Raw genomic sequence first — 107,082 nt, 5'->3', positions numbered from 1 at the left:
GAAATAATTGGAATATTCATGTTCATATTGATTAATATACAAAAAAGGTAGTTATATAACTAATTGGTTTATATTAAAATGTTGAATTTGTATTAAACAACTGTAATATTACATAATTAACCAATGTGAGGATGGATATAAAAATAGATGACAATGGGAAGGGGTATAATATAGAAGAGAAGAGAAAAATTGAATTTGATTAAGATTAGAGATGAGGATGAAGAGTAATATTGGTTTTTTTAAAAAAATAGATGAGGAATATGGCAAAAAGGAAATATAGAAATTGTAAATTTAATTGAAATGACTAAACACTGTTTAAATTTGTGAACTCTGTTCAAACAAATACTCTGTTCAAAGAAAATACATTGTATGTTTGTAGGTGTGTTTGCCTAAAAAATAAAAATATATATATATAAAAACAAAAAAAAACAAAAAAGGTAGGTGCATCTTATACTCCGTACGGTAGATTGTTGGGCTGAATCTTTAAACTGCTCAGAGAGGGCTGGAAAGCAGTAGGAAGTGGTATATAAGTTTAATTGCTATTGCTATTGTCCTTCCATCCATCCTTCCTTCCTTCCATCCCTCCCTCCTTTCCTTCAGGTTGATTCAGCCTTCCATCCTTTCGAGGTGGGTAAAATGAGGACCCAGATTGTTGGGGGCAATTATGCTGACTCTGTAAACCGCTTACAGAGGGCTGGAAACCACCGTGAAGCGGTATGTAAGTCTATTGCTATGTATCTATCTATATCTATCTATATCTAATCTATACATACACATACATGCACATATATACATATACATACATACATATATATATGTATATGTATTTTTCTCTCAGCCAGGTTTTTCCTACATAAATCAAGATCTTTATACAGCCATAGTTCAGTGAAATCTCATTCACTAGTTTCTAGGCTTTATCAGACAGCAAACCAGCATTTTGCTATCTGTTGCGAGACTTAAGGGAGTTAAATGCTGGTTTGCTGTCTGATAAAGCCTAGAAACTAGTGAATGAGATTTCACTGAACTATGGCTGTATAAAGATCTTGATTTACATAGGAAAAACCTGGCTGAGAGAAAAATACACATAAAGACCTATGAAAAGAGAATAATATATTTGCTGATAAAGAAATAAAGGGAGACTAGAATAGATCTATTTCAATAGCTTGAAAATAGATCTATACTCGCCTCCCTTTATTTCTTTATCAGCAAATATAAATTTGGTATAAAAATGGCTTGTCGTGAATGCGACGGATTGGAGCTGAAAGACGAAAGGGAAACAGGATGCTCCCTCCCATATTGGGGTAGACCAGGTGCTGCGACAGAAAAACACTTAAGAGATAGATAGATAGATAGATAGATAGATAGATAGATAGATAGATAATAAATAAATGATTAATAGAGGTAGATAGAGATACTATTGATGATAGATAAATAAATGATTAATAGAGGTAGATAGAGATACTATTGATGATAGATAAATAAATGATTAATAGAGGTAGATAGAGATACTATTGATGATAGATAGATAGTTGTTTTCGGAGGTTTTCGCAGGTGTTTGTATGTAGGTCTTTGGTTATTCGGGTTTTCTCCCACCTAAAATTGGAAGTATTAGATAGATAGATAGATAGATAGATAGATAGATAGATAGATAGATAGATAGAGATAGCGATAGAGATAGAGATAGATAGAGATATAGATAGATAGAGAGAGAGAGAGAGGGAGGGATGGATGGATGGATAGAGAAAGAGAAAGAGAGAGAGAGAGAGAGAGAGATGGAAGGGAGGGAGGGAGGAGGGGCTCCTGGGGACTCCTGGTTCTTTCCTTGCAGACCTTTCACGACCCAACTAGGTCACCTCATCCGTGCTAGAAAGGGGTGGGGGGTGGGGGGAGGGGCGGCCGAAGGCTTCTAAGCTGCTGTCTGGGCAGGAGGAGGCGAACGTCTCAAGGGGGCACCCCGAGGTCCACAAGCCGGTCCCCGCCGAGACCTTCCTCCTCCTCCTCCTACTCCCGCTCCTCCGAGGGGCTCTTGGGGTGTTTTTATCCGCCTGCAGCACGGGGGGGGGGGGGGAGACGCTGCACCAGTTGGGTCTCGGCCTGCAGAGCCGGTGGGGGGTGGGGCGCTCCGAGCTCTTCGAGGGCAAAGCAGGCCGGAGTCCAACCGGGGCTCCTGCAGAGCTGCGGCCTGCGCCGCCGCCCAGAGGATTGAAAGTGGGGAGATTTGAGGCGGAGAGAAGCGGCGACCCCAGGCGAGACTCACCGCTCCGACGCGCCGCCGGGTTCCGGCCACATCAGCACCGGAAGCGCCCCGGTCTCCGGCCTCTCGGCACTTCCGCCTGCCTCACTTCCAATCCCCCGCCTCTTTCTCTCCGATCTCGGCCAATAGGAATGGGTAATATTTGAGACAGACAAGTTCTTTGTCCAATCGCTCGGCGCGGCTTGGGCTGTTGCTGTGGTTTCGCGGAGGAGAAGGGCGGTCCGGGTCACGCCTCTTTTTCCACCAATGAGCAAACGCGGCTTGGGCGCCGCCCTGCCCGCACCAAAACAAACCAAAGGAAGCCAATGGGAAGAGGCGCTCGTGCCGCTCGGAACCAATCGGCGGCCGCGCCGCCTGGAAGAAGGGACCAATCGGAGTCTGAGGGGGCGGGGGCAGAAAAAAAGTTAAACCGTCCCCGTCCAGTGGAGGGGGAGGGCATCGATTTGCATATGGTAATTTATGTTAATGTTTGAGGTCTCGCCTGCAGCATTCAATGAATGAAAGACGCGGCGGAAGGCAGAAAAGCTTTTAAAAATCCCTTTTTATGTTAATTTTTTTTTTAATTTTTAAAATGTATTTAACAATTTTCAACAGAGTCCCTTTGAAGAGTGAGATGGGAGGCATATAAATGTAGTAAATAAAAGAGGGAAGGAAGGAAGGAGAAAAGGGAGAAAAAGAGAGTAAGGAAAGGAGTGAAAAGGGAAGAAAAGAGGGAGAAAAAGAAAGGGGGAGAGATGAAAAAGGAAGGAAAAGGAGAGAAAGGAAAAGAGAAAAAGGGAGAGAGGGAAGGGAGAAAAAAGAAAAAAGGGAAAAAACAAAGGAAGAGATGAAAAAGAAAGAAAAAGAAAGAAAATGAGAGAAAGGTGGAAGGAAGGGAGAAAAGGAAAGAAAAAGAGGAAGAGATGAAAATGGAAGAAAAAGAAAAAGAAGGGAGAAAAAGAGGGAGAGAGGAAGGAAGGGAAAGAAGGACAGAATAGAGGGAGAAAAAGAAAGAGACAAAAAGAATGGAAAGGAAAAGAAGGAAAGAAGCAAAAAAGGGAGGAAGAAAAAGGAAAGAGAAATAAAGAATCCTGTGCATGAAATACCTCCCCACACACACAATATACATAAGGAGGCATCAATCAACCTTCTAGCAACAAACCAAGCATTTTTTTTCCCTTACACCCTCTCCCAATGCCTTTGTCTTCTGCAGGATAGGGCCAGACGGATGCCTGGGACTACAACTGCCACATCCCCAGCCAGATGGGAGTTGTAGTTCCATCCTTGCTTTCCCACCCACTCCCCCAGGTGTGAACAGGAGGGGGAAGGATACAGCCAATGAACTCAACAGCTGGACCCAGGTGGAGGGGGGAGCTCTCCTCTGAAACACAGACCCCATGGGGATGGGGATCCCCCTCAACCGGCCCCACTTTAAACTGGGTGGGCTTCAACTCCCAGAATTCCCCTGTCTTGCTCTTCTGCCTGGGGAATTCTGGGTGACGAAGTCTTAAGACCCATCTTAAAGTGGACAAGATGTGTTTTTGTTTTTAAACACCTGTAGTTTAAACATTTTGTAAGGTCCCAAAATATACTTGAGTCACCAGAATGCAAAAAGAGAAACTCAAGACGAGGCTTGCAAAAAGAAGCAGATTTTATTTATGGCCAAAAACAAAATACTGGGTGGGACTATATCCAGAACATACAGATACAATGCATGTGAGGAGATAGCCACACCTTGGGGAAGGTATGGCGTCCTTTTTATACCTTCAGAGGCATCATCTTAATACCCAATTCTGGCCTCCTAGTTTAGGTTTGTGCATTCCTTGTTGCCCTGCAAAGGAATAGAAGCCTCCCAATTAGCATTATCTCTTCCTTGAGCATTCCTTTGTTCTCCCAATTGCTCATTTGGCCCCCTGATTCTGCAAGGAAGGAGCTTATACAGATCAAAGGTGTAAATTAGGGCTGAAGTGTAAATTATCCTTTGGATGATGTTTGCAGTTCCAACTGAGATACACGTACCATGCTCTTAGATGGCACAAGAAAAACAGGAAGAAGATTGATATGGGTTCAGATCAAATGGCAGGAACATATGTTTGACAAATACCAAATACATTACAGAGGCCTAATAACAGAATATGTTTGTTACAGGAGATACAAATATAAAGGTATACACACAGTATATGTATGTTATACAAATACAAAGGCTATATATGTATTACAGGAACCTAATCGTTACAGAATAACAAGTTTCTACTAATTCTAGTATACCAGTATATTATATTCTAGTATTATTTATTATATCCTTGTTACTGTTTCCCTTCAACTTAATATTAAAAACCAGAGAAAAGGGAACTTTGGAATGGAGAGAAATTCAACTTGGTGGCCAGGGAGGGTCAGAGGAGCCACAGAGAAGTAAAAAGTGGGGAGTCCTTGAGGCAGGGAAACCAGTTCCGTCTGGCTTGTCTGTCTGGCCAGAACTAATCCAGGCCCAAATTCTCCTTAACTTTGTCCCTTTGCCCTGTCTGTCAGCTGGACTTTCACCGTAGCTGAGCCCAGAAAACGGGAAATACGGGTTACTGGTTAAAATACTGAGCTGTGTGTCATTCTCAGGGTTTTGCCTTTGCAGCAGAATTGAGTTGGGAGGTGGCTGCGTGGCCCATGCACATACATAGCTATAAAAATTAAAGAATATGGGCCTGGCTAATCTAACGAAGAGAAGGACCAGGGGGTGACATAATAGCGGTCTTCCAGTATTTGAGGGGCTGCCACAAAAAGGAGGGGATCAATCTATTCCTCAAAGCACCTGAAGGCAAGACAAGAAAGAACCAATGGAAACCGATTTGATTTGATGTGATTCAATTTCTATTTTCTATTTTCTATTCTATTCCTATTTTCTATTTTATTCTATTCTATTCCTATTTTCTATTTTCTATTTTTTCTATTTTCTATTCTATTCTATTTCTATTTTCTATTTTATTCTATTCCTTTTTTCTATTTTTTCTATTTTTTCTATTTTTTCTATTTTTTCTATTTTTTCTGTTTTCTATATTCTATTCTATTCTATTCTATTCTATTCTATTCTATTCTATTCTATTCTAATTCTATTCTATTCTATTCTATGACGTACTAATACCACTCTATAAAGCCTTAGTAAAACCACACCTAGAAAACTGCATCCAGTTTTCGTCACCACATTATAAAAAAGATGTAGAGACCTAGAAAGAGTGCAGAGAAGAGCAACTAAGATGATGAGGGGACTGGAGGCTAAAACATATGAAGAACGGTTGCAGGAACTGGGCCTGGCTAGTCTAGTGAAGAGAAGGACCAGTCTTCCAATATTTGAGGGGCTGCCACAGAGAGGAGGGGTCAAGCTATTTTCCAAAACATCTGAAGGCCAGACAAGGAATAATGGATGGAAAGTGATCAAGGAGAGATTCAACCTGGAAATAAGGAAAAATTTTCTGACTGTGAGAACAATCAACGGATGAAACAGAAGTTGCCTTCGGAAATTGTGGGAACTTCATCACTGGAGACTTTCAAGAAGAGACTGGACTGCCCTCTGTCAGAAATGGTGTAGGGTCTCCTGCTTGGATGGGGGGGGCTAGACTAGATGACCTACAAGGACCCTTCCAACTCTGTTAATCTGTATCTTTATTCTATTCTATTCTATAGGGAAAGAATCACATTGATTAAAATAAAAGGTCTCAAATAATATTTTCAACACCAAGTCAGCCAGGAATTAATCAAAATACAGTATGTACAAAGAAGCAAAAATTAGAAATGATTGACTGGGCCGTCCATCCTTCCCCTCTCTTTGCCAGCTTCCTTGCAAAACGGACAACTTGAGACACAAACAGGCAGCAGGAAACCTCTGACAATGCCATAGGATTAGAAAGTTTTCAAAGGCCGGCTGTGAGTCATCTCCTACCAAGTAGGACAAATGCAACCTTGTCCCAAAATAACAAGCGAAATTGATCAAGTGTGAACACGGACCTTGGACAAGAAATTACAAAGATCGGCATGGCGTAAATAATAAAATTTTTCTTTAATAAATATCTGAGCCAACTTTTACTCGGGCGTGTTCGGGATGGACTTCTATCCCAAGCATGTGAGGCTTCTGCAGAAATAAACAACTAAAAAAAAAAAAGATTTGTTTTCCTCATTGCCAAGTGATTTATTAACCATTCACACCGGGGAAAACAGTTAGGAGCTGAAGCATCAGCCAACAGGTCTACAGGGAAGATCCTGCCTCTATTGCAGCTGTTTTAAGGGAAGCCTTTTTGGGAAGGAGCCATAGACAAAGCAACTCAGATAGACCTTTGTCAGCTTCTTCCTTCCCACCTTCAATGACTTCTCTTCAAAGCTAAGGTCTCCCACAGTGTCCCTCCAGAGCAGCTTTCGCACGACCTACCCTTATCCTCGTCCCTGGATTAGCCTGTCCCTGTTTTCTGGGATCACCCAATCCGTTGAGGCATAAATTGGCTAAGTTCCTAACTGCATGCCAAACCCATATTAAATAAACAAACAGACCGAAGCTCAAGAGAGGTTAAAATTAAGCAAATATGCCAGGTTGTTAATTGATTGGGTTAAATGGATGGGGAGTTCAATTCCCAGAATTTGCCAGCGTGGAGGAGAAGGAGGAGGAAGAGGAAGAGGGGGAGAGAGAAGGAAATGAGGAGAAAGAGGAGGAGGAAGAAAGAAGAAGAAGGTAGGAGGAGAAAGAAGGAAGAAGAAGAGAAGGAGGAGGAGGAGAACATCCAGCTTCTCTTGAACGTGAGCACAAGGAGCTTGGGAAACTGAAAAATGAGATGATAAAAGCCTAGACTAGCACAATACCACTGAAAAAGAAAAATGAGAGATTCCAGAAGAAACTAGCATGGCTGAATAAAGAACTCTCTGATAAACCGAAAGACAAAAAGGACAAGTATAAAAAGTGGAAAGAGGGACACATAAAGTAGAATACCAGCAAATAGCCTGAATCTGCAAAGATGAAGCCAGGAGACCTGAGGAGTCACTAGATCAGTGTTTTTCGAAGTTGACAACTTCAAGATGCGTGGACCTCAACAACTAGAATTCCCCATTGAAGCAATTCTGGGAGTTGAAATCCACACATCTCAAAGTCACCACATTTGAAAAACTGATCTAGCCCGTCTAAGATTAGATCTTGCAGTCTAGAGACGCTTGGTCCTGCTAAGTTCAACTTCCCCTTAATGCTAAAGTGGGAATTCAACTAAGTTCAACTTCTCCTTAATAGTAAAGTGGGAATTAAAATTAAAGATCTGCTTCCACCGCCAGGAGCCCTGTTATCTTTTGCTTTGCCACATCCTTCACTTCTGCAGGCTGGAGGCCTCTTGGCGAAAATCCAGATGTTTGTCAAAATATCGTGGCGTGTTTTCATTCTCCTGGCACAGGAGAAGGCAAGGAAGTACAGGCCTTTCTTTCAGAAAGTGCACTGCAGGATCAGGAACCAAAGCGAGGCTGTCCTGATTTTATGGTTGGTTTTTAAAATTTGATATTGATTTTAATTGAAATGTTTTAAATTATGGGCCAAACTTTATTTAATTATTTTTAATCGATTTTAACTTTTGTGTACAAATGTTTTATTTTGGCTGTTCACCGCCCTGAGTCCGAAAGGAGAAGGGCGGTATAGAAATCTGAAAAATAAATAAATAAATAAATAAACTTCTACTCCAAAAAAGTAAACTCTGGAACAATTTACACCCGGTTTCATACGCTGAACTCTGAACATTCTGTGTTAAAACAACCACTTTCTCTACATTTGACAAAACCATCAACAGGAAGGGGAATGTGAGTTTTATTTAGTGTCCTGAACTACAAGATAGAGACATTCTGACACCATCATTCAGTAGATGGCTTGCTACCATTTTGCAGTGCTCAGGACTCTAGAGACCATAACAGATGCTGCTGGTGGTGGATCCTTTCTAGCAGAAAACCCCAAAGCCCAGATCAGTGCATAAGCTAAGACCTATAGCATTTGTGATGAGCCTTCCTTACCAAGGGAACATCATCAGTGCTTAGAAGTCTTCTACCACTACTTTCTAGCACTGATGATATTACCTACTGTAGTTGGGGAAATGAAATGTCTTCAAGAAAGCAACCAAGCTCAGAGAACACCAAGGACCCCACAGTTCTCCTCCTCCTCTCTGCGAACCCACCTCCCTTCTAGCACTGATGGCATTACCTAGTTGGGTCATGAAAGCTCTGCAAGAAAATCACCACGTTCAGAGAACCCCACAGTCCTCCTCCTCCTCTCTGCAACCCCCCTTGTTTCTAGCAGTGATGATGTTATCTAGGTGGGCCATGAGACGTCTACAAGAAAACAGCCAAGCTCAGAGAGCACCAAGGACCCTTAAAATCAAATTATTTCCACAGAAGCATCTGAGCTGAGGTGAGGACCTTCCTCTGGATTCCACAAATTTAGCAAAACAACCCTGCAGTCTTCCCGTGACCCAAACCCTGACTTTGTGAGATGGCCCTCCTTCTTCTCAACCATCATGAAGTTCCCACCAACAGCCCAACCTCCCTTCAGCATAACGGCCCACATGAATCTGGTCGTGCTGGAAGAACCTTTGGTGGCTTGATGCTTTTGTCCTGTTTTACCCCCCTCCAACTCAGCTCTCCTTGGCCCCACGTGAGGAAGCCAATAACACCTGAACCCAGTCCAGCCCCGTGGATGGAGGCCTGGTCATGCTCCTTTGGCTGCCCTGTGCCCTGGCGAAGGCAGTGACCGAGTCTCAACCTTTGCTTGGCTTGGAGGTAGCTATGGCTCAAATTCCAGGGGCAAAGGAGGGTGCCCCCTGCCCCCCAGGACTCCTGGGGAGCACTTCTCCTTCCAATAAACGTCAGGCATTAATTGTTTGCTCACGCTAGAGAGGAGTTTGGCCCTGGTGGGTTAACGGATGACTTATTGTCCCGTTAACACTGACATCTGTTGCCATCTATAAAACCAAGGGTTATAAATCCTGGAGAAGCAGGCAGATAGACCCCTTCCTAAGACTGCTGCCTTCCTGTGCCTCTCTTCTCCCACAGCTGCAAGGATGAAGGTGGTGGGCCCGGTAAGTGACACACACACACACTCAAACCCAGCTGAGCATAGGTGTGGTGAAGGAGAAGTCACAGTAAGAGGAACGGAAGGATCCTGGTTGAATATCAAGAGGTTGTGTTCCTACAATGTGCTGGACCACACAGCTTGGTAAACTTACAGAATATTAGAATAACAAGAGTTGGAAGGGATCTTGGAGGTCTTCTAGTCCAACCCCCTGCTTAAGCAGGAGACCCTATACCATTTCAGACAAATGGTTGTCCAGTCTCTTCTTAAAAAGTCAGGTGATGGAGCATCCACAACTTCTGGTGGCAAGCTGTTCCACTGGTTAATTGTTCTAACTGTCAGGAAACTTCTCTTTAGTTCTAAGTTGCTTCTCTCCTTGGTTAGTTTCCATCCGTTGCTTCTTCTCCTGCCTTCAGGTGCTTTGGAGAATAGCTTGACTCCCTCTTCTTTGTAGCAGCTTCTGAAATATTGGAAGGCTGCTATCATGTCACCCTTAGTCCTTCTTTTCATTAAACTAGACATACCCAGTTCCTGCAACCGTTCTTCATATGTTTTAGCCTCCAGCTTGCTAATCTTCTTTGTTGCCCTTCTCTGTGCGCCTTCTGGAATTTCAACGTCTTTTTTGCATCATGGTGACCAAAAGTGGATGAAATATTCCAAGTGTGGTCTTAGCAACGCAGTGTAAAGTGTTATTATCACACTTCATGTGATCCTGAAAATATCCCTCTGTTGATGGAACCTACGGTAGGACCTCATTGGCTTTTTTTGGCAGCTGTAGAACACCGCTGGCTCATAGTTAAATGGCGGTCTATCACTTCACGTCATCTTGGTATTCTCCTTCAGTTGATGCAACCTTGGTTAGTTTTATTCTGGCTTAGATTCTTGATAACATTGAGTGTTGGGCGAGCCAAGCCTGCTGAGTTTGTTTAAGATTCACCCTGTTGTGCACATCCCAGAAGATGGGTTGAATTTGCAACCAGTTGAAGCATTTTATTCAAGTGGGAAGAAGCAGAAAACAGCCTCACGGGCTTCGAAACCAGATCTGTCCCATCCAAACGGCCAAACATTCATGGAACACGTGAATTTGAATAGCTTCAGCGATTCCAGAGGCCTCCAGTTTATTCCTCATGATACCAGGAGACCTTTGACAGCCCTATATTCCAACACTGGAAGTTTTTAAGAAGATGTTGGATAACATTTGTCTGAAGTGGTGTTGGGTTTCCTGCCTAGGCAGGGGGTTGGACTAGAAGACCTCCAAGGCCCCTTCCAACTCTGTTATTCTGTTTTCTATATAAATGCTGTATTTTTCATTTAGCAATAATAATAAGATGTTTCTTTCCTTTTCTTTTTTTCTTCTTCGCCTTGTTCTTTGTTTGGTTTGCATTACTTCTGCTAAGATGGAGCTCTGGATTTTCTGCTCTAGATAACAAATAGATTTAACCACACAAACACAAAATTATGGGGTATTTTAAATTCAGCCAAATTATTTAATTCGTTTTTAATTCATTTTAATTTTTTTGTATTTATGTGTTTTATCTCGTGGCTGTTCACCGCCCTGAGTCCTTCGGGAGAAGGGCAGTATAGAAATTTAATAAAATAAATAAATAAAATAAATAACACAGCTGACCGCAGGACAGATGAAGTCCATGCTCCTCTAAGCATCTCCTTGCTGGCCCTACGTGGGATCCTGAGCAAACCCTGCTCAGGCCCATCTCACATCTACAAGTGAAGGTGATTCAGCTTGAGATGCTACCCAAATTCACCTCCTCTGTTGAAACCAAGCCAGGCCCCTTCCTCAAGCAGTGAAAGCATCTCACCCCCTTCCCAGAGGTGGGTTGCACATTCTTTAACAATCAGTTGGCCGAAAATGTGAGAGAGTGTGCATGCCTTCCGCATTTGCGTGCAACACCTAAAACAAGGCTTTTTTTTATGGGGGCAGCTTCCTGCACACCTGTTAGGTCAACCACGGTTAGTAGAACGGGAGGGGCGCGCAAATCAGCTGGGCTGCGGGGCGAGGCGAGCGAGACGGAAAGTGAGATAACATACAGACGAGTGGGCGGGGCCAGCCAGTGCTCGGAACTACCGGTTCAGGTGAACTGATCCGAACCGGCAGCAACCCACCTCTGCCCGTTCCTAAATCTTCTTTTCTGCAAGAAGATGTATAATGGTGACGAGTCATGACAGCAGAACAAGGCCTTCTGTGTTTTCCTATCGTTGACCAGAAAATCCTGGTAGTTATTGAAGCCACTTGAGTGAGGATTTTGACCCTGTGGCCTAATACAGCCTTACTGGCTGGGGGATTCTGGGAGTTGAAGTCCATACGTCTGAAATTATGCCAAGATTGAGCCACACCAGTGGTGAAATCTAAAATTTGTTACTATCGGTTCTGTGTGCGTGGCTTGGTGTGGGGGGGGTAATATGACTGGGTGGGCGTGACCAATATATATATATATTACTTTTAAAACCATTTTTTCTACAACCTCTTCGGCGAAAAATGCTTTCAAAAGGCTCTGATGATCCAAGCTGAGTTGCCTGATCAGCAGAGGTTTTTAAAAAAGCCTCCGCCGATCAGGCAACTCAGCTTGGATCGTCAGAGGCATTTAAAAGAAAAAAAGGTGTTTTTTTTTTCTTTTAAAAGCCTCTGACGATCCCAGTTGAGCTGCACGATCATCAGAGGCTTTTTTTTTTTACTTTTAAAAGCATTTTTTCGGCCAAAGAGGTTGTAGAAAAAATGCTTTTAAAAGTTTTTTAAAAAAGCCTCTGATGATCGTGCGGCTCAGCTGGGCATGGGGGGGGCAGGGATTTTTGCTACTGGTTCTCCGAACCACCCGCCTCCATCGCTACCGGATCGGGTGATCCGGTCCGAACTGGGAGCATTTCACCCCTGAGCCACACTGAAATGGTGACAGATACCCATATTCCCTTCAGCATTTATTGAAATGGGAGTTAAGTGTGCAGGACCCAAATTTTAAACATTTAGATGGTCTGCTCAGGTCCGTGATCTGAAGGATTTGAGAGGCAAAGAGAGGGTCAAACTATTCTACAAAGCACCAGAGGGCAGGACAAGAAACAATGGATGGAAACTAATCAAAGAGAGAAGCAACCTGGAATTGAGGAGAAACTTCGTAATAGTGGGGACATTAACCCATGGAACAGCTTGCCACCAGAAGTTGTGAGTGTTTCATCACTGGAGGTTTTTAAGAAGAGACTGGACATCCACTTGTCTGAAATGGCATAGAGTCCCCTGCTTAAGCAGGGAGTTGGACTAGAAGATCTTCCAGCTCTATTCTGATTACTAATAATAATAATAATAATAATAATAATAATAATAATAATAATAATAATAATAATAATAATAATATTTTTATTTATATACCGCCCTTCTCCCGAAGGACTCGGGACGGTGTATCAATACAGATATTGATATTGAGACCCTCTTTCCTCAGGCATGTCAGTCTTCAGAGCCTCCGCAGGCTGATAATCATCTGGAGAACCCAAAGTCCAAGGAAAACTTCAGGAATTTCAAGGTCAGTGAAATTCAGCGGCAGATGGACAATGTCTCTATTTTGTCCCACAATTCCAGAGGATCAGGCTGACAAATGCTGGGTAGGAGATGAATATGAATATATTTTGAAAACACTTCATAATTTAGAGGCACTAGTGCAAAAGTGTGTAAAGTCTGTTCTGGGAGGGGACCACCAGATGTTGGGGCAGAGGCAACTGAGGCTGGACAGAGGAAGAGGAGGGGGAGGAAGGGAAGGGGGAAGAGAAGGGGGAAAGGAAGGGGAAGAAGATACAGGAGGATGAAAAGGAGAAGGGATGGAGGAGGAGGAGGAGGAGGAGGAGGAGAACTGTGGGGGTCTTTGGTGCTCTCTGAGCTTGTTGGTTTTCTTGCAAATATTTCATGACCCAACTAGGGAACATCATCAGTGCTAGAAGAGAGGGAGGTTTGCTGTTGGTGGGAGTATTCTTAGTCATTCCTTGGTTAACCTGTTGTTTACTATCATTTCTTGATTGGGGCATTGTTTACTGGTTGGTGCTGAACTTATCAGGATATAGATTGCTGGTCAGGAAGCCTTGTGGTCTTTTAGCTTTGTTATTGCCTCTTTCGAATAGTAGGTAGCTGTTGTTTATCTCTATGTGCCTGTTGATGGTCGATCTGTCTGAGTGCCAGGCTTCCAGGAATTCTCTAGCACTTTTGGACTTGACTTGGACAACACCTATTCTGGGAATTGAAGTCCATCCATCTTAAAGTGGCCAAGTTTGGGGGGGCAGAAACCCTCTGTCTTGGATTAATGATTGTCACTCACTGCAATACTTCCGAATTGTCATTTCAGGAGGGGGCACTGATTGACCGAGTATACCACACTTACCTGCTCATGCACACCAACCAAACTGTGGAATTTGTGCAGAAGAAGGTGAGTTTGCCCAGACAGAGCCCATCTCTCTTCTGGGGAGGGTCTCTTGGGCACCAAGCATGGCTCAACGCATCCAGGTGATACCAGCAACAAGAGAGGCCTATCTCCTGTTCTTTGGGGGCTGTATGGATACCCCAAGGGTTACCAGCAAGAGACCCATTGAAGTCTTCATTCCTGCTGGGTTTCCTTCCAAGTTAATCTAAAATGACTTGCTCTTCTTAAGATCCTACCTCATTTTCAAAATTTACCTGAACACTTAGAACATAGAATAATAGGTTTTCTAATCCAACCCATGCTCAAACAGGAAACCCTCTACCGTTTCAGATAAGTGGTTGTCCAATTTATTCTTGAAAATCTCCAGTTATGGAGCATTCACAACTTCTGGAGGCAAGTTGTTCCACTGATAAATTGTCCTCACTGCTTCTCTCCTTGATTAGTTTCCATCCATTGCTTCTCGTCCTGCCTTCAGGTGCTTTGGAGAAGAGGTTGACCCCCGATTCTCTGTGATAGCTCTTCAAGTATTGGAAGACTGTCACCATATCATCCCTAGTACTTTTCATTAGACTAGATTTCCCTCAAGTTTGAAGAAGGCATCATAGCTCTAGTCCATCATAGTGTCCTCACAGTTCCCTCTCCCTAGAACGAGCAATACGGTGGCTGTAACCTCCGTCAGATGACCATCATGGAGGGCTTGGAGTTGCTGGACAATGTGGTGGACGAATCGGACCCCGATGTGGACTTCCCCAACTCCTACCATGCCTACCAGACAGCAGAGGGCATTCGGGAGAAACATCCTGAGAAAGGTGAACTCCTTGATTAGATCTATAGTCCCTAGGAGAACAAGAGGCTCTCTCCCCACTTCTACCTAGATGCAGAAGATGACAATTGTTTGGGGTCCTGCAGATATTAGAAGGATCAAATTATTTGGGTGCCAAGTCATGTCTAGTTTCCAATTCTGAGAGATGATGGAGTCCATCACCCATAATTCCCCATCTATCATGGCAGAAGGTGCTCTGGGACTGTTTGTAACCATTGAGCAATGCCATCTCCATGTGTCTTCAACACATGATGACCTCAAGCAGAGCAGAGATGTTTTCCAGGGAGCCATCAGCACTCCTTGCTGTCACCAGGAGAGGACAATGTTCAGCTGGACCTTTCTGCATGCGAGCCCTTTCTCCTCACCCTCTAGATCTTCCACATAGCTAAGTCCTGCTCTGATCCTGGCATCAAGATGTTCCATGAGGCACCGGGTCTAAGTTGATGCCCCAACTGAGGTTAGAGGGACCTGTCAAGGGACTGAAACAGATTCTCACTCTCTCTGGTCCCACCCTAGATTGGTTCCACCTGGTTGGATTGCTCCATGATTTGGGGAAGATTTTGGCCCTGTCTGGTGAACCACAGGTGAGATGAAGGACAAGGGGCATGGAAGAGAGTCAACATTTCCAGGTCCTGCTCCGTAATACCCAGTGTTTACATTATGGGGCAGAAAAATGAGGTTTGTGCTCAGAAATGAATGAAGAACCTAAAGTCTGAGCATCTATAATTGATACACATTGAGGAATCACTAAATCAAGGGTCTCCAAACTTGGCGACTTTAACACTTGTGGACTTCAACTCCCAGAATTCCTTGGCCAGCCAAGGAATTCTGGGAGTTGAAGTCCACAAGTCTCAAAGGGGCCAAGTTTGGAGACCCCCTGCACTAAATGAAATGGTGTGTTTAATTGCACACTTGCCAATACTGAGGATAGAAAAATGGGGTTTGGTCCGAGGGCAACACTATCAAATAAAGAGGAACCGAGGTGTGATGGGGCGTTTTGATCTTGGTTATTCCTACAGTGGGCTGTGGTGGGAGACACCTTCCCAGTGGGTTGCAAGGTGCAGGACTCCATCGTTTTCAAGGACTCCACGTTCCATGACAATCCAGATACAAGGAATCCTCTGTATACGTAAGTTCTTGCTTGACCTTGCTTTGAGGCCACCCTTGGATGGATGTAGAAGTCTACAAGGTAGGGCATGTGGAGCTGAGATCAGCAGCCACTTGGCTCCTAGTCTCCCTGGTCCTCCTTCCACTGTTGCCTCTCCATCTCTGATGGAAGACCTTATCTGCTGAGGTGTCTATGGAGATTCTGTGTCATCCATCAGGTCCTGGTTGTCCCAAAGGTGCTTTTTCAAGAGGCAACTGGACTTTCTGGTTTTTCTTTGAACAATGTTTCGCTTCTCATCCAAGAAGCTTCTTCAGTTCTGACTGGATGGTGGGGAATGGTAAAACAGATAAAACACCCAGACATAAACTGAGCAAAGTGGTATATGCCGTACAATGCAGTGAGACGTGTGCAGATCTGAATATTGGGGAAACAAAACAACCACTTCATAAGTGCATGGCACAACATAGGAGAACAAAGCCATCAGGATTAGATTCAGCAGTCCACCTGCATTTAAAAGACAAAGGCTGCTCTTTTGAAGATAGCAAAGTCCATATTTTGGACAAAGAGGACTGCTGGTTTGAAAGAGGGGTCAAAGAAGCCATCTATGTCAAAGTTGAACAGCATTCTCTCAACAGAGGGGGGAGGAATATGACCTCGTCTATCTCTAATCTACAACACGGTCTTTTCAGAAGACCTCACACCCATTTGCACCACTCAGGTGACCCTGAGGACGCAGATAAACTTCCAAGTGGCCTCAATGACTCTCTGAAAGGATGCAAATATCCAGCTGTCTGCAAGGAGAATAAATCCTTCCATCTTCCACCATTCAGTCAGTGCTGAGGAAGCTTCTTGGATGAGAAGTGAAATGTCTTGAAAGAAAAACCAGTTGCCTCTTGAAAAAGCACCTTTGGGACATTATCTGCTGAGGGTTACTAGTGATTGTACCAGTACTATTCTGCATCTCTTTGGACCTACAACCTGGCTCCATCATGTTTGCTTTGAAACCAGAGGCATGAAGAATGGCTACTGTTGGCATTTATCAAAGGCTTGGCCAATTACCTGATGTTCCACCTGCAGGTGCCCCTCCAGACAAAGGGTCTCCAACCTTGGGAACTTTAAGACTTGTGGACTTCAACTCCCAGAATTCCTCAGCCAGCAAAGAGGAATTCTGGGAGTTGAAGTCCACAAGTCTTAAAAGTTGCCAAGGTTGGAGACCTCTGCTCCAGACTCTTGTCACCTTCTTCAGAATGCCAATTAGAGATACTGGCTCTTCTCAAATCTTCTCTCTCACAAAAGCTTCCAGACCAAAGAATTTCAGCTCCGATGTTCTCTCTTTTTACCTCCTCAGGACCAAGTTTGGGATGTATCAGCCCCACTGTGGCTTGGAAAATGTCCTGATGTCCTGGGGCCATGATGGTAAGCGCTCCAGTTCTCAAAGAACACACACAAACACACAAGCCCTACGTGTAAGCGAAAACAAATCCCAGTTTATCTACAGACATTCTCAATCCAAGTTACGGTTGTTCCAAAGTTGTAGGTGCTCCATCACTGGAGGCTTTCAAAAAGAGACTGGACAACCATTTATCTGAAACTGTATAGATGTCAGGCCTGGAAGCCATCTTTTGCATTGGGCCTTCAGGCCTGCCACGTTTACTACAGTGGGAAACTGGGAGGGGGAATTGTATGGAGCACGGGTGATATGTAGTCTGTCAGGTTTCAGTGTCGTCTTCAAATAAATTGCATTTCCAAACAAATAGTCTTTGATGAAATCTTTCATTTATTAAGCACAACAATCTGCCCCCGATTATGTCGTAGCCAACACTGACTTCCTGACCCCAAACTTTCCCTTTCCGTTCCCCAATTCTCTGCGTCTCATTGGCCATCTTCCAAATCACTCTCCCCATATCTACTACTTCAGCTCCCAGGAATGTCCCTCCTCCCATCTCATCTCCTAGGGGATATTATCTTCAGGGAAAATAAGTAGGTAAAAAGTCAAGCGTCCTCTTGCCAGCTGCCCCCTCTTCTCCTCCTTATGTCAGCACTGGAACGAATGTAGTTTGGAGTGCTGACATAGTCATAACAATATTCCTTTCTCAGAGAGTCAAGGTCACTCTGCCCTGCACCTGGAGGGCTGGAACTGGGAGGCATTTCCAGTTGAGACAGTGTTTGGATTGGACCATGTGATGGACTTGTGGGTGTTGCCAGGGACTTGAACTTTTCTTTGGGTGGGGAAAACCTGCAAACTTTCAGATTCAGGTTTTCCCAGATGTGTCAATATGACATCTGTAATAAAATGTACTTTTGAGGAAACTCAAGCCTCAGAGGTTTATTTCATTAGGGGTGTTACTTGGAACCCTGACAATAGGTCTCCTTCTCGAGCAGGAGGTTGGACTAGAAGACCTCCAAGGCCCCTTCCAACTTGGTTATTCTATATAGGCTACAATGCAGTGGTGAAACCTAAAATTTGTTACTACCGGTTCTGTGGGCGTGGCTTGGGGGGGTAATGTGACTGGGTGGGCGTGACCAATTTTTTTTTTTTAAAACTTTTAAAACCATTTTTTCTACCACCTCTTCGGTGAAGAGGTTGTAAAAAAATGCTTTCAAAAGGCTCTGACGATCCCAACTTGGATCGTCAGAGGCATTTAAATGCCTCTGACGATCAGGCAACTCTCTACCTTTTTTCTTTCTTTCTTTCTTTTTTCTACCTGCTCCAGAGTACATGTACCAAGTGATGAAGAAAAATAAATTTGCTCTTCCGGAAGAGGTAAGAGACTGAGAAGACGGGTCTGCTTCCTTGTTCTCCTTGGGGTGGATGTGGGGGACAAATCCCCACCGTTTCTTTTCTCTTGGGAGGGATTTCCAGGGTGCAATCTGAATTTGAGGTCTCCAGCTGCCTTCATTGCAGTTGACTGGCCTTGCTTGAGGGGGGTGGGCGCTGTGAAAGTATGTTTTTGGAGATATATCCTTCTCCTGGTCCAGGTTAACCTACAATAGGTTCAGAGGTGGGATTCAGCCAGTTCGGATCGGTTCAGGAGAATCAGATGCTAATTTTACATCTGGTTAGCCAAACCGGTAGTTGCAAGGACCGGCTGGCCCCTCCCACCCTTCCCCTCCCAGGAGTCTCCAAGCGGCCCGTTTTGGATGCCAGGTAAGTACAGGGCCCGTGTGGAGGCTCTGGGAGGGCGAAAAAAATGGGCCTCCCGGAAGTTCTGGAAGTCCGGAAACGGGACCTCTGAAGCCCAGGGGAGGCAGTTTTTGCCCTCCTGGAGGCTCGAGAAAAGCCTCCAGAGCCTGGGGAGGGCGAAAATGTTCCTCCTGCCATGGTGCAGGAGGCCAAGTAGGCCACCCGGCTATGCCCATCCAGCAACTTGGCAGAGAACTGGTTGTTAAAATGTTTGAATTGGTGACGGGTCCAGGTGTGGGTAGCTGCTGCACCGGTCCTTGCAATGTCCCTCCCCCCAATCTCCTTGTTGCCTACAGGCCTTCTACATGGTGCGGTTCCACTCCTTCTACCCCTGGCACACCGGAGGGGATTACATGCACCTGTGCAACGCCAAGGACCTCCAGATGTTACCCTGGGTGCAAGAGTTCAAGTAAGGAGCTCCAAGCCATGAAGGGGGGGAACGGAAAGACCAGGGATGGGAGAAGGGAGGAAACCTCCGCACCATTCTGGAACTGTTAATAGTGCTTTGATAAGGCCACTGTTGGAATGCAGCATCCAGTTTTGGTCTCCACAATGTTCCAAAGGGTGTGGAGACCCTAGAAAGAGCGCAGAGAAGAGCAACGAAGAGGATGAGGGGCCTGGAGGACGAAACATACGAAAAACGGTCGTTGCAGGAATTGGGGATGATGAGTTGAATGAAAAGAAGGACCAGGGGTGGCACGAGAGCTCTGTTCCAATATTTGAGGGGCTGCCCCAAAGAAGACAGGGTCGATCTATTCTCCAAAGCAGGGGTCTCAGCTTTGCTGGCTGAGGAACTCTGGGAGTTGAAGTCCACAAGTCTTAAAGTTGCCAAGGTTGGAGACCCCTGCTCCAAAGCACCAGAAGGCAGGACAAGAAGCAACGGATGGAAACTAATCAAGGAGAGAAGCATAGAATAACAGTTGGAAGAAACCTTGCAGGCCACTTCTACCGCCTTACAGCTGCCTGCAATTTGGCAGTTCACATCCCACATCTTAGCTACTGAGCCACCGCGTCTTAGCATTCCAGAAAACCCCCAACACCAAGTAAAGATTCTTTTTTTTTTCCCAAAAAAGGTTCTTTATTTTTATTTCTCATAAACACATTTACATGTACAGTCATTTCCATCATTTTTCATTCATCTTTTAACTTTCATTTTTCATTTTTACTTTTTCGGGGCTGCTCTTTTACCCTTTACCTTTACTCCAATTTTTCTTCTCTTCCTCCCCTTCTCTTCCTTCCTCTTTCTCCTCCTACTTCCTTCGTTCTTCCTCTTCTCCTTCCTACTTCCCCTTCCCTTCCCCCACTCCTCTCTTCTTCCCCCATTATAACCTTCTCCTCTGCTCCTCTATCCCCTCCCTTTTCTTCCTCTCCTTTTCCCTTTCTTCTCTCTCTTCTCTCCTCTCTTCTCCTTTCCTCTCTCTCTACTCCTTCCCCTCTCTCTTCTTGTTTCCCTTTTCAGTTGAATCTAAAGTGGTATTTGAGCGGCCCCGATTTTCTCATTATCTTTATTCTCATTTCAATTTCTTATTCAATTATTATTTATTTTTATTTCATCATTTGCATATATTTTTATAATATCTCATTTTTTTCCCTTTTACCCTCCCCCCCTTTCTCCTTTTACTTGACATCATCTGGGTCTCTATTTTTCTAATTGTTTTCTCCCATCTGTTCTCTATCTACTTTGTCTCTATATCCTAGTTCATATTTCCTTTCTAACCAATCATAAAATTTATCCCATGTCTTGAAATACATCGACTCAAGTAAAGACTCTGAAGCAGGCATTTTTCAAAGTTCTATTTACTAGAATAGGTAAACTGGCACATCTGGGAAAACCCCAATCTGAGAGGTCCATATTTTCCCTCAGTAAATCAAAAACCCCCAAAACCATCCCCTCACTGCTCAGTCGATCACGTGCTCCAATCACCGTCCGTCCCATCTCGAGACAGCACTCCCACCAGTCCTTCTCCAGATGCAGGGATCGGCGTGACCTTGACCGAGAGGAAGAATGCTATTATGTCTACAGACAACCCCTCTACTAACCCCACCCTACTTTCCCACACAGAAGAAGGTGGCAGCGTGGGAGCTTCCGGCCTAATACAACTTCCAAAGCTGACACCACGTCCCTCTCAAACTGCTTAGCGAGGGCTGTGAAGCACCGTAAAGCAGTATATAAGTCTAAGGGCTATTGCTAATCCAAACCCTCTGCTCAAGCAGGAGTCTCTATACCAGTGATGGCTTTTTGCCATTGCGTGCCAGGAAGGGCGGGCAGGGGGGTCGCCCGCGTGCGTGCTCATACCCATAATTCTTTGCGACCCACCCACCCCCTGCTCACCCGCTCCTGGCACACAATGGCCCGGTAGGCCCGTTTCTCTTTCTCACCTGGCTCCAGGATCTCTCTAGGCATCTGGGGAGGGCGAAAACAGCCTTCCCCATCCCTCCAGAGACCGTCCGGAGGCCAAAAATGGCCTGTTTCACAACTTCCAGTCCCACCGGAAGCTGAGCTCACGTGCCCACTGATATGGTTACACGTGCCAGCTGTGGCACGCGTGCCATAGGTTCACCATCACGGCTCTATACCATTCCAGGTAAGTGGATGTCCAGTCTCTCCTTAAACACCTCCAGTGATGAAGCACCCACAACGTCAGGAGGCAACTTCTGTCCCGCTGATTAATTCTTCTCACTGTCAGGAAATTTCTCCTTAGTTCTCGGTTGCTTCGCTCCTTGATTAGTTTCCATCCAATGTTTCTCCACCCTAGAACTAAGGAGAAATTTCCTGACAGTGAGAAGAATTAATCAGTGGGACAGAAGTTGTGGTTCTGTCTCACTGGAGAGCGGGCAGCCACTTGTCTGGAATGGCAGAGGGTCTCCTGCTTGAGTTGGGGGGTGGGTGGACTAGAAGACCTCCAAGGTCCCTTCCAATTCTTGTGACTGTTAGACCAGAGCGGAGGAGGCATTGCAACACTCAACCTCTATCTTGCAGCTTCAAGAAGGTATCTGTGCACCCAGATTGCACAGCAACTCATTTGCTTATCGGATCACTTTTAATATTCATTTGCAATGATTTCTTCTTGCTGGTTTAATATTTGTTAAGTTTGTCCGCCTGCTGCAGCCTCCTTCCTTCCCACCTGGCCTGTGACGCGGCACTAAACCTGCCCTTTTTCTAGCCAAGACTTCACCCTCTGTCCTAGTCATCTCCTCGCTGGTGGCCTCAAGAAGCGTTGGAGATCCCTGGAGCGAGATGTTGGCTTCTTCCTGGCTTATCAAAGCCTGCTCAGAAGAGACCCAACATCAGCATGGCTTCAGGATAATGGGAAGCCTTCCCTCTCCGCCCCCCACCTCCTCAATAATCCCCCCTTTGTGCCTCTCTTGCAGCAAGTTTGACCTCTACACCAAGTGTGAAGAGCTTCCCGACCCGCAGCAGCTGAAGCCCTACTATGAAGGCTTGATAGCCAAGTACTGTCCAGGCCAACTGTCCTGGTGATGGCCTGGACCTCCAACGGCATTGGGCCACTCTGCTCCTGCTTCTTCCTTGCAGCAGCAGCTGCCCTCCAGATGTGCTGGACCCCTACTTCCATCATCCCCCTCCCAGGAAGGAGAGGACTTTTCTGGGTTACATTTGAAGGATCAAGGTCTCCTGTGGTCCAATGGATGCTTGTTATTTTAACTGTCCAATTCTTAGCAACTTCTCTCCACTCTATCCTGTCAATTGCAGTTTTTTCCACATTATCGTATGTTCAACTTTTGCATCAGTTTTGATGGTTATGAAGCCAGCGTGGTCTTTGCTCACCCCTTCTTCTTCTTCATCCACTAACTCAGTGGCCCCCAACTCTTCAAGCACAAGGGACCGGTTCTGTGGAGATTTTTCCCCCATGGACCGGAGGGGGACGTGGTTTCGCATCCTGACTGCATCCCACAGATGGGGCTTCGCTCATTTGTATGGCCCGGTTTCTGGCATGCCGTGGCCCGGTGGCAGTCCGCAGACTGGGGGTTGGAGACCTCTGTACCAGGGGTGAAATTCTACTGGTTCGCTCCGGTTCGGCCAAACTGATAGTGATAAAACTACTGGTTCAGTCGAATGGGTAGTTAAAAATCTACCGGTTCGAGCAAATCGGTAGTTTAAAAAGCTACCGGTTCGTCCAAAGTGGTATTTTAGACGATCAGCTGTGCTGCGTGGTTTATATGCTAAATCGCACGGCACAGTTGTCTCCGCCCCTCGCTGTCCTACTTACCTAGTGAAGTCTTCTTTTTCCATGTGAAGGGCGTTTGGTGCGCAGTGCCCATGTGTGCGCAGTGTGCATGCGCAGTCAGCAAACTGGTGGTGATCCGCGAAGGATTTCACCACTGCTCTGTACTAACCCTTCCTAGCACCACTTGACTTTTCCAGGGAATTTGCACTCGTGATCTGGCCGAAGTAAATCGGATGCAATCTTGTGATTTTTAGCTTCTGGTTTTAATGTCTGGTTGTATATAATTCAGCACCTTCGCTCTGGCTGTCCATGGCACAGGTAATCCTCAAATTATGACAACTAAGCCCAAAATTGATGTCGTTAAGGGAGACATTTGTTAAGTGAGTTTTGCCCTGTTTTACAACCTTTCTCGCCAGTTGTTAAGTGAATGGCTGCACTTGTTAAATTAGTCACACGGTTGTTAAGTGAATCTGGGTTCCCCATGGACTTTGCTCATTGGAAGGTCGCAAAAGGGGAATGATGGGAGTCGGTGGTCTAGCATCCAAGTGTAAATCACATGACCATGGGTTGTAAGTGTGAAAAATGGTCACTAAGCAAACTGTTGTAAGTCGAGGGCTACCCCTACTTTGTGCCACAAGTTCAAAGGCGCCAATTTTTCTCCGATGCTTTTTCATGCCTTTTTAAACCGATTAATTTAATCCGTGCTGACCAAGGAGTTTTATCTCAATATTAATAAAATGTGATTGGAAAGTTGATCAGATCTTTTTTTGGTTGGTTTTGTTCCCAAACTGGCATCCAAGATCAGCCGGGGGGTCTCGGGTCTTCTGCACACAGAATCCAAACTCTGAGATTCTTACGACCAGCAGGAAGTCCTCGATATACGATTGAAATTGAGCCCCAAATTTCCCAAGTGAGACAGTTGGGAAGTGTGTTTTGCCCCATTTTACGACCTTTCTCGCCAAAGTCATTAAGCGAATCACTGAAGTTGTTAAGTCAGTCACACGGTTGTTAAGTGAATCTGGCTTTCCTGTTGTCTTTGCTCGGCAGGTCGCAAAAGGGGATCACGTGACCTCGGGACACTGCGACCGTCATAACTGTGAATCAGTTCCCAAGCGTCTGAATTTTGATCATGTGACCCTGGGGCTGCTGCAATGGTCGTTAAGTGTGAAAAACGGTCATAAGTGTGAAAAACGGCCATAAGTGACTTTTTCCAGTGCTGTTGTAACAGCTGCAGTTACAACAATGTAATTCACTTAACAATGGGTGGCAAGAAAGGTCATAAAATGGGGCAAAACTCACTTAGGTCTTGCTTAGCAACGGACATTTGGCTCAATTGTGGTCGTAAGTAGAGGATTATCTCTATCATAAATTGGTTCAGTCAGTGGCAAATTTTCCACCTCTTCCCTTTTCGTGGTTCCAGCCATCTCTCCACAAACACAGATAGTCCTCGATTTACAATGGTTTCATTTGACCGAAATTACAACAGCACTGAAAAAGGTGACTTACGACCATTTTTCACACTTACGACCTTTCCAGCATCCCCATGATGTTCATGGGATCAAAATTCAGACACTTGGCAACTGACTCGTATTTATGACGGTCGCAGTGTCCACGGAGGTCACGTGAGTCCCCTTTTGCGACCTTCTGACCAGGAAAGTGACTCACTTAACAGCAATGATTTGCTTAACAACCGGGGCAAGAAAGGTCATAAAATGAGGCAAATCCACTTAACAAATGTGTTGCTTAACAACATAAATTATGGGCTCCATTGTGGTCGTAAGCCGAGGACTACCTGTATGCATGCATGCATGTACACACACACACACACACACACACACACACACACACACACAGAGAGAGAGACCTGGAATGTACAGGGTTTATTTAGAAAACTGAAGCCGTCTCTTGGGTCCTGCGTGAGAAGCGCCAACTCTGCTCCCCCAAGGCGCAAAGGGTGGAGCCCAGTGGGGCGCCTGTTGCCCCCAGCCTCAATGATGCAGCAGGGAGCAGCGAACAAGCCCCCTCCCCACAAAGAAGGTCGAGGGAAGGGCTGGGATGGAGATGGGGAGGAAGAGGGGAGGGTTCGGCTGGCAGATGAGCCCCTAAAGCCAAAGCTGAAGCTTCAGCCTCGGCCACGTTTCCCCACGTCAGCACTGCCCCTCCCTCAATGCGACAGGGAGGACCTTCGGGTGGGTGGGGGGGGAGGCGTGTTCAAAGGGGTTTCCATCCACCCCACAGCTGGTGTGCGTGCGTGTTTGTGTGTAATGGGAGGAGGGAAGGCAACCAAGTCCGACAAGGGGGGGGCAAAGGCTCTCCCCCGCCCTAGTCATGTCCCGCCTGGCGTCTCGCAGAGGCTGGGTTTGGAGGGGGGGGTCCCGGTGCTGCCGCCCCCCCTGACTTATTTCTTCTTCTTCGTGTGCCGCAACCCGTTGGAGGGGGTCTCGCTGGCTGCCCGGCCCTTCTCCTCCTTCCTGCGCAACTGCCCGTTCTTTTCTCCGCCCGGCTGGTCTCCGCCGCCACCGGGATCGGCCACCGCGTCAACGGGCCGACTCGGCTTCTGCTTGCCTCCGGTGGGGACCCCTCCGGCCAGCAGACGGGCCCCCAGGCCTCGCAGGATGCCCACAGCCGCTGCGGTCAGGTAGAGGGACCAGATGATGGCTGGGCCGGTGTACAGGTGGAGGTGGACTCGAACTCGCTGCAGCAGGCTGGGCAGGAGGGCATCTGGGGGGCGCTTCACGGGGGGCTTGTCCTGGAAGAAGAAGGGGAAAATCTTCAGTAAGACAGGCTCACACACACACCCCTCAGGATTTTTTGGGGTGACCAAGAGAGGAAGGGGGGGGTCCAGGTTGAGTGGAGGCTACAGGAAGTTCTCAATTTACAACAGTTCATTTAGTGACCATCCGAGGTTACAACAGCACTGAAAAAAGGGAATTTATGACACTTTCTCACACTTATGACAGTTGCAGCAGCCCCTGGTCATAATTCAGACCCTTGGCAACTGACTCGTATTTATGACGGTTGTAGTGTCCCAGGGTCGTAGAAGCCCCTTTTGCGACCTTCGGACGAGCGAACCCAAGGGGGAAGACAGATTCACTGAACGACCATTTTACTAACTTCACGACTGCGACAATTCGCTTAACCACCATGGCAAGAAAGGTCGTAAAGTGGAGCGGAACTCACTTAACAGCTGTCATGCTTAGCAACGGAAATTTTGGGTTCAACAGTCATATGTTGAGGACTGCCTGTAATTTTTTGGGGGGCGGGGGGAGGGGGTGTACAACTGCCAAATTCCCTTTTGAAAAATATTGACATTGGAAATATTTGTGGCTTCAATTTTGGTCGGTAAAAAAACCGACACCCATCCACCCCCGTTCCTACTCCAGACTGGGCTGACATATCCCCCCTCCCCGAAGCTGGCTGCTCCCCCCCAACCACAATGCCCATGCTCCTCACCTTGAGCCCGTGCTGGGCCAGCTGGGCTTCCAGGTTGGGGTCTCCCAAAAAGACCACCGGGTAGAATTCCTCAATCCGGTGACGCCGCCACCAATTTTGAGGGAGGGTCCTGCCGGGAGGAAATGGGGAGGGGGGAGGTGAAGCTGGGGGGGCTGCCTGCATTCCTTCTGGCCCCTAACTCCTTCTGGCTTGGGGTGGGGGCTACAGTTCCCCCCCCCCCTTCCCGGGCCTTGCTGGGGGAGCCAAATCCTTCTCGTGGAGGCACAGAGAATATTTTATAGCTTTAATTGGTTTGATTGGTCTTAATTGGCCTTTCCCAAAGGGGGAGGGAGGGGAAAAAACATTTTCCTGGACTAAAGATTTCCTCCCCCCACACCGTCCTCCCTCCCCCCACCATCCACTCACCCGTCCGGCTCTGCCTCCGTGAACCAGTATTTGTACAGCTGGGCCCGGATGTAGGTGGGTGGGTGGTCCCTGAAGGGGTACTTGGAGTCGTCCACCTGTATAAGATGGATCACTGCAGGGAAATCGGCCGGGGGGGGGGGAGGGAGATGGGTCAGTTGGTCAGCTGAAAGAAGAAAATTGAGGGTCTCCTGCCCTCTGCAACCCCCCCCCCCCCACTGACATCCCTCATCATCCTGGAGATGGATGCAGGAGCCACAGAGAGGCTCTAATCTGCCTGGATCCCAGGTGGGCAGACACCCCCACCCCACACTGGAGCCCGTCTGGTAGAGCCTGTTTTCTTGGACATTCATCCAGGTGTTGCCTTCCCAAAGGCAACCCCATCGTTCTCCTTCAGGAGAGGCTGGATGTCAGGTTTTGATGTCGTCTCAAATAAAATAAATTGCATTTCCAAACAGATAGTCTTTGAAGAAATCTTTCATTTTATTAAGCACGACAACCTGTCCCCGATCGTGGCGTAGCCAACTCTGACTTCCTGACCCCAAACCTTCTCTTTCCATTCCCCAATTCTCTGTGTCTCATTGGCCCTCTTCCAAATCACTCTCCCCATATCTACTACTTAAGCTCCCAGGAATGTCCCTCCTCCCATCTCATCTCCTAGGGGATATTATCTTCAGGGAAAATAAGTAGGTGAGAAGTCAAGCGTCCTCTTGCCAGCTGCCCCCTCTTCTCCTTCTTATGTCAGCACTAGAGTAAATGCAGGTTGAAGTGCTAACATCGGACTTCCGTGCGTACAAGATCCTTTTGGGTGGGCAAAGGTGAATGGCTGCAGGGGTCTTCTCGGGCTCAATCCCACCCACCCCCAGCTCCCTTCTCTGGCCGTTGCACCCCACCGTCCTGGGTCCCCGCCTCTCAACTGCGCTCTATGGTCCAAGAGGTCTCTCTGGGACCCTGAAGACAGGGCTTGGAAGAGGAAGGGAGGGAGGGCGGGAGGAAGGAAGGGAAGAAGGAAGGAAGGAAGGAAGGGAGGAAGGGAGGGAGGGAGGAAGGAGAAAGGGAAGTAAATAAGGAAGGAAGGAAGGAAAGAAGGGAGAGGCAGGGAGGGAGGGAGGGAGGGAGGAAGTGAGAAAGGGAAGAAGGAGAAAGAGGGAGGGAGGGAGGAAGGAGAAAGGGAAGGAGGAAGGAAGGAAGGAAGGAAGGAAGGAAGGAAGGAAGGGAGGGAGAGGCAGGGAGGGAGGGAGGAAGTGAGAAAGGGAAGAAGGAGAAAGAGGGAGGGAGGGAGGAAGGAGAAAGGGAAGGAGGAAGGAAGGAAGGAAGGGAGAGGCAGGGAGGGAGGGAGGAAGTGAGAAAGAGAAGAAGGAGAAAGAGGGAGGGAGGGAGAGGGGAACTAAGGAAGGAAGGGAGAAAGAGGGAGGGAGGGAGGAAGGAGAAAGGGAAGAAGGAAGTAAATAAGGAAGGAAGGGAGAGAGTGAGGGAGGATGGAAGGAAGGAGGAAGTAAATAAGGAAGGAAGGAAGGAGGAGAAAGTGGGAGGGTGGAAGGAAGGAGAAAGATTGGAGGGAGGGAGGAGAAAGAGGGAAGAGGAGGGAAGTGAGAAAGGGAAGAAGGAGAAAGAGGGAGGGAGGAAGTAAATAAGGAAGGATGGAGGGAAGGAAGGAGGAGGGATTATCCAGCAGGCTCACCTTCCTTCTTGCCCTGCAGGAGGCGGTAGACGAAGCTGGTGAACCAGGGGCTGTGGCTGTGGTGGCCCAGAGCAGCGAACCACATCTGCCAGTCCAGGCGGGGCTGGTGTGGGGCCACGATGGGCGGGGGAGCGCTGATGTTGCCCGGCTTGTACATGAACTCGATCTCCTGGGGAAGTGGGCAGAGAGCGCCGGTGGGACCTCCGTGGCTCCGCCCCCTCTTCCCTGCCAGGAGGCCCCGCCCACCCGTTTGTGCCAACCGATCAATAATATTTATCTGGCCAATGATCAGCCAAATTTAGAAGGAAAAAAACACCAAGGCATGCCAGAGTGAAGCCAATAAATACAATATCCTACTAACGGTTAGTAAAATTAATTGCAGAATAGGATTTGCAGAGAAGAGGAGGAGGAGGAAGAGGAGGGAGAGGAGAGGGGAATAATTGTGGGGTCCCTGGTGCTCTCCTAGCTGGGTCCTTTTCTTGCAGATGTCTCATGACCCAACTAGGGAACATCATCAGTGTTACAAGGGAGTGGGGTTGTGGCAAAGAGGAGGATTTAGGGCCCTTGAAGCTCTCTGAGCTGGGTTGTTTCCTTGCAGACATTTCAGGACCCAACTAGGAAATAGCATCAGTGCTAGAAGGGGGCTTTGCTCTCATTCATATACTAGTGGCTTGTCCCATCAGTATTGGTGGACATGTTTTCTCCTCGGTGGTTCCTGCATTTGGTTGTGGTTTACTGTTTGATTGTCTGATTTGGTACTTCTTGAATTGGGGTATTTCAAGCCTTACAACTGTCTCTTTCAAATGGTGGGTAGATGTTATTTATCTCTACATGCCTGTTGATGGCTGACTTGTCCGAATGCCAGGCTTCCAGGAATTCTCGAGGGTTTTGGGGTTCAGCTTGAGTCAAGGAGGATCAGCCCCCAGCCCTCCCTCTGACAGCATCCCAAAGCCACTCACCGTCCACGTTTCCTTGTCGTGGCTGCCTTCCAGCACCACCTCCGGCCGCCCACCGACGCCCGTCATTCGCCGGAAGAGCCCGTAGGAATTGGCCAGCTGGTAGCGATCCACAGCCCCAAAGGCCTGATGGATGCCCGGCCAGAGCTTCCCGTTGGACTCGTGCTCAATGTACGTGAAGGGAACCTGGGGAAGGAACAGAGGGCTGTGATTTGAACCCACAACATCTTCTGGAAAGCAACAGCAACGACATCAAGAGAGCCCAGTCGGTCTGACTCAGATCTCAGTCCAAGATGTTTCGATGAGAATCAAACTCCTGGCTGTGGGCATTGCAGTCTAATCACTGTACCACCAGGGCCTGCCTGTCTGCCTTCCTTCCTTCCTTCCTTCCTTCCTTCCTTCCTTCCTTCCTTCCTTCCTTCCTTCCTTCCTTCCTTCCCTCCCTCCCTCCCTCCCTCCCTCCCTTCCTTCACAATAGCCCTTAGCCTTATATACCGCTTCACGGTGCTTTACAGCTCTCTCTAAGTAGTTACAACATAATTGCCCCCCAACAATCTGGGTCCTCATTTTACCCACCTCGGAAGGATGGAAGTCTGAGTCAATCTTGAGCTAGTCAGGATCGAACTCCTGGTAGTGGACAGAGTCAGCCTGCAATACTGCACTCTAACCACTACGCCACCACCATGGCTGTTATGTTTTAAAGCAAGGCAGGATCCTTAAATATACTGACTTATTTAGGAATTCTGGGGGTTTTTCTGCTCAGGGGCCACTTGGGTCTCCCCCCCAAATCTTCCTCCTACGGTATGATTCACCCCAATTTCCACACCCCCAAAGAAGCCCTACCGCATCCGGCATGAAGCCTATTAAGCCTATTAAGGCGTAGCAACCCCTCCCGGGCTGATGCCACCAGGTATGCTCACCCTGCCGCCCCCCCCAAAGACTCACCAGGCTGATAGTGAACATCCCCAGGGCAGCTGTGGCGAAAATGGCCCATTGCACGACAGACCAGAGTTTCCAGAAAAATCCCCGGACGCAGGCACTCCTGGGGGGAAGGGAAGGAAAGGGACATCAGGCAGGAGGTCCCCAGAGACCACCCCAAATATTGAGGGGGATGGGACATTCCTTTAAGAGACAAAGGAGCAAAGCTGGTTCCGGGCAATTCTGGGAATTGAAGTCCACCTATTTTAAAGTGGGTAAGGTTTGAAAAAGACTAAAGAATAATAACAGAGCTGGTTAAATTGTAGGAAATAGCATTCGTGGATCTGAAAAATGGACTGTGAGGAAATGGAGGAGGAAGAGGGGGAGAGAGAAGGAAATGAGGAGAAAGAGGAGGAGGAAGAAAGAAGAAGAAAGTAGGAGGAAGAAGAAGAAAGAAGAGGAAGAAGAAGAGGAGGAGGAGAAGGGGGAGGAAGAGGAAGGGGGAGAGAGAAGGAAATGAGGAGAAAGAGGAGGAGAAAGAAAGAAGAAGAAAGTAGGAAGAGGAAGAAGAAAGAAGAAGAAGAGGAGGAGGAAGGGGGAGAGAGAAGGAAATGAGAAGGAGGAGGAAGAAAGAAGAAGAAAGTAGGAAGAGGAAGAAGAAAGAAGAAAGAAGAGGAAGAAGAGGAGGAGGAGGAGGAGGAGAAGGGGGAGGAAGAGGAAGGGGGAGAGAGAAGGAAATGAGAAAGAGGAGGAAGAAGAAAGAAGAAGAGGAGGAGGAAGGGGGAGAGAGAAGGAAATGAGGAGGAGGAGGAAGAAAGAAGAAGAAAGTAGGAAGAGGAAGAAGAAGAAGAAAGAAGAGGAAGAAGAAGAAGAGGAGCAGGAGGAGAAGGGGGAGGAAGAGGAAGGGGGAGAGAGAAGGAAATGAGAAAGAGGAGGAGGAAGAAAGAAGAAGAAAGTAGGAGGAAGAAGAAGAGGAGGAGGAGGAAGGACGAGTGTGGGGGTCCTCGGTGCTCTCTGAGCTTGGTGGCTTCCTTGCAGACATTTCCTGGCCCAACCAGCTAACATCCATCAGTGCTGGAAAGGAGTGGGCTTGGGGAGGAAGAGGGGGAATAGTCATGAAGGAGGAGGAGAAAAATTGGTGAAGGAAGAGAAGGAAAAATGATGGTGAAGAGGGGGAGGAGATGAAGGAGAACAGAGCCAGTTGAGTCTTGTCTTTTGGGGGTGAAATAGTGGCTTGCCAACTGCCGTCCCCTTCCTGCCCCAAGTCAACTCCCGACTCACCTGTATCCGGCCTGAAGGATCTCCCATAGCAAGGAGAGAAGCCCCACGGCCACCAGAGGGAGGGTCACCATCTTCAGCCACTGCATGAACTCGTGGAAGGTGAACGCTGGAGAGAGACCAGGTTGAGGGAGGGTGTGAATGGACGAACCGGAGCCAGGAAAGGACCCGGGTTGCCCACCCTTCTCTCTCTCTCTCTCGGCCCGGATCCAACAGGTTCACACAATGCTACTGTATTGCACCCCTCTTCCAATGGGGGAGGACCCCAGGTCTCCCAGCCCCCCAGGAATTGTACCCCCAGCTCTAAAACACGAGGGTTGGGGTGGGGGCAGCTACAAGGCACCCGGGACCCCTTCAAGTCTTGCATTTCAGAGGGCAAGGCCCCTTCCCCCTTGGTGAGGAGGGGGTACAAAGGGAGCAGAATTCTTGAGGTTTGGGACAAAACTTGCACGTGTGCACTCAAATGGGGCGGTGGAGGGGAGGAGGGGGGAATCCTTGGGCAAGTCTGAGAATGTGAGAATAGGGCTGGTGGGTCAGGGCTGAGCCCCTTGCATGCCGAAATGGGGAAAAAGTTCACCCCACCGCAGCTGAGGGACTGCCAGGACACCCCACATGCCCCACATGACACCCCCCCCCCACTGCCAACTGAAGCCCTCTCTCTCCCCCCCCAAAGAAATACCTGTCTTGGTTTCAAGGAGTCTCTTCTCCCAGTTGATGGTCAGCCCGAAGTAACGGCTGGTCCAGAAGATCAGGAGGCCGTAGACAGCCAGCTCTGCCAGCAGGGGGGGCAATCGCCAAGCCCAGCCTAAGGGCCAGAGAGGACAGGAACAGAGGGAGGGGTCAAGGTCAAGGGGGGAAGGCTCACGGGCCCCACAGTGGCCGATCGCGGGCACTGAGGATGGGGGCCTAAGGGCCCTGCAGAGGGGGCTGGGCTGCAGCTCCCATCAGGCAGCTCCCATCATGCAAGTACTATCAATCCCATCATGCACCTCCCATGAGATGCAGCTGGACTACAGCTCCCATCAACTGCCTTCATGCAACTCCTAATCAATCCCATCATGCAAGCATCATGAATCCCATCATGCAAGTACCACCAAACCCATCATGCAAGTACCATCAAATTCATCATACAAGTACCACCAAACCCATCATGCAAATACCATCAAACCCATCATGCAAGTATTATGAATCCATCATGCACCTCCCCATGAGAAGGGACTGGACTGCAGCTCCCATCAGGCCCATCATGCAAGCACCACCAATCCCATCATGCAAGTACCATCAAACCCATCATGCACCACCCCATGAGAAGCGACAGGACTGCAGCTCCCATCAACCCTGCCGCTCCGGAGAGCCAGACAGGCGGCACGTAAACAGAATAAATAAATCAAGGAATGCGCCCAAGGGAAGCTCCTCCTCCTCCTCGTGTGTGTGGGGGAGCCTGGGGGACTCACCGCCACTGGCTTTCTTCCGCCCATGGCCCAGCCACAGCCCCACGTGCTCGTCGTCCAGCAGGGAGCAGCTCAGCACCAGAGTCAGCAGGTTGAAAAAATTGTAGTTGCCGGTGAAAATGATCAGGGCTTGCAGAAGGACCTGGAGGAGGGTTAAAATGCAGGGAGTCCTCGACTTACGACCACAACGGAGCCCAAGGTTTCTGTGGCCAAGCGAGATAGTTGTTCAAGGAATTTTGCGCGCCATTTTACGATCTTTCTCACCCCAAGTCGTTAAGTGAACCACTGCAGTTAAGTTGGTGTGACGTTTTTGCAGTGTCCTGGGGTCCCCGATTCCCTTTTTGCGACCGTCTGAGCAGCAAAGTCACCGGGGAAGCCAGACTCACTTAACGACCATGAGACTCATTTAACAACCGCAGGGCTTCGCTTAACCAACGCGGCGAGGAAAAGTCATAAATTGGGAGTAAAACTAATTTCTTCACTTAACGACATAAACTTTGGGCTCAACTGAGGTTGTAAGTTGAGGCCTACTGGCGCCTGACTGTGCCAAATAAGTGTCCAAATTCTCCCTCTTAGTTTTGCTGCTAACTTTCTCCTTGGGGGGGCATTCAGACCAACCCCCCCCCAACCCCCAGCGCTTGCCAACCTCACCTTCCCAGCGCCCGGCCGTACCTGGGTGTAGAAGGCAAAGAGGCGAAGGCGCCGGAGCGGCACGAAGAAGAGGGGCGGGATGGCGATCTCGATCATGTAGGTGGCCACGACACTGAGCTTCTGGAACCAGAAGGGCATCTGGTGGGCAAACCAGGCGCTGGGCGTGGGGATGCACTGGGTCTCGTAGTGGTAGGTCAATGCTGGCAACAGAAGGGGAAACGGAGAGAGAGAGAGAGAGAGAGAGAGGAGTAAGAGGAGAGAGAGAGAAAGGGAGAGACAGACAGAAAAAGGGACAGCAGGAGAGAGAGGGAGAGGAGAGAAAGAAAGGGGGGAGGGAGGGAGAGAGAGAGAGAGAGGGAGAGGAGAGAAAGAAAGGGGAGGGAGAGAAGGAGAGAGACAGCGAGAAGGGGGAGAGGAGAGAGAAAGAGAGTGAGAAGGGGAGAGAGAGAAAAAGAGTGAGAAGGAAAAAGAGAGAGGGAGGGAGAGGAGAAAGACAGAGAGGGAGGAAGAGGAGAGAGACAGAGAAAGAGAGGGAGAGAGAGAAAGAAGAGAGGCAGAGAGAGGGGGGAGAGGAGAGAGAGAGAGTGAGAAGGGGAGAAAGAGAAAAGGAGTGAGAAGGAGAGAGAAAGAGAGGGAGGGAGAGGAGAAAGACAGAGAGAAAGACAGAGAGAGGGAGGGAGAGAAGGAGAGAGACAGAGAGGGAGAGGAGAGAGAAAGAAAGAGGGAGAGAAGGAGAGAGACAGAGAGAGGAGTGAGAGAAGGAGAGAGAGAAAGAGAGAGTGAGAAGGAGAGAAAGAGAGGGAGCGAGAGAAGGAGAGAGACAGAGAGAGGAGTGAGAGAAGGAGAGAGAGAAAGAGAGAGTGAGAAGGAGAGAAAGAGAGGGAGTGAGAGAAGGAGAGAGACAGAGAGGTGAGAGAGGAGAGAAAGACAGTGAGAAGGAGAGAGAGGGAGGGAGGGAGAGGAGAAAGACAGAGAGGCAGGGAGAGAGGGACGGAGAGAAGGAGAGAGAAAGAGAAGGAGAGAGAGAGAGGCAGAGACGGAGAGAGAGAAAGGGAGAAAGACAGACAGAGGGGAGGGAGAGAGAAAGAGAGGTGGAGAAGAGGTGGGAATATAGTTAGTCCTTGACTTATGGATGCAAAACAGCCCCAAATTTCTATTGCTAAGCAAATCTCTCATTAAGTCACGAGAGGGTGGAAATATAGGTAGTACTCAACTTGCGACCATAGTCGAGGCCAAAATTTGTCGCTAAATGAGAACATTGGTTAAGTGAGTTTTGCCACTGTCGTTAAGCGAATCACTGTGGCTGTTAAGTGAAGCATGCGGGTTTTGTGTTCCAAGTTTCAGTGGCTGGCAACACATCCGATTTAAAGGAATAAATTGAACAAGAGACTTTCTAAAACAGGGGTGCGCAACTATGGCCCCTTTAAGACCTGTGGACTTCAACTCCCAGAATTCCTGAGGCAAATGGCTCAGGAATTCTGGGACTTGAAGTCCACAGGTTGAAAAGGAGCCATAGTTGCACATCCCTATTCTAAAACAAGATTTCCTTCCCACCCAATTAGCTTTTGGAGCTAGCGGGGGTGGGGGGGTGTCCCTGCAAAACTGTGCAACCCCACACAGAATAACAGAATTGGAAGGGACCCTGGAGGTCATCTAGTCCAACCCCCTGCTCTCACGCAGGAGAACCTGTCCTAGGGATTCGAACCGCCGAACCGCCGACCTTTTCTGATGGACAAGCTCAGCGTCTGAGCCCCAAGGGCCAACCGGTCAGGCAGTTTTTCTCTCTGTGCTGGCTGACTCACCTGTGAGCCCCCACCAGGTGGGGCAGCGGCTGGTCAGTTTCACCACCCCGGATGCGAACATCAACCGGAAGAGCAACCAGCGCACCAGCCAGAAGGTCACCCCGTCGTGCGCCCGCCAGGTGGTGGACTTCCACTTGAGCAGGTGCAGGGGGGCCACCAGCACCGCCAGGAAGCCCGTCTCCAGCAAAAGGCTGTCCCTGGTGGAGAAAGACGAAGGTCAAAAGAGCATGGCTAGAGCGCCCTTCCCCTTGCCAACCCTCACAGGGGTTCTAGGAGGCACTCCCCGTGACGTAGAAATCGCAGGCAGTCCTTGACTTATTGTTAGGAAACGGCTATTGTCTAACTAGTTGGTCAGGCAATAGATAAACTATCAATACATGTTTGTCAAAAGGTACTGTATTGCTTTAAGACTCTATTGCACCATCCTGTATCCTGATTGGCTGAGCTCTGTAGCCAATGTACTTAAGGGGAAGCCTGAATCATGGCTTGTGGACACTACACCATTTTACCTGCTTATCTCTACTTCTTCTCTCTGCATGACCACTGTTTGATCATTGCTACTTGTAGTTTTCTACTATTTATTGAATGTTATAATACTGAACTTGTTCCTGTTTGAAACTCAAGAACTGTTTTTATTGTGTAATGACAACAACTGGTAAGAAGACTTTGTACTTGGAATATCCCTGAATTGATATTTTAACTATTGCCTTATCTGTGTATGACTTGGATTGTTATTGGACTTTGCTTTACTTTTTTCTAAAAGTAAAAGACTACCACAACTCAGTGTGTCAGTATATTAACTGTGGTTCTTCACTCTCAGCCGCTTTCATACTCAAGGGGTACTCTGCTCAATAACCCATAACATCGGTTATGAGCCAAGAATATCCTTAACACTTACGACCACCATTTGAGCCCTGGCTGAGTGGGTCAGGGATTCAGTGAGATTTGCTGCCCCATTTTACGACCTTTCTCGCCACAGTGGTTAAGTTAGTATCAATCCGAATAGAGAGGGGAAGGGAGCTTGGAGGTCTTCCAGTCCAGCCCTCTGCTAGAGCAGATCTTATACCATTTCAGACAAGTGGCTGTCCAGTCTCTTCTTAAAAGCCTCCAGTGATGGAGCCCCCACAACGTCTGGTGGCAAGCAGTACCACTGGTTAATTGTCCTCACGGTTAGGAAGTTTCTCCTCAATTCCTGGTTGCTTCTCTCCTCAATGAGTTTCCATCCGTTGCTTCTTGTCCTCCCTCCCTCCCCCTCTTCTTTGGGGCAGCCCCTCAAATACTGGGAAGACTGCTTAACAACTGTGGCAAGAAAGTCATAAAATGGGACAAAACTCACTGAACAAATGTCTCGCTTAGCGACAGAAACCTTGGGCTCGATTATGGTGGTAGGTTGAGCCCCACCTGTAGAAGCCCAGGGCCACTTACCATTGGAAATAGAGGAACACCTGTCCCACCTGCAGAGAGAGAACAAAGGAAGGAAAATCCAATCAGCAGCTGGAGTGGCTCGTCAGGTGCCTTCTACCTGAGTTCAGACTGGTTTTCCCTGATGTAAACAATATCCCACTGGCTGAATCTACCTGCAAAGTCTCCATCCTCCACCCCAGCCACTAACTAACCACTAACCCTACTAACCATTAACTAATCCCAGTGCAACAACTCCTCCCTCACTCCAGTTTGGCCTCCCTTATGCTAGGAATTGGGAATGGCCCTTTCTGGGATGAGACCTTTCCCCACCCCCCACAGAACACCCCTGTAAGGTAGGCTGGGCCAAGCATGCACGATGGCCTCAAAGTCCCCCCACGGACCTCCCAGGGAGAGGGTGTGGCTTGAACCCAGTTTGTTAGTGCAACACAACTCCCAGAATTCCTTCTTCACACTTTCTAAAGCATGGACTCCCAGAATTCCTTAGCCAGCATTTTCAAAAGGACTTCAATTCCCAGAATTCCCCAGCCAGCACCATCAGAAGTGAGGACTTCAACTCCGAGAATTCCTTCTTGGCACTTTAGAAAGCATGGACTTCAACTCCCAGAATTCCCTAGCCAGCTCCTTCCAAAGGACTTCAACTCCCAGAATTCCCTAGCCAGCTCCTTCCAAACAACTTCAATTCCCAGAATTCCCCAGCCAGCACCATCAGAAGTGAGGACTTCAACTCCCAGAATTCCTTCTTGGCACTTTAGAAAGCATGGACTTCAATTCCCAGAATTCCCTAGCCAACTCCTTCCAAAGGACTTCAACTCCCAGAATTCCCCAGGCAGCACCCCTGGAGGGCAGGGCAAGGTCCGGCTCCAGCCCCCCCCCCCCCACAGCCCCCGGTACCTGGTAGACGGAGAGGTAAAGGCCCCAGAGGGCGAGGAAGACCAGGCTGTCCCGCAGGGGCTCCAGCACCAGGGCCCCGAAGGAGAGCAGCGTGCCCATCAGGCACAGCAGCTCCAGGCCCTGCTCCGTGTCCAGCCCCAGGTGGGGTCCCAGCCACAGCAGAGTCGGGGAGTCCCGCAGCTGCTGCCAGAAGCCTTTGCCCGTGAAGCGAAGCATCTTCCGGGCGGGCAGGATGCCATCTTTCCCGTAGAGGCCTGCAGGGAGGAAGGAGGGAGAGAGAGAGAGAAAGAGAGGCTCCAACGGGACAGCCTGGCAACGGGGGCAACGTCACACAACACACACACACACACGTCATCCTAGTGCTTTTGCAGGCATCCGAGGCAGGGAACTGGGGCCTTGCCATGCAGAGAGTCCTCGATTTACGACCATAATTGATCTCCTCCTCCTCCTCCTCCTCCCCCCCTCATTTCTGCTGCTAAGCAAGACAGGGAAGTGGGGCCTTGCCATGCAGAGTCCTCGACTTACGACCACAATTCTCTCTCTCTCTCTCTCTCACACACACACACACACACACACACACACAGAGTTTTCTGCTGCTAAGCAAGACAGGGAACTAGGGGCCTTGGCATGCAAAGAATCCTCGACTTATGACCAGAATTGACCTCCTCCTCCTCCTCCTCTCCCCTCCTCCCCACCCCCCCAATTCTGCTGCTAAGCAAGACAGGGAAGTGGGGCCTTGGCATGCAGAGAGTCCTCGACTTACAACCAGAATTATTTCGCCAAAAATTTCTGTTGCTAATCGAGGCTGTTGCGAAGTGAGCTTTGCCCCCTTCTACCGCCTTTCTTGCCACCGTTGTTAAGCGAAACACTGCAGCCGTTCAATGAGTCACACACCGTTGTTCAGCGAATCCGGTCTCCCTCCCCATTGACTCTGCTTGTCAGAAGGTCGCAAAAGGGGATCACCGGGGGAAGTGGGGGGGGGGTGGACACACTGCGGGCATCATAAACGTGAGTCGGTTGCCAAGGGAATGCTGCAACGGTCATAAGTGTGAAAAATGGCCATAAGTCCCTTTTTTCAGGGCTGATGGAGCCACGGTTGTTAAGTGTCAGAAACAGTCGTCAGTCCCTTTTTCCGGTGCTGTTGTTAACTCTGAACGGTCAGTAAATGGACGGTCGTAACTTTAGGACTTCCTGTAAAGGGGTTTGGCCAGAAATGGTTCTCCTGGATTCCTCCCAATTCGTTGGCTGCAGGTTCCCAAAACTTACTCCAAAGTTCCTCCTGAGATACTCCACTCTTGAATCCAAGCTAAGAGCTAAAGCCCCCTCCGATAGCCCAGGGGTCTCCAACTTTGGCAACTTTAGGCCTGGCGGACTTCAACTCCCAGAATTCCCCAGCCAGCAAAACTTAGCAACTTTAGGCCTGGCGGACTTCAACTCCCAGAATTCCCCAGCCAGCAAAGCTTAGCAACTTTAGGCCTGGCGGACTTCAACTCCCAGAATTCCCCAACCAGCAAAGCTTAGCAACTTTAGGCCTGGCGGACTTCAACTCCCAGAATTCCCCAGCCAGCAAAGCTTAGCAACTTTAGGCCTGCAGGACTTCAACTCCCAGAATTCCCCAGACAGCAAAGCTTAGCAACTTTAGGCCTGGCGGACTTCAACTCCCAGAATTCCCCAGACAGCAAAGCTTAGCAACTTTAGGCCTGCAGGACTTCAACTCCCAGAATTCCCCAGCCAGCAAAGCTTAGCAACTTTAGGCCTGGCGGACTTCAACTCCCAGAATTCCCCAGCCAGCAAAACTTAGCAACTTTAGGCCTGGCGGACTTCAACTCCCAGAATTCCCCAGCCAGCAAAGCTTAGCAACTTTAGGCCTGCAGGACTTCAACTCCCAGAATTCCCCAGACAGCAAAGCTTAGCAACTTTAGGCCTGGCGGACTTCAACTCCCAGAATTCCCTAGCCAGCTGGCTGGGGAATTCTGGGAGTTGAAGTCCAGCAGGCTTTAAGTTGCCACAGTTGGAGACCCCTGCGATAGCCGGCTAATTTCCCCTTTTCAATATTCCTTCCAATCCAAGATTAATTCTTTCCTTTTCTTCCACCACGGCATGCCTTAAAAACCTCTCCGGCATTTTAATAAACGATTTTCTCGCTCTTAATTTTTTTCCCACTTAATGGGTTTGGCAGCCATTGTCTGCCCCTTTTTCCCCCACCAAACACACCTTCGCTTCACCCCGAATGTACACACACCGCACCCTGCGGAAAGTCAGACTGCCCTTCGCAAACTTTTGTTCGTTTTCACCTCTCCGAAACCTTAAGCTAAGAATTTGGGTAAACAACTTCTGAGATTCGTTTCGTTGCTGCATTTCTTCTTTCTACAGGCAAGTCCTCAACTTACAACGGTTCCCTTAGTGACCTTTCCCTGGGAAGAAAGGAATTTGTTAGCGTTCTCCACACTTACAACGCTTGCTGCATCCCCACGTGATCCAAATCCAGAGGCTTGGCAACTGACTCGTACTTACGACAGTTGCAGCGTCCCAGGGGTTGTGTGAATCCCCTTCTGCGACCTCCGGACAAGCAGAATCAAAGGGAGAGCCAGATTCATTGAACGACCTATTTACTCATTGAACAACTGAAGTGATTCACTTAACAACGGTGGCAAGAAAGGTCGTAAAATGGGGCAAAACGCACTTAACGAGTGTCTCACTTAACAATTGTGGCTCAATTGTGGTCGTTAAGTCGAGGACTATCTATACCCGTGATGGCAAACCTATGGCCCATGTCTGCACATCAGCCAGTTGCTCTCTCTTCCAGGTTCGGCACGCATGTGCTCGTTTTCGCACTCGGTGCTGAAAAGATTCTCCATCGTTGACCTATACCATCCCAGACAAATAACATAGGTGTAACATAGAATTCTAGAATCCTAGGGCTATTAGTAGTAACAATATAGTAGTTGCAGGCTTGATCCCACAGTTTTGGTTAAATTTAATTGATTTTAATTGGGTTGTCTTAAATTGCGGCCAAAAATATTTAATTATTTTTAAACTGTTTTTAAATTTTGTATGTTCTGTTTTATTCTGGCTGTTCACCGCCCTGAGTCCTGCTGGAGAAGGGCGATATATAAATTAAAATAAAATAAATAAATAAATAAATAGTAACTGCGCGAGAGTGTCCTAGTGGACAATCCCTTAAATAGGAGCCAGCCACAATCCTAGGCTGCATCAACAGAGGGATAGAATCAGGATCACGTGAAGTGTTGATACCACTTTACAAGGCCTTGGAAAGGTCACACTTGGAATAAAAAGAGCCTTGGTAGTACAGTGGTCTAAAGCACCCTGTTATTAAGACCAGCTGCCTGCAATTACTGCAGGTTCGAATCTCGCCAGGCTCAAGGTTGGCTCAGCCTTCCATCCTTTCTAAGGTAGGTAAATTGAGGACCCAGTTTGTGGGGGCAATAAGCTGACTTTGTATAAATATACAAAAGGATGAAGGCTATTGCTTAACGCACTGTAAGCCGCCCTGAGTCTCTGGCAGCATATAAATCAAATTAAAAAAAAAAAAATTGCATCCAATTTTGATCGCCACGATGTAAAAAAGATGTGGAGACTCCAGAAAGAGTTGCAGAAAAAGAGCAACAGAGAGGATTAGGGGGCTGGAGGGTGAAATATACGAAGAATGGCTGCATGGATTGCGAATGTCTAGTTTGATGAAAAGAAGGACCAGGGGAGACATGAGAGCAGTGCTCCAATATTGGAGGGGCTGCCCGAAAGAAGGAGTAAACTTTAATTTTCCAAAGCACCAGAAGGCAAGACAAGAAACAATCAAGGAGAGAAGAAACCTAGAAGGAAGGAGAAATTTCCAGATTGTGAGAAGAATTAATCAGTGGAACTGCTTGCCTCAGGAAGTCGGGGATGCTTCATCACTGGAGGTTTTTAAAAAGAGACTGGACAGCCATTGGCCTGAAATATTATAGGGCAGTGTTTCTCAACCTTGGAAGCTTGAAGATGGGTGGACTTCAACTCCCAGAATCCCCCAGCCAGCAGCGCTGGCTGGGGGATTCTGGGAGTTGAAGTCCACCCATCTTCAAGCTTCCAAGGTTGAGAAACACTGATATAAGGTTTCCTGCCTGAGAAAGGGGTTGGACTAGAGCACCTCTAAAGCCCCTTCCAACTCTATTATTCTGTTTAATAAAAATAAAGGACGAGGGGTGACTTGACAGCAACGTTCCAGGATTTGAGGGGCTGCCCCAAAGAAGAGGGGCGGCGGGGGGAGAGGGGTCCACCTATTCTCCAAAGCCCCTGAAGGCAGGACAAGAAGCAACGGATGGAAACCAATCAAGGAGAGAAGCAACCTGGAACGAAGGAGAAACTTCCTGATAGAAGACTTAACGAGTGGAACAAATTGCCTCCAGAAGTTGTGGGGGCTCCAACACTGAGATTTGCAACAAGCATTTGTCTGGGATGGTATAAGGTCTCCTGCCTTGGGCAGGGGGATGGACTAGAAGACCTCCAAGGTCCCTTTCCAGCTCTTGTTCTTCTGTTAGGGCTGGAAGGGACCTTGGAAGGTCTTCTAGTCCAACCCCCTGCCCAAGGCAGGAGACCTTCTGGACCAGAGGTCTTCAAACTTGGCAGCTGGAAGACTTGTGGACTTCAACTCCCAGAATTCTCCAGCCAGCTATGCTGGCTGGAGAATTCTGGGAGTTGAAGTCCACAAGTCTTCCAGCTGCCAAGTTTGAAGACTTCTATTCTGGACAAATGCCTGGATCAGGAAGGGGAAATCTTTTCTCCAACAGGAGGAGGAGGAGGAAGGTTGGGGTGGGGTGGGTGGGCTTGAAGGGGCCACCCAAGGCCGAGACAAAGAGGGGAGAGGGCCGGTGGGCCACACCAACCCCCCCCCCCGCACTCCACGCGTGAGACCGTTTGCACAACTGCTGCAGCGCCAGTGCCACGTGGAGCTCCTGGGACAGACGTGGGGGAAAAAAAGGGGGGGCCCACAGGCTAAAAAAAAAAAACCCCATCCAGCTGGGATATTGGGAAAAGGGGGCGGGGCTAAAGCAGAGGGAGGGGCAGAAGAGAGCAGTTCTTTATGCAGAAAAAGGAGGGAGACCCCCACAGCCAAGCCCCCCTCCCCCTCGGTTTCTCCCAGGGGCTGCTGAGAAAAGGGGTGCAGGGAGGAAGGGGGGGGAGCCCCAAGCAGGAGAGCCCCTTGATGGGTCCATCCCCCCCCAATTTAAAGTCTTTCAAGCGCCCCCATCCCCAAAGGGAGTGGGGGGGAGGGGGAGAGACCCCCACATAAAATGAACCCAGGGTTTACTGGGGAGGGGGCAAGGAGCTATGGGGAGGAGGATGCTTGGCCCTCTCTCCCTCCAGGGAAGCGGGGTCCGAGACACGAGTCAGGGGGACACGTGAGGACACGGGACTCCTTTGAGGAGGGAGGGGCGCCCCCTTCAGACGTGGAGACCCTCGCGCCCCGCCAGATTTCTCCCCGGGAGGGAGCCACTGCCCAAGCCCTCCCTCGGCCGGGACACGTGGACGGCTGCAGCGGGACCCAGAGGCGGAGAAGCCGGTGCCTTCGCCCGAGCGGCTGGCGGACTTTCGGCGCCGGGCCCTCCGCAAGGTCACTAAGCGGGACACAGCCCCCCCTCCCCTCCCCTCCCCTCTCCCGGGACTCTTCCCTCCCCGGACGCCCCTGCGAGGACTCGGCTTGTGCTTTGGGCGCAGCAGCGGGAAGGGCGAGGGCGCCCCGGGGCATGTGCAGAGCGCTTCCCTTCCGCCGCCGCCGCAGGCTCACCGGGCAGCTGGACGTAAAGCGAGGCGAAGGCGGCCAGGAAAGCGGCGGCCAAGCCGCGCAGGAAGAGCTGCCGGGCCAGGCGGGGAACCTCCGAGGCCATCGCGCCTTCCGCCCTTCGCTCGCTCGCTCGCTCGGCTACAATGTAGCCAAAGGGGGCGGGGATAGAACGCGGGGGCGGAGCCGGGACCAGCGCGGGGCGGGGGGGATGGACGTTGCGCGACGTCATCACCGTCGGCCCTTCTCAGGGGAGCGGCGCCTCGCGACGTCATCGCCCCTCCGTGTCGCGCGCCGATGGCGTCAGTGGCCGGGCGGGAAAATCAAAACGGCCGCCGCCGCCTCGGCTGCCGCCGCCGCCGCCATGGAGGACGCGGAGTCGCGCTTCCTGCACTTCTTGCAGCCCATCCGGGACCTGACCAAGAACTGGGAGGTGGACGTGGCCACGCAGCTGGGGGAGTACCTGGAGGAGGTAGGAGGAGGGGGAAACGGGGGGGGGGGAAACCTCGCACAACGACCCCGCGAGGTAGGCCACACAGAGAGAGAGAGAGAGAGAAGGGGGGGCTGCATTGTGAGCGCCCCGCCGCCTCTTCTCCTTCTCCCCCCGCAGCTGGACCAGATCTGCATCTCCTTCGACGGCGGGAAGACCACCATGAACTTCATCGAAGCGGCGCTGCTCATCCAGGGATCCGCCTGCATCTACAGCAAGAAGGTGGGCGGGGGGGGAGGGGAGGAGGAAGGCCTGGAGGGGGAGGGGGATGGCTAGGTGGAGGGCTGGAAGTGGTCTGCCAGGGGGACAAGGGGAGGGTCCCATGGGGGGGGATGGGGATGTCGGGGGGGAGGGGGGAGCTCTGGGGGATGGCCAGGTTCGGGGGGGGGGGAAGTGGTCTGCCAGGGGGATAGGAGGAGGGCCGCGGGGGGAGGGGGAGGGGGGGCTAAGTGTTGGGGGGAGTCGTCTGGGGAAGATTTCCAAGTTGGAGTGGGGGGGGAATTGGTCTGCCAGGGGGACAAGGAGAAGCCCCACAGTTGAGAATGGAGGATGGACCCTTTGGGGGGAGGGGTTGACCAGGTAATGGGACAAGAGGATGGCCCCATGGGGGGGAGGGGGATGTCTGGGCTGGGCTGAGGAGAGCTCTGGGGGATGGCCTGCCAGGGGGAGAAGGGCAGGGCACCATGGGGAGGAGAGGGGTGGCTGAGTGCAGGGGGGAGGCACCTGAGGAGGATGGCCAGGTGAGTAGGAAGTGGTCTGCCAGGGGGACAAGGGGAGAGCCCCACGGAGGGGGATGGACCCATTGGGGGGATGGGGATGTCCGGGTGGGGAGGGGGGAGCTCTGCAGGGTGACCAGGTTGGAGGTGGGGGAAGTGGTCTGCCAGGGGGGACAAGGGGAGGGCGCCATGGGGGGGCCAGATGGAGGATGGACCCATGGAGGGGTGGGGGTTGACCAGGTAAAGGGACAAAGAGGATGGCTCCATAAGGGTGGGGTGGGGAGGCCCCTGGGAAAGATGGCCAGGTGGGGGAAATGGTCAGGGGGGGGTAGGGTAGGGCCCCGTGAGGTGATGGGGATAGCCAGGTGGGGGAGATAGGAGGTTGGCTCCAAAGGGGGTGAGAGATGCTGTCTTATACCAATTGCCGTGATTGTTTTAATTAGGGACATTGGAATGGCCTCTAACAGGGAGGAACTGATTGAGTGACTGGTCACCAGGAGCAGCAGATGGACATCCTTGCTCTCCATCAGACTGAAAATTCATTTTCAGACTTTTTTTTGAGCAAATTCCTGGAGGACTCTTCCTTTTGAGATTATTCTCCATTTCATTCTCTGATCTATTGCATTTGTTTTCTCAGGTGGAGTATCTTTACTCACTGGTGTACCAAGCCCTTGATTTTATCTCCAGTAAGAAGTGAGTAACCCCTCCTTGAGAAGAGAGGAAGGAAAAAGGGAAGGAAGGAAAGAGAGAAAAAGGGAGGCAGGCAGGCAGGAAGGGGTATGAAAAATGGGCAGGAAAGAAGGGAAAAAGAGAGGAAAGAAAGGAAAGGGGAACAATCCCATCCAGTAATGTGTTTGCTTAACAACCACTGCATTCACTTAAAGACAGCTGCAAAAGTCATAAAATCTGGTCAGTTGCAGTAACTGAGGCTCTATTACGGTTGTAATTTGAGGACTGCCTGTATTTTCTGGAATAAACTGCTCATTTCCCTTCTGTGTCTCTCTGTCGTAATTCTTCTTACAACTTAGGCGGGAGAAACAGCCCACGTCAGTCGGTGCGGATGGGGCCGACGGGGATGTCAGCGCCGGACCAGGAGCAGAAGAAGAAGAGGTGAGCTCCGGGGTGTTGAATCCAACAACCACAGCAAATCATGGCCATAAAACGCCTTCTTCAGCCGTTGCGAGACATTACTAGTTACGGGCTACCAGGTGGATCCAAACCCTGCGTTCAGAGTTTTACTGCGCCACAGGAAGTCTCGTTTCCTCCGTTTTGCCAAAGCAGTTGCCAGGGTGGATTTGATTCAAGTCGATTTAAATCGTGATTTAAATCACTAGTAAAAAGGCTTGATTTAAATCGACTCGATTTAAATCATAATTTTTAAAGAGCAACTCTGGCCGGTTGTTGACTCGCCAAGAGTCCCAATATTGCAGAATATACAGCCTCCTCATGCTACAGAACTAAGCTCCATTTCATGCTGAATAAATTAAATTATGAATGTATCTTAAACAGAAAAAGATCTTTAGGTAAATTTTTACTCCAAAAGCATTTTATTAAAATAAATTGGATAAACATCAAAAAAACCAGATTTTTTAAAAATTTATTTTTTATTCTGCATGCTCCCTTAAGCGTGCAGAAACAGCTGTATGTCAATCTACGTATCATGTGGGCATGAAGTTTGCCATCGGTTGCTTCCCCCGCACACGTTATAGACTTCATTAATGCTCTTGCTTAGATCTTTTAGGCTGATTTTAACCACGTTATTGTAATGTCGGTCCTGATGAGTCAATATAAAATGCTTGCATCTACCGCTGCTCGTCTTTTAACTCTATTGTTCAAATTATTAAAAGGGTCTAATTGTTTTAAAATAAGATTTGTATTACCAGTTTTTATCTAAAGTGGTGTGGTGGCCTAGAGGTGGAGCTCTCACCTCACAATCAGGAGGCTGTGAGTTCAATCCAAATATTTCTCTTTCTGGGCACAATGAGAATATTTCTGCTGAACAAAACTCCGCATTAGCGACAGGAAAGGCATCCGGCCAGTAAACACTCAGCTCCATTCAGTTGCCCAGACTCCACCCCGCAAGGGATTATGGGGTTGTTAAATGATGATGATGGTTACCAGTCTGTATCTGAATTGTAAAGGAATGGCAGATAAGGGGTGGGGTCATTGCCCACGACCTGTCTTTTACTTGGGTCAGCTTTCATTCCGTCCAGCCAAGGCGGGGGCAGAGGCTCTTTCTGGCCCAGACAGCTCTTTCCTTGGTTTCTTTTCTGATGGAGTGTATCAGGGTTCCAAGTAACACCCCCAATGAAAGAAGACTCCAAGGCAAGGAATTGCTCATTTTATTAGAGATGTCATACTGGGACATCTGGGAAAACCCGAATCTGAAAACTTCTAGGTTTTCCCCACCCAAAAGAAAGTCCAAGTCCCTTCCCCCTGCACCCACATGTCTGTCACACGGTCCAATCAAGGCACCGTCCCAACTGGAGTTGGGATCCAGGGCAGGATGACCTTGACTCTCTGAGAAAGGAATGTTGTTTTGACTACATATCACCCAGGCTCCATCCAATCCCCCCTCCCAGTTTCCCACAGCACTGAATGGGGCAGCCCTGAAGACCCAAAGTAAAAGGTGGCTTCCAGGACTAACAGGCTGCCTCTTTCTCCATGCAGTTCCTCTCCTTGGATGACATCCAGCAGGCCAGCAGAGCCAACATGGACCTGAGGGACGACCAGCAGCACAACGTTAGTGGCTCCACAGCTTCTGAATAAGGGCAGGGGGGCATAAGGAAGCCTTGCGCAGCTTTGTCTGCTCCCAGGGCTACACACAAACGCACACACACACAACACCTTTGCAAGTTTACAAGAAGTCCTCGACTTACAACGATTCGCTTAGAGACCAAAGTGAACAACGGCACTGAAAAAAGCGACTTTTGACCGTTTTTCTCACTGATGACCATTGCAGCATTCCCCACGATCACATGATTCAAATTTGGACGCTTGGCAATTGACTCGTATTTATGACGGTTGCCGTGTCCCCGGGGGTCATGTGGTCCCCTTTTGCGACCATTCCGGCAAGCAAAATCAATGGGGGAAAGCTGGATATGCTTAACGACCGGGTTACTGACTTCCCAACTGCAGTGAATCGCTTAACAACTGTGGCAAGAAAGATCATTAAATGGGGCAAAACGCAACCAATGTTGGGCTCCATTGTGGTCGTAGCTCAAGGACTGCCTGTACTATGATTGGTGTCGGCTCACCGAGTAGGCAGTCGGGGCTGGTGGGCTGTAGTTGCAGGTACTCCTCGATTTACGGCCCCAATGGAACCTAACATTTATGCTGCTCAGCAAGACAATTGTTAAGTGAGTTTTGCCCCATTTTACAACCTTTCCTGCCACAGTTGTTAAGTGAATCACCGCAACGGTTAAGGTAGTCACCCGGTTATTAAGTGAATCCGGCTCCCCCGTTGATTTTGCTTGTCAGGAGGTCGGAAAAGATCACATGGCCCCCGGGACACGGCAACTGACACAAGTCCATGCCAGTGGCCAAGCATCTGAATTTTGGGGGGGAAAAATAATTTTTTTTTTGATCGCGTGACCATGGAGAGGCCACAATGGTCATAAGTGTGAAAAATGGTCCTAAGTCACTTTTTTCAGTGTGATTGTAACTTCGGTCACTATAAACGAATAGTTGTGAGTGGAAACCCTCCTGCCCCACAGCCAGGGCTCAGGAGAGCAGACAAGCCTTCCCCAAATCCCACCCCGGGGCCCCCCCAACACCCTTCCCACCCACACCCCCTTCCCTTCTCCCCCCTCTTGTAACTTCTCTGCTGCCTTTGCAGACGGTCCCCATTGTTCCCCTGACCCCCATGGCTCTGGTGCCCCCCGAAGAGTCGGAAAAGAAGGACAACCCCCTCTTTAGGTAAGAGGCTCTCGCGGGGTCCTCGGGGGGGGATCCCCCCGTTCTCCAACCGTGGGGTACGAGGTGCGGCATCCCCTGGCCACCTCCGTCTGATCTGGGCTTCTTTCCTTGCAGCCGGAAGGGAGAGCTGCTGGCCAGCAGGAAGGACTTCCGGATGAATACCTGCACCCCCCACCACAACGGGCTCTTTGTCTTGGAACTGGCGGGGGTCTCGCCCACCCAGTGCCAAGAGGGCAGGGACGGCGGTTGGGGCCACGGCAACCCCAACGGTACAACTGGCATCCACCACGGTGGATCCTCCTTTTAAAATTTAGTTCATTCTTTCGATTTGGATTCTTTTTCACTTATTGTTTCGAATTTTTTTTTTGTTTTACTTTTTTTGTTGTTTCAGCTTAGTTTAGTTTTGACTTCTTTCTACTTTTAATTTTGTTTGATTTTACTTTGATTTTATCCTTTAACGATTCACTTTGTTTTACTTTTATCATATTATTCACTGTTAAATTGCATTTGTTTTCAATTTGATTTTGTTTGATTTTACTTGGTTTTAAATTTTTCTTTTTTTTTTTTCTTCATTTTGAATTTTATTGTTCTGTTATTTCATTTGGTTAAGCTTAATTTTTTAATTTTGCTCAGCCTTGACTTAAATCATTTTTATTTCACTGTTTTATGTTTTATTGCAAAAGTTTTACAATTACATTTTCACCCCTTTTTTTCACCCCCCCACCTCCCTCCCCAAACTTCCCATCCTCCCTAACCCTCCCTGTCCCTCCCCCCCCAGACTTCCCTATTATGTACTCATAACTAATAACACTGATATATAAACCTGAACCCATCCCTCCCCCTATATAATTTTTCCTCTTTGTCTCTTTACATTAAGATATTTCTAATACATTATTTTCAAATAAAAGCTATTTGATACTTTCTAGTTTGGTATTTGTTCTGAACATATTCTATCCACCTTTTCCATTCCCATTCATAAGTCTCTTGTGAACAATCTTTTAAATATGCTGAAATCTTCGCCATCTCTGCAAAACTTGCCATCTTTAAAGTCCATTCCTCGATAGTAGGCAAAACTTCATTCTTCCAATATTTACCTATCAACAATCTTGCTGCTGTTATCATATACAATATTAATTTTATTTCACCCCGTGTAAAACCCTTAACTATACCCAATAAAAACAATTGTGGAGAAAATTGAATTTTTTTCTTCAAAACATTCTGCATGACCCACCATATTTTTATCCAAAAAGCCTTAACTTTCCTACAGGTCCACCATACATGATAATACGTAGCATCCAAACATTCACATCTCCAACATTTTGGCTGAACATTAGGGTACATACATGACAACTTTTTAGGATCCAAATGCCATCTATAAAACATTTTATAAAAATTTTCCCTCAAATTCTGCGACTGTGTGAACTTAACATTCTGAACCCAAATTTTTTCCCATGTTTCCAACATCACTGGTTCTTCAAAATTTTGTGCCCACTTAATCATACAATCTTTAACTAATTCAGTTTCTGAGTCCCTTTCTAACAAAACATTATAAAGCCTTTTAATATGCATTGGACCTTTCTCTCTTATATGTCTAACCAATTCTTCCTCATGCAGTATAATACCAGTTTTTTGGTCCTCTTTCCATCTCAATTGTAATTGATTATATTGTAACCAGGTTAAATTAATCCCTTCGTCCAACAGTGTCTGCAATGTCTTCAGCTGCCATCTGCCCGCATCTGTAAAAAGAACCTCTTTGTATAAAAACCCCCCGAGTGACATTATATTTGTATTCCACAAGGTATGACCAAGATCCAGCCATAGCGGTATTTTATAATCCCATTTGAGTCGGTGCTTCTTCCAAACTCTCATCAAAGAATCTCTGAGTATATGACTTTTAAATACTTTATCAACTTTATCATCATAAAATAAGTAAGCATGCCATCCAAATTCAAGATCAAAACTTTCTGCATTCAATATTCCAGCCTTTTTATTTCCAAACCAATCACTTGTTAAAGTTAAAGCTGCTGCATCATAATATAACTGTAGGTTTGGGAGTTTAAGGCCTCCTCTTTCTGGAACATCTTGCATAATTTTCAATTTCACTCTCGGCTTTTTCTCGTTCCAGACAAACTTATTCACACCAGACTGCCAAACTTTCAGTTGTTTATCACTTTTAAGCACCGGAATCATTTGAAACAAAAACAGAAATCTTGGCAAAATATTCATCTTAACTGCTGCTATTCTTCCAAGTAAAGACAGTTGCAGCTTTTTCCAAGTCTCCATGTCTTTCTGAACCTCTCGCCACAACACCTCATAATTATTTTGAAACAATTTCATGTTTGATTCTGCAACCTGAACTCCAAGATATTTTACCTTAGGTACAATTTCAAAACCTGCCCTCCTTTCCAGCTCATGTTTACGATCTTGTGTCATATTCTTAACTATCATTTTAGTCTTTTTTGAATTCAGTCTGAAACCTGAAACTCTACCATAGTCTTGTATAATGTCGTTCATCAGGATTGTTGATTCCATTGGTTGTGATAGGGTAACAACCAGATCATCTGCAAATGCCTTTATTCTATAATCCTCTTGCCTTATCACTATGCCTTTCAAAATTTTTGAGTCCCGTATTGTATTTAGCAAGACTTCCAATGTTAAAATAAATAAAAGTGGGGACAACGGACATCCCTGTCTTGTTCCTTTTTCAATTTTAAACTCTGTCGTCAAACTTCCATTAATAATAATCTGTGCTTTTTGCTCTTGATAAATTGCTGAGATCGCCTGTATAAATTGGTCCCCAAAGCCCATCTTTTTTAAAGTCTTTAGTAGAAAGTTCCAATCCACTCTATCAAAGGCCTTCTCCGCATCCAAAAAAACCAGCACTGCAGAAATCTGTTTATTCTTATCAAGATATTCCAATAAGTCTATTACTTGCCTTACATTGTCCTTCATGTATCTGCCCTCAATAAATCCCGCTTGGTCCTCATGAATCACTTTTTGGATTACTGGCATCAACCTGTTGGCTAATACCTTCGCATAAATTTTATAGTCTGTGTTCAAAAGAGATATTGGTCTGTAGTTCTCTGGTTTTTTAGGACCAACTTGTTCCTTTGGTATCAAAGATATATAAGCAGTTGTCCAAGATGGGGGTATTTTACCCCCTTGTTGAATATTGCAAAATAAATCTCTAAGTTGTCCCACCATTTCAGCTTGTAAAGTTTTGTAATACACTGCAGTCAAACCATCCGTGCCAGGAGCTTTGGCTGTTTTTAGCTGCTTAATTGCTACTATTATCTCCTCCTCTGTTATAGGATAATTCATTCTTTCCTTTTGTTGATCAGTAATTTTTGTAACTCTCTTATCCTTTAAATATTTTTCTATAAGTCCATTCTGCACCTCTTCTTTGGCATATAATTTAGTATAATAATCCACAAAAGCTTCTTTAATTAATTTTTGTTGAAAAATTTCTTTCCCTCCAATATCAATACTATCAATAGTCCGTATACTTTGTTTTTTCCTCAGTGTGTAAGCCAACCATCTGCCCGGTTTGTTAGCATTGCAAAATGTATTATGCTTCGCGTATTGTAAACTTGTTGCAACTTGTTCCGCCATAAGCATTTGAAATTGGTCTTTCAAAAGTTTTATAGCACTTCGTATTCTTTCATCTGTTGGATTTTTAATAAGTAACTGTTCTTTATTCTTTATTTCCATTTCCAACTCAGATCTTTTCTTTTGTCGGAACAGTCTATGTTTAGAATTCATGTAGATAAGTACCCCTCTCATATAAGCTTTACTTGCGTCCCAAACAATTTCAATTGGGGTACCTTTATTCAAATTTATTTCAAAAAATTCTTTCAAATGCTTTTTAAGTTCTATTGTATTTTTTTCATATCTAAACAAGTTCTCATTTAATCTCCAAGAACGTCTCTCAACCTTATCCATCTCGATTTCTATCCATACAGGGCTATGGTCAGTCAAAGTTCTTGGAAAAATCTTTGTTCTTTTTGTCTTAACAAGTAGATCATTTGACAACAGGATAAAATCAATCCTAGAAAAGGATCTATGTCTATCGGAAAAGAAAGTGTAATCCAATTCATTTGGATTATGTATTCTCCAAACATCTTTTAGTTCCATATCTTCTTTCATATCAAAAAAGGTCTGCGGTAGTCTAATTCTAGACTTTGCCAAGCTCTTTTTATCTAATTTAGAATCAATTACTCCATTCCAATCTCCCATAAGTAAAATAGATCTATAGTCCCATTGCAATATTTTAATATGTAACATCTTGTAAAAATAATCCTGTTGTTGGTTGGGAGCATAAATTCCAATCAAAAGAATTTGACCATTTGCTGTGAGCAATTCAATTGCTACAAACCTACCATCTTGATCTACTTCTATAACTTTTGCTGTTAATTTTTTATTTACATAAATAACCACACCATTCTTTTTCTGCGAAGTTGAAGATATATAATGTGCTCCTAATTTTGAGTTTATCAAATATTTTTGATCTTGAGTTGTAATATGCGTTTCTTGTAAACATATTATATCATTATTAAATTGTTTTATGTTTTAAGTATAATTTTATTTTTTAATTTTACTTAACTTTTTAATTTCATTCAGCTTTAGTTGTTTTTAGCATTTTATCTTTAATTTTAACTTTATTTTCATTTTATTATTTTATTTTTATTTGTTTGTAATTTTATATTTTTATTTTCAGTTTTGTTTTATTTTCTTGTTTATTATTTTCTTGTTTTTTTCTTTTATTATTATTTTATTTTAAGCATGTGGTTTGTCGGGAACCGGGTAGAAATTTAAGAAAAGCAGCAAATGCAGCTCCTAGCTTGCCTGCCTGCAAAAGATTTGCCACCCCTAAAGAAAATTGAATTGATAGACCTGGGACCATCTCCCTTCACGGGATGCCCTGGAGAACCAACCGATCGGCAGGGGAGTTGTGCTAGGTGTGCTCACACACTTTTTTTGCTTCTGTGCAGGTGTCCAGAGCCTGGCTCCAGCAGCTGGCTCCATGCCCATGGAGGTCAGCGGGTGCGAGACCCCCGTTCTCGCTCTGGACTTCTCTGGAGAAGGAAGTGAGTCACGGGGACCCAATGAATTGAGGGGGAGGAAAAATGAACGTTCAAGAAAGTTGGAGTTAGGGGAGGTGCCGGTAGGAAATCCCAGCTGGGAAATGGGATGCCAGCTCAAAGCTCACCGTCTTGAAAGCCTTTTATACGCGGTCTCTCGCTTAGCAGACTCTGCAGGCAGTTAATGAGAATTTAGAGCCAGCTAAAGAAGGAACAAAATATTTTTTTGATATGGGACATATTCTATCAATGGCTAGACAACAGAAACAGAAGTTAGAAAGGAGGAGATATAAAAAGAGGAAATGGTAAAGTGGAGAAGAGTTAAATGAAGATGATGTTAAGCGTTAAGCATTAATGTTATTAATATTATTAATATGATGGAGATGAATTATCACAACAAAGATGTATAATATGACTATTTAAACATAACTACCCAGAACCCACAGTTTGATGAAAATTGAATGTTATATAAATAAAATATGGGGAGGGGGGGGGAGAGAGAATTTAGAGCCAGCTAGGGGCTCTATAGGCTGATACACTGGACAGAGGGGTAATTTCGTTTAACTGATCGAAGAGAATATTTCTAGCTCAGGGTTGGAACTGTGGGCTCCTTGAAGCTCTCTGAGCTTGGTGGTTTCCTTTCAGACGTTTCATTACTGTACTAGGTACCATCATCAGTGCTAGAAGGGAGGGGGGTTTGAGGAATGGAGGAGAAGAAGGGGAAAGAGAAGCAGAAGAAGGAAGGGGGAGAAAGGAGGACTGTGGGGATCCTCGGTGTTCTCTGAGCTTGATGGGTTTTCTTGCAGAGGTTTCATGACCCAACTAGGGAACATCCTCAGTGCATCTAAACAGGCAGGAGACCCCACTCCCTCCTAGGAGGGTCTGGCCTGAGAGGCATTCTCAAAATGACAGCCCTGCCCCAGTGGTTTCTTTTATTGTCTTGGTCCTGCATCTTCCTCCTGTCTCCCAAGGCCATTCCTTCCACCCACTGCAGTCGCAGATAGCCACCCTGAGCCAGTGGTGGGATTCAAATAATTTTACAACTGGTTCTCTGCCCTAATGACCATCTGGGTAGGTGTGGGCATGCCCAACTCAACATCACTCAGGTCGAATGGGCGCTTCGCCTTAGCTGTTACAATGTAATAAGGGTTAAGCAGTGAGGCAGTTTCTGTAAGCAGGGCAATAAAGATTAGGCTAGAAACAACACCAGAATGTTGTAATTCCTTACAGGATTAGCCCTGTAAAGTGGAAAAAAACAATAAGATTTTTTCCAACAACCAGTTCTCCGAACTGCTTAGAAAGTTAACAACCAATTCTCCCGAATAAGTGCGAACTGGCTGAATTCCACCATTGCCCTGAGCTCTGCGGGGCTAAACTCTTCATTCTCGTTCTCTTTCCTCCCCCGGGAACACCCCCTTCCCCCCTCCCCGCCGGAGCAGTGAACCCCACTGATGACCATGAAGATGGTGGTGAGGACTTTCTGCCAGACATCCCAGAAGAGGGTCAAGAGGTTCCCTGCGCCGGAGCAGAGGAAGACGTCGCGCATCAGACGGTACTCGGAGGCAGGAGGGCAGCCTAGGGTGGGACGGCAGAGGGCGCTTTTGGTACGATCTGGAGATGAGACACCCCTCCCCCTTTCTCTGTCTCCTAGAGCGCCCCCCAGAGCAAAGGGTACGCATTGCGGGAGAGACCCCCTGCCCTGGATGCCAATCTCCACCTCAAGGTAAGGAGCAGCCCCGTACATCACCCCACGTTTTGCCAGTGGTGCTCCCAGGAGCCTTTCGACCCAGGCAGTCCTCAAGCTTGTGACCGCAACGGAGCCCCAGATGTCTGTTGCTAAGCGAAGACACCTTTCTTGCCACGATGATGAAAAGGATGGCTACGGTCATTAAGTGAAACGCATGGGAATCTAGCTTCCCCCACGGACTTCGCTTGTCAGGAAGTTCGCCAAAGCGGGGATCATGTGACACCCACCCACCCCAGGACGCTGCCAAGTGTGCAAATGTTGAATTTGGATCACGTGACCACGGAGATGCTATAACAGTTGCAAGTGTGAAAAACGGCCATAAGTCAATTTGTCAGTGCTGTTGTAACTCTGAACGGTCACTAAACGAATCTATCTCAGCCTGGTAGCTTGTAACAAAAGGTCTCTCAGTGGCCGTAAGCCCTGAAGTTTAGCTGTTCCCCTCTGTCCTAGAGAAGCTTCCAAATGTGAGGATGTGCCAGGCCGAGCCACGTCTCTGCCTGATCTGAATCAGAATAGAGCTGGAAGGGACCTCCGAGGTCTTCTAGTCCAGCCCCCTGCTCAGCAGGAGACCCTATAAACCATGATGAAGCACCCACAACTTCTAGTGGCAAGACGTTCCACTGGTTAATTGTCCTCACTGTTAGGAAGTTTCTCCTTAGTTCCAGGTTGCTTCTCTCAGATAGATAGATAGATAGATATAGAGAGAGAAATATAGAGAGGATAGATACAGATGATAGATAGAAGATAGATATAAATAGAGGAGGTAGGTAGGTAGGTAGGTAGATACCGGTAGATAGATAGATAGAGATGATAGATATGATAAATATAGATAGATAGATAGATAGATAGATAGATAGATAGATAGATAGATAGATAGATACCGATAGATATGATAAAGATAGATATGATAAAGATAGATATGATAAAGATAGATAGATACCGATAGATACCGATAGATATGATAAAGATAGATAGATAGATAGATAGATAGATACCGATAGATAGATACCGATAGATATGATAAAGAAAGATAGATAGATAGATAGATAGATGATAGATAGATAGATAGATAGATATAGATAGAGAGATAGATAAATATAGATAGAGAGATGATAGAAATAGATATGATAGATAGATATAGATAGATAAATATATAGAGAGAGATGATAGAAGATAGATATGATAGATTAGATAGAGATAGATGATAGATACAGATGATAGATAGAAGATAGATATGATAGATAAAGATAGATAGATAGATAGATAGATAGATAGATAGAGATGATAGATAGTTTATATTTGCATGAACAGTGTGTTTTCTGGGTACAATTAATTTTGAAAAATAACAATAGTAATAACACTAATATTCATAGCATTGATAATAATCACATCATGATAATATTTGCTTAGCCATACTAATAAACCTTCATTGTATAGTTAATCATTCTCTTAAACTTTTGAGTTTCTAACTTCTGTTTCTATTACCTAACCGTTGGTAAAACAAATCCCATGTTAAAAAAATATTCTGTTTCTTCCTTCTCCTTTATTTTGAGTGATAATCTATCCATCTCTGCGCATTCTAATATATATATTTTAATTACCCTTTCATCTGTAGGGATCTCTTCATTTTTCCACTGTTATTAGGTTACTTCTCTCCTTGATGAGTTTCCATCTGTTATTTCTTGTCCTGGAGCCTCTGGAGCTTTGACCCCCTCTTCTTTGGGGCAGCCCCTCAAATACTGGAAGGCTGCTATCATGTCACCCCCTGGTCCTTCTCTTCATTAGACTAGCTGGGTGGGGCTCCTTTTGTGGTGCTGAGGCCCAGTTCTGAAGCCCCAGGGGACCCTCAGTCTCTGAACGCGAGGCCCACCAGCTGCTTCTCCTTCTCTTCCAGGACACCGGGGACCCCTGGCGCGGCCTCGACCCCTTCAGCTCCTCCGAAGACAAACCCTTGAAGAAAGGTGCGGATCCCCCGGGCCCATCAGCGCATGGAGGGGGGGATTTGAACCCAGCACCTTCAGCCCTAGAAGCGTCTCTGGGAGGGACAGACCAGGGTTGTCCACGGGGAGAGGTCAGAAAGTCGAGTCATGTTGGCTCCATCTTGACCGTTTGACCACATTCTGTGGACAACACCCGGTGTGGACCACAGCTCCCCTGCCAGGTGAAAGTTATGGGAGTTGTAGTCCAAGGCATCGGGGCAGGTTGGGTTCTAAGGGAACGGGAGGGGGCTTCCAGACCTGCCCGAGCATTTCTCACCATCTCCTGGAGAACTTGAGCTGATGGAACCAGGCGGGCGGCCAGACTCCTTGACCTTGGGAGGGATCCTTCCTGCAGCCGCTGCCCTTAAGAGAGGTGGGCTAACCTGCCCGGGCCTGGATGGAGAAGCAGGTGGTCCCACCCACTTTTTTCCCTCTTCAGGGAGACCCTTCACCGTGCCCCGCGGCCTGGAAGATTTGTCCGGCGCCAAACGCAAGAGACGTCCGTCCTGCAAGCTGGAAGATTTTGTGTCGTGGTTTTCGTCCTCTGGTGAGTGTCCTCGGCTTGGGCTGATGTCGCCCTCCAGTTCAGGGGGGGGAGAGGCTCGGGGGCAGCCCTGCCCTTGCCCTGTCTATCCTTTAAAAAAAAAAATAGTGGAGGTTTTGGAAAAAATATCCAGTTTTCAGCTCCAACCGTCACAAGCCACGGGGTAGGTGATTGCGGGACGTTACAAACTGCCGCAAACGGGGTTGTGTTGCTGAGCATTTGAAGTGCGGTCACCTGAGCCCAGGTAGAGGTTGACCATCAGAACTGGGGTGTAACCTCCCCCTTTCCCTTTGCAGGTGGGTCACACCTTTGAGTGGCCGTTAAACAGCCGTAAGTTGAGGACTAGCTGTAAAAAACTGGTTAACAGGGATTTAAAGATTAGTGTAATGTTTAGCTTAACCTATTGACTGTTTAGCACAGGGGTCTGCAACCTGAAGCACTCAAAGAGCCATTTGGACCCGTTTCCCACAGAAAAGAAAACACCGGGAGCCACAAAACCCTTCCTGTGCCTGACCATTTCTTGTCAGCCACAAAACTAGCATATGCAGTTGAATTAAACGCTCTGTTTTCTTCTGAAACTTTCCTTTTCTTGGGTTTATCCATGGTTGGCTTACCGGGGGTTGAAAAGCTCAATAAATCGCGTGCCAGCGGGTGTCGCACATTGGCAGCTGTGACGCATATTTTGAGTGACAGGGAGCCGGAGCAGAGTGGTGAAAGAGCCACATGCGGCTCCAGAGCAACAGGTTGCTGACCCCTGGTTTAGCTTAACCTATTGACCTATTGACTGTTCTTGTTTCCTTTTTTTATATGTGTGTGTGTATTTGTGTGTGTGTGTAGATGTATGTATGTAAAAGAGGAGGAGAATTTATTGTTTTTTCCTTTTTTTTCAGCTTCCAGCCTTGCTGGATTCTATAGGTTAAACCAGAGGTCTTCAAACTTGGCTGCTTTAAGACTTGTGGACTTCAACTCCCAGAATTCTCCAGCCAGCATAACTCTGGGAGTTAAAGTCCACAAGTCTTAAAGCTGCCAAGTTTGAAGATCTCTGTCTTTTTTTTTTTTTAAATAATTTTTATTGAGTATTTTACATTTTAAAACCAAACACACAATAGCAAAAGAAGTCAAGAGACAAAAAACAAAAGCACACACACACCAGACGTTAAAATACAATGCTAACAACAGATATATACAATTTTACAACTTTCTGCATCGACTTTTGTCTTTACTCTTAGCTTCTATCCTCCTGCTCCTTCTCTTTATTTTTAAATACTCTTAACTGTTTTGTTGGCAGGATCATTATTTACATTTATATCCAGTATGTTAATACCTAATTTCACTTTATATTCTTATTTCTTAATTTGATTTTTGTTTTCCAACCACATATAAAACCTATTCCACGTTAAATTTTAACTTAAATGTTAAATTTATTTGTTACTTGGATCGCCTTTTTCTCTTCTCTCTCTCTCTCTCTCTTTTTGCCCTCCCCCCCCCCCCGTTTTTTTTATTTGTTCTTGTTTAGCGCCGGACGTATGGCTTGGTTTTCCCTTTGCTTTCCTGTTTTGTGTTTTACCTTTTGTGATAAACTAGACAAACAGAGACACGGCCGCCTTCTGGCCACTTGAAGCCCTCCCTGCCTTCTCTCCCCTTTTGCCTCCCTTCTGCTTCTCACCTCGGGAGCCCGGACGGCCTTCCTGTGCCGTGGGGCGGGAGGGAGGGAGGAGGCCGAAGGGCTGCTGTGACACACACACACCCAAAAAAAACCCTCCTGTACACCCCCCCACCCCCCCCCACTCCCCCAGCTCAGAGACTTGCTTGCTTTCCAGAGCCCGACCAGGCTGGCAGCCAGAGAAGCCGCTGGAAAGGCTCCACATTCGCTGGTGAGTCTTGTGGGGGAAAGAGGGTCCCCGGCTGGCTTTGTGTGGGGCTGGGTAGCAGCAGGGAGGTGGCCCCTGGTCCCTGCAGGGCTTGCCCAGAAGCAGAGGCACTGACAGATGGGGGCGGGGGACGGGTGGGCAGAGGGAGCTGGGGGGCCAGGAGAGGCCTGGTTCTTAGGGGCTCCCCCCCCAATGCTGGGGTCACTGGTGGCTTGAGGACATTCCTGCTGCCGGGTTAACCTCTTTTCACTTTTTAGTTATTTATTTGCATCCCACCATTATTGTTTTTATAAATAGATCAAGGTGGCAAACATATCCAGCACACCTTCCTATTTGCCCCGCAAACAACAATCCTGTGAGGTGGGCTGGATTGAGAGAAACAGGGATCGGCCCCAAAGTCACTCAATTGGTTTTCATGCCTAAGGCGGGACTAGAATTCGCCGTCTCCTGGTGATTGGTCCAAAGTCACTCAGCCGCCATTCATGGCTAAGGCAGGACTAGAACTCACCGTCTCCTGGTGATTGGTCCAAAGTCACTCAGCCGCCATTCATGGCTAAGGCAGGACTAGAACTCACCGTCTCCTGGTGATTGGTCCAAAGTCACTCAGCAGCCATTCATGGCTAAGGCAGGACTAGAACTCACCGTCTCCTGGTGATTGGTCCAAAGTCACTCAGCAGCCATTCATGGCTAAGGCAGGACTAGAACTCACCGTCTCCTGGTGATTGGTCCAAAGTCACTCAGCAGCCATTCATGGCTAAGGCAGGACTAGAACTCACCGTCTCCTGGTGATTGGTCCAAAGTCAACCAACTAGCTGTCAGGTCTAAGGCGGGACTAGAACTCACCGTCTCCTGGTGATTGGTCCAAAGTCACTCAGCCGCCATTCACAGCTAAGACAGGACTAGAACTCCCAGTCTCCTGGTGATTGGTCCAAAGTCACTCAGCCGCCATTCACAGCTAAGACAGGACTAGAACTCCCAGTCTCCTGGTGATTGGTCCAAAGTCAACCAACTAGCTTTTGGGCCAGAGGTGGGACTAGAATTCACATCTCCTGCTTTCTAACCTGGGTGCTTTAACCAGTAGACCAATCTTTGAATATTTAACTCCGATTTTAATTTTGTGTAGAAAATTAAATAAACCTTGTCATTTCTGAGCAGACCTGGAGGTCCTGTATTGGAGGAACGTGAAGGAGCGCCTGGCGGCCCAGAGGAAGCTGCAGAAGAGGATGGTGAGTGGGGAGGCAGAGCGGCTCATGGGAACAAGGGCTGGCATTCTGGACTGGCCCAGAGGAAAGGAGTGGGGGGGGGGCAACGCAACTGAGAGGAACCTCTTGGAGAAGGAGGAGCTTCCTTCCTTCCTGCAGCCTCTCTGGCTTACATCCTTGGGCCTTCTTCCAGCAGTAGGGGCCTTTCCAAGTGGATGATGTTCCCTAGTTGGGTCATGAAACGTCTACAAGAGAACAATCAAGCTCAGAGACCACCAAGGACCACTACCTCCTCCTCCTCCTCCTCTTCTTCTCCTCCTCTTCCTCCTTCTCCTCCCTTCTCTTCCTCTTCCTCCTCTCTTGCAAATCTCATTGCCTTTCTAGTACTAATGACATGACCTAGTCATGAAACATCTGCAAGAAAACTACCAAGCTCAGAGAGCAGCAAGGACCAGTTCAACCTTTTATTGATTCCTTCTGTGATGTGACGCTAAAGCGGGCATGTTTTTAAATACAGCTTTTCCCCCCCTTGAACCAGCGTCCGCATCTGGGGTTGCAGTTCGGAGAGCTTGGCGCTCTGGAGATGGACCGGGAGGAGGAGAACTTCGATGCTGCGGCTGCTGCCGACGATGGGCCAGGTACGTCTTCCACACTGCCTGGTAGCTGGGCCAGGGGACGGCCCTCTCTCCTGTCTGGGGGGAGGGTGTGGAGACCCCCCCCTCCCCACCCTTGTGAGCTGCGATCTCTCAACCTGCTGCAAGAGATCCCTTCTCAAGTTAGGACTTGGTTCTCCTCAATTCACCTCCATCTGGATTGTGACGTGTTCTGTCCCCCTTCCTCACACAGGCAAACGTAATACCAAGCACGCCTGCCAATATTTTATTAGGTAAACAGATTAGAATTCTTGGCAGACCAAGGTTTTGGCAGCAAACTGCCGAATGCCTGCCAAGACAGGTTTCATTCCCATAAAGCAGAAGAGGACTTATCTTCAGTCCGTTCCAGGAGCAACAAATTATCCACAAGACAAGAGTTTAGTCAATGTTCAATCCACAATATATCCAAGCCGAATTTCAGAGATCACGATGTGACTTTCAGGTTTTTAATTTTGACCGTCACAAAGCCTGAAGAGCAATCCCACCCACTTTTGTTCCTGGTGGGGTGTGGCTCCGTGACTCAGCTCAATCTCTGGCCCTCCCACGCCTCTTCCTTTGCAGCGCACGCCTCTTCCTCCAACACTGCCTGGGATCAAGCCAGGATTCATCATCATTGCTCCCTATCAATGGGTGCTCCGATTATGCCTTCCTCCTGGCACATCCCAGGCTGTTCCTCCTGGCCTTCGGATGGAACCTGAGGCATTGCCAGAAAGGAGGGTCCTGGAGAGGGAGGCCTTGGCAGTTCCTCCCCATCACCTTCTGAGTCCTCTTCCTCTGTGAGGACAAGCTCGGGAGTCGGGGTCACAACATGACAGTTGGAGCAGAATTTGTGCATTGAGAATATATCTGCTGAACAAAACTCCGCATTGGCGACAGGAAGGGCATCCGGCCAGTAAACACTCTGCTAGCTCCAGTCAGTTGCCCAGACTCCACCCCGCAAGGGATTATGGGGTCGTTAAAAGGAGTTGATGATGATATAGAATCTGGTTTATATAGCTGGTCCTCAACTTGTGCCCCGTCGCTTTAGTGACCGTTTGGAGTTACAATGGGCTTTCAAAAAGCTACTTGGAGCCCACCTTAAACTTACGTCGACCCCACCTCCCTTGCATTTTGGGGTGCTTGACAAGCCGCCTGACTGTACAGGTAGTCCTCAACTTACAACAGTTAATTTAGGGACCGTTCACAGTGATGACATCACTGAAAAAAGTCACTTATGACCGTTTTTCCACCTTACGGCCTTTTGCAGCCTCCCTGTGGCCACGTGATTAAATTCAAACGTTTGGCAACTGACTCATATTTACAACTGTTGCAGTGTCTCCAGGGTCACGTGGTCCTCTTTTTGTGACCTTCCGGCGAGCCAAATCAGTGGAGGATGCCAGATTCCCTTAACAGTCGTGTTACTCACTTAACAACTGCAGTGATTCACTTAACAACAGTGGCATGAAAGGTCATAAAATGGGGCAAAACTCACTTAGCAAATGCTTCGCTCAGCAATGGAAACGTTGGGCTCAATTTGTGATTGTAAGTTGAGGACTAAGGGCACCATCACGACTATCAAGCCTTTATCTTATAGTCACAGATCAGGGCAAAATGCAAACAGGTCATTTTAAAAAGCTGAAATAACCATAAAATCCACGAGGTTAAAATAACTAAAAAAACTATCTTTTTTTTAAAAAAAAAAATCTTTAAAAAAAAGTTATAAAAAGCACAACAATTTGTGACTTTTTTGTGTGAGTTTGTGGCAAGAAAAGACCGTGTGATTTGCTTAACGATTGCAGTGACTCGCTTTACAACAGTTGTAAAATCGAGTTCGGTCACGTGGTGCCTCAACGTACAACCGCAGCACCCAAATGCTGGCGTCTCCAGGATCGCCGTAAGTCGAGGACTACCTCTATTTAACAGGGGGGGCCTCTGCGTTCCAGCTTCATCAAAGGCCTCCTTAGCAAGAGGGTTAAAGCCACAGCCATGGTGGTTAAGCAAATCACTGCCATTGTTAAGTGAATCATGCGGTCATTAAGCAAATCGGGCTTCTCCCATTGCATCGCAAATGGTGATCGTGTGACCCCCGAGAAGCTGCAACTGTTGTAAATCCTTGCCGGTTGCCAAACACCCGAATTTTGATGTCGACTAGGGACGTAAGCGTGAGGAATGGTCGTAAGTCCCTTTTTTTAGTTCATTCATTCAGTGTAATGTTGATCAGTCGCTAAACGAATGATTATAAGTTGAAGTTTTGCTGGAACGTCTTCTCCTTTCACAGAGGACTTTGTGGCGGATGAGGAGATCCCCCCGTTGGAAGCCTCCGAAGGGATGCCAGGCGGCGTGGCAGGTAATGGCTGGGCAAACTGGCCTCTTTCTGTACCCAGGGCATCCATCTACTCATCCATCCATCCATCCATCCATCTTTCTATTCAACTATCCATCCAACCATCCATTTAACCATCCATCCATCCTTCCTTCTAATCATCCATGCATCCATCCACCCACCCATCCATTCAACCATCTATCTATCCATCCAACTATCTATCCATCCTTTCATTCAATGATCCATCCATCTTTCTATTCGATTACCCATCCATCCTTTCATTCAATCATCCAACCATCCAACAATCCATCCAACCATCTATCCTTCCAGTCATCCATCCATCCAACTATCCATGCATCCTTTCATTCAATCATCCAACCATCCATTCAACAATCCATCCATCTATCCTTCCAGTCATCCATCCACCCACCCACCCACCCATCCATTCAACCATCCAACTATCCATCCATCCTTTCATTCAATCATCTTCTGGGTTGGGAAAAGAAATAAGAGGCGCAGAGATTCCTCGTGGGAAACTGGAGGGCCCCCCTCAATTTCTCCATTTGCTTTCAGATCCTGGGGAAATCCCCTCTTCCCTGAGCTACGAGGAGCTGGTCAGCAGGAACGTGGTACGTGTCCTGACCCCCTGCGGAGGAAGAGCAACTTAGGCGATTAATGTAACCACCACCTGGGGGGGGGGCTTCTTTGTGGAACATCATTCTCCCGAGGGACAGCTGCCCACCCCCCAAAGTTCCTTTTCCAAAGGCCAGGCTGGTTCCTTCCCTTCCCCATGAGAGACCCTCTCTTTCTCCCCACTGGTTTCAGGAGCTCTTCATGGCCCACTCCCAGAAGTACGCCCGGGAGACGGTGCTGTCCCAGCGGGTCCGCGACTGGGAGGAGATGATGGTCCCGCAGCTGGAGGAACAGGTGAGGTCAGAGGCAGGGAAGGCACCCAGGACACGGGTTGGGGAGCCCTGGTGGTGCCGTGCTTAGAATGATGTAAAGCACCATGAAGTGGTATAAAAGTCTTAAGTCATATTGCTAAGGAGGGAGGAAAGGAGAGAAGGAAAAAAGAGGAAGGAAGGAAGGTGGTTGAGAAGGAAGAAAGATGATTTAAGAAAAAAGGAAGGAAGAATATTGAGAAAGAAGGAAGGTGATTGGGAAGGAAGGAAAGAAGAAGGAAGGAAGATGGCTGAGAAGGAAATATGTTTGAGAAGGAAGAGTGAGGAAGGAAAGAAAAAAGTGAGTAAAGAAGATGATTGAGAAGGAAGGAAGGAAGGAAAAAAGAACGAGGAAGGAAGGAAGGTGATTGGGAAGGAAGGAAGAGCCCTGGCAGCTCAGTGGTTAGGATGCAGTATTGCAGGCGAATTCTTCTGACTGCCAGCAGTTTGATCCTGACCAATTCAAGGTTGACTCAGCCTTCCATCCTTCCGAGGTGGGTCAAATGAAGACCCAGATTGTTGGGGGGCAAGAAACTGTTTCTGTAAACTGCTTAGAGAGGGCTGGAAAGCACTTGTGAAGCGGAATATCAGTCTGAAGTGGTAGCGCTATGCGGCCTTCAGCATCCAGCTCTCTTCCTCCTTGCACAGGAAGCCCGCGCCGCCTTCGACATCCACAGCTACGGAGACCAGCTGGTGTCCCGGTTCAGCCGCGTGGGCGAGTGGCATTCGTTTGCCAGCCTGCTGGCAGGGCAGCCGGCCTTCGAAGTCTGCCGGGCCATGTTGGCCTCCCTGCAACTGGTGAGGATGTCTGCAACCTGGGGGGAGGGGGCTGGGAGGAAGGCTGGGCCAGGCTGGTGCCCCACGAGGAAAGATCAGGACCAGCGGGATGAAACGGCGAGGAACTTCCATGCCTGGGGCAAGCCGGCAGCCAGTGGGACACGTTGCCCCACAGAGGGGAGGGCTATCCTACGTGGGAAGATTTTGTGCACAGGTGCTGTTGTTTTTGGGCAGGGGTCTCAGAATCTGGCAACTTTAAGACTTGTGGACCAACTCCCAGAATTCCATAGGATAAACCAGGGGTCTCAAACTTGTCAACTTTAAGACTTGTGGACCTCAACTCCCAGAATCCTGGGAGTTGAAGTCCACAAGTCTTAAAAGTTGCCAGGCTTGGAGACTCCTGCTATAGGGGCCGCATTTTTCAGTCTGGGCTGCTGGCTGCCTGGGGAATTGTGGGACTTAAAATTCCGTCTCTGACTGTCCAAAGCGAAGTTAACACTACTTCAGGAGATCCTCTCTGAGCAGGGGGTGAGCTTAGTTGATCTCTTAAGGTTCCAGTTCTGGGATACTAGAATTTCCTTTAGAAAATCGGATCCTACCAACAGAAGTGAATATTTCTAGCTCAGGGCTCAACTGTGGGGTCGTTGGTGCTCTCTGAACTTGGCTTTCTTGCAGACGTCTTATGACCCAACTAGGTAACATCATCAGTGCTAGAAAGGAGTGGGGTTTGAGGAGTGGAGGAGAAGAAGGGGAAGGAGAAGAAATAGGGAGGAGGGGGAAGAGAAGGAGGAGAACTGGGGTCCTCGGTGCTCTCTGAGCTTGGTCGTTTTCTTGCAGACGTTTCGTGACCCAACTAGGGAATATCATCAGGGCTAAAAGACTAGAAGGCTTGTAAGCACTGATGATGTAACCTACTTGGGTCCCGAAACGTCTGCAAGAAAACAACCAAGTTCAGAGAGCACCAAGGACACCACACGCTGGACCCTTTCATCCCCGAAACGTTCTTCTGTGTTCCTCCAGGCCAACGACTACACCGTGGAAGTCTCCCAGGGGCCAGGCCTGGAAGAGGCCGTCGACACCATGGCGCTGCGCCTCCTGAGCCAGGAAAGGGCCCATCAGCGCTTTCACACGTACACGGCTCCCTCGCTCAGCAAGCAGTGACGCCCCTCTCGCCTCCTCTGTGCTGTGCCTCCTATTTGTGTATATATGTCCATATATATGTGTATATTTGCTTGTATGTAAATGTATGAAATTTGTATAGCTTTATCCTGCCCTTACATACTCCCCATCCCCTCCAAGTGTTTCAGCAACGGGCCCTTTCCCCTAATAAAAGGTGCCTTGTAGAGACGCAATTTGTGTTCCTTTTTGTGTTCCCAAATCTTTTAATCATCCTCTTAGAGCAGGGGTCTCCAACCTTAGCAACTTTACGGCTGGGGAATTCTGGGAGTTGAAGTCCACAGGTCTTAAAGTTGCTAAGGTTGGAGACCCCTGCTCTACTGCAGGTTTCCAAACTCAGCAAGTTTTTGTAGACTTCAACTCCCAGAATTCCTCAGCCAGCCCCCCCCCCCACACACCAAGGGACCCTCAGAGCCAAAGGGGTGGAGTGGGGGGAAACATCTGCCCCTCGCAATGTGTCCTGTGCCCCATCCCTGCTTTGCCACTCTTAAAGAGTCAGTCCTTCGCCGCCAGCTGCCCTTCCAGGAGCCTGGACTACAATTCCCATGTTCCTTGGCCAGGAAGCCCTTTCGCTTGGCTACTTGTGGGGGGCGGGGGGGTGGCTGCTGAGAACAAAACTCAGGCATGTTTGGGACGTCATGTTGGATAAACGGTTCAATGGTTTTAAGTTACTCAACTTTTTAAAAGTTGTCTGGATTTCAACTCCCAGAATTCCCTAACTAGAATGCGCATCTTTTCTCCCCCTTTTCTTTTCTTTTTGTGATTTAACTTCTCATTCATTTATCAAAGTATAAAATGCAAAGGGAAAAAAAAAACATGGAAAAGTAAGAAAAGGAGTGAAAAAGAAGGGATGTCGTGTGACCCTAAACCGCAGACAGGTTTGGATACGATTGAACAGAAGGGGAAATGAGCGCTCAGGTGCTCTTCGACATATGACTGTGGTCCGAGGTCGTAAAACGGGTCGGTCACACGACCTCCCTGGTTTTATGACCTATTGTGCAGCAGTCCTCAAGCGAACGCAATGCTTCCCTACAGGAACAGTTTGGCCAAAGTTTTCAGCATCCCTGTCGTAAAACACGGGATAGCCGTGTGGCCACGTGTCCAAAATTCAGGCCCGTGACCACCCCAATCCAGGTCCCGAGTCCCCTTCTTCAGTTGGTCGGAATTCAAAGACTGCTTGTACTTACGACAGTTTGTTTAGCGACCGTTCAGTTACACCACCCCTGAAAGAAGTTATTTATGACCTTTTCTCACACTTATGACCGTTGCAGTATTTCCAGTCACATGATCAAAATTCAGACGCTTGACAACCGACTCGTATTTATGATGGTTGCAGTGAACGGGGTGTGTGTGTGTGTGTCACGTTTTGTGACTGATGAGCGAAGTCAACCTGGGGGGGGGGAGCTGGATCCACTTCACAACCCTGTGACTATAAGAACTGCAGTGATTCACTTAACGAAAACAAGACAAGAAAGGTTATAAAACAGGATGAAATTTGCTGAACAAGTGTCTCACTTAGCCACAGAAATGTTGGGCTCAACTGCAGTCATAAGTCAAGGACTAGCGGTGTTATACAAACACCGCCTGGATGCAATTTTTTTAAAAAGGGAAACGCCGGTTGATAATATGGCTTAGGACCTGGTTATCTACGGGACCACCTGCTTCCACCAATAGCCTCCCACCGGCCAGTACGCTCCCATAGAGAGGGGCTCCTCCGGGTGCCGTTGGCCAAACAATGTCGACTGGTGGCCCCCAGGGGGAGAGCCTTCTCTGTGGGGGCACCTACGATCTGGAACGAGCTCCCCCCAGAAATACGGAGGATCCCGGATCTGCGTACCTTCCGTCGCACGCTTAAGACGTTCCTATTTCATCAAGCCGGCCTGACCTAAGTCTTTCCCCTTTTTAAATGGAAATTTAAAATTTGGTTTTAAATTATTGGGGTTTTAAATTTGTCTCAGCCAAATTATTTAATTCGTTTTTATTCTATTTTAAATTTTTGTATTTATGTGTTTTATTCTGTGGCTGTTCACTGCCCTGAGTCCTTCGGGAGTAGGGCGGTATAGAAATCCAATCAAAACAAAACAAAAACATATGCAGACGATACGAAACACGATTTCAGAGCGTGGTTATTGTTACCGTGACAATCCCTGCAGAACCCGCCACTCCAAAGTGGCACGCAGGTCTGCCAAAACACACACACAACCTACGGCCTGTCTTCTCGCAATGGGCCGAGAGCGCCCCAAACTAAACCTCTCCCATCCCCCAGTTCACTCCCCCCCCCCGGCTCAGGCGAGGAGAGTCTTGTAAGTGGCCATGTGTCCCCGGATGCTCTCCGCAATCTTCACGTCCGTCTTGTACCGGTTGTAGTAGTCCAAGAACAGCCCGTCCGGGCTGAGGAGGTACAGAATGACCGTGTGGTCTACCAGATAATCATTGTCCTCGTCTTTGGGGCCGGTGCTATAGTAGACGCGGTAAGACCGTCCGGTCTCCCGCACCTGTTCCGGTGTGCCGGTCAGCCCCCGCAGCCGCGGATGGAACTCCTTCACGTACTTGGCCACGGCCTCCACCGTATCCCGCTCGGGGTCCACGGTGATGAAGATGGGCTGGAGACGGGGCAGTTTGGGGTCGGCATCCAACATGTTCACCACTCGACTCATCTTCTCCAGCTCTTCCGGACAGATATCCGGGCAGTGAGTAAAGCCGAAGTAGAGAAGGATCCAGCTGCCTTTGAGGTCCTCCTTGGAGCAAGGATGCCCTGTGTGGTCCACCAGCTGGAAGTTGCCTTGCCCGACCGCCACTTTCCTCAACTCCTCGATGCGTTTCTGCTTGTCCAGTTTCTCCTTCTCCGACCGGAAATACAGCCACGCCAGCACCAGCTGAAGAGTCACGATGGAGACCACCAGCAGGCGGGTCCTCAGAGGATACTGGGGCTCCGGTCGGGGGGGCTTAGAGGAGCCTTGGGAGGAGGGTCTCCAGAGGGTCAAAGCAGGCTGGCTGGCGGGAACCGAGAGGCAGAAGTGGTCCACCCTCCAGAACGGAGAAGACCGCCAGGCTGGGTGGCGGCCAGAAGCAGCAAGGGGACTTAGACAGCGGGACGGTGGGCGGGGACTGCCAGCCGGGCTCCTCCCCCAGAGGGCGGAGCAGCCTCCCAGCCGCCAAGGCCGCAGCCTGGCCCAGCACTGAAACATCCCCCGAAGAGCTAGAAAGATAAAATGCAGGAATTACTGGAGGGAGGATTCAGTTTGCATTTGCCTATCACGAAAATGCTGCTTTTCCCTTCACAATTGCAAGCTGGAATGAAGGAGAAACTTCCTAACAGTGAGGACAATTAACCAGTGGAACTCCTTGCCACCAGACGTTGTGGGTGTTCCATCACTGGAAGTTTTTAAGAAGAGGGTGGACAGCCACTTGTATTGAATGGTACAGGGTCTCCTGCTCCAGCAGGGGGTTGGACTAGAAGACCTCCGAGGTCTCTTCCAGCTCCGTTCTGATTGATTGATTGACTGATTGATGGAATAGAGGGGGAAACTCTGAGCTTTCTCAGCCTGGGCTGCTTGAAGCCGGGTGGACTTCAACTCCCAGAATTCCCCCTGCGGGGAGGGGGAGGAGGGGCTGAAGGGGAATTCTGGGAGTTGAAGTCCACCCGGCTTCAAGCAGCCCAGGTTGAGAAACATGGTGCCAAACCTTTGCAGGCCTGTCCTAAAACCTTGGAAGGACAAAGGAGCACCAGCCCCAACTGAGGGGCTCAAGGGGAACCCCGCTAGTTTTAGGGGATGCTATTCGGTTTTGCTTGCAAGCCGCAGCTGGGTGGGGGTGGGGGACCCCCAAATCTGCCCTCCTTGGGGGGTCGGGCTGAAGCTGAACCCAGGAGCGGCTTCTTAATCCCTTGGCTGCTGGCGGGGTCAGAGCCCGGAGATCTTGGGGGAAGGGGGGGGGGTCCCTGCAACCCTCCAATGCCCCAAAGCCCCCCTCCCCTAATTAAGGGGATCCACAGGTTAGAGGTCCTGCGGCTTGGTCCCCTGCCTGGAGAGGAGGACCCCCAGCCCCACTTCTCTGCCCCCGATCCTGCAACCCCCCACTTGCAAGCCCCCCACCCCCACCCCCGGTTGTTTGCATGCACAAAGATCCCTGGATCCCCCCCCACCCCAATTCCAGCCTTGCACTCCCTCTCCCATCCTCCCCGGCCCGCATGACTTATTGCAGCCCAGGATTCCAAAGATGCGCCCCTCCCCCCGCCCCTGCCCCCTCCCCCACTCGCTCCAGACACGTGTTTCCCCACTCACTCACTTCCGTGTCGCGCAGCTCGGAGATGCCGGAGAGCCCGGGCAGAGTTTCTCCTCCTGCGCATGCGCGCCGAGACTGCTGCCCTCGCTCCTCCTCCTCCTCCTCCTTTCCGCGGCTTGCAAAGAGGCCGGCAGGGGGCGCACAATCGCAGCGCTCAAGCCAGGCGATGCGCGGAATCGGCTTTGGATGGGGAAGAGAAAGCGCGCCCCCTTTTGGCATAGGGGCGGTGGGACTCACACACACACACACACACACACACAGAGACCTAGGGTGCACGGCACCACCTCCTTGGAGCCAGGGCTTTGGGGAGCCCCCCTCCTCAAATTCAGGATCAGCATTGCCCCTAGATCAGGGGTCTCCAACCTTGGCAACTTTAAGCCTGGAGGACTTCAACTCCCAGAATTCCCCAGCTAACTTACTCCAAGGTTCCTCCTGAGATACTCCACTCTTGAGTTCAAGCTAAGAGCTAAAGCCCCCTCCAATAGCCCAGGAGTCTCCAACTAGACAACTTTAAGTCTGGAGGACTTCAACTCAAGCTGGCTGGGGAATTCTGGGAGTTGAAGTCCAACAGGCTTAAAGCTTGCCAAGGTTGGAGACCCCTGCCCTAGACCCTCAAGGGCTCTTTTGCAGGCATGCAGAAGACGGGAGTTTGCCCCGAATTTCAGGTGCTGGGGAGACAAATTGGGAAGGGGTCAGTGGGGGGGGGGCTTGATCTGCCCCCGAGGCCAGGCATAAGGACGGTCGTGTGAATTTGAGGGGCCGAAACTCCAGAGTCCAGGAGCAGCTTTTCCATCTGGAGTGATTGCAAAGGTTTGGACAAAGCCGCTCTTTGTGTAAAATCCGGGGGAAATCCTGAGCTCATCCAGGCTGCAAGGGTCCCCTCCCCTCGAAAACAGATCATGGGGGAGGGGGTTACCTGCCAGCCTTCAGTCCTGACTCCCCCCCCAATCCACACCCACTCCAGGAAAAAATCTCTTAACAGAAAGAGCCTTGGTGGTGCAGCAGACTTAAGTGCTGTTAAATAGCACCAGCTGCCTGCAATTACTGCGAGTTCAAATCTCACCAGGCTCAAGGTTGACTCAGCCTTCCATCCTTCCGAGATAGGTAAAATGAGGACCCGGTTTGTGGGGGCAATAAGCTGACTTTGTATAAAAAAAGAACACTGCTTCGGGGGGCCAAAAGCCCTACTAAGCAGGTATATACAAAAGTATGAAGGCTATTGCTTAACACATTGTAAGCTGCCCTGAGTCTCCGGAAAAGGGCGACATATAAATCGAATCGAATCAATAAATAAATAAATAAATAAACAGTAACAGAGTTGGAAGGTACCTTGGAGGTCATCTAGTCCAACCCCCTACTCACGCAGGAGACCCATACTAAGGATTCAAACCGCCAACCTTTCTGATGGACAAGCTCAGTGTCTTAGCCACTGAGCCGCCTAGTCTTCTTTGCCTCTGGAAGGCTCCCTGGGCTTGAGTCCGTTTTATGCCCACTTGGGTGAAAGAGAAGCCCCTTTGTGGAGGCCTGAAGCGGGAGAGAGATCTGAAGACCCCCAACTCATTGGTGGTCCTGTCCTCCTGCAAGCCAGCCTTGATTCAGAGATTCTCTCCTTAATGGAGCAGGAGGTTGGACTGGCCCAGGGCTCTCCCAACTTGGCAAGACTTGTGGACTTCAACTCCCAGAGGTCCATGGCATGGCTGGCTGGCTGTCTGGGGGATTCTGGGAGTCGAAGTCCACTCCACTTGGCCATTTTAGTCTTAAAATGGCCAAGTTTGGTTGGCTGAAGAATTCTGGGAGTTGAAGTCCACCCCAGTGGTGAAATCCAAATGTTTTTACTGCCGATTCTGTGGGCGTGGCTTGGTGGGCGTGGCAGAGGAAGGATAATGCAAAATCCCCATTGCCATCCCACTCTTGGGCCAGCCAGAAGTGGTATTTGCTGGTTCTCCAAACTACTCAAAATTTCCGCTACCGGCTCTCCAGAACCTGTCAGAACCTGCTGGATTTCACCCCTGGTCCACCCATCTCAAAGCATGCTGGCTGGGGGATTCTGGGAGCTGAAGTCCACAAGTCTTAAAGTGACCAAGTTTAGAGACCCCTGTACTTGAAGATGTCTTTTTTCGACTCTGTTTTCTGTATTTTTTTATTTTATTCTAAGAAATATGTGGAGACTCTAGAAAGAGTGCAGAGAAGAGCAACCAGGATGATTAGGGGACTGGAGGCTAAAACATACAGTACGAAGAACGGTTGCTGGAATTGGGGGTGTCTAGTTTGATGAAAAGAAGAACCAGGAGTGAGATGATAGCAGTCTTCCAATATTTGAGGGGCTGCCCCAAAGAGGAGGGGGGCAAGCTGTTCCCCAAAGCACCAGAAGGCAGGACGAGAAGCAACTGATGGAAACTAATCAAGGAGAGAAGCAATCGAGAACTAAGGAGAAACTTCCTAACAGTGAGGACGATTATGGTGAAACGACTTGCCTCCAGAAGCTGTGGGGGCTCCATCCCTGGAGGTTTTTAAGAAGAGACTGGCTATCCATTTGTCTGGAATGGTCTAGAGTCTCCTGCTTGAGCTGGCGGTTGGACTAGAAGACCTCTAAGGACCATTTCAACACTGTTATTCTATCCTAAATGAAAACAACCCCTTAAGGCCAACGATGACTGAGTTCTTGTCCTCTCCTTAAACTTTGCCATTTAGCCTGAAGGTCTTTGTGGCTTGACGGTTATTAAAGGCTTAGCTGGGAGTGGTAAGGTAACAGTTTATTTCCTTTATTTATTTATTTTTAAGAAAGGACACGGAAATAGCAAGCACCACTCGTAGCCTTCGATTCCAGAATCAATTAGTCAAATCCATCTCTCTGTCCGTCCATGGGCTCCGTGGGTGCACAGCAGAGCAAATATCCGGGTTCAGCAGCCGTGCGCAGAACTACCAAGAGGGATCAGACGGCAAAGGCAGAAATAGAGGAGCCCCAAAAATTTTGCCTCAGTTTGCCCATTATTTGTACCCTATGACTATCATTAAGTGTTGTACCTTATGAATCTGGATGAACGAACCTTTTCTTTTATGTACACTGAGAACGTATGCACCAAGACAAATTCCTTGTGTGTCCAATCACACTTGGCCAAAAAAGAATTCTGTTCTATTCTATTTGAGTGCTGGTTGGTTCCTCTCCCCACTTGACTCTCGAGGAAATGGGCACAAGCAAGACCACCGAGCTCAGAGAGGACCAAGGACCCCATCGTTCTTCTCCTCCTCTTCCTCCTCCTCCCTTCAGTTAGGGGTGGATGAGGAGAACCAAGTATGTGGCTAGAAACCAGGAGACTGGGAGTTTTAGTTTCCCACCTTAAGCATATGAAATTAGCTGGGTGACTTGGGCCAAACACCAGGAGATGGTGAGTTCTAGTCCCATTTTAGGCATAAAAATTGATTGGGTGTTTTTGAGCTAATCACCAGGAGACGGTGAGTTCTAGTCCCATTTTAGGCATGAAAACTGATCTGGTGACTTTGGGCCAGTCTAATCTACAGTATCCACTCAGCCCAATCTACAGTACTTCACAGGGTTGTTGTGGGGAAAAGAGGAAGGAGAAGAAGGTGTATTTAGAATAGAATAGAATAGAATAGAATAGAATAGAATAGAATAGAATAGAATAGAATTTTTTATTGAGCAAGTGTGATTGGACACACAAGAAATTTGTCTTGGTGCAGATGCGCTCAGTGTACATAAAAAAGGATGATGTAAACATGAAGGAAAGGTTTCCCCTGTTCAGTCGTACTCGACTCTAGGGGGCAGTGTTCATCTCTGTTTCTTAACAAAAGGAACCAGTGTTACCCCTAGAAGCTTCCGTGGTCATGTGGTCAGCATGACTCTACATCGAGGCACACAAAATGCTGTTACTTTCCCACCAAAGTGGTACCTATTTATCTACTTTCATTTGCATGCTTTCAAACTCCTGGTGGGCAGGAGCTGAAGCAAGTAATGGGAACTCATCCCATCATGTATAACTTGGGTCTTGAACCCAACTGTCAGATTTCCAGCTGACAAGCTCAGAATAGAATAGGTAGAATAGAATTCTTTATTGGCCAAGTGTAATTGGACACACAAGGAATTTGTCTTGGTGCATATGCTCTTGGAGTACATACGTAAAAGAAAAGATATGTTCATCAAGAATCATAAGGTACAACACTTAATGATAGTCATAGGGTACAAATAAGCAATCAGGAAACAATATCAATATAAATCGTAAGGATACAAGCAAGAAAGTTACAGTCATATGGTCATAAGTGGGAGGAGATGGGTGATGGGAAGGATGAGACGATTAATAGTAGTGCAGATTTAGTGACTAGTTTGACAGTATTAAACATATTCACCATCTTGAGTTACTTATAAAATCAATAAAAGTTGAGGTTAAAGCAAACGAACGAACGAAGAGCTGATCCCACATACCAAAGTGGCTTCAGTTGAAATTGTTCATGTCTTGGTCTGTTCTATCACTTTGGGGTAGAGAAATTGGGGAAGCAGAAATAAAATGTTCTTATGTTGGTAGGTAAACCTCTGTGTGTGTGTGCGTACCTGTGTACGCACAAATATAATGTTGATTTATAGAAAACATTTTGCAATAGGGTTGAGCAAAGCCTTGAGTGAATACTTCCGACAAATGACATTTGATGACCGAACCAATCCAGCTTCGGATGGCTTAAAAAATTTGTTTCCTTGTTCCTTCTCCTTTTCTTCCTGTTTTCCTTTCCAAAGGGAAGAAGGCAACTTTGGGCTTCTGGAACTTAGTGTCAATTGCTTTGTGGCGCTCTCTTTTTTCGAGGCTGCTCCCTGTGAAAGGAGTTTAAAACCTGAGAAGTGAACATGCTGAGCCTCTACTAGATTCAGACAACGGGTTGAAATATCCCTACCTCTTTTTAACACAACCCACAATACTTAATTATTCTGTGGCTTAGTGTGTCATGCAGAGGAAGCCAAGATGGTGGGTTTCAGCTTGCTGCAGCTGTACAAATCCAGAAGGGGGAATTCACTCAGTCCAAAATTAAAAGGGTGATATTAAAAAATTAAAATGGAATGGAATGGAATGGAATGGAATAGAATAGAATAGAATAGAATAGAATAGAATAGAATAGAATAGAATAGAATAGAATAGAATAGAATAGAATAGAATAGAATAGAATAGAATAGAATAGAATAGAATAGAATAGAAAGGGACTTTGTAGGTCATCTAGTCCAACCCCCTGCTCAAGCAGGAGACCCTATACCATTTTTGACAGATGGCTGTCCAGTCCCTTGAAAGCACCTACAATTTCTGGTGGCAAGCTGTTCCAAGTTCCAAGTTATCCTCACTGTTAGGAAGTTTCTGCTTAATTCGAGGTTGCTTCTCTCCTTGGTTGGTTTCCATCCGTTGCTTCTTGTCCTGCCTTCAAGGGCTCTGGAAAATAAGTTGATCCCTTCCTCTTTGGGGCAGCCCTCCAAATATTGGAAGACTGCTATCATGTCACCCCTTCTTTTCTCTAGACTAGCCATGCCCAGTTCCCGCAACCGTTCTTCATGATTGGATTGAGGTAATTTTGCAGACAAATCTACATTAAAACAAATTTGGTCAGTTTTGGTTCAGCTTTTCTTCAAAACCCAGCCATTCATTTAGCAGATTGTGTGAACGAAGAAGCCGTTCCCTCTTCTTAACCCGGGTTGAGGTCTTGGCCTACTGTGGGAACTGAGCGAAGCCCCCCCTGGGGAGGATGCTGGGAGCTGTTCATCCCTGCAGGTCCTGAAGGAAAGTTAGAGAAATCTCGCTCACAAAGAGAAAATCAACCTGACAACAGCAGCCCCAAGACGTAGAGGAGGTGGCGGGGGGGGGGCTCCCCTTGTCTGGATTCCCCCAACGGGTGGAGGCTATAATTTATTTATTTATTTCAATTTGTATACCGCCCTTCTCCAATAGGACTCAGCCAAAATAAAAACAAAACATACAAAATTTAAAAACAGTTTAAAATAATTAAATATTTTTGGCCGCAATTTAAAACAAACCCAATTTAAAATCAATTAAAATTTAACCCAAAACTGTGGGGTCAAGCCAGCCCGGCTAGTTGAAATAAATAAGTTTTCAGGGCCCAACGAAAAATCTGATATTGTACATGTCTCTGGGGGGAGGTTGTTCCAGAGGGCGGGCGCCGCCACAGAGAAGGCTCTCCCCCTGGGGGTCGCCAGCCGACACTGTCCAGCAGGCGGCACCCTGAGGAGGCCCTCTCTGTGGGAGCGAACTGGCCGGTGGGAGGCTATTGGTGGCAGAAGGCGGTCTCGTAGATACCCCGGCCCTGAGCCATGGAGCGCTTTAAAGGTGATCACCAACACCTTGAAGCGCACCCGGAAGACCACCGGGAGCCAGTGCAGCTCGCGCAGGAGAGGTGTCACATGGGAGCGCCCCGTCGCTCCCATAATCCCCCGCGCGGCCGTGTTCTGGACCAGCTGGAGCCTCCGGGTGCACCCCAGGGGGAGCCCCATGTAGAGAGCGTTACAGTAGTCCAGGCGGGAGGTGACGAGTGCCTGAGTGACCGTGCGTAGGGAGTCCCGATCTAGAAAGGGGCGCAACTGGCGTATCAGGCGAACCTGATAAAAAGCCCCCCTGGCCACGGCCGTCATATGCCCTTCTAAAGACAGCCGTGCGTCCAGGAGGATGCCCAAGTTGCCATGTAATCAGCCACGTATCTGGGTTTTTTCCTTTGTTGCTATGCTAAGCAGGAGCTGGGCTGGACAGTTCAACCTTGAGCTACTAAGAGTCTCTGGTACAACATGACAGATTATGGATAGGCAACCCAAAAGGATGCTGTGTCCTTCCCTAATTATTGCAAGCTAACAAAAGCAGAGATGATCCCAAACAGGATCCACGGGGCTGCCAGGAAACCCTTAGGATTCCCCAGCCAAAGTATGGGATCAAGATCTCCATGAAAGTGCCTGGAGGAGCCCAGCCCCACCCCAGGCCCATTCTCAACAAAAGACCAACGCTCAGATGTGTTCAAAAGAGAGTTTATTGTCACCCAGAATGCAACTGAGACTGCCTCAGGGAACTATGAGAGCATCAGCAGAAGTGGGGGTGGGACTCTTGGATAAATGTCTTCAGCTACTAGAAGTTTCTTTGATTAATGTTCCTAGTAGATTAAGGTGTCTTTGAAGGGATCAAGAAGCTCTCCGTGAGGAATGCAGAGTCGGATAAGAACAGATTCAAACTTGCCAAGGATAAATATTTTCCTTTTATTCTACACTGACCTGAACTTTAGTAACTCATTAGATTGTGGGAAACGCACAACCTGGATCTAAGCATTAAGAGCCTTGGTGGCGCAGCAGACTAAAGCGCTGTTAAGTAATACCAGCTGCCTGCAATTACTGCAAGTTCAAATCTCACCAGGCTCAAGGTTGACTCAGCCTTCCATCCTTTCAAAGGTAGGTAAAATGAGGACCCGGATTGTGGGGGCAATAAGCTGACTTTGTATAAAAAAGGAACAGCGCTTAGAGGGGGGCCAAAAGCCCTACTAAGCAGGTATATACAAAAGTATGAAGGCTCTTGCTTAACGCATTGTAAGCCGCCCTGAGTCTCTGGAGAAGGGCGGCATATATAAATCGAACTAATAAATAATAAAGAAAGAAAGAAGATCCCACAAAGAATATTATGGGATGCTATGAAATGTTACACACGACATACTAAAGTTATTGAGGACGTGAGTTACATCACAGCAGCGTAAAATGATATTAGCCAATGAAACAATTGATTCCAAACACGATATGTTTGAACTGCATATAAAGCAGCTTCCCACTCTCTCCTCTTTGAGGGAGGAGCCCTTCCTCTCTCAGGTACATAAATGAAGAGGTTTTAATTGGTGAGTTCTAGTCCCACCTTTGGCATGACAGCTGGCTAGGTGACTTTGGTTCAATCATTAGGAGGCAAGGAGTTCTAATCCTGCCTTGGGACTAGGTATGGGTGGGTGGGTGGGGGGTGCATATACATGCACATAAATGTAATGGGGGCTTATGTAAAACATGTTGCAACGTGGGATGAGCAGACATTTGATGTGGCAATTCCCGCAAATTTCTTTTGATGATCCAACCCATCTGGACTCGCATTGTTTAAAGAATTTGCTTCCTTCTCCCCTCTCTTCTCCTTCTCCTTCCTGGTTTCCTTTCCAAAGGGAAGGAGGAAACTTTGGGCTTGTGGCCCTTTCTGTCGATGCTTTGTGGCGCTCTCTCTTTGGGAGGCTCCAGGGACCATTTTAAAAATGGAAGAAATCAATGAATAAGATGAGCTGCTCCCTACGAAAGGAGTTTAAAACCCGAGAAGGGACCGTGCTGAGCCTCTCACACCAGCAAAACCCCTGCTAGATTCAGACAACGGGTTGATCAGCTGTGAGAAACATCCCTACCTCTTTTTAACACAACCCACAATACTTAATTATTCTGTGGCTTCGGGTGTCATGCAGAGGAAGCCAGGATGGATGGTTTCATTTAGTGGCGGCTGAAATCCAGAAAGGGGGTTCAATCCTGTCCCAAATTAAAGGGCTGATGTGGGAAAGTCCTTGGATTCCGCAAAACACAAGAAGAACCTGGAGGCATGAAGTCAAAGGGACAGGAGGGATGTTGGGAAGCCATGTTAGAAAGTCGGACTTCACAGAAAGAGCAGTCAAAGGTTGCAACCAGCATCTAGCACAGAGGATGGGCCAATCCTCAGAAAGTAAGTTTGAACATGGCTGGGATAAAGACATGTCCATCATCTGAAAAAAATTAAGAAATAAAATCAAATACAAACTTAAGCTGCAGATCCGATGGTCCACAAGTCTTTTGCTGTTTTCAGTTTTCTATGTTTCTGTATTGTACGGAGTTTGAAGGGGAGACATTTGTGTGGTTTGTGGTTTGGCGTTTCTTGAAAACCCAGCCACTCATTCAGCAGATTGTGTGAACGAAGCAACAATTCCCTTTTCTTAACCTGGGTTGAGGTCTTGGCCTATTGTGGGAATGCAGGGAAACCCTCCCTGGGGAGGATGCTGGGAGCTGTTCATCCCTGCCGGTCCTGAAGGAAAATTAGAGAAATCTCACTCACAAGGCCCAGAGGAAGGAGGGGAAGGATCCCCTTGTCTGGATGCCCTCAAGGAGTGGTGTCCGGGGTGCTTTCCTTTGGATTGCTGCCCTGAGCAGGGGTTGGGCTGGATGACCTCAAATTGCAAGTTTCTCTCTATGAAATCTCACCTGGCAGAATGTACATTCCATGAGATTAAAGTTTTTTGTGTGCAAACAACCCACATCCTGGTTGTTAAACCAAAACTCTCTTTCTCTCCCCCACCCCCAGAAATCCACCCCCTGCCCTGCCTATAAATGCCTCGGTTCCCTTTGCAGGAAGAAAGCTTTGAATTGCCACCGTACAGATTTGCTAATCCAGGAGGTGGAGGGACAGGTGAGTGCAGTTCTCCCCCCTGTGGGCACAACTGACAGGTGAGGGCCCTGCAGCAGATCACTCCTATGTCTGTCTCTCTCCACCTGAAGGGACCTCTTGCAGGGGACTGCAGGCAATGCTTATGTTCCAGCAGGGGATCTGGGAGGCAGGGACCAAGGGATCTTATTGGGGGAACTCCAGTGGTGGGGGAGAGAGAGAGACCCAAAGGAGATCCTTTCTTAGGAACCCCCCCACCCACCCAATCATGACATGCCAGTGCAGGATTCACTCTAACCCTTTATTTATTTATTTATTTATTTATTTATTTATTTATTTATTTATTTATTTATTTATTTATTAGTCCAATTTATATGCCGCCCTTCTCCGTAGACTCAGGGTGGCTTACAATGCATTATAGCAATAGCCTGCATACTTTTTTTTGTACATACCTGCTTATTAGGGATTTCGGCTCCCCCTAAGCAGTGTTGTTCTATACAAAATTGGCTTATTGCCCCCACAATCCGGGTCCTCAATTTACCTACCTCGAAAGGATGGAAGGCTGAGTCAATCTTGAGCCTGGTGAGATTCGAACTTGCACTAATTGCAGGCAGCTGGCAGCTAAGTGCTAGCACTTAACAGCACTTTAGTCCGCTGCACCACCGAGGCTCTTTAAAGCCATTGAGAGACCAAGGAGGGAGAAATGGGGGCCAGATGGGGAGGGCACCACTGTGAGACAAACTATGGGGCTCCCGGCTTGGGGCCAAGTGGTGATGGGGTCCCCCTTCCTGGGGAGTCTCTCCCAGAGGCCTTGCTCCCCCTTCTTCATCTCCCCTTTTTGCTCTTCTCTGCAGGGAAGGAAAGAAGAGCATGCAGCCATTCATCTTTGTGAGCCTCGGCTTCCTGGTCGTGGCCCTCTCCTTAAGTGGTGAGTTCGAGCAGGGTCTCTTGTGATCCAGAGACACCAACTCTCTGGCCTCTGAACCCCCTCCTGATTTGGCACCCCCCCACCCCCACCCCAAATATCTTCTCGCTGAAGTTGCTTTTGTTCTTGTTTGGCTTCTGGTGCAATTTAGACCCCACCTTCTCTCTCTGCCCCAGGACTCTTGGCAAGGTCTCCTGCTTTCCAGCCTTCTGCCCTCACCCTTGAGACCAAACGGGCTCAGTTGGGGCCTTGGGGCCCAAGTCCACAAAGGTTCCTCTGATTCCTGAACTGGGCATGAGAGGCCAAGGAAAGTGGAGAGGTTCACACAGGACTTGCCACTTCGGCGAAATTAACCAAGGCTAAACCTCACCAGGCTTTGGACAATTTGCAAATGCAGTCACCGTGTCTGTAACCCAAGTCAGATTTAACTGATTGTCATCAAAGATGGTTATACTTACTGTAGTAGGTCAAGAATGTTCTGCAGAATGTCCTCCTCCTCCTCCCCCTCCCCCTCCCCCTCCTCCTCCTCCTCCTCCTCCTCCTCCTCCTCCTCCTCCTCCTCCTCCTCCTCTTCTCCTGTCCATCTTTTCATTGGGTTTCCTCTTTTCCCACACAGGAACTGCAGCTGATCCCCAGTGTCCCTTCAATTGGTCCTTCTATAATGGGCATTGCTACAAGGTCTTCAAAAAACTCAAGAGCTGGAACAATGCAGAGGTTAGGAATGTTTGTGTGTCTGTGATTCTCTTAGCCCAGGCAGAGGAGAAGTCTAAGCAGAGCCTTCCAAAGCCCCCCGGAGTCCCCTCTGGCTACGATGAAATGGAGGGAGACTAGGCTGGGTGTGTGAAAAGTGTATGATTATAAATTCAATGCAATTATTCTATGGACTCTTCTTCCTCTGAGTCCACTTGAACTTCCCTTCTCCACTTTTTGAGCCCGGAGGAAACGGTGCCAGGAAAAGGCTTGATGCCCGTGGCTGCCAATTCCTCCCCTGTCTGAGGGCATAATATTGGCAGATGGCAGCAGCCTTATTGGTAGCATATGGGGCCGATTAAGAGCACGGAATTGCACTTTCCTGGTTTGTTTTCCTGCCATACATCTCCACCAATGCCTCTCCTTGATGTGGGATTTTTAAAATTTAGTTTTATCCCATGTTTATTATTTTTTACAAATACCTCAAGATGGCCAATACACACAATAGGCTTTCCTCCTTCTGTTTTCCACACAATAACAATTGCACAGTGGCAGATAGGATAGCACTTCAGAGGGTCAACCTCATTGCCCAGAGAATCCTTTGTTGCTCTCTCCCTTCTTTGGAAGAGCTTTATAGCTCCTGCTGCCTTAAGAAAGTTCATTCTTAAAGATCCATCTCATCCTGGGCACTCTTTTTTTGAACTATTACCATTTGGCAGACGGTACAGGATAATAAAAACAAGGAGAATAGAATAGAATAGAATAGAATAGAATAGAATAGAATAGAATAGAATAGAATAGAATAGAATAGAATAGAATTCAATTCTTTATTGGCCAAGTGTGATTGGACACACAAGGAATTTGTCTTGATGCATACGCTCTCAGTGTACATAAAAGAGAAGATACATTCGTCAAGAATCATAAGGTACAACACTTAATGATAGTCATAGGGTACAAATAAGCAATCAGGAAACAATATCAATATAAATCGTAAGGATACCAGCAACAAGGTTACAGTCATAAGTGGGAGGAGATGGGTGGTGGGAACGATGAGAAGATTAATAGTAGTGCAGACTTAGTGAATAGTTTGACAGTGTTGAGGGAATTATTTGTTTAGCAGAGTGATGGTGTTGGGGAAAAAACTGTCCTTGTGTCTAGTTGTTCGGGTGTGCAGTGCTCTATAGTGTCGTTTTGAGGGTAGGAGTTGAAACAGTTTATGTCCAGGATGCGAGGGGTCCGTAGGTATTTTCCCAGCCCTCTTTTTGACTCCTGCAGTATACAGGTCCTCAAAGGAAGGCAGGTGGGTAGCCATTGTTTTTTCTGCATTTCTAATTATCCTCTCAAGTCTGTGTCTGTCTTGTTGAGTTGCAAATAGGCTGAAAAACAGCTTCTATCCCAGGGCAGTAACTATATTGAATTCTACTATATGGTACAATATTAATGCAATATCTGGTTTTCAATTCAATTGTATAGATGCGAAGGATGTGTGTTTGTGTTTTATTTTTATAATTATAATGTACACTGAAGATGGCATTTAATTTTGTTCTACAAGGTGCAATGAAAATAAACTAAACTAAACTAAACTAAACTAAACAACTGATAGATGCATAGAGTACATGAGTTCTAGGATGTATTAAATGCCGGACAGTAACACTGGCTCTTAGATTTATATACCACTTCATAGTGCTTTGGAGAATAGCTTGACTCCCTCTTCTTTGGGGCAGCCCCTTGAGATATTGAAAGACTGCTATCATGTCTCCCCTAGTCCTTCTTTTCATTAAACTAGCCATGCCCAGTTCCTGCAACCGTTCATCGTATATTTTAGCCTCCAGCCCCCTAATCATCTTTGTTGCTCTTCTCTGCACATTAGGAGATAGGTTCAGTTGTAATGTCAAAATAAGAATAGATTTATATAAAGAATTCAATGGTAAGCTATAACTATTATGACACACACAAAAAATTGTACTCAGACAACACATTGACTAATGAACGATGAAATGTTTGTTTTAAAGGGAAAAAAATAAAAAACTTTTACAAAAAAAATGATAATAATAAAATCAGGTCCCTGCTTTTTTCTTTTCTCACATGCACCAATGCGGAAGCAGAGGCCACCTGGTCCTTCTCTACCGAACAACTGCCTTTCTCTGTTGTCGTTCTCTTCCAGATGTTCTGCAGGAAACAGGAGGAAGGCGGCCACCTCGCCTCCATCCAAAGCTGGGCAGAGGCAGCTTACGTGGCCAGGGTGGTCTCCCGCAATGTCTTCCTTGTCAACGTCTGGATCGGACTGAGTGATCCACGGAAAGTAGGTCCTTTCTGATGCTAGTCTTTATGGATTCACCTGGACTGTTGCTAAGGGGTTTTATTGTTGAATCCTCCAATGGGAGATAGAGAGCCTTGGACAACACAATAGAAAATAGAAAAAACTTTTACTCCCATTTTCTCTCTCTCTCTCTCTCTCTCTCCCCCACCCCCCTTACCAAATCCTTCCTGCCCCACTGAAGAACTGACTGCTGTCTTTAAAGCCCCAAAGGGACGGATCCTGCCCTGGCCCCCATCTCAGCATCAGGGCCTCCCTTCCTCTTGAGGGCCCCTTGGGTGGTCTCCAAACCTGGTGGGCCATGAAGTGAGGGACTGCAGGGCCTGGCCTGGGAGGGCTGTTCTTTCCTCACCCTTTTTTTATTTTTATGCAGAAATTCCTCGTTTCTGTTACCCAGAGGTAGGATTCAGCCGGTTCCGGCCGGTTTGAGTGAACTGGTTGTTTACATTTTAGCGCAGTTTGGAGAACCAGCGAACCGTCTGCAGCCGCTGCCTCTTTGCTGGTGCATTCGGAAAGAGGCCGTGGTGGCAGGCTGTTCGCTCCGGCAAAGAAGGAGTGGCAGCGGCAGGCTAGTGTCTCGGGGGGGGGGAGTCATGCCCAGCTGCACCAACATAGGCCGGAAGTTCCTCATTTCTGTTACCGGCAGCTTTTCATCATCTTCTCTGTTGCATTTTCAATTCCTGAAAAATATATATTTGAACATATACAAAGAAGGGGGGTTTCCCTGAAGTTTTGCTCAGCTCCTGATGACTTTGTGAACAGAAATATTCAATTTCTGGCAACAACAGAGGAGTAGTCTGACCCCCACCCCCACCCCCCCACTGCCTTAACTAACCAACTAACTACATCTAGGATGCTTTCCCATTCCTAAGTGCCCCAATTCCCGATAGCCCTGGGGTTCTTTTGGTCGTCCCCCAACCAGTTAACTTTAACCCTATTTATCTTTCTGACATCAATCAGTATCATCTGGAGCTGTCACCAAATGGTGACTTCATAGAGAGCTCCAGGTAGTTTTCTTCTGTTTCTTTCCCTGCATCTCCTGATCGTCACCTCTCCAAGCATTTACCAAGTTTAACCCTGTTTACTTGTTCCAGGTTAACTGAGATCGATTAGCTAGATGGGAGAGAGGGAGTATTTGCTCTGGCCCTTGAAACCTACCAGCTCTCTGCCTCTGGGCCCTGAGTAGCTCCTCGGTTAGCTAAGGTGGCTTCTTTGTCATTCTAGCAACGCACCTGGGTGTGGAGTGATGGCTCCAGGTCCCGCTACAAATCCTGGAAAGGAAGAGAACCCAACAATTTTTTGTGGAGAGAGCACTGCGTTGAACTGTGGAGCTTGTCAAGTAAGCCGAGGTGGACGGGAGGGAGCCGAAGGTTGCTTCCCACACTGGGGACCCAAGGGAGCCTTCTTGCAACCCTTGGCCACCGATGACCTTTGTTGACCTCATGGAGCTCTGAACCACCACACTCCTACCCTCTGACAAGGGAACCCAAAACATTGATAGGACACACCATTAAACATGAAAGCCAGGGTTTCTTCAAACACTCAAGCTGCAGAGCCAAATTATTACAGGACTAAAGTTAAAGGTAAAGGTTCCCCTCGCACATATGTGCTAGTCGTTCCTGACTCTAGGGGGCGGTGCTCATCTCCGTTTCAAAGCCGAAGAGCCAGCGCTGTCCAAAGACGTCTCCGGGGTCATGTGGCCAGGATGACTCAATGCCAAAGGCGCACGGAACACTGTTCCCTTCCCACCAAAGGTGGTCCCTATTTTTCTACTTGCATTTTTTAGGTGCTTTCAAACTGCTAGGTTGGCAGAAGCTGGGAGCTCACCCTATTACATGACACTAGGGATTTGAACCGCTGAACTGCCGACCTTTCGATCAACAAGCTCAGCATCTTAGCCACTGAGCCACCGCATCCCATTCTTTATCCCATTACAGGACTATCAGCTCATAGTTAAACACACAATCTCCATCTTCACCTACTTCCTCAGGCCATCGTGGTCAGAGGACATCTGGCTTGGCATGGTCATCTCTTATCAAATGTCTGTTCCCATTGCAGTGAGATAAAACTCACCTACTTGTAGCGTGACTCGGTCCAATTATAAACCAATCACAAGACCAGTCAAAAATGAGTATGGTCTAGAGGTTAAGGCACCAGATTAGAAAGGGGGAGATGGTGAGTTCTAGTCCCACTTTAGCCACGAAAGCTGGCTGGGTGACGTTGGGCCGGTCACCAGGAGACCATGAGTTCTAGTTCCGCTTGAGGCACGAAAGCCAGTTGAGTGATGAAAATTTCTCTTTTGCTACCCAGGGTATCTCAAATGGAACGATCAGAATTGCGGATCGCTGCGTTATTTCATCTGCAAGTTCCAGCCACAGGGTGAGGGAAGCACCTGGTGAAGTCTGGAGAGACAAGGAAGCCCCCCCCGCCGCCTGCCAAAATCTCCGCTCTGCACCCCATCTCTTCATGGATGCTTTTTGTAGCTTGGATCTGACTTTGCTCCTCCTGATGGGCCAGAAGGTCAAATAAAAACCTATCCAACATAACTGGCCTCCTTCATTCTGCAGAGCCAGGTCCGAAGTTCCAGACCCCCCAAATCGTCTGCATGGATGGCAAGGCTTGGCCTTGAGGGGTGTTTGGGTGGGGTGTCTCATTAGAAGGACCACTCATTGATGCTATGATGCTTTCTTGGATGTCCACCCCATGTCCTGACCCAAGTCACTCTGGCCACGCAGAGGTCAAGTAGGGCCTGTTTATTTCTCACTCATCCCAGGGTCAAAGGGGCCCCCAACGGTGCAGGCGAACTCCAGCCCTGCCCTCAGTTTCCCCTCAGCCTGGATTCCCCAGCTCCATAAACTAGGTCCTAGCTGACCCACGTGACAAAGAGGGAAGCAGCTACAGTCAGGTCCATAAATATTGGGACATCGACACAATTCTAACATCTTTGGCTCTATACACCACCACAATGGAGTTGGAATGAAACAAACACAATGTGCGTTAACTGCAGACTGTCAGCTTTAATTTGAGGGTATGTACATCCAACTCAGGTGAACGGTGTACGACTTACAGCAGTTTGCATATGTGCCTCCCACTTGTTAAGGGACCAAAAGTAATGGGACAGAATAATAATCATAAATCAAACTTTCCCTTCTTAATACTTGGTTGCAAATCCTTTGCAGTCAATCACAGCCTGACGTCTGGAACGCATAGACATCACCAGACGCTGGGTTTCATCCCTGGTGATGCTCTGCCAGGCCTCTACTGCAACTGTCTTCAGTTCCTGCTTTTTCTTGGGGCATTTTCCCTTCAGTTTTGTCTTCAGCAAGTGAAATGCATGCTCAATGGGATTCAGGTCAGGTGATTGACTTGGCCATTGCATAACATTCCACTTCTGTCCCTTCAAAAACTCTTTGGTTGCTTTTGCAGTATGCTTTGGGTCAGTGTCCATCTGCACTGTGAAGTGCTATCCAATGAGTTCTGCAGCATTTGGCTGAATGTGAGCAGATAATATTGCCCAAAACACTTCAGAATTCATCCTGCTGCTTTTGTCAGCAGTCACATCATCAATAAATACAAGAGAACCAGTTCCTTGGCAGCCATACATGCCCACGCCATGACACTACCACCACCATGCTTCACTGATGAGGTGGTATGCTTAGGATCATGAGCAATTCCTTTCCTTCTCCATACTCTTCTCTTCCCATCACTCTGGTACAAGTTGATCTTGGTCTCATCTGTCCATAGGATCTTGTTCCAGAACTGTGAAGGCTTTGTTAGATGTTGTTTGGCAAACTCTAATCTGGCCTTCCTGTTTTTGAGGCTCAACAATGGTTTACATCTTGTGGTGAACCCTCTGTATTCACTCTGGTGAAGTCTTCTCTTGATTGTTGATTTTGACACACATACACCTACCTCCTGGAGAGTGTTCTTGATCTGGCCAACTGTTGTGAAGGGTGTTTTCTTCACCAGGGAAAGAATTCTTCAGTCATCCACCACACTTGTTTTCCATGGTCTCCCAGGTCTTTTGGTGTTGCTGAGCTCACCGGTGCATTCCTTCTTTTTGAGAATGTTTCAAACAGTTGTTTTGGCCATGCCTAATGTTCTTGCTATCTCTCTGATGGGTTTGTTTTGTTTCTTCAGCCTAATGATGGCTTGCTTCACTGATAGTGACAGCTCTTTGGATCTCATCTTGAGAGTTGACAGCAACAGATTCCAAATGCAAATAGCACACTTGAAATGAACTCTGGGCCTTTTATCTGCACATTGTAATTGGGGTAATGAGGGAATATCACACACCTGGCCATGGAACAGCTGAGAAGCCAATTGTCTCATTACTTTTGGTCCCTTAACAAGTGGGAGGCACATATACAAACTGCTGTAAGTCCTACACCATTCACCTGAGTTGGATGTACTACCCTCAAATTAAAGCTGACAGTCTGCAGTTAACGCACATTGTGTTTGTTTCATTCCAACTCCATTATGGTGGTGTATAGAGCCAAAGATGCTAGAATTGTGTCGATGTCCCAATATTTCTGGACCTGACTGTACACCCACAAGTCCAGAGTTCCAACACCCAAAGAGCCATCAGAGAGTCAAGTCCAAAGAGGGTTGGACTAGAAGACCTCCAAGGTTCCTTCCTGCTCTGTTATTCTGTCTGTTATTCTGTCCACAAGCAAAGTCCAAGGTTCAGAGTCCAAAAACACAGTCCAGAGGTCAAGGAACAGGACTCCAGGGAAGCCAGGAAGGTGCACTCCAAAACGAGCAGGATTTCCTGACAACCCCCCTTCCCCAGCTGTTCCTTGGGAGGAGAGACGGGGCTGCTTCTTCGCAAGCGGCCTTGCTGACCTCCTCTGTGCCATTTTGCTCTCCTCCCCTGTGAATCGAACGGGGGAGGCAGCTTTTCCTCATCCGACGTGGTCTGGTGCCTGTCATCTCCACTGGCCATCTGCAGCTGCTCCACTCCTGCAGGCAGCTGTCTGTCCTGTTAGCCAGCCCTCCCCACTTCCAGGTGGTCCTGGGGCTGCCTCGTCCTCAACCCCTGGATGATTTTCAGCCAATCACCAGGAGGCTGAGAGTTCTAGTCCTGCCTTAACCATGAAAGCTGGCTGTGTGATTTTGTGTTCTGACCTAGGCTTCCTTAGAAAGTATACAGCACAATCTTAGTCCCAGCAAAACTCTTTAATTCATACGGCTGTGAATTATTGTCATTCCCAGTCCGAGAGGCTTCTCAAACAGTCTTTCAGGGGACTGTTTACAAACACCCACCTTATCTCCCTTGGAATGCTGCCAGAGAGCTAATTTCCAGATGCAGGGCAAGGCCAAACTTAGCACAGAGTCAGACAGAACATTTCCAAAGCTTTTACCGATCAGATGAACTAATTGCTTCCTGCAAAAGCTCATGTCCCGTTTGCTTCTCAGCAAAGAACTACCAGATGGCCCTATTTATTTATTTATTTATTTATTTATTTATTTATTTATTGTTTATTGTTTATATTTATATACTGCCCTTCTCCCGAAGGACTCAGGGCGGTGAACAGCCAACAGATAAAACACAAGAAATACAAAATTTAAAAACAGTATTAAAATCCAATTACATTAATTTGGCCTACAATTAAAAGCACCCCTGTATAAGACCCATAATTAAACAATTTAAAAATTAAAACAGTTTAAAAGAGTTAGGCCAGCCCGGCTTGCTGGAATAAAAACATCTTTAGGGAACGGCGAAAGGTGAAAGCTTGGCCCCCTCTCTGCCTCCGACTCAGAGCCCTCGTCCTAGCCCTCCCTAGACTCCAGGACTGGCCCACCCCAACCTCCCCACTGTCCAAATCTGCTGCCAGCTGTGCTGGCCACTGGCGGGCCACAACACTTTGGGCCACTCACAAGGACGCTATGAGTTCTTGGGACTAAGATTGTATGTGCGTTTGTGTGCATCTGTGTGTGTGTATGCAGACATACATCTGCATATGTGTGTTCATAAATATGGTTTTATGTAGAACATTTTGCAATATGGGTTGAGAAGGCTTTTGACGTGGTAATTCCTGCACATGACATTTGATCCAATCCAGCCTTGGATTGCTTAAAGTTTTTGCTTCCTTGTTCCTTCTCTGCTTCTCCTTCCTTCCTGGTTTTCTTTTCAAAGGGAAGAAGACCACTTTTGGCATTGTGCCACTGGGTGTCACAATGCTTTGTGGGGCTCTCTTGTTCAATTTTTAATACTAAGCTTGCCAACCACTAGTTTAAAAAAGTCCTTGCTGCTATGGGAGTTTGGTAAGATCCTTGTTAAGTGGCCTAAGATCCTGGAGAAACCGCAATTTGTCATTGTTAGAGTTCGAATGCGCCCTCCGGGATAGCTACAACTGGAAGGTTTTCCATGGGTGCAGCTATAATGATTTCATTGAAATATGAATCCTGACCATTGAAACATTGGACACTTTTTTAAAAAATGGAAGAAGTAAATTAATAAAATGAGCTGCTTCCCACGAAGGGAGAAACCCCACCAAGTGATGGTTCGGAGCTTCTCACACCAGCAAAACTTCATCAAGATTCGCACAACATGTTGATCAGCTCGGGGAAATCCTTTGAGCAGTGTTAACGCAAATCACAAGACTTCCTTAGTTACCCTGTGGCTCAGTGTGTCGTGCAGAGGAAGCCAGGAACAGCACAATCCATCTTCCTAACCTGGGTTGAGGTCTTGGCCTATGGTGGGAATGCAGCGAAGGCTTCCCTTAGGAGGATGCTGGGAGCTGTTCATCTCTGCAGGTGCCAAAGTTAGGAAACTCTGGCTCACAAAAAGAGAAAGTCAGCCTGTCAACAACAGCCGCAGCACCCAGAGGAGGTGAGGGGGCAACTCCCCTTATCTGGATGCAGGGGGAGTGAGGGGTGAGTTAGCTATGTGTCCCAGGGGCTGAGCAGGGGCTGGACTGGATGGCCTCAGGGACCGTTTTACAATTGGCAGGATTTTCTGTCCTGGCAGAAGGTAAATCCTGTCAGATTAAAGCTCTTTTGTGCTACTTCCTGGTGGTTAGACCAAAAACTCCCTTCTCAAGCAATTTCCTTCTCTCCCTCTGTGCCCCCCCCCCAAAATCCACCCCCCCCAACTTTCCTTGCCTATAAATGCCTCTGTTCCCTTTGCAGGAGAAAAGCCTGGAGTTGCCACAGACAGACTTGCTACCTGTAGAGGCAAAGGGACAGGTGAGTCCCGCTCTCCCACCTGTGGGCACCTGACAGGTGAGGCCCCTGCACCATGTCCCTCCTTCTTCTTCTCTTTCTCTCTCTCTCTCTCTCCATCTGAAGGGACCTCTTGCAGGGGGCTGCACGCGATGTCCAGATTCAGCAGGGCATCTGCAGGAGGGTCCCTCAGGCAGAGAGTGAGGGATCTGTTGGGGATCTCTGGGGAGAGAGAGAGATGCATAGAAGAGACCTTCTCAATCATTACACAGCAGGGAAGGGTCTGTGGACCACCAAGGCTGTGACATGACCAAGGAGGGAAGAACAGGGCCCAGCTGAACAAGCGATTCCAAGCTTGGTCCTGGGTTGAATAGGGGGTCCCTCTTCTTTAGCGGGGGCTTCCCAATGGTCTGCCTCCCCTTTCAATTTCTCCCCTCTTTTATTGCCTCTGCAGAGAAGGAAGGGGGACCATGGGGCGATTCATCCTTGTGACCCTCAGCTTGCTGGTCGTGGCTTTCTCCCTAAATGGTGAGTTTGAACAGGGTCTCTCGTGTCCCGAGAAGACCATTTTCTTGCTTCTGAGCCCCTTCCTGATTCGACCCTCCCAGCATCCTTCCTCTTCCTGAAGTTGCTTTTTCGTTTGGTTTATTGTGCAGTTTAATCCCACCTTATATGTCTGCTGAAATCCGTTTGCAAGGATAAAAAGCTAAACTTCTTCTTCTTGTTGTACCATATCTGTCATTGGACATTGGCCATCCTATTTTTATCAACAGCCACACGAAAAAATGCTGCTGAGTTTTGTCCAAACCAGTCCCTTAGATTTTGAAGCCATTAAGATTCTTCTTCTTCTGCCTGGACCTCCTTTGCCTTCAATCTTTCCTTGGAGGATGAAGTGAAGGGATGCCATATTTTTCTGGGTGCCATATCACATGTCCGAAATATTCTAACTTTCGCCTTTTTTAATGGTTTTCATGATTTCCCTTGGCTTTCCCAGGTGGCTTATCCCCTCCTCCTCCCCAAAAAGCCAATCTGCATTAATGCAATTGAAATGCACAATTAATTAAAAGTTAAAACCTTGGGATAAATGCATGCATTTATTATTAAGAGTGGCCCCCACTTCTTGCTAAGGATTTTGCTCCTTTGGATCCACACAAAAGTTTACACCCAAGAGGTGGCAGGGCATCTTCCGAAGGGGCTCCCCTGCGCAGTGGGCAGAAGGGGGGAAATCCCCCAACTAATGACCCCTGAAGACCCTGGAGCAGTTGTAGGGCGTCTATAGTAGGAGGCCAGCACAAATCATTCAGGACTGACCCGCATACTGTGTGTGTTGCATTGGACAACAGCCTGGGTGCTGCCTTCTTCAGCAGTTGAAATTTCGAGAGGGTTTCAAGGGTAGCCCCCGATGAAGCCCATTGCAGTAGTCTGGACGGCTCGTGAGACTTTCTCAGAGAGGTTTGCATTTCGCACCCTAGAGCCACGTGTCCGAAGGTTAAAGAGGCTTAATGTCCGAAGGCCTGCCTCAGCTTGAACCTCTAAGTACAAACGATAGCAATAGCAATATCCCTTAGACTTCACAGGGCTTTCCTGCCCTCTCTAAGCAGTTTACAGAGTCAGCCTCTTGCCCACAATAATCTGGGTCCTCATTTTACCGACCTCGGAAGGACGGAAGGCTGAGTCAACCTTGAACCGGTCAGGATCAAACTCCTGGCAGTGGGCAGAATTAGCCTGCAATACTGCAGTCTAGTCACTGTGTCTCCAAAACCCACCCTTCCTTCCTTCCTTCCTTCCTTCCTTCCTTCCTTCCTTCCTTCCTTCCTTCCTTCCTTCCTTCCCTCTCTCCCTCCCTCCCTTCCTCCTTCCTTCCTTCCTTCCTACTTAGCAATAGCACTTAGACTTATATACCGCTTCACAGTGTTTTCCAGCCCTCTCTAAGAAGTTTACATATATCAGCATATTGCACCCAACAATCTGGGTCCTCATTTTACTGACCTTGGAAAGATGGAAGGACAAGTCAACCTTGAGCCAGTCAGGATCAAACTTCCAAACAATCGTGTAGCAAGAGTGAAGTGATCCCTGACACTTAATCTGGTTCGTGAAAGAAACCTATTTAGTAATAATAATAATAATAATAACAACAACAACAACAACAACAACAACAACCTATTTTCTGGCTTTGCACCATCCACTGAATGATAAAGTAACCCAAGTGGACAAAGTCACACAAGATATGAAGCTTCCAGGGAATTAACCAAGATTAACTTTAACCAAGATTTGGACAATCTGCAAATGCCACAACAGGCCAGTTTCAATTTACTGTCATCAAAGATGTTGGCAACTCAGCAGGTTAAACGTGTCCTGCAGACCCAGTTTCCTCCTCTTCCTCCTCCTCCTCCTCCCCCCCATCCTCCCCCTTTTCTCCTGGCCATCTTCTTATGGGGCTTCCTCTCTTCCCTCACAGGAACTGGAGCTGATCACCCTTGTCCCTTGGACTGGTTCTCCTTTGAGCACTTTTGCTACAAGCTCATCAAACAATGGAAGACCTGGGCCGATGCAGAGGTTAGAAGTGCTTGTGTGCCTGTGAATCTCCTAGCCCAGGCAGAGCCCCTGGAAGACCCCCAAAGACCCCTCTGGCTGAGCTGAAGTGGAGGGACACTCAGTTGGGTGAAAGTAGCAAAAGTAGCAAAAATGCAGATATTCTATGGACTCTCCTTCCTCTGAGCCCATTTGAACTTCCCTTCTTCAGCCTTTGAGCCCAGAGGAAATGGTGCCAGGAAAAGATTTGATGCCCATGGCTGCCAATTCCTGCCCTGCCTCTGGGCATAAGAGGGGCAGAGGGCAGCAGCCTTATGGGTGGCCTATGGGGCCGATGAAGGGCAGAGATTGGAAGCTTTCCTGGTTTCTTTTCCTCCACTCCTGCCATCCATCTCCCCCAAAGCCCCTCCTTGATATGGTTGGTTTCTTTGTTTATATCCCCTCTTTATTTTTATTTTTTTATAAAGTTGGTGGACATAGCCAATGCTTCTTCTTCCTCCTATTTTCCTCCCGACAACAACCCTGTGAGGTAGCTTGGCCCAAGAGGGAGCAGCTGCATTGCAAAGAAGTTCCTTTCACTCCCCCCCCCCCAAAGTAGGGGTGGGCTGCTGGGGGTTCGCAGAGGTTCAGGGAAGCTCTAGCTAAGATTCTGTGCAGTTCAGAGAACCCCCCAAATCCCACTCCTGGCTGGCCCCACCCACCTTGTCTGCCCCTCCCAGGAGTCCCCACATGGCCCGTTTTGGATGCAGGCAAGTGCAAGGTGTGCACGGAGGCTTGTGGAGGGCAAAAAACAGGCCTACCGGAAGTTCAGGAAGGCCGGAAATGGGACTGTTTTTGGCCTCCAGAGGGCCTCCGGAGCCTGGGGAGGCCGTTTTCGCCCTCCTGGAGGCTCAAAGAAAGCCTCCGGAGCCCAAGGAGGGCAAAAATGACTCCCCTGCCATGGTGCAGGAAGCTGACTAGGCCACACCCACCATGGCCACGCCTACCCAGCAACCGGGCAGAGAACCCCTTGCTAAAATGTTTGAAGCCCACCCCTTCGCATCCCCCCCTCCACAGAGTTCATGACAGACTGTCACTGCTTGGCAGCGAAACCCAAGCGAGAGTAAAGTGGCATCTGACAGATGGGCAGTAGCTGGCATGGAGGCCTCCCCAAACATTCAAGGCTGAGATGCATTTGGCCACCCCCAAAATTTTGCAAACTCTTCCTTCTGCTCCTCTTGGAAATTTTGTGCAGGACAGACCTTTGTTGAGCCAGAGGGGACCCCACAGTCCGGACACAAATGAGGAGCGGGGCATGTAGAGCCCACTACCCAAAAGGCTGGTCCTGGGTTCAGCCTAGGGCCTTAATTAAAGGGGAGGGGGCAGACATTCTAACTTCTGAATCGGGAATTGTTCAAAAGCTGAGGACGACGACAAGGGTCTACTAGCAATAGCAATGGCACTTAGACTTATATACCGCTTGACAGTGCTTGACAGACCTCTAAGTGGTTTTGCAGAGTCAGCATAATTGCCCCCCAACAATTTGGGTCCTCATTTTACTCACCTCGGAAGGATGGAAGGTTAAGTCAACCTTGAGCCGGTCAGGATTGAACTCCTGGCAGTCGTCAGAATTAGCCTGAAATGCTGGATTCTAACCACTGCGCCATCAGATAGATAGATAGATAGATAGATAGATAGATAGATAGATAGATGGATGGATGGATGGATGGATGGATGGATGGATGGATGGGTGGGTGGGTGGGTGGGTGGGTGGATGGATGGATGGAGGAATGGAGAGAAAGGAGGGAGGTAGATAGAGATAGAGAAAGATAGATAGCAATAACACTTAGACTTATATACCGCTTCATAGTGCTTTACAGCCCTCTCTAAGTGGTTTTCAGAGTCAGCATATTGCTCCCAACAATCTGGGTCCTCATTTTACCGACCTCAGAATGACGGAAGGCTGAGTCAATCTTGAGCCTCCTGAGATTCAAATTGCCAAATTACAGGCAGCCGGCAGTGAGCAGAATCAGCCTGCAGTACTGCACACTAACCACTGCGCCCCCACGGCTCATGGTGGCTCTACTTTCTTTCTCTGTTGAACGAGGGTCTTTCTCTGTTGTCCTTCTCTCCCAGACGTTCTGCGTCCAACAGCAGAATGGCAGCCATCTCGCCTCCATCCAAAGCTGGGCAGAGTCAGCTTACGTGGCCAGGGTGGTCTCCACCAATGTGTTCTTCAGATCCAATGTCTGGATCGGACTGAGTGATCCAGAGAAAGTAAGTCCTTTCTGATGCTAATCTTTATGGATTCACCTGGACTGTTTCTGATGGGTTTTATTGACAAGTCTTCCAATGGGAGTCAAAGATTCTCTGTATTGAGTGTTCTTGCCTTGGACAACACCATAGGAAAAACATTTACTCCCATCTGGTCTCTCTCTCTCTCCCCTTACCAAATCCTTCCTGCCCCATTGAAGAACTGATTGGTGTCTGCAAAGCCCCAAAGGGACGGATCCTGCCCTGACCCCCATCTCAGCATCAGGGCCTCCCTTCCTCTTGAGGGCCCCTTGGGTGGTCTCTAAACCTGGTTGAAACTCTGGTGGGCCATGAAGTAAGGGACTGCAGGGCCTGGCCTGGGAAGGCTGCTCTCTCCCCCATCCTTTTTTTTAAATTTTATTTTATGCAGAAAATTCCCCATTTCTGTTACCGGCAGCCTTTCGTCTTCTGCTCTGTTGCATTTTCAGTTCTTGAAAAATGCTGGATCATCTACGAAGAAGGGAAATTTCCCTGGAGTTGAGCTCAGCTCCTGGTGATTTTGTGAATTTGAAATATTCATTTCTGGTCACAACAGAGAAGTAGGTCCCACCCACCGCCCATCAAAATAAATAAATAAATAAATGAAGATACCCAGGATGCTTTCCTATTCCAAATTGTCCCCTATAGACCTGGGATTCTTCTTCTATGTCTGGTCCTCCAGTCCAGGAATCTTTGCCTTTGACCCTATTTCTCTTCCTAAGATCAATCAGTATCATCCAGAGCGATCTCCACGTTGGGCATCAGGCCAAGTGGTTCTCTAGCTGAGCTGGTGACTTCATTGATACCTTCAAATAGTTTTCTTTCAGGTTGTCTTTTCACTAGATCTCCTGATTCTCACCTCTCCAAGCCATCACCAAGTTTCACTCTGCTTGGCTGTTCTAAGTCAACTGAGATTGATGAGAGAGAGAGAGAAAGAGAGAGAGAGGGAGGGAGGGAGGGAGGGAGGGAGAAAGAGAGAGAGAGAGAGAGAGAGAGAGAGAGAGAGAGAGAGAGAGAGAGAGAGAGAGAGAGAGAGAGAGGCTATTTGGTCTGCCCCTGGGTCTTGAATAGCCAGAGCCCCCTCCTCAGTTGGCTAACGTGGCTTCTCTGTCATTACAGAAAGGCACCTGGGAGTGGAGTGATGGCTCCAAGCTCGGTTACACATCCTGGGCACGAAGAGAACCCAACGACCTTGGTGATAAGTACTGCGTTGAGCTGTCCAGAAGGTCAAGTAAGTGGAGATGGAGGGGAGGGAACCGAAGGCGTGCTTCCCACAACGACAACCCAAGAGACCCTTCTTGCAACCCTGACCCCTTCGCCACTGATGGCCTTTGTTGACCTCTTGGATCTCTGAGCCGCCACAGCCCTATCCTCCATTCAGACAAGGGAACACAAAACATCCATGGGACACACCATTAAACATGAAAGCCAGGGTTTCTCCAAACACTCTAACTGCGTTTGCAAATTATTACAGGGCCATCAGCTCATAATTAAACAAACAATCTCCATCTTCACCTACTTCCTCAGGCCATCGTTGTCCGAGGACCTCTGGCTTGGCATGATCTCTTTCCTTGCTTTAATACTTTATCAAATGTCTATTCCCATTGCAGTGAGTTGAATTGTATATAGATATACAATTATTATTATTAACACAGTTATAAGCTAATCACAAGTACAGTCTGAAAACCAGTTTGTTCTTATGGTTCAGGCACCAGATTAGAAAGCAGGAGTCCTGCCTTAGCTGTGAAAGCTGGCTGGGTCAATTTGGGCCAGTCACTGGGAGACTGGGAGTTCTAGTCCCGCCTTAGGCATGAAAGCTGATTGGGTGACTCTGGGCCAATCACCAGGAGACTGGGAGTTCTAGTCCCACCTTAGGCATGAAAGGCAGCTGGATGACTGTGGACCAATCACCAGGAGATGGTGAGTTCTAGTCCCGTCTTAGGCATGAAAGCTGATTGGGTGACTCTGGGCCAATCACCAGGAGACTGGGAGTTCTAGTCCCACCTTAGGCATGAAAGGCAGCTGGGTGACTTTGGGCCAATCACCAGGAGATGGTGAGTTCTAGTCCCGCCTTAGGCATGAAAGCTGATTGGGTGACTCTGGGCCAATCACCAGGAGACTGGGAGTTCTAGTCCCACCTTAGGCATGAAAGGCAGCTGGATGACTTTGGACCAATCACCAGGAGATGGTGAGTTCTAGTCCCGCCTTAGGCATGAAAGCTGATTGGGTGACTCTGGGCCAATCACCAGGAGACTGGGAGTTCTAGTCCCACCTTAGGCATGAAAGGCAGCTGGGTGACTTTGGGCCAATCATCAGGTGACCGTGAGTTCTAGTCCCGCCTTAGGCCTGAAAACCGGTTGGGTGACTTTAGGCCAATCACTTTCTCTCAGCCCAACCCACCTCCCAGGATTGTTGTTTTGGGGCAAAGAGGAGGAAGAAAGTGTGTGTTTTGTGTGATTTATAAAAATAATAAAGGCGGGATGCATATGAGTTAATAAAAATAATTTTTAAAAAGGCAAAATAAAATAAACCTGATAGCTAGGTATGTTATTCAAGTTCCAACACCTTGTTGAGCCCTCCCACTTCCCATTTTTTGGCACCCTCACGTCCTCCTGGCCACGAGGGAGGGGCCATCGAAGGGGTCTTCTGGATCAGTCTGCGGGATTCACTGGAAAACTTTCTCTTTCGCTGCCCAGGGTATGTTGGATGGAAAGCTGTCGACTGTGAATCCAAGCGTTTCTTCATCTGCAAGTTACAGCCGAAGTCTGAGGGAAGCACCTGATGAAGCCTGCAGAATTAAGGAAGCCCTTCACCTCACCCCACCCCACCCACCTGCCGAAATCTCTGCTTTGCATCCCTTCGCCTCATGGATGCTTTCTGTAGCTTGGATCTGATTTTGCTCATCCTGATGGGCCAGAAGGTCAAATAAAGTCTGTCTTAGCACAACCAGCCTGGTTTATTCTGCAGGAGCCTGCTGAGGTCCGAAAGTGAAGACTTCTACATGGCGAGGCTTGGCATTGGGGGGCAGGGGGGGTGCTATCTCAACAGGAGAACCATCGGTTGATGCTTTGAGGCTTTCTTGCAGGCCAAACCTCATTTTAATTGGAGGCTTACAGAGCTTACCGAATAACAGAGTTTGAAGGGACCTTGTAGATCATCTAGTCCAGCCCTTTGCCCAAGCAGGAGACCCTACACCATTTCTGACAAATGGCAGTCCAGTCTCTTCTTGAAAGCTTCCAGGGATGAAACTCCCACAACTTTTTTTTTTTTTAATTTGATTCATATGCCACCCTTCTCCGGAGACTCAGGGCGGCTTACAATGCGTTAAGCAATAGCCTTCATACTTTTGTATATTTATACAAAGTCAGCTTATTGCCCCCACAAACTGGGTCCTCAATTTACCTACCTTAGAAAGGATGGAAGGCTGAGTCAACCTTGAGCCTGGCGAGATTCGAACCTGCAGTAATTGCAGGCAGCTGGTCTTAATAACAGGGTGCTTTAAACCACTGTACTACCAAGGCTCTTACTTCCGAAGGCAACTTCTGTTCCATCGGTTGATTGTTCTCACAGTCAGAAAATTCCTCCTTATTTCCAGGTTGAATCTCTCCTTGGTCAGTTTCCATCCATGATTCCTTGTCTGGCCTTCGGGTGGTTTGGAAAATAGCTTGACCCCCTTCCTCTTCTCTGTGGCAGCCCCTCAAATATTGGAAGATTCTCTCCTGTCTCCCCTGGTCCTTCTCTTCACTAGACTAGCCATGCCCAGTTCCTGCAACCGTTCGTCGTATGTTTGAGCCTCTAGTCCCCTCATCATCCTGGTTGCTCTCCTTTGCACTTTTTCTAGAGTCTCAACATCTTTTTTATAGTGGGGTGACCAAAACTGGATGCAGGATTCTAGGTGTGGCCTTACTAAGGCTTTACAGAGTGGTATCAGTACCTCACTTGATCTTGATTGTATCCCTCTCTTAATGCAACTTAGAATTGCAGTGGCTTTTTTGGCTACCGCCGCACATGGCTGGCTCCTATTTAATTGGTTGTCCACTAAGGCTCCAAGATTCCCCTCCCAGTTACTGCTGATGGGCTTCAGCACCAATTTACTGCCCCCAAAGCTGATTGACTCTTGTGATCACTCTTCTGGGTATGAATGCAGCTTCCTGGTAGAAGAACATGGGGTGGGATGATGGGGTGGGTCCCTGGGAGTTTGGGGCCTCCGGTCAAGGCCTGGAGGAGGCAATGGATATCCTTTTGGTTGGGGTCCCACCTCCCCAACCAAGACGTGAGGGGGCTCTATTATGGGAATGGCTGGCAGAAGCAAGGGTCATGCCAGGTGATTGTTCTGTCAAGCCCGAAGACCACCGAGATGCCCCCTGCCCCTGATTTGTCTCCAGATGGACTGTGGTGACCGACTAGGAACTGCTGTGGCTGAATGCAACTTTGTAGAATGCTGAGACCCCTCTCCTCACCTCACCTCCCCCAGCCCCTCCATTTGGATTTGCTGCAGGTCCTCCTCCTCCTCCTCCTGTTTTCAGGAGGGTCCCAAAAGTGACAGCCCCTTCAGCCAATCATTGTGGGGAAAAAATGTTCAGCCAGAAAAACCCTGGATTTTTTTTCCCTTGTCCCTCTGCACCCCCAACTCTTTTTCTTGTAAGACTGAGTAGGCAGGGTGGACAGGAGCCCCAGTTTGGCCTGGGTGAGACTCAGGGTGCGCAAGAGGTTAAAAATAGGAGGCTAAAGACCAGGAGATCACACCAATTACGGTAGCTCTGCTTTGGGCACAAAACCAGCTGGGAATTTGGGGCTGGGGCATTCTCTCTCAGCAGGGGATCAAGGCCTCCATGAAAGTGCCTGGGGGAGCCCAACCCCCCACCAGCCCCATTCACAAAAGACAAACGCTCAGATGTGTTCAAAAGAGGGTTTATTGTCACCCAGAAGGCAACTGAGACCCCCTCAGGGACCTGTGATGGCATCGGCAGAAGGGGGCTGGGGGGGCTCCTGGATTAATGTTTTCAGTCTATATTATAAGCAACTGCGTTCTCTTCGCCGATGATGTAAAACTATTTAACACCACCGACAATGCTGCTACCCTTCAAAAAGATCTTGAGTTTGTGTCGGATTGGTCAAACAATTGGCAACTCCAAATCTCAACCAACAAATGCTCCGTCTTACACATTGGCAAAAAGAACCAGAACACAAAATACAAGCTGAGTGGATATGACCTTCCAGATGACCCTCATTCTGTGAAGGACCTTGGAGTACTCATATCTAATGATCTAAGTGCCAAAGCCCACTGGAACAACATCGCCAAAAAGGCATTAAGGGTTGTAAACAGTGGTGGGATTCAAATAATTTAACAACCGGTTAAATTATAACCATAAAAAAATGGGCCTGGTGGCTCAGCAGACTAAAAAAGCATTGCGATTAACACCAGCTGCCTGCAATTACTGCAAGTTCAAATCTCACCAGGCTCAAGGCTGACTCAGCCTTCCATCCTTTCTAAGGTAGGTGAAATGAGGACCCGGATTGTGGGGGCAATAAGCTGACTTTGTATAAATATGCAAAAGGATGAAGGCTATTGCTGAGCACATTGTAAGCCGCCCTGAGTCTCCGGAGAAGGGCGGCATATAAATCAAATTTTTTTTAAAAAAATCCCCATTTCCCCCCAATCAGCTGGGACTCGGGAGGCAGAGAACAGATGGGGGCGGGGCCAGTCAGAATTTTTACTACCGGTTCTCCAAACTACTCAAAATTTCCACTACTGGTTCTCCAGAACTGGTCGGAACCTGCTGAAACCCACCTCTGTAGCCAATGGAAGAACTCATTCCAAACCCAAAATGTTTGAACTGTACTGTATATGAAGCAACTTTTCTCCTTTTTTTAAAGGCGTCCCTCTCTTCTCTTTTGGGTGAGGAGCCCCTCCTTTCTCATATACATAAATAAATAGATTTTAATCTGCCTTTCCAGCTGGGGTTCTGTTTGGGCAAGGTACACTGGGCATCTTTTAGGACTAACAGCTGAAGTTGATCAAAAGTCAGAGGTCCACAGTGGTTTCCTTTGGCAAAGGTTTTAGGAATAAGCCATTTTTTTCCATTTTCAGGACAAGGTTCGATCAACCACTACGACCCCCAACACGGAACCCATTTAGCACTTGTGCCAGGACAAAATTGGACAAATTAGCTTTGGACTGATTGCAAACCAAGTCCTGGGTTTCACACTGACCCACAAAACCATCCATTCTCTTGGTGGTGGAACAAGGGCCAAACAAATCTATCCTGGCCAAAGCTAAGGGCCTTTTCCATGTTAACGTTTACAAGGAAAAATCAAACGGAAAAATAAAATGTTAACATGTGCAAGTAAAATCGAGGTGTGCTTAAACCAAACAAACAGCTGAAAGGAAACGATGGAGACTTGGCCCTCTGATCGCTCCTACCGAAAATTTGCAACTTTCAAAATTCCTCTTCCCAGGTAGGTCCATGAACATCTGAGGGTCCTTTTGGGTCATTCCTAGTTGCTCCTGTTTGAAGCCGAGGAGCGTTCCACCAAAGAGCCAGCTTTGGCAGCAAAATCAGCTGTTTGTCGGCAGGAGAGAGAAATTGCCCTGCCGCTCACTGAACCATCTTTGGAAGTCTCCAGGACCTTTTCTATTGTAATTTAACAAAGCCAAGAACCTGTTTGCAACTTATTTATTTGTTAAATGTATATGCCACCCCTCCTACTGTCCTAAGTGACTCCAATTTCCCCAGCTTGATGCCCTCCAGATGTCTGGAAGCAGCAAATGCCAACAGGGTTTTTTGGAGGGTACCAGGGGAAGAAATGAGTTTTGCGAATCAAATCCAGTTGGTCAAGAGAACATTGTGTAGACATTGTTTTCTCTTCCCCATACAACAAATGAGAGAAGACAACCTTTTCATGGGAAGTGAACCACCTTGGTCTAGTGGTTAAGGTATGAGGGTAGAAAGCAGGAGACTGGGAGTTCTAGTCCCGCCTTAGGCATGAAAAGCCAACTGGGTGACTTTGGGCCAATCCCCAGGAGACTGGGAGTTCTAGTCCCACATTAGATATGAAAGCCAACTGGTGCCTTTGGGCCAGTCCCTCTTTCTCAGCCCAACCACCTCACAGGGTTGCCCTTGAAGGCACCCAGTCAATGCCTTCCAGGGCAAGGCGGGCAATCACAAGGACCCTATGAGTTCTAATCCCACATTAGGATGCATGCATGTGTGCATAAATATAATGTGGGTTTATATAAAACATTTTGCAATAATGGATGAGCAGACTTTTGACGCGGCAATTCCTGCAAATGCCATTTGAGACCCAACCAACTCCGGCTTGGATTGCTTAACGATTTCACTTCCTTGTTCCTCCTCCTCCTCTTCTCCTTCCTGGTTTGTTTGTTTTCAAAGGGAAGACGACAACTTTTGTCTTGTGGCATTGTGTCACAACGCTTTGTGGGGCTCTCTTGTTCAACTGTTAACACTGAGCTTGCTGACCATTAGCTAAAGCAAAGAAAACCCCTTGATGCTCTGGGAGTTTGGGGGAATCCTTGTTTGGTGGCCCAAGAGTCTGAAGAAACAGCGCTAGAAATGGCGTCTCCGTCCACTCCATGGAGTTAAATTGGGCCCCAGGTGACCCACATCAGGAAGGTTTTTCTAGCCAACTTTTTCTTCTGGCAACTAAGTCAGTGGTAAAATCCTCCGCAGTTTGCCACTGGTTTGCTGCCCACGCATGCGTGGTGCATGCCAAATGCATGATGAGCACATTCATGTGCAATGCGCACCAAACATGCACTTCATGTGAAAAAAGGAGGCTTAAGAAAGTAAGTAAAACAGTGAGGAGGTGAGAACAGCTGTGCCGCGTGATTTATATTCCCTAGAAAGTAGGATTTCCTGCTTTCTAGCGAATATATCGCGCGGCACAGCTGATCATTGGAAATACCGGTTCGGATGAACCTATAGCATTTTTTTACTACCAATTTGCCCGAATCAGTAGCTTTTATTACTATCGGTTCACCTGAACCAGTGCGAACCGGTAGCATTTCACACCTGAACTAAGTCCAGAAATCATGGTGTAATTATTGGAAGGTGTAATTATTGGAAAATATAGATTTTAATATATGGGGAAACTCCTTGGAGACAAGAGCTGTCCCAGAGTAGAAGACTGTCCTTCTAAAGCTGGAGGGGTCTCCATCTTGGAAGTTTGACAGAAGAGGCTTCAGGGATGGTTGGACTGATTTGCCTGCACCCTGCAGAGGATGGACCACCTTCAAAACATTGGACACTTTTTTTAAAAAAATGGAAGAAATAAATTAACAAAATAAGGCTTTGAAAGAGAGTGAAAACCCGAGAAGTGATTGTGCCGAGTTTCTCACAGCAGCAAAACCTCAACTAGATTCAGAAAATATGTTGACCAGCTCTGAGAAATACTTTGAGAATACAGTTTTAATTAACTCAAATCGCAATGCTTGCTTAGTTATTCTGTGGCTTAGTGTGCCACGCAGAGGAAGCCAGGAACAGCCATTTCATTTCCTTAACCTGGGTTGAGTACCTCACATATTGTGGGAATGCAGAGATTCTTGGATGAGAAGCAAAATGTCTTCAAGAAAAACGAAGAAAGTCCAGCTGATTTTTTGAAAAAGCACCTTACGGGCTCCCAAAGGTGCTTTTTTTAAAAAAAAAAACTCAGCTGGACTTTCTTTGTTTATCTTGAAGATGTTTTGCTTCTCATCCAAGAAGCTTCTTCGGTTCTGACTGAATGGTGGAGAATGGAAAGATTTATATTCCTTGCAGTCATCTGGTTGTTAATACTCACTCTGAGAGTTGTTGAGGCTGTTTGGAGCTTCTTCTGTGCCCTTACGGTCACCTCAATAATGCAAAAAGGGGGGTCAAAGACGCCATCTACGTCAAGGCTGTCAAACTCTCGGCCAGTGGGCCAGATGCATCACACGCTGACCACACCCACACCCGGTTTACCGAAGGGGGGGAAAGTCCCGATACATCATGTGATGCTTCCGTGACACCCCTGATCTTCATTAAAGCTGAACAGAAGGGGAAGGATACGATACCACCCATCTCCTGTTTATAACACAGTCCTTGCAAAAAGTTCCAAAAAGGTCCCACAGCATTATTCAGGTGACATTGAGGCAGTGGTGAATTGCAAAAGTTTTTGCTGCCGGTTCTGTGGGCGTGGCTTGGTGGGGGGTTATGTGACTGGGTGGGCATGGCCTTTTTTTTTTTAACTTTTTAAAGCATTTTTTTACTGCCTATTCACCTGCACCGGTAGTAAAACAATGCTTTAAAATTTTTTTAAAAAGGTTCCAACGATCGTGCGGCACAACTGTGATCATCGGAACCTTTTTAAAAAACTTTTTAAAGCATTTTTAAAGCATTTTTTTACTACCAGTTTGCCCGAAAAAATGCTTTAAAAAAGTAAAAACAAAGGAAGTCCTTTTGGGAAAAAAAAAAAAACACCTTATGGGACAACCATGGCGTGGGTGATTGAGTATCTCCATAGACATCCCTTCGGAGGCTGCTGGGAGCTGTTCCCTCCTGCAGGTTCTGAAGGAAAATTAGAAAAAACAGTCTCACTCCCAAGGAGAGAAAATCAACCTCTCAACAGAAGACCCAAGAGACCCAGGGGAGATGGGTGGGTGGGTGGGTGGGCTCCCCTTGTCTGGATGCCTTCAAGGGCAAGGGAGCTAATCAGCCATGGCTCTGGGTGCTTTCTTTTGGATCACTGAGCAAGGGCTGAACCGTTTCAAATTGCAGGATTCTCTTGGTGACACCTGTCCTGGAAGAAGGTAAATCCTGTCAGATTAAATTTCTTTTGTGTTTCTAAGCTGCTTCCTGATGGTTAGACCCAAAAATCCCTTCTCAAGCAATTTCCCTCTCTTCCCCCCCCCCAAAGAAATCTACCCCTTTCTTTGCCTATAAAAGCCCCTGTTCCCTTTGCTGGAAGGAAGCTTGGAGTTGCCACTGAGTAGATTTGCTACCTGTGGAGGCAAAAGGACAGGTGAGTTGTGGCTCTCCCACCTGTGGACACCTGACAGGTGAGGTCCCTGCAGCAGATCTCTCTCTCCATCTGAAGGGACCTCTTCCAGGGGGCTACTGGCAACGTCCAGGTTGCAGCAGGGGGTCTGTGGGAGGGTCCCTCAGGCAGGGAGGAAGGGATGTATAGGGGGATCTCTGCAGTAGATAAAGAGAAGGACACAGTAGATCACAACCTACTTCGTGGTAAGTTAGACAAATGTGGGATAAATAGCATTACCACCAGATGGATTTTTAACTGGCTGACCAACTGCATTCAACATGTAGTCCTTTATAGAATGCATCTACATGGGGGGAAGTAAACAGTGGGGTCCCACAAGGCTCCGTCTTAGGCCCAGGACTCTTCGATATCTTCATA

At 47.8% G+C, this 107,082-nt stretch overlaps 6 protein-coding genes across 6 annotated transcripts; 4 read left to right on the top strand and 2 right to left on the bottom strand.

Moving 5' to 3' along the window:
- The first annotated feature begins 9,291 nt into the window (after positions 1 to 9,291).
- MIOX (myo-inositol oxygenase) lies at positions 9,292 to 22,310 on the top strand. The gene is made up of 10 exons (XM_070947411.1): positions 9,292 to 9,309; positions 12,749 to 12,829; positions 13,640 to 13,720; positions 14,361 to 14,523; positions 15,054 to 15,121; positions 15,557 to 15,666; positions 16,994 to 17,061; positions 18,360 to 18,409; positions 19,126 to 19,238; positions 22,202 to 22,310. The coding sequence occupies exons 1-10, from the start codon at positions 9,292 to 9,294 to the stop codon at positions 22,308 to 22,310; spliced, it is 861 nt and encodes a 286-aa protein (XP_070803512.1).
- Positions 22,311 to 24,881: 2,571 nt separating this feature from the next.
- On the bottom strand, positions 24,882 to 43,825 carry LMF2 (lipase maturation factor 2). Its single transcript, XM_070947410.1, has 14 exons — positions 43,707 to 43,825; positions 37,925 to 38,178; positions 37,034 to 37,062; positions 35,609 to 35,805; positions 33,828 to 34,006; positions 33,159 to 33,297; positions 32,384 to 32,509; positions 31,708 to 31,813; positions 30,454 to 30,550; positions 29,512 to 29,694; positions 28,553 to 28,721; positions 26,875 to 26,986; positions 26,470 to 26,578; positions 24,882 to 25,765 (listed from the first exon to the last, which is right to left on the bottom strand). The coding sequence occupies exons 1-14, from the start codon at positions 43,804 to 43,806 to the stop codon at positions 25,415 to 25,417; spliced, it is 2,151 nt and encodes a 716-aa protein (XP_070803511.1). The 5' UTR covers positions 43,807 to 43,825; the 3' UTR covers positions 24,882 to 25,414.
- A 239-nt stretch (positions 43,826 to 44,064) lies between these two features.
- NCAPH2 (non-SMC condensin II complex subunit H2) lies at positions 44,065 to 67,210 on the top strand. The gene is made up of 21 exons (XM_070947360.1): positions 44,065 to 44,172; positions 44,311 to 44,412; positions 45,544 to 45,599; positions 45,935 to 46,016; positions 46,156 to 46,158; positions 47,577 to 47,648; positions 48,745 to 48,824; positions 48,939 to 49,093; positions 53,816 to 53,911; positions 55,345 to 55,457; positions 55,557 to 55,628; positions 57,547 to 57,613; positions 58,071 to 58,178; positions 59,996 to 60,049; positions 61,202 to 61,272; positions 61,766 to 61,886; positions 64,159 to 64,227; positions 64,777 to 64,832; positions 65,029 to 65,130; positions 65,793 to 65,942; positions 66,942 to 67,210. The coding sequence occupies exons 1-21, from the start codon at positions 44,065 to 44,067 to the stop codon at positions 67,080 to 67,082; spliced, it is 1,878 nt and encodes a 625-aa protein (XP_070803461.1). The 3' UTR covers positions 67,083 to 67,210.
- Positions 67,211 to 69,381: 2,171 nt separating this feature from the next.
- Positions 69,382 to 71,445, bottom strand: SCO2 (synthesis of cytochrome C oxidase 2). Its single transcript, XM_070947379.1, has 2 exons — positions 71,385 to 71,445; positions 69,382 to 70,296 (listed from the first exon to the last, which is right to left on the bottom strand). The coding sequence occupies exons 1-2, from the start codon at positions 71,443 to 71,445 to the stop codon at positions 69,383 to 69,385; spliced, it is 975 nt and encodes a 324-aa protein (XP_070803480.1). The 3' UTR covers position 69,382.
- Positions 71,446 to 81,658: 10,213 nt separating this feature from the next.
- Positions 81,659 to 87,119, top strand: LOC139319760 (C-type lectin lectoxin-Lio1-like). Its single transcript, XM_070947765.1, has 5 exons — positions 81,659 to 81,716; positions 82,330 to 82,427; positions 84,568 to 84,705; positions 85,945 to 86,059; positions 87,031 to 87,119. Exons 1-5 carry the CDS (start codon positions 81,659 to 81,661, stop codon positions 87,117 to 87,119), a joined length of 498 nt encoding a protein of 165 aa, XP_070803866.1.
- A 5,238-nt stretch (positions 87,120 to 92,357) lies between these two features.
- Positions 92,358 to 99,472, top strand: LOC139319873 (C-type lectin lectoxin-Lei1-like). Its single transcript, XM_070947923.1, has 5 exons — positions 92,358 to 92,415; positions 94,346 to 94,443; positions 96,535 to 96,675; positions 97,810 to 97,921; positions 99,387 to 99,472. Exons 1-5 carry the CDS (start codon positions 92,358 to 92,360, stop codon positions 99,470 to 99,472), a joined length of 495 nt encoding a protein of 164 aa, XP_070804024.1.
- The last annotated feature ends 7,610 nt before the right edge of the window (positions 99,473 to 107,082 follow it).

Source organism: Pituophis catenifer, unplaced genomic scaffold (assembly GCF_029215685.1).
Source record: "Pituophis catenifer annectens isolate HBS135680 unplaced genomic scaffold, rPitCat1.0.hap2 SCAF_7, whole genome shotgun sequence".
NCBI lineage: Eukaryota > Metazoa > Chordata > Lepidosauria > Squamata > Colubridae > Pituophis > Pituophis catenifer.
Note: the sequence above shows the minus strand (reverse complement) of the source record. Positions and strands in the feature narration are given on the sequence as shown.

Excerpts from the sequence above, each read along its gene's own strand:
- MIOX (XM_070947411.1), top strand. Across the intron at positions 13,721-14,360 it reads TGGAATTTGTGCAGAAGAAG|AACGAGCAATACGGTGGCTG; the intron begins GTGAGTTTGCCC and ends CCCTCTCCCTAG. Across the intron at positions 17,062-18,359 it reads GATGTCCTGGGGCCATGATG|AGTACATGTACCAAGTGATG; the intron begins GTAAGCGCTCCA and ends TACCTGCTCCAG.
- LMF2 (XM_070947410.1), bottom strand. The coding sequence starts at position 43,806 with ATGGCCTCGGAGGTTCCCCGCCTGGCCCGGCAGCTCTTCCTGCGCGGC. Across the intron at positions 26,987-28,552 it reads CCTGCAGGGCAAGAAGGAAG|TGATCCATCTTATACAGGTG; the intron begins GTGAGCCTGCTG and ends ATTTCCCTGCAG. Across the intron at positions 25,766-26,469 it reads TGGCCCAGCACGGGCTCAAG|GACAAGCCCCCCGTGAAGCG; the intron begins GTGAGGAGCATG and ends TTCTTCTTCCAG.
- NCAPH2 (XM_070947360.1), top strand. The coding sequence starts at position 44,065 with ATGGAGGACGCGGAGTCGCGCTTCCTGCACTTCTTGCAGCCCATCCGG. Across the intron at positions 44,173-44,310 it reads TGGGGGAGTACCTGGAGGAG|CTGGACCAGATCTGCATCTC; the intron begins GTAGGAGGAGGG and ends CTCCCCCCGCAG. Across the intron at positions 48,825-48,938 it reads AAGGACAACCCCCTCTTTAG|CCGGAAGGGAGAGCTGCTGG; the intron begins GTAAGAGGCTCT and ends CTTTCCTTGCAG.
- SCO2 (XM_070947379.1), bottom strand. The coding sequence starts at position 71,445 with ATGCGCAGGAGGAGAAACTCTGCCCGGGCTCTCCGGCATCTCCGAGCT. Across the intron at positions 70,297-71,384 it reads CCGAGCTGCGCGACACGGAA|CTCTTCGGGGGATGTTTCAG; the intron begins GTGAGTGAGTGG and ends TTATCTTTCTAG.
- LOC139319760 (XM_070947765.1), top strand. The coding sequence starts at position 81,659 with ATGCAGCCATTCATCTTTGTGAGCCTCGGCTTCCTGGTCGTGGCCCTC. Across the intron at positions 82,428-84,567 it reads AGAGCTGGAACAATGCAGAG|ATGTTCTGCAGGAAACAGGA; the intron begins GTTAGGAATGTT and ends GTTCTCTTCCAG. Across the intron at positions 84,706-85,944 it reads GACTGAGTGATCCACGGAAA|CAACGCACCTGGGTGTGGAG; the intron begins GTAGGTCCTTTC and ends TTGTCATTCTAG.
- LOC139319873 (XM_070947923.1), top strand. The coding sequence starts at position 92,358 with ATGGGGCGATTCATCCTTGTGACCCTCAGCTTGCTGGTCGTGGCTTTC. Across the intron at positions 94,444-96,534 it reads AGACCTGGGCCGATGCAGAG|ACGTTCTGCGTCCAACAGCA; the intron begins GTTAGAAGTGCT and ends CTTCTCTCCCAG. Across the intron at positions 96,676-97,809 it reads GACTGAGTGATCCAGAGAAA|AAAGGCACCTGGGAGTGGAG; the intron begins GTAAGTCCTTTC and ends CTGTCATTACAG.